Source organism: Primulina eburnea, chromosome 3 (genome assembly GCF_022965805.1).
Source record: "Primulina eburnea isolate SZY01 chromosome 3, ASM2296580v1, whole genome shotgun sequence".
Taxonomy (NCBI): domain Eukaryota; kingdom Viridiplantae; phylum Streptophyta; class Magnoliopsida; order Lamiales; family Gesneriaceae; genus Primulina; species Primulina eburnea.
In genome coordinates, this window is record NC_133103.1 from 18,153,150 (window position 1) to 18,297,328 (window position 144,179).

The window sequence follows — 144,179 nt, forward strand, 5'->3', positions numbered from 1 at the left end:
GTGAGACGAGTCAACCATATTTTATGTGAGACGGGTCAACCTTACTCATATTCACAAAAAAGTAGTACTCTTAGCTTAAAAAGTAATATTTTTTCATGGATGACCCAAATAGAGACCCGTCTCACAAAATACGACCCGTGAGACCGTCTCACACGAGTTTTTATCAAAAAAATTATTATATTGAGAGAGAGAAATATTTAAAATAAGTAAAAGTTTTTCATGTTTAGTTGTTAATTCAAATAAGTTTTAAAAAAATAATAATAATAAATTACAAAATCCATATGTTTCTATGAAAAAGTTTACAAATGTGGATAAAAGTCATGCAAAATAAATCTACAAGATACTATGAAAATCTTTAGAAATATGTGAGATTCTGCAATTTTTAGTGCAAATAAATTTTAAAAAACACAATAATAAATTACAAAATCTGTAGGTACAAAAAAGTTTACAAAAGTCAATAAAAGTCTCAAAATAAATTTACAAGATTACGTGAAAATCTATCAAAAAAAATTTCTTATTTAAAAAAAAAAAAAATCAACAAATATCTACAACAAATACGTCGTCTAAATCTTTATCTAGAAGAATTCAAACTGCAGGGAAACACATCTCCCCGTGGAGTCTTTGCCAATAAATATAGTATTCATTCAACAAAATCATGTATTAGAATTTTCTCATTATTTCGTGAGTTCATCGCCATTCCATTCACGAGTGAAGCCTCTTTGTGTTGTCGTTAATTAACTATCATGTCTACCCTCCAAGTGAAGTCTGTTTGTTCAAAAATTTCATCTTCAGCAATTGATACTGTGCAAAGGATGAGTGGGCTTACCATCACCGGAGGCCCTTTAGTTTCTTGTTATAATGATCGTATCCGCCCGCTTCTCGATGTTGTTGATAAGCTGCGCAACCTAAACATTATGCAAGAAGGCATTCAACTGCCTACTATCGTGGTGGTTGGGGACCAGTCTTCTGGAAAGTCCAGTGTTTTGGAATCCCTTGCCGGAATCAGCCTCCCGAGGGGGCAAGGAATTTGCACGAGGGTTCCGCTTATAATGAGGCTGGAAAATTATTCCCATCCTCGACCGGAGTTTTTCTTGGAGTTCGATGGAAAAGTCATTAACACTGATGAAGAACGCATATCCGACGATATAATTGCTGCCACGGATGAGATTGCTGGGAAAGGGAAGGGGGTTTCTAACACTCCCTTGACATTGATCGTCAAGAAGAATGGGGTCCCGGATCTGACGATGGTTGACTTGCCTGGGATAACTCGTGTGGCTGTTCACGGGCAGCCCGAAGACATCTACGAGCAGATTTCAAAGATGATCATGGAGTTCATTACACCGGAGGACTGTGTTATCTTGAACGTGTTGTCTGCGAGTGTGAATTTCACCACTTGTGAATCCATCCGGTTGTCTCAAAAAGTTGACAAGAATGGGAAGAGGACTCTCGCTGTTGTCACCAAAGCCGACAAAAACCCCGAAGGCCTGCTGGAGAAGGTCACTGCCAATGACGTGAACATAGGCCTTGGCTATGTCTGCGTGAGGAATCGTATCGGGGACGAGTCTTACGAGGAAGCGAGAGATGAAGAAGCCAGGCTTTTCAAGGATCATCACCTTCTCTCCGGTATAAGCAAGTCAATGGTCGGGATACCTGTTTTGGCGCAAAAGCTGGTTCAAATTCAGGCTTCAATCGTTGGTAAATGCTTGCCGGACATTTTTAGGAAGATCAATGATAAGCTATCCACAAACATAAATGAAATCAAACTGCTCGAGGAGTCAAAGGATGCAGTAGCGAATATTATGGACCGAATTGCTAGTACTTGAGAGAGTGAGTAGTTTGTGGAGAATGAAAGTGTTTTGTTGCTATACTGATCTTAAGTCTACAGTGGTTACTATGGTTTAGTTTTTGAAGTTTTGGTTTTCTTTGCTAGTAGTTAAGTACTATTTTTTAATTATATTTCTATTTAGTTATAAATTATATTCAAAATCTTCCTAATAAAGATTTAATATAATTAAATTCATCTTACTAGTATATTTCTGAAAATTTGAATTTGAATTTGAATATATCGATTTTAAAATCGGAGTATATATCCAAGATTATGTTCTAGTATGATAATGAAGACTTAATGTGCATGATAATCGATATGTTATACATATAATAACATAATAATGTGTGATTTATCTTTTTTTTTTATGAAAAAAATTGGACCTCATTAGTATTTTATATCGTACTATATTAAAATTCAACACTTTTTATTTCTTTAACAGTTGATTCTTGATTAATTTTGTGAAACTTTAGAGAAATTTACGATTTTATCTTAATTTAATTTTGATCATAACAAAAAATGTTAGACAAATTGGTAATTTCAAACAATCATTTTTTTTATTTATTTAATTACGAAAATGTCAAAACTCCTTCTTTTTGTTTGTCATTTGATGACTGTTTAGTTAAGAAAATGCCACATTTTCTTCTTCTTGTTTTTTTTTTCTTTTTTTGCCTTTTGGTGGTTTATTTAATTTCTTATTTTTTTATTTTATCATTTATTTTTCCAACTAGTTGTACAAACAAACAACATGTGCATCTCAATTACATAAGTTTCTTTTCTTTTGTCGACTATCTCATATATATATATTTCAGTTTATACCATTGGTATCATTTTTCTTGTTTCTCTATAATATACTCTCATTAACCAAATATTGCAAAATTTAAAACCATTTCTAAAAATAACTAAATAAAGACAAAATATGAATTTTGTTTGGAATTCTTTTCATCATCTATGATATCGTTGCATTCGAGATCGTTTCATTAATAATAATAATTGATATTCGTTAAAAAATAATAATAATAATTGATATTCGTTAAAATAATAATAATAATAATAATAATAATAATAATAATAATAATTTGCTAGAATTAGGCTAGTTGCAGCCTGTGCTTGCTCAAGTGGTCTAATATACCAATCGATTTATCTATTTTTTTTTTTTTTGAACGGACAATCGATTTATCTATTATTAATGTATGTACACACATTACATTACCATAATTTTGTATACAATATAACTATGTTGGAATATCCGTTTTATAAAATATAACTACGTTGGAATTTTTATTTTATTTTATTTTATTGTATTTTTATTAAAATAAAGATATTATGCATGATATATATTTTAGAGAACAAAAATAGATGTGTTTATGTATATTATTTTATTAAATAAATATATTATGCATGATATATATTTTTGAAAAAAAGTGATACATTTTAGAGAACAAAATATATGTGTTTATATATATATATATATATATATATATATATATATATATATATATATATATATATATATATATATATACACGCGCGCGCGCACATTGATGTAGCCAAAAAATTTAACGTTCGTACTACTCTACATGCTTGTAAAAGGATCTAAGTAGTTATAGAATGATATTTTGGTTGGCTCTTAAACAGGTGCAAATATACGTAGATCGGTACTCCATCTGGCTTGTAAAAGGGGCCAAGTGGCTGTTTGAAATTTTTTTTGTGGTTATCATTTGTGTCACGAACAAATTTTAGAGTCGTCGTAGATTTCTCGATGTAGACACTCCAATACTCAAGTCAGAAAATAATTTTAAAGATATTATTTGAAATCTAGAGATAATTAAATTAAATATCAGCTTGAAAAGAAAAATGAAAGTACATTAAATAATAATAGTCTTCTTCTATTTATATATTTTAAAAATATCTAATGCAAGTACTGAATAATTAAATTGAACTTATAACCCATCGTATATCAATTGAATTTAGTCATTAACCATCATATATATATATATATATATATATATATATGAATCAAAATAATACGTGTAAATTAATTCCATAACAATTAGATTTTTTAGACTAAAATCTTAATTTTACTAAGTTCCATATTTCTATTTTCTATTTGGACTACCCGAATTAAATACAAAAATTTAACTTTCCATTCTTTTGTTTTTATTTTGCTCAAACTAAATATAAATTTGTACAAAAAATCTCAATTAAAAAAATAAAAGTAAAAAAGCCCGCTTGGCTACAACTCATCGCCGATCTGAATCATTACAATATGATTCAAATAATGGACGTAAAAAGTTATTTGTCAAGTAGAATTAGTCCTTCCATTCTTTTATTGGTATTGAATTATTTTTTAAGTAAGCCAACTGAAATTAATTACGTGAAAAACAATTCAAGATTTTAATAAAGTCTTTGATGTTTGTAATTTAAAGATTAAAATCATTAGGTCCATAAAAGGTTAGAATTTGGTGTGTTTGAAAATGTTTGATGGCATGGAAAATTGTTTATGTATTTGACATCAGCTTAATTAACATTCCGACGTAATAAAATTAAAAACCAAAGAAAAATAATGTCACGGTCGTAAAATCCTACTTGAAAATTTAGAGGATGAAAATATAAAATAAAAAACTTAGAAGACTAATTAATTGTCATTTTTCACATGAAAATGTGATCTAAAACTTTGTTTTGATATCACGAGTCGATCAGCTTGCAACATCATGAACACTAAGTTTTTTAGGTAGAGCTCGAGCTGGCTCGCGGACAGGCTCATGAACTCGGCTCGACCCACCTTACATTTTCATTAGCATACATAATTTTTATATGGTTTTTTATTTACGAATTTTTTGTGTAAAGAGATCATTTTTTCCGAGTTTAGTTTAGAAAAACATAATTAATTTTAATTTAGTCTTGTGGATCCAACTACATTAACTTAACAATTAATTTTTTTAATTAAGTCTAATAATTATGTATGCCAATTTCGGTCAGAACCAAGTTCTTCACCAAATTCATAAGGATTTGAATGGCCATTAAGTGTAGATGAATGTTTACATTAATTTTTTGTAATATTTATTTGCATTCATGATATTTCAAAATTAAATTACAGTTTTATCTCATTTTGTTTCTCGCTCTTAATTAATTGATTACCCAATTTTTAGACTACGAAAAATTAATTTCGTTGTTGAACTGATTGACTAATTGTGACTCTGTCAAATATGGCCTTACAATATATAGTTTTTGTTTTAGGAGGTTAATTGATATGATGAATATACATGTATATGTAATTCCTAAAATTCAAATTCTTAATTATCAATTTTATGATTTGTCCACCCTTATCCAAAGTTAAAGAAAAAATTCAGTTTTTCGGTTTGGGCGTTCCAAAAACAGAATAAAGAATTTTCTAAAAGGATCTATGAGGATTGAAGGATGGTGGAAAAATTTGGCATTAAATCTTGATCTAGATAGAATCTTGGCATTCAAAAAATCATCTATTAGAATTTTCTCATTATTATCTCCATCCCATTTAACGAGTGTTTCGGTTTTCTCCAAGTGAAGCCTCTTTATTTGATCGCATTTGGGTTGAGGACTGAACCCAAATTTCTCGAATAAATAATTGCCACAGGATTGGTGGATGTGAAGTAACATTAAATTCGGAATTAGTTTTAGACGTCAGGAATCCGCAGAGCAGAGACAGAGAAATTTTGTACGTCACAACCACTTTGATTTGGTACAATGAGCACCAGCGGCGACACAGAAAAGCCGCAGATTCTTTCAGATCTTTGCTGGAGCCGCTACGTACCCGGCCCCACCCTTCAACTTTTTAATTTAACTTTTTTTATTAAATGCTTACACAAATTTGTTTCCCACATTCGTCCTTACCAGCAATATTAATTGGGTAAATTTGCTTTAAAATACCACTGAACAAAATTTTAATTTGAAATATATATAAGTATTTGAGAAATTTTTTAATGTATGATATGTTGTTGCGTTTTTACAAAATATAAGATATGTAATTAATGTCCTTATGTATATACACATTATAGTTATTAATTTGATATTTAGATGTGATAAAAACATTTATTATGTTCAGGTGTGATATATATAGTAGTTTGAAAAATACACATCATATATCAAGAAATTCTCTCATTATATAGTGAGTTTGGGTTTTCTCCAAGTGAAGCTTCTCTCTTTAATCGCATTCTTCTCATCTAGTTGTCGTTAACAATCATGTCTACTCTCCAAGTGAAGTCTGTTTGTTCAAAGGTTTCCTCTTCTGTTTGTTCAAAGATTTCATCTTCTGCAAATGATACTGTGCAAAGGATGAGTGGGCTTACCATCACCGGAGGTCCTTTAGTTTCTTGTTATAATGTTCGTATCCGCCCGCTTCTCGATGTCGTTGATAAGCTGCGCAACCTAAACATTATGCAAGAAGGCATTCAACTGCCTACTATCGTGGTGGTTGGGGACCAGTCTTCTGGCAAGTCCAGTGTTTTGGAGTCCCTTGCCGGAATCAGCCTCCCGAGGGGGCAAGGAATTTGCACGAGGGTTCCGCTTATAATGAGGCTGGAAAATTATTCCCATCATCGACCGGAGTTTTGCTTGGAGTTCGATGGAAAAGTCATCAAAACTGATGAAGAACGCATATCCGACGATATAACTGCTGCCACTGATGAGATTGCTGGGAAAGGGAAGGGGGTTTCTAAAACTCCCTTGACATTGATCGTCAAGAAGAATGGGGTCCCGGATCTGACGATGGTCGACTTGCCTGGGATAACTCGTGTGGCTGTTTACGGGCAGCCCGAAGACATCTCCGAGCAGATTTCAAAAATGATCATGGACTTCATTACACCGGAGGAGAGTGTTATCTTGAACGTGTTGTCTGCGAGTGTGGATTTCGCCACTTGTGAATCCATCCATTTGTCTCAAAAAGTTGACAAGAACGGGGAGAGGACTCTCGCTGTTGTCACCAAAGCCGACAAAAAACCCCGAAGGCCTGCTGGAGAAGGTCACTGCCAATGACGTGAACATAGGCCTTGGCTATGTCTGCGTGAGGAATCGTATAGGGGACGAGTCTTACGAGCAAGCGAGATATGAAGAAGCCAGGCTTTTCAAGGATCATCCCCTTCTTTCCGGTATAAGCAAGTCAATGGTCGGGATACCTGTTTTGGCGCAAAAGCTGGTTCAAATTCAGGCTTCAATCGTTGATAAATGCTTGCCGGACATTTTTAGGAAGATCAATGAAAAGCTATCTACAAACATAAATGAAATGAATAAGTTGCCGAAAAGTTTGAGCTCTGTTGCTGAAGCTACGACAGTCTTCATGCACGTGCTTGGCTGTGTGAGAGAATCACTACGAAAGATTCTGCTAAGAGGGGAGTTCGAGGAGTATCCTGACGAGATGGAGATGCATTGTACCTCGAGAATTGCTGAAATGCTGAACCAGTACTCAGCAGAACTGCAGACTAAAGGTCCTGAAACGGATCCTAAAGGGAGGTTTTTGCTCGATGAGATAAAGGTTTTGGAGGAAACAAAAGGAATTTCGCTGCCAAATTTCCTCCCGAGAGCTGCGTTCCAAGCACTGCTCCAAAGAAAGATAAAAGGAATTTATTCAACGCCCTTTGAATTTGTCGATAAGGTATGGAACTATATAGAAAGTGTAGTTGTCAAAGTCTTAACTCATCAATGTGATAAGTACCCACAAATTTTAGCCTTCCACAAGAAGAGCAGCTCAAACTCTCGTTGCAAAGAAGAAGCAACAATCCATCGACTGGGTAACGGATATTGTCGAGATGGAGAAACTGACTGACTATACTTGTAATCCTGAATACATCACTACATGGAATCAACTAATGTCTTACCGAGGGACGCTAATGGAAGCAGTCAAAGGTCGTTTGCATATGTCAAAGGTGAATATTGTTGGTTTTGGGGAGGTAGATTTTGCTCATCTGCAAAGCAAAGTGGGCGTCGTTGAAGAAGCCTTTGACTTGAAAATGAGGATGACTGCATACTGGAGGATTGTCCTTGGGAGACTGGTGGATTGTATGGCCCTACATATATTGTTTGGCATACAAAATTTTCTGAACAAAGATATGGAAAGAGAGATTATTCACGGGTTGATGGGACCTGAAGGAAATGGATTGGAGCGGATGTTGGACGAGTCACCATCTGTGGCAAAAACACGTATGAGGCTGAAGAATAGCATCAAACTGCTCGAGGAGTCAAAGGATGCAGTAGCGAATATTATGGACCGAATTGCTAGTACTTGAGAGTGAGTAGTTTGTGGAAAATGAAAGTGTTTTGTTGCTATACTGATCTTAAGACAGCTTATATGTCTACAGTGGTTACTATGGTTTGGTTTTTAGAGTTTTGGTTTTCTTTGCTAGTAGTAATATCAGCCGAAAGGAATTGGTTAGCTTTGACTCTTTAAACTGTCTTACAGACGATAAGTTGAACTTTTCTGTCCGTTCTTGTCTTTGATAATTGAATCTTTCATAGTTGTTTACAGTAATATCGATAAATACCCACGAAACACGCCTAGACGGCCAAAGGGCAAGATTCAAGATGCAATGATGCTCTCGGACGTCTCACCTAGGTGCAAACCAAGGCTCAGTCTTTTTAGTCAAGTGCGCACCTTGGCAGTAAACAGCCTCTTTCCTACTTTGTCTTCATTTTTTACATTTTGATTTACATTACTTGGCTTGATTCCATTCAAGAGCAATCTGATCTAAGTGAATGGTATCATCTATTTTTTATGATTTAAATGAACATGTTGATTGGATTTGCAAGATACACTAGTTTGGACGATGAAACAAACATAGGTCGAGTTTGGGTTAGACGCGTGTGGATTCGAGTAATGATTTCGGAGGAATGAACTCCAGATTACTCCATTAATCAAGGATTTGAAATTCCTTGCTCTGGTAAAAAGTAAGCTAAAATATAGTTGAGGGATTTCAAGTCCATTATTTTGAAAGCCAAACGAGTATAGTGATTTTGATCGGTAGTAACCAAACTAACGATACTAAGTGGTGGGGCAAAGTAGCTAGCAGCAAGAGGCAAAAGAAAGCAACAGATAAGGACAGAATGAGCTTGAATAATCTGTGGTGTGGAGGCAGCCTATTGGAATTTTAAAGGAACTTTACCAAATTAAAACAATGTATATATTTATACATACTAGAAAAATGCACGTGCGTTGCACGTAAAAACCTAAACTGCTGAAAATATATGTACGAAATTTGATAATATTTAAATGAATTAAAACATGGTTAATAACATTTATCAAATGAAACAAACTAAGCCATAAAAAATAAAAAATCATGACCATAGACGGTACATGAATTAGAGATATTATCTTATCCACTTGACACACTTTCCAATATGCTTCTTGGTTGATTTTGATAACTCAACAACTCTTTGTCGTAGTTTGTTATAATAAGTATATAACTATTTTGGTATGCTCAGCAAGTATCTGATCGTCTATAACTATAAGGTTAATAAATTTTTAACAACTATTTCTCAATCACTGTGAGAAAAATTAGTTGAAATCTATTCAAATGACTATATCTTAAAATTGTGTCCTCATTTAATTTGACACAATTCAAGAAAGTCATCTTTGATCGTCATTTTTTGGAAGCTTTGAAATAATGATTGTGTGCATCATATCATGAGGATGATATAGTTTCAATCTCATTTGTTGCGTTTAGAACATAATATTATATTATTCATTGAAATAAAACAAATTTTCTTCTAGCGAGTTTATATTTTGTTTTATAATATTTTATATCTTGTGGAACGACATACAAAATTATTTATTATATTTTAAAAATCTTGAGAATAGATACGAATAATGTAATTAAGATATGCATATGAGATATCATTCAAATATATGTCAAAGTATTTGTTTTATTCAATATCTCATCTAATAATATAACCATTTAGATTTCATGAACATTTTACAATAGTCAAAATTAATTTGATGAAATATTGTAGAATTTTATTTGAATTTCAAAATTTGGCTAAGTGAATTTATTTGACGAGGAGTTTTCTATGCTACATCATATATGTTATGAATTAGCTGGTTAGATACTTTGACTAAAAAAAGAGACAAACAATCTCGTATCACCTATAAATATATCGAGATAATATTGGAGGAAATAAAGTGAAACTGGCTCGATGTCTCAATAAAATGCACAGAATTCATCTATTATATTGTGTCAACAGACAACAAAGCTTTAAAATTGTTCTCATTCCATTATAAATAGAATGAGAATTATGTACAATTTGTTTTCATGTATTTCTTTTTCTGAATGAAGAATTTTTTCTTTATGGAAAACTATTTTATTGAGAAATATTGACATTTTATATGACATTCATATTTCACACAACCATGAAGTAGCAATATAATCATTATATAACACTTAACGTACACATACAATTCTTCAATTTCTTCTTCATTGTGCTTCGTTGAAATTTAAATCTGAATCATTCTTGATCTTAAAATTTTGCTTTAAATATGATTTAATATATATGTATATGTTTCATGTTACTTAGTTGGGCCTAATTTCAAATATCTATAAAAAAAATGTGCTTGAATTATATCATGCAGAAATTAGGACATAGTATGTAGGATCGAGCACTTGCCGTTTTACCAAAAGCTATAGCTAGTAGTAATGGTGCAACTCAAATCGTTTAAACAGCGCAACAGCTCAAACACCACGGTTCGGCCGCTAAACCAAGCTGGGACAATTATTGCACCCAACAATCTTCCTCCTATAATTACACTTCTTGCAATCAATGAGAATCGAACCCGTGACCTTGGCTCTGATACCAATTGTAAGAATGAGCGCTTGTCGCTTTACCAAAAACTATAGCTAGTAGTAATTGTGCAACTCAAATCTTTTAAACTGCACAGTAGCTCAAGCATTACGGTTCGACCGCTCTACCAAGCACGGACAATTATCGCACCCAACATAGTATTTTAACATGTCTTTTTTTTTCATCCACTATGTTTGTCGAAACTTTTTGTGCAAAATTTGACGCATTTCGTTGAATATATATATGAAAAACCAAGAAATTATATAATTCACAGAAAACCATTTATTATTATCTTCATAGAATAGAAGAACCAAAATACGTGGTTTGATTGGTGCTCTCATACTTATTTTTATATAAACAACAAGACACATCATATAATATCAGAAAAATCAATTACCGCCAACAATACTAACCAAAACGAATAAAAAAATCATAACACAAACAACCTCGATAAGAAAAAAAAAAGATAACTCAAAGTTTAAAAATAATTTATTTAGTACAATAACAAAGAAATTGAAGTATATACGAGCAATAAAAAGCATAAATCACTCTCAAATTAAATATTAACCCATATTATTCACAATTTGTATACATTTTCCAATATTTTTTTAAAATAAAGAGAAGACGCCTTGTTAATGTCATCGTTTTATAGATATTCATTCCACTTCTTTAAAAAACACAAATGAAAAATGGTGCCTTGAAATCATAATAAAATCATTTAGAAAAACAACCGTAAAAATATAATACAAAGTAACACAGTTTTTTTTAACCCATAGAAAAATATTAGACTATTGACAAAATATATGTAGCAACAACAAAACATGTTTTAACTTGTAATATAATTAAAATTTAGAATCATGCATAATCATTGAATTAGAATAAAATCGCATGCCAAAAATCTACTGGATATTATATATTTTAATAATTTATCCATATTTCTCGTTTACCAGAGGACTCTTAGACCTACCAAATTTTGTAGTTCACCTATTATTTTCATAATAAATAACATTACAAAAATAATATAAACAAGAAAATAAAAACTCAAATTAAAATGTCTTCTATCAATCTAAGTAAAAAAAATTGATTAGAGAATATAATAATGTCGTAAAAAATTTAAATATTGATTTATTGACAGAAGTTTGGAAATAAATTTGTCTCAATAAATAAAAAATATTATCTCTTGCTATTCTGAGACATAAGGTAAAAACGAAGAAATATTTCAATCTTTTTAATATTTCTAAGTCACTTCAAACTAAGTAATCTAAGCAAACAGAAAAATGCATTATGTGTTTAAAAATTAACAAAATATCTTAATAATAAAAAATTGAAAAATAAACATTTTTGTTGGATATTTGATTTTGTTTTCTCTTTTCTTTGTGCAACAAACAAATCACAAAAACAATCCAAACACAATTACATAATCAATACAAATGACATATAACAATCAAACATGTTAACGCTAGGGTAAAAAAAACTTCTCTCATTGCAAGAACAGAATATGATCAAATAGAGAATATTATTTAGTAATATTTATTTAGCAGCATTTATAAAAAAAATTGACTAAATAACTTAAAAACATTGTTTGAAATCTATTACAGAAATACATTTCTTTCAATCACATATTTCTATTGACATATGAGGAGTCTGAAAATATTTTTATTCTAAATGGGAGAAAGAAATTTTGTATGACATTAATATTTATTAATAATTTATTTTTATTCAATCCGACTCATCTCTTTTATCTGCCTATTATTATTTGACGGCAATGTATAAAGTTAAGTAATTAAAATTAAATTTAAAGTAAATTAAAATAATAGTTAGTTTGATTGAGTTAAATACACTATTAATGATCTTATTAAACTAAGATAAAAAATGACTTAAATAACATCATTAACATGACAAATTGTAATACAAAAAAATAAAGTGATTTTCTGTGAATTTGAAAAAAAAAAGTGATTTTGTGTGAATTTGATATCGATGTAATCACAATTCACATTCATATATAGATATTAGTATAGATTAGTATAGATAGATAGATTAATTTAATTTTAATTAATTAATTTTAATTTTATGAAATAAAAAATGAAAAAGAAAACATGTATTAATAATTATTATTAAATGAAGGTAAGGATATTTATGTAAATTCACAATTCAATTCATATATTTATATTAGTATAGATTAGTATAGATAGATATCACTTACTCCTCTTTCAAGCAACTGTACGAGTGAAATACTTCAAATCTTTAAATTTGCTCGTGCATGGTTGCAATCACCTTAATCAAGCTCTTCAATACATTCTCATCTCCATACAATATCCTTTTTCATTTAACTAAAATAAGGTATTAAATTATTTTTTACATCTAAACGAAGACATTAAAGATACAAAAGACGTTAAACGTTATACAGATTGTGAAATTGCTACTTGCTATCTACAATCGAGAGTGTAATAGGGGTTTTAATTAGACAAGAGATAAGTTCTAAGTTGAAATGAGTTTGTACAATATATTGTATAAATCAAAGTCTTCTGATAGATCATTTCCAAGAGAAAGAAAGGATGACGTAAGAGTTACGTTGTTAATATTCGAACATTTATAAAAAAATTCGTGTCTATTTATTTATTGCATTTACTTATCATTTCTATTGTTTTAAAGCTGCATTGTTGAAGCATTTCTTGTGTTCTTCAAATATCAAAATATTGATTACTAGTGTTTGATAAAATGCTTCAACCAAAATATTTTACTCATTCAACTAGCATATCTTTTAAATATTTTACAAGATGTTTAATAGGTTTCTACGAAAGATTATTTTGATTGTCTTCCTCTTGGTTTTAAAACCAAATTCGATTTAATTCATCGGTGTTCAATATTTCAAGAACCGAGTTATTGTAGTTCAATGATTATCCTCTAAATCTATAAGTTTCCCCACAAAATAAATGGTAATTTGTTGTTCTTAACCCAAAATAATACATAACATTGAATGTAAAAAAAATAAGTCATCACAAATAAAATAAGAAAGATAACAAAAATAATGTTTACTTAAGTTTTTTTCATAAAAAATCAATAACTTTTGTAGTACATCCACCTAATCTCTCTACTGAGTACGTCTTTCATAATACGGTCGTACGGATCTTTATTCGTAAAACGGATCAATCATATCCATATTTACAATAAAAATTAATATATTTGACATAAAATGTAATATTTTTTCGTGGATGACCCATGTAGAATATCTGTTTCACAAAATTGACATGTGAGACCGTCTCATATGAGTTTTTGTGCTCTCTATTTTGAGGCGAATCTCTTAATACCATTTTGCCAATGACATCTAGAAAAAAAACATATAAATGACAGGAAACGTGTTAGATCTATAAAACATTAACAAAAAAATTAACTTAATAAAAAACCATAAGTAAACCAAAAATTGATATAAACTATGATATATCCATCAAACACGAACAAAAAAACTAACATACCAAAAATTTTAGTTTCATGAATTTTTTATTCTTCAAATATCTAAAGTTCTTGAATTCAACCATCTTTGACGGAAAAGTATCATCGAAAATATGGCATACCTTTGTTTTATTTATAAAATTGATTATGTATTTGTTAATTATTTTATATTTCTGCCTATTTTCTACAAAAATTATTTCAAAGAGCCGATCTCCATCAGCACACCAGATGGTGACAATTCTTCTAGATCGGCTGAATGATGTCACCCTGCAACATCATTAATTAATCAGTACCATTAATTATTTGACTGATGATATTATTTGATGTAATTTAAAATTCCAACATATTAATAATTATCATCATAAATATATTTATATTAAAATATCAAAGTATTTTTTGTGCTTTTCCAACGGTTTTAAAATTGCAAAAATCGAACAGGTCAAAAAAATTGCAAAATCGAAGCAATACGTTGTTTGAATATTACCTTATGTTACCATCTATATATGGAATAATTTTTTAAATTCACTTATTTATCATTATATTTGATATATTGTTGAAGTAGAAATGTTACTACAATAATAAAATTATTTTAAAAAATCATATAATATTTTATCTATCAAAATTTTAAACAATTGTTATTTTTTCTCAAAAATTCAAAATTCTTATTATGAATAAATTTTGATTAAAATTTGTAATTATTTTTTTGAAACATGTTATAAAAATTATATTAAAATTTTATTGAAATACATAACAATAATAACAATTTACAGACAATCAATATACAAAATATTAATGATGAAAGTTTCCCTCAAAAAGTTGGAATACATAATATTATCAAAAAATTATATTTAAGTTAATATTTTAAAGAGCTGGATGTACAAAAGTAACACGAAACTCAAAACTATAATTAGAATTAAAGAAATGATATAATAATAAATATATTTAAATGTAGTTCAAATTTTCAAAATGCATCATATTCAAATTTTTAAAAAGAAAATCAAAGAGACTTCATATTTAATAATTTATTTACTAAATGTCAAGATTCATGGTGTAGGTGGAAATGTTGAATACTAATTCTGAAATAATTTCTTTTTAAAATATTATAATTTTTTACGAAAAATTACTATTTTGACAAAAAAAACTTTGTTTTCATATAAATTAGCATTTCACCCGTGCGATGCACGTTCTGTTATTTTCAGGGCCGTGCCTATGTAGAGGCATGAGAGTCCATTGACTCAAGTCCATTTATTTTATGGAGTCTATAATTTTTTGAAAATTTTATTATATATTAGCATATGTTTTTCCAACATAAATATATTATTTTAAGTTTTTTCATAACAAAGTCATTGTCTTCCTCAGACTTTATTCCACACATTCCAATATTCAATATTTCTTATAATTATATTATTAAAAATATGAATATTATAATAACTACTTTTGGTAGGTTGGTATCTCCATATTTTTATTACAAAAATAACAATCATTCTTTTTGTTAACCCGCATAAAAGAAAAAAATTGCTCTGCCTACTCAATGTTTAATTAGTGGACAAAATATTTGACTCTATTTTTTAACTCACGCAATCCTCGTGTCCAAACACTACTAGTTCGTATGAAATATTTGACTACAGAGAACCTATTGAAAAAAACGTTCGCTCCTGCTTCTTGTCGCCAGCAAGCGGCACAGCCGCGCCTATAATTGAGATTCATTTGGTATTATTCGATTAATAATGAATTCCCTAGAAAATCTAAACCATGTTCTAGACAATCACGAATCTTCCGCTATATTCTTTACCATATCTGACTATATATTTTTGGAGGTTGGTTTTCTTTTTTTATTTTCTCGTACAAGATTATTTTGCTTCATCGAGCACTAAAATTTTGTATTATAGCACTAGACCAGTAGTATTGCTATAGTATCTTACAAATCCATCTGTCTACAATCTGTTCGGCGAAATGTATAAATCTGCTCTCTAAGGTGATTTTTTTAGTTATCATTTTGGACGTGTTTGCTCTTTTTATTCGTTTATTTTTTATATTAATTTTAATATATTGATTTAATTCGAAAAGTTGTTATGGAACTAAAAATATGAACACAAGGTGAGAGAATTTTTCAAAAAAATGAGAATCGGGCACAAAAATTGCTAGGATCGGCCTTGGTTATTTTACATAATTAACGATAAAAATTAGTAAGTATGAACATTTGAACAAATAATTAAAATACAAATTACATAAATGGATTATAGAACATTTGAAGAAGCTACAAGCGCTCTTCACCGATCGTAGCCAAATATGTGATAATGTCATCAACAAAGTTTCTCCATAAACGACATGGTAATTTGTTGTTCTTAACAAAAAATGAATATAGAACATTGATTGTAAATAATAATAATAATAATAATAATAATAATAATAATAATAATAATAATAATAATAATAATAATAATAATAATAATAATAATAATAATAATAATAATAATAAGTCACCACAAATAAAATAAGGAATGTAAGAAAAGTATTGTTGATTTACTTTAGTTTTTTTATAACAAAATCAATATGTTTCGTGATACGTCCATCGAATTTCTCTATTTTGAGGCAAATCTCTTGATATCATTTTGCCAATAACATCTAGAAAAAAAATTATAAATTATAGGATATATCATGTTAGAATAGTGTACAACTCATTCACTGTGTTTCCAAAGAGAACGCACTCTCTCTTAATACAGGAGAACAAACACATCATCACAAATATTATAGAACTAAGCGCTCAAATTCTATAAGATAATAAAAAAAAACTCGAAGAAGAGATGATATGAAATGAGGGGAGGGAGCGACACGTATAAAACACGTCTTCCGTCTTCTATCAAACTTCCGCTAAATTTGACAAATAACTCATTTAATACATTTCAAAGAAAACACGTTTCTTTGCCACATTAAATGTACGTACATCTGCCGACAGCATGGAGTATTATTATGCAAGCAATACCATCTTTCTCATGTCTCGGTGTATTCAGATTCGTTGGGAGGATTCCAAGCAGGGAATTCGGCAACGGAATTTTTCGTTCCGGAAGGTGTTTTAATTAATCAAATCGAAGACTTGATGCATGACAATATGTTTGATGGTTTTCATCACTTGAGTCGCAAGACGAATTTGGTAGCTCATAATTTGGTCGATCAAGTTTCACTTGAGTCCGCATGTGTTTTGCAATGATAGTTCAACTTTTCCTTCTTGGTTATCTAGTACTCTAATGGATGATATTATGATGTAATGTTTATTTTTCATTTTGAAAACAATTACTATGTATGAGTTGGGACTCTTGGACGTGTTAAATTAAAAGTCCTACTATTTCACCAATAATAATATAAATTGTAATACAATAATGTGTTATTTTTGAATATTGGTAACAAGTCAAATTTTGAATCGAAAATTGGTAAATTATCGTATATGTCATTTATGGAAATTTTCACATATTTATGGACATAAATAATTAACAAAAAATTAAAAAGTAGTGATAACATCCTATTAAATTTCAAATTTTGAACCGAAAAATGGTAAATGATCATACATTTCATTTATGGATATTTTAACTTATATAATACTCAAAAATTAACCAAAACAAAAATGTATTGATAACATCATAGTATTTATGTAATTGTATTATAAATATCCAAGAGTCCATGAGTCCCAACTCACACATAGTAATTGTTTTTAAAATGAAAAATAAATGTTATAATTTCAAAGTTGTTGTTTGAGTTCATATTTTTTATCTGTTCATGCGCCGATAGTGTTTGCACGATTTATTTATTTTTACCTAATTTTATATATTATATAATATGATTATTGAACCCTTGATTTTGTGAGTCAAGTCAAATATCAATTTTTAAGGTTAATCGAGTGATACTAATAATTTTATTGAGATTTATAAAAATTATTTATATAATTATCTCGAATTCATTTATATAATTATCATATTATATAATATATAAAAATAAATAAAAGTATTTATTTGATTTTAATTTCTACCTACTAGCATAGATTTATAAAAATCATTTATAAATTGAGGATAATTAAGTTATTTGTAGTGTATTTTATCATTAGATTACAATTATTACACCTAATAGAAGTGATATTTTATCCTTCTTAAAAATTATTTATCAAGGGCACATGATATTATCATGTGCTTTTTAAAAAAATACCAAACATGGTTATAAGGAGGATTATTTATCAATCAATCCCTTATCCCATTTACCAAACTATGCATAATTTATGTCAAAGTGATTTATGGCATTTTGGAATCAATTATTATAGAAATGTTGTCCAATGGAATTGACTCAGCTGATATAAGTATTTATATATTTTTTTTAAAAAAAAACTATTTTCTAATTTTATTTCTATTTAGTTATAAATTATAATCAGAAGCTTCCTAATAAAGATTTAATGTCATTAAATTCATCTTACTAGTATTTTTATGAAAAAATTGAATTTGAATATATCGATTTTAAAATCGGAGTATATATCAAAGATTATGTTCTAGTATGATAATGAAGACTTAATGTGCATGATAATCGATATTATATACATTTAATAACATAATAATGTGTGATTTATCTTTAAAAAAAAAAAAATAGGACCCCATTATCTTTAATATCTTATTATATTAAAAGTTCAACACTCACTACAAGAAATTCAATGTACAACAACACTCAAAAGACAACGGTTTTATCAGAAACCGTTGTCTTTTTTCCTTTGAACAACGGTTTTAACGAAAACCGTTGTCTTTGTGAATTTTTCCCTTGTCAAAGACAACAGTTGTCTTATATGGGTTACGACAACGGTTTTATAAACCGTTGTCTATTAGCGTGTTTTTTGGACATTCGACAACGATTTTAGAAAACCATTGTCGATTAACGTGTTTTTTGGACAAACAACAACGATTCATTTAAACCGTTGCTTAATTTTGTGAAACTTTAGAGAAATTTACGATTTTATCTTAATTTATTTTTTATCATAACAAAAAATGTTAGACAAATTGGTAATTTCAAACAATCAATTTTATTTTTTTTGGTATTTGATGACTATTTAATTACGAAAATGTCAAAAGTCCTTGTTTTTGTTTGTCATTTGATGACTGTTTAGTTACGAAAATGCCACATTTTTTTACACAAAAACTCATGTGAGACGGTCTCATGGATCAATTTTGTGAAACAGATATTATATATGAGTCATATATGAAAAAGTATTACTTTTTATGTCAAATATATTAATTTTTATTGTAAATATGGACATGATTGATCTGTTTCACGAATAAAGATCCGTGAGACCGTCTTATGACAGATCTACTCTTTTTCTTTTTTTTTTGCCTTTTGCTGGTTTATTTCATTTCGGATTTTTTATTTTATCACTTATTTTTCCAACCAGTTGTACAAACAAACAACGTGTGCATCTCAATTACATAAGTTTCTTTTCTGTTGTCGGCTATCTCATTTATCTAGTTTAATTTATACCCTTGGGCACCGTTTGGTTAATTGGATGGTATAATTAAACAAACTTAATAAGGATGATAAACAAAGTTGACCTTGTGGACAATTATTGTATGATGGATAATATATATTATGTTTGGTTTTCTTGTGAGGTTTGTAATGGAATGGTACATAAAATGGGTAATACCCAAAAAGCCCCTTGTCTTTTTTAAATTTATTATATTTTATGCTTTTGCTTACCTTCTGAGGACGTTTCTTTCTCTCCACACCTGTACCGTCCAAACTTCTGTAACCTGTTTCTCTCCACAACTTCTGAAATCCTATTTCTCTCCCAAAAACCCAACGCTTTTCTCTACGAAGACAAGAAGTTGGTCGGCTAAAAAGGTTGTTGAATACTTTCTACTTAACAGTCGGTTTTATTATTCAGTTTCGTTGAAATAAAACCCAAATGCAGGTTTACATTGACTGCCCTTCTGTTTCCCATCTTAGTATGATTTTATGTTATTGTTGTAGTGTTGCTTAATTTCAGTACGCTCTGATGTAGCGCCGGTAAACGATTACTCATATTTGTAATCTCTTACCGTATGTAGCCTTCGTATTGTTTTTAGATGAAAACCTAATTGCTGTGCTTCTAAAAAGGTACATTTCAGTAGCTGAGTACATATTCCCTGATTATAAGAAAATATCTTTAATTAAGTACATGTTTTTATTCTGTATTGTGAGTTAATATGTTCAATGCTTAGTTGTTATGGAGACAAAGCCTACACCTGAATGCCAGTGTGGCAATGGGTTCATGTCTTACGTAAGGCTGGTGATAGATCCACTCGTCCAGGAGATTTTTACTACATATGCCCTGCATCGCTTAACCATCGGAAAAAATTTATCTGGTATGACCAGTATCAAGGAAATGATGTCACAAACAAAAATAGCATGTCAATGGAATATACTAGTGGATCTAGCAGTGGTACGAAGCAAACATGTATCAATCACAAAGGTCCCTGAACGCAGGAACACGCATTTACTCAAGATTGTTACCCAAGAAAGAAAGAATCAATCGCCCCCACAAAAGAATTTGTTGCACAGGCATGTGACGTAAAAGAAGAAATCGGAGACAGTGAGAAAATGGTCCCGAGGCCCATGCCTATTTCATCAGAGGAAATTTGTTGCTGTTTCGGGTGCACTTGTTGTTTCGTAAGTGTGTTCCTCCTATTTTTACTAATGTGTGTTATTTTGTCAAAGTAATGTAATTGTAAATATGTGTATGATCTCTTAAAAATGTACATGTATGTTGTATCATTCATTTTCCTGTAGAATGATGCAGTGTTAGGTATGAGTCTTAGTTTCGGGTTTTGACATTTTCTATTGAAGGATAATGCAATCGAATCAGTGTCCCTTATTTTGTATTTTGTATCAATAGGGCTTCTTCTGATTTCGTGAATCAATTTGAACTCAAATTTAATGCTTCTCCATTTCATGGTGCAACGTATTAAATATTTATCTCTTCTCCAGTGGATATGGGACATTACAATAAATTGTAGTTGTCAAACCCTGCTACTGGGAAGAGATCAGATGGACATCTCAATATTGGTAATAGGTGTGGCATCATAAATACATGTATTACTTGTATTTAACTCCTTGTTTATTTGTTACTCGGACATGTTAGCTTTTTTAAACACCAGAAATTAAGTTAGAGGAAAAATGCCTAGAGATTTGGATGTATCATCTGAGGAGTCTGTGAATAGCACTTACAAAGCTTTAGTACCAGTTGTTATTGAGCTTATATCAAGTGACGCGAAGCTGAAATCGACATCATAAAAATTTCATCGGATGCTGACAATGAGCTGAAAACCGATGGAGCTGTCTTATTGGCTTCCCCAACCCCTATGCCTCCATCAACAACCAAAGTGGATGTAAATGTTCCACCTACAGCTGGGAATGGTTTACTCTCTGCCAACAGGAAGGAAGATTCCTCATCACTAAAACACAAGGGTAAGAAGCCTAAGATTGTGACTGATCTTCAAGGGGTCGACGTGATGAATGATGCAGATGACGATGGTACAAATGAGGACGTTCATGCTGCAGTGGTTAAGACAGAATCGGTACAAATGAAATGCCATGAAGAATCTAAATGTGATCTGAGCTGCAGTGGCTAAATCTTTCATCCGTGGTAAGATAATTAGTTTTGGAACCTTTTTTGTTGTTGGTTAATCACCAACTTGTCTTGGGTGCAATCGTCCATTATGCTTTTGTGTGTATAGGCATCAATGATTTTGTTTTTGTTCCAACAATTGTACATACTCACTCAAGTTAATGTTACTGGTTCCAAGACTTTACATTTGAATTGCAAAGACAAACAAATACTAAAACCAGATAGAACATGGTTAACATGAAATTCCGAAAGGTTTCTGAAACAGAGTACGAAAGCAATATAAATGCCGAGATTGAAAACAAGGAAAATTTAATTGACGAACTTGGCGAAACTTAACAGAAAATGCGGAAAGGTTTCGAAAAAACCTTCAATTGTCCAGTCAAAGATATACAAACTCAATTTCTTCAGCAGCTAATAATAATGCCGAAAGTGACAACAATGAAAATTTATTGAAAACAAAGAAAAACAAAGGCCCTCTACGAAGACACCGTGAGAGCAACACCAATAGAATGGTGACAGGAGAAACGAGGAGAACCTCGTAAACCAATTATTGCTTTGGGACAGAATTAATTTATTCAATGTGTACAACAGAAAAATAAATTTAAGTAATCGTGCAGTTTCATCAGTTTTCGACAAGAAAAAATATATGCAAACTCATACAATTCCACAAACGTTTCATGTACACAAAAATCCAACGGTTTCTAAAACAGAGTACCACAGCAACTACGTAGACCATTCAACAAACCAAAAAGATAATGGCAGGTAGATGAACAAAATACAAAACAATTCATTCCCATTTCAGAACCTGCGTGGAGTTGAATGTATGAAATGTGCTTCTAAATACGTTCTTCTAAGTTCAGTCTTCCTTAAGTAGCCTCCGAACCAACTTTAGCCTTGCATGTTGAGGAGCTTTAAACAAAAGATTCTGTTGCTTTGGATTTTCTGCTAGCAATGCAGCAGCAACATAAATATCATCTTCACTAAGTCCGGGGATTGATTCTAGCACATCAAACACATCTTTAGTTGCGTTAACTGTATCATACTCGACGCCAATTCGCTTCACAAATTCGTTCATTGTAGATCTTGACATCTCAGTGAAATTGTTAAGGGCATCAATGAATAGCTGCTCACCGTCTGAATGCTTCTTCCGTTTCCTGGTGTTCTTTGATTTACTACCAACTTTGTTCACGGAAGGAGCATTTGACACCGACATGGATTCACCTGCTTCGTCAGTGTCCTGGATGAGAGTATTCGGTCCAGTTTTGTCTTCGGGCAAAATATCAATCTCATCAGTCATGTTCAAAACTCCTTGAAGGGCCTCTGCAAAGCTCTCAGCATGTTGTCCCTGAAAGGGGATCGGTCACGGTGGCCGGAAGCGCAACGGAAGTTTAAAATTTTAATTTTCTTGAAGAAAATTTCGGCCACCTTGATAATATTGTGTAGCAAATACAAAAACACAAAAATGACATTCATAGCGTGTTTAAGAAATGTACCTATCAATCACAAGGATTGATGTATGGCTCCAACTAAAGTGTAAACACTTTAGCTCTTGAATGGATGAGTTGATCTACAAGCTTCCTCCTTTCCTTCAAAATCAAGCCCACCACTAACTAGCTAGAACCCTTCTTATTTTGCACTAGAAAAATAAGAAGATTTTTCAAAGAGAAGTGATTTTCTTTCCTCAACACTTGAAGAGAAAAATTGAGAGAAAACTTGGTGGAATTCTCCTCAAAGTTTCGGCCATAGTGGTATACAATGGGGGGAAGGGAGACTTGTCTTGGTCCTTGAAAAAGTTGATGTGAATTCCAATGCCAAGCCTAGATATTTGAAAAAGTTGTCTCCCAACCTTTCATCTTCCCATGCATGCAAGACTTATTTGATTTTTAACAATTAAAAATCCATGGACTTAATTTAATTATCTCAAACACATTTGAGACTAATTAAACATTACTTGAATTTACTCAAGTCCACTAGTTTAAATAATTTATTTAAATTGAGCTCTACAAGACTCAATGTGATTTAATTAATTCAACACTTGAATTAATTTAATTATTTGGACTCTACTAGGTCCACTAGTGTTTAATTAATTCAACACTTGAATTAATTTAATTTAGTCCATAATAATGTTTATGAAAATCACAATTTTCAAATACATTATTCACTTGGCCAACTTTTAATTTAGGAACACTTCCATAAATTAAAATTTACATTTCTCTCATAGAAGTCATACTTCTAATTTTCCTTACGCTTATAAACTCCTTTATAAGCCGTTCAACACATTGAACTATTTTACTTCTCAACGGGATCTAGAAAGCTAGCACTTGTGTGGCCCTCAATGGTTCATTGATACAACTAGCCGTGGGTTCACATCTCCATGTGATTCGGACTAAACATGTCCTTATATGAGTATACCCCAATTGCTCTATTCTTACTTATCAACTCCTTGATAACAAGAACGTCAGAACTCAAGTCTGATAGTACCCAACCAATCATGTTAAACGCCTAGCAGCATCGCTTACATGATTCCTAGGTATCAAATGATAGTGCCTGCAAGAACCATTCAATTATGGTTAGCGTACAGTACGGTCCCTTCAACTCATATATCCCGACCGATTCGACAACCATTGGTTTATCGAGAGTTGTCAATGAATCGATACTATGTGTCATGTCGTAGTTGCATCAATGGTGTAATCTATGAAACCCCTTTCACAATTACCACCATACTCTAGCCAGAGATTTCAACCTACATACACATGATAACACATAGGATATCCATACCCGAAGGTAAGCGGTGAATCCCCGACTACAATGCATCGACTCCTATATGTTTCGACAGGATCACCCAACCTTGCCACCTGATGACCCCATAAGAGTCGGTAAACAAGTCAAAGTGAAACGCTAGCACATAGAGTCTCAATGTTGTCCCGGGTCATAAGGACTAATGGTGTACAACCATAAACCAGGACTTTTCCACTCGATAAGTGAGAACCACTTGGAAAGTCCTTTTATGGAGGGTTGTTCAGTGCACTCTACCAGGAGCACCTATCTGCATGCTCGGACATCACAATGTCCCCTACCAATGAAACATGGTACTCACATCGCAGATACTAGTCTCTAACTCGAGCGGCCTATATCCTTCTTAGTGGCGGCTGAATCGACTAGGAACCGTTTAGAATATACAGTATTACAAATATGAGTTTCATGATACTCATCATATGAGCATCTCATATTCTTTCTACTATTTGTATATTCAAGGGCTTTATCTATGCAACTAGCATGGGTATACAGATAAAGATGTGCCAAAATAAAATTTCAAATATTATTAAAATAAAGACTGCTTATACATAGAGTTTCATTGTGAACACTCGGCCAACAATTGGCTCGACGGGCACCTACTCTAACAGTCCCGTTGCACGGTCATTTCCAAATATTTCGCACCAATCGGGAAAATAAGGCCATGTTTTGTAACGCCACGTATGAACACTGCTATCAGCCTGTTTGTATATTACAGATTAAATAGTGCACGACAATTACATTTACGATTGACAAAAAAAGTGGAGATGCACACTGCACGTATTTATTTAGTAAATAAACAATGCAACCCAAAATTATGTACAACAAAGGATTACCTTCACAAATGAATCCCATGTTTCGTCTGTGGCTTCAATCCTCTTCTCTGTTTCATTCCAACCAATACCACTCCTGCTAAGCATTGTCAACAAAGAACCATGAGTCCTTTTCCACACATGTATCTTTGAGTTAATATGTGGGTTTTTGGAAAAGCCTGGGCAATAGATTTCTCTAACACAGTCAAGTATCCGCAGCGAAACCCATTTTCACTCTTCCATCCAGCGTTGACTAGTTCTTTTAGTGCCTGAATGAGGAATTCATCCTCCTTCTGTGTCCACACTCGCCGAATTCTCTCAGATTTCTTGGCGGTGCTATTTGCAGTGCCAATAGGTGAGCTAATATCCATGATGACTAGAACAATATATAATAACCCCTGTACAATGCAGAATTATTTATGTAGACTATTTTATTCGAAAATTGGAACCTCCATACATAGAATTTTTTAAAATACACAAACAACATCGAGTTTTACATATCACAAAAATAAGGGCATAAAAAGTCAAGCACAACAGAAAACATAAATCATCAACCTTGGACATATTGTCTAAAATAGCAGTAATACAAAAAAAAATACATGGACAACATATTTTATCAGTTACTGTGGTACATAGACAGCGCTAAGTTTTCCCTCCATGTGTCCCATGCAGGAGAAGATTCAACATTGCCAATGAAGTCCAAATCGCCGGTTTCTGTAAGTTCAACAGATGAGTCATCAAACACATCTACAGGGTCATCTACCATTTCGGATCGAATGAAATTATGTAGCAGAATGCAAGCCATTACTATACGATTATGAACTTTCAAGGGGTAAAACGATGGGCTGCGAAGAATAGCCCATCGTCTTTTCAATAACCCAAATGCTCTTTCAATAACATTACGAGCATGGCAATGTTTAGAGTTGAAAAACTCTTTGTAATTCTGGGGTGCAAAAGAACCGCCCACCCACTGATTCATATGGTATCGAGTTCTCCTATACGGCGTCAAGAATCCTTCAACGTTTGGATAGCCATTGTCGCACAAGTAATAACAACCTGTCATTTCACAAAAGTATTAAGAGTTAGAGAGAACAAATTACAAATTCGAAAAGTGTTTTACACTCCTTAAGAGCACTTACGACGGTTAAGTACAAACCTCTTGGAATCTTTAGCCCATCTTGGCGATTAACTGCATCACGTAGAACACGAGCGTCTGCCGCTGATCCTTCCCATCCGGTTAGTGCGTAAATAAACTGCATGTCACGATTGCATATCCCCAAAACATTTATTGATGTTGTTCCTTTTCTATTCCTGTATTTCGCTTTGTCTACATTTGATACTTGGACACTTATATACGTTCCATCCAATGCACCCAAACAACCCTATTGTGTATGTCGTTCGTACACTTCAAATTAGTCGCAAAAACATTTGTGGTTGCTATGCTTCAGATGTTGAATTTAAATGCATGACGTCTATATAATGAATAAATACACTTACCTTGAACCATTTCCACGTATTGTTGGAGCAATTCTCATCCACTGGAACTGGTTTGACAAGTAGTATGGGGTGTAGTTTGAGAATCGCACGTAGTACTTCGTGGAAATGACAGCTCACTGTTTGACCACTTCGTACATAATCATGACCAATTACTCTAACTTTCTTGTGATGTGCTAAAATAGATAAAAACATGTCCACCTTCTCCTCAATACGAACATATCTAGAATCCACTACGCCACTCACATTTTTTACCAAATAACAAAGACGTGCAAATGCATTACGATCCATTCTCAAATTCGAAACACACTGCACATCTCCTAATTCAATAATCCTATGTAGATGGTTTATCTGACCAGGTATTCTTCCTGTAATATTGTAAGAAGGGTCTCTTCTACGGTATCTACGAGGCGAACGTGATACGAACTTCGTAAAAAAACGTGTTAACAGCAATAAGAAGATGAAGGACCTGCTCAAATGTTGGTGTACCGCTAGAAATGTTGCGATGTCTCGGTTTACTTCAGCCATGACAGATAGATTTATGCCACAAGTTCTAACCATTTAACGTGCTCTACTAAAAAAACAGAACAACAAATAACAAGGTATATCACAACAAGTATTGAAGATGTAAAACAAGAAAAATAGTAAGAAAAAAGGAACTAAGTACTACGAAAATGTACCGAAACCAACAAACAAACAGAGAAGTGAAAAAGGTAGGTTCTTTCTCCTTCGTCTCGGAGAAAACGCAAACAAATTAACCAGATCTTATGTGAAATTGATGGATACGAAAATATCTAACCCTTTGTAAGAAGGTAGTAGATGAATTCCAATTTTTTTCTTCACAGGAATTTCATGGATGCAGCGCTCCCATTGACGGCTTCGGGAAGAAGAAAAATGAGATTGGTTGGTCAATGTTATAATAAATGGTAGGGCTTCGAGGCTATTTTGGTAAAATGTGTTGGTGTAGTACATGGAACTGTACAGATGGCATAACATGTCTTGGCCTGCAGATGGTATTAGTAATAGCTGTCGTACAGTACTTTGTAACGGGCCCATACACAAGCATAAAGACCGTGTACTCGAACCAATCATGGTACTAAATCCGAATTCAACACAAATCAACCACTTATACATGTTACCAAACGGTGCCTTGGTATCATTCATTTTTCTTGTTTCTCGATAATATACCCTCATTAACCAAATATTGGAAAATTTAAAACCATTTCTAAAAATAATTAAATAAAGACAAAATAGGAATTTTGTTTGGAATTTTTTCCATCATCTATGAGATCGTTGCATTTGAGATCGTTTATTATATGTGATATCGTATTATCGTTGTATTTGAGACCTACTATTGTTATAATGTAAATCTGTATTTTTTTTTTTTTGTAATGAGAAAACCCGCAAAACTTACAACCATTTCTAAAAATAATTAAATAAAGACAAAATAAGAATTTTGTTTGGAATTTTTTTCATCATCTATGAGATCGTTGCATTTGAGATCGTTTCATTATATATGATATCGTTGTATTTGAGATCTACTATTGTTATAGTGTAAATCTGTATTTTATTTATTTATTTTTTGTAATGAGAAAACCCGCAATTGTTATCTGTATATTTTGACTTAATAAACCATCGGACGGAAATCTGATTATTTTTAAATCTTCTCAATAAAATGATAAAACTTAGCATCAACAACAGAATACAACCATCATCATTCATCAAGATAAATTGTCGTCAATTTGATCAACTAATTTTTAATAAAAACTTGTATGTTTGAGGATGTGTTGTGCATTTCTATAATTTTTTAAATCGATTTTGGTAAGCAATCAAAATTTTATAAAATAAATATTTTATTAAACTATTTTCTAAAAGTAGAGTTTTTTCTTCGCATATTCATATGTTAGTAAATAAACAATGCTCTTGTAAAATCTTGAGATTGATGAAAACTTTGTACAAAAAATATTTATGATTTTAAATTTTGAACATAGTCAATCAAAATTACCCGCTCTTCTGGCCTGGTAGGTTTTCTTTTGTTTTTCTATAAGTCATTGTGCTACATTGGGAGTTTCAAGCAGAGAAAAAAAAATGCCAAGTGAAGTTTGTAGGACCGATCGCTTGCCGCTTTGCCAAAAGCTATAGCTAGTGGTAATGATGCAACTCAAATCTTTTAAACCGCACAACAACTCAAGCACCACAGTTTGATCGCTCTACTAAGCAAAGACAATTATTGCACCAAACAAAATTTAAGATGAATTATCTATACTAATATTTGAGGGATTTAGACTCTATTTAGACAATTACTTATAAAATATTTTTAGAAAATATTTAAAAAAAACTTATAAAATATTTTAAGAGTTGTTTTAAGTAAAAATATGTATTTGAACAACTATTCTATTAAAAAACCTTTTTAAGTTGAAAGATATTATGTTTTGATTTTATAATTACCTTTCAATTATAAAAACATAAAAAACACCTCCTAATTGTTATTTAAAAACCATACTTGGAGAACCAATTAGTTTTGCAGCATCAGACGAAGATTTTGTCCGTGGAGCTCATGAGTGAGATATGATTTCTCGGTTGTCAGAGTTGAAGTTTCTCAGTTAGTTTATATATATTATTTCGAGTCATTGTCAGCTTTATGTCGTATTTTATTTACCGGAGAGTTGCCTCGTGTATTTGTTTGGTTATTTGAAATTGTTATGATGAGTTTGTATTTAGTTTTATTATTGCGAGCCTTGCTGGCTGTATTTTGAAATGCTGCTTGTGAATTGTTAACTTGTGATTGGCCGACATTTGTGTGTGATTGCTTTTGAATACGCAACGTCGTTTTTGATTCATTTTTCTTTTGTATGTATTTTAAATTTTTGGTATGTCATATTTACGGGAAGATCATGTCGAAATTTTTCCAAACTCTGAGATCTATTTTAACTTTTAAGTATTTTAAACTATTTTTCCACTGTTCATTTAAATTTAATCTATACGAATAAGTGGACCTCACATGGACTTGGAAAGGACAATAATGCACATTTAATCATTCTAGTTCGGAGGTTATATATCAAGGACAAAAAAGTTGAAGGAATGATTTAACATCTTAAATATTGTGTTTATAACCTAACATTAGCCCTATACAATACCTTTGGAACGATTCACAACACTTCTTGTTAAAAAATAATAAGATTTGAAATGTCAATTTTAGTATCGTATATATAAGTGAATGATATTTTTAATCTCATGGAATCGAGTTGAAGTCATCCTACAACTATGTTATGACCATCTTTATATGTAATTAAACAACAATCGTTAACTTTTTAAAATTTTGTCAACTTTTTATACATACATATGCAATACATTTGCAACTTTGCTTGCCCTGGACTCTTTGCCATATTGGTTATTTACAATATATTCATTTGTTCTATCATAATGATGAAAGTGGCATGAAAGTAAAGAAAATAACAATTATTCCAACTCATTTGAAATTTTTAATTCCAACTCATTACACATTTTTTATTCCAACTCAATACTCATACTCTTTAAGTAATATTGAGAAGAGACAAATATAGATTTTAGGAAAATTTATTCGTATGTGTTTCAAGTTTTCGATCATTTAATTATTTATTTGTTGGTTTTTTCGGAGATGGCTCTCTACAAGTATATTCTCAAAAAGCTAGTCAAAAAATAAATGAGAAAAATAAAAATTTCCTTGATTTTACTGTAACGATTCATAGTTATTATTCAGGTTGTGAAAAAGAAAAGGGCAAAAAGTAAATATTTACTGTAGTATAGTACACGGGTGGGTGAACCGATGAGAATCCGATTCCCTGCAATAAAGTAAATAAAAGAATCCGATTCCCTGCAATAATGCTTTTGGGAATGGTTCTTTTCTCAGTCTGCATCAAATTGGAAATGATAAATAATGCAGTGATTATTTAAACATTGAGTAAAATATAAGATAGTATTTAATAATTCACAAAAATTCCTGTGAGACGGTCTTACGGCTCAATTTTGTGAAACAAATATTCTATATGGGTCATCCAACGAAAAAATATTACTTTTATGTCAATATATTAATTTTAATTTATTATAAATATAACAGAATTGATCTGTCTCACGAATAAAGATACGTAAGACCGTCTTTTGAAAGGCCAACTCTTAGGGGGGTGTTTTGTGGACACGCTAATCATTTCTTAACTTTTGGGGTTTAATTACAGTAAGATACCAGGTCTAAAATTTTTTTTTCTTTAAAAGTATGGATCAATAATATACATATCTGTAAAAAGTCAAATAACACAGTCTTTCAATTAACTATTCACTACTAATTCTTCTACATCCAAGTCCGGAATCACCACTCTAATCTTGATCTCTCATCTTCTTCTGGACCCCGATCTTTGCCCCACCTGTTGTCATGCACACATACAAAACAAGACAACAGCCGGATAACTCCGGTGAGATATAAATATCCCAGTATAAACAATGTATACATGCAGTAATATAAAACATATATAAAAGCATAAACAAACATCAAAACATGTATCTAGTCTGACTACATGAATCGATGACTCGTGATCTAATCTTATCTTATCTCAAATCTAGGGATCCCAATCTAATTTAGACTTTGGTATGCTGTATCGAATATGTCTGAGATAGACGTCGATCTACATCTGAAGCTCTTCGATACACCGTAAGTCTAGAGTCTTATCGGTTCTGAGAAAGACTCGGCGGTTCTGCCCTAGCTAGGCTGTCTGCCCTAGACTCAGAACTCTGACTCTGTTCTAAGTCAATACATTAACATATCAATCTGATAATCTGCAAATATCAATGCAATAAAATAAAGTATGTGATTTAGGGAAACTCAAGTCAAACCTAACTCGAGTTGTGCAATCCCGAATCAACATTTATTTATACCTTTATCTTCCCGCTCTGACGAAGACGAAGTCTTGTATTCTGATCTGTCCATACCCAGTCTGGTAATGACAATCACATAAATACGATATCAGTATATATCTTAATTCAAAACCTGTTCTGATCAATACTCAACTCAGTATATAATCTGATCCATATCTGAACAAGGTACAATCTAATTCATATCAACGATGTCACGTTACAATCGAAATCATTACTGAATCTGATCAATCTAATCAACTGATGTTTTAACGGCATAACAATACACTCTTGATACCCCGTCAATCTCAACATCACAGATATACTACCAGAATTCATAATCAATATCAGTACACTCAAAATCAATATCAACACCATTCTGATATCAAATCTCCATCAATTTCACTCTGAAATTCATAACAATTGCATAATCCGTCTATTCTTAAATCTGACTTCAATTATACAATGTCTATTGTAGCAGAAACACCATATCTGGTTTCTATTCAATTCTGACAATATCATAAATTCAAATCACGTCTAAACGTAATAAAACTTACGTCCAGATGAAGCCTGCGTTGCTAGGAACACAGTGCTGAAGTCGGATTCAAAATCAGACGGACGAATTTCTCACAAAAGACGTAAGGATTTTCTATACTCTTCCTCAGCCCTTTTCTCGATTTATGCTCGTTTCTTTTGAAGATTAGTATGTATATATATATATATACAAACGTTGCATGCATTTGAGACGTGTCTCATTTTCTTGCATCTTGGTCGGCGCTCGAGCGGTAATAAATTACCGCTCGGGCGCGACCCTTTCTGCCCAAGCCTATCGAAATGTACCCTTGGCGCTCGGGCGGTCAAAAACTACCGCCCGGGCGCCAACTCTTCTGCCCGCAACGATTACTCGATAAACACCGGCGCTCGGGCGGTGTTTTTCTACCGCCCGGGCGCCACATATTCTGCCAAAAATCTTGGCTCACAATGCGACGACGCCTGGCTTCTTCATTTGAGTTCTTATAACCTCAATCATGTCAATAATCAACGTCTGATTATAAAGATTAAATTTCGGGCATTACAGTATTCAACGTGGGAAATTTATTGACTTTTAATGACTTTTGTAGATTTTAAAAATCTAGAGGTATTCAATCAAGACTTTTGCATACTCTATAGAAGTCTTGTGGTATTCAAAATAGACTTTCATGTAGTTTTAAAAAGTCAAGTGGTATTCAACATTGAGTTTTATAAACTCTATAAAAGTCTACAGGTATTCAAATTTTCCATGGACTTTTAATAACTCCATAGAATTCATTGATATACAAACATTAAAGCTTAAGGTACAACTACAAATTGTAAAAAATTGTATTTGGTTCACCCCAAAGATTTGAATGGATTTTTAAAACTTCTAACTCTCCCTCTGTCACTTCACATCACATATCTTCATATCTTCTCCCCTCTCATCTATTTCTATTACTCTCTCAAATTTTCGAAGTGTATCTCTATATATATTTTCATCTTTCTTTTTCAAATTTTTCATTTTTTGGCTGATTGTTCATTTAATAATTTTTTATTTTAATAGCACGGGGAAATTTTGAATTATACAATTGATTTTGTGATTTTTAATTTATGACTTATACCAATTAATGTAATATTCAATAATAATAAAAGATGATCAAAAAAATGTTGTTTAATTCTTAATAATTGAATAGTTTCGTAACAACAATGATTTTTTTAATTCATTTTCGTATTTTTAATTAATATGTAAGCTATGATATTTTTATACAAAATTATATTCACACAATAATAAATAATATTATTTTTACATTTATATTATCAATTTAAAAATAAGATTACATGTTAATCAATTGATGTATTTTAAAAAATTTACAAACATGCATATAAACCCACATATATATATATATATACATGTAAGGATTAAACGATTTAACTTTTAAATAAGTAAATTTATTTATTAATATAAATATTAAAAATAATTTCAAATTGAATATGTTATTTATGTCAATTAATTATTGGTTCAAATAAATTAATAAAAAATCACATGTTATAGTTAATTACAAAATTTATAAAATTTTATAAAAAAAAAATCTACAAAAGTTTATTAAAATATTGCAAAAAAAGTCTACATAAATCCACGTAAATCTGTTTATAAATCTGTGGGATTCCATAAAAGTCAATAAAAATTTATCAAATCCATAAAAGTCTATCATTTAAAAAAATCATTAAAAATCATCAAAACTCTGAATTGAATACACCCCACTTAGTAATTAACTAATGTTTTTTGATTAAAAAAATATGTATATTAAATTTTTTTTAGTGTTTGTTGATTTTAGCATAAAATATATATATATTTTAGATATGATTTACTGAGATAGTTTGAACATGTAGATAAAATAGATATAAATTAGAGAAAAAATCGAAAAATGATTGAGATATTCACAAGAATTACTAATAAACTAACACCAGCAAACTAAACATAAAATGTCCACAAAATATAAGGGAAAAAGACAACCACTCGTGATAATACTTGAAATTAATACTTTTTTATTTTGTAATTTGTAATAAATGTTATTATTTTAATCATGGTGGGGCCCCACCAATTTTTTGAGGTATTTCACTATTTCTTGTCTTTTTGCATGCAATATCATATTCATTCTCTTTTTTCTTTTATTATTTTTAACAGCTGTCTTTCCCATTATTTCTAGTTCTTGTTTTTTTTGTCCTCTAATCATTTTTATTACTTAAAATAACTTATTTTATGCATGATAATTAAATTGTTTTTACTGATTTATTTTATGATTTAAATTTCTAGTTAAGGAATTTAATGTTATTTTCGACAGAGTTTTAATGATTTTTAGAGATGATTTCGAGGCGATTTTCGGAGAAGGATATATGAGCACGATAAAAGTTAAATTATGATTTTTATGAGGTAATTTTTTTAGAGATGACAGACCATTTTTTATTTTGAGAATAATACATATTTTATCAATGATTATAGGTGAGCTAAAATTTTCTACTATATTTTTTATTTTTAAGCTCTCCTTTAAATAATATTTTGCCATTTTAATATTTTAGCACTTTTAATTATTGAAATAGAAACTTTTCAAGTCTATAAAAATAAAAGGAGGGAAACCTTTCTCCAAAACCCACTTCACGTGAGAATCATTAGAGAGAAAAATAAAGGGTTTTCAGAGGAAGATCGATAAGTGCAGTTTTTTTTTCCGACTTTGATCGCGTTCGGGTGTCTTCCAACATTCGGGATCATCTCAAAACCATCTTCTCGTGAATCATGCCTGAAAAGTTATGCCATGTATCCACGTTTTGAATTAAAGATTCACGAGACTGCGCCTTTAAGTCATTTCCAGTAAGAATTGTTCGATTTTATTTATATAATTATATGTGTATATATATCTTCGTGTGTGTGTTTGTGTGCGTGTACGCGTGAATCTATGCAGAGGGCAGCTCATGCGTGGGCTGGTGTGGAAATTTCAAAAGTAAACACAGAGGTTGAAGATTAAGGATGGACCCAACGTAAATGTTTTAGATAAATTTTCTTGCTTGAATTTTTTCAAAAAGTGGCTTACAGTGGGTGTACGTAAGTTTCTTTTTTTTAAAAAAAAAAAATTGCATACTTTGGCACTTTGTGTTTCCGCCATCAATTTTTTTTTTTTTAAAAAAAATTGTTTCATTGATTTCTAATAAAATTACAGACATTATATCTCTGATTGCGTGTGCGATGTTTATTTAAGAGGAATATGATTCCTCAATACACTCTACCAAGAAAGCATAAAAATTGTTTGGAGGATATTGCATTCTCCTTGCTCTTGAATTTATTTATTCTAAAATAATTAAGAATTTTGATCAAATTTTCTAGGCATACAAAACTATCAGTGAAGCAATTAGTAGTGGAACAAGTGGTAGTAAGATGCATCGAAACATCTTGCCAATGGCAGGGATCATGGAGAGAGATGCCAAGATCTCCGTGTGGATAGATCTTGAAAACTGTCGTATCCCTTGACGCTCTAAGAGAATTGTGATACTGCAGCAATGATATGTCCATCACTGCATATGCGGAAATCAAGTTATCCCCGAGAGACAGAGAATATGGCTACAACAAAGCAGAATCACACTAGTACAAGTTGAAGACATAGGTATTCATATTCATTTTTATTTCATTGATTTTAATTTGGTGGCTTTCATTTTTTTGATATAGGGCAAGATGCAACAACACACAAAATGTTGGATTTCTGACCACATAAACTAGCCTCCAGTTAATTTTCTGATCATATCAAGCACACTGATTTTTGGCCCAAAATGAATACTTTGAATATGAATGATTATGATATTATGATGACATGTCATCTTTTCAAGTACAACGACCTTCCTCCAGCAAATACTGTCATGTGCTGAAACCAGTTATTAATAAGAAATTTGTCCTCTGCCCAAATAAAATTACGCCATTAAATTTGTTGTAATAGTAACATGGTCTTCTTGAAATTATCGGTTAAATTTCGTTGTCATGGACTCAATATAATTTTTTCGTTCAATGCTTGTGAATTGAAATGATGATTCCGAATAGAAACATGACAAATTACAACTAAAATATTTAATGGTCATTCGTAGAGGTGGTCGGTACGGTATATCATACCGAAATTTCGGATACCGTATACCGTATCGAAAATACTGGTATAAGAAAAATGATATTGTTACCTTACTAACTTTTTGGTATACCGAAAAGTCGGTACGATATCGGTAAAATACCGTCATACCGAAAATATATATATAAAAATTCATTCTCTTGTAATTTCAAGGCCAATGATTACCAATACTTAACAAATCTCTCAAAACAATCAAAGAGACCAGGAAAGATATATACAAAACAAATCCATAAAGACAATAAATACCAACCGCAACATGTGTCTGGAGATCCAAGACATCAATAAACACTAATAAACTTCAATCGCAACATGTGCGATTTCTTCATCTCTTATCTTTGCAACAATGTCTGAGGTCCTGTGATTTCTAAAACCTATCAGCTTTTCGACAAGTCGAGGCTCAGTATCCAGTCCTCTAGCTAGCTATAAGGTTAGGATATAGAGATAATACTTCTCAAAAGTTTAAATTCTCAACTATGAATAGAGTTGCTTCACTAAACTTTGATTTGGACTATTCCAACATGATGAGTCCAAAAAAAAATTAAATTCTTTATTTTGATACGGTGTCGATACATATCGTTTTATACAAAAAAATATTTTTTAATATATATATATATATATATATATATATATATATATATATATATATATATATATTATTTCGGTATATACCGAAAATTTCAAATTCCATACCGTTACTATACCGAAAATTTCGGTATCGATGCAATACTGTACCGAAAATTTCGGTATACTAAAAATTTCGATAAATTCGGTATTTTTCGGTACGGTAACCTCGGTATACCGAAAATTGGGTATTTTTTCCACCCCTAGTCATTCCAAAACTCTTATAAAAATTTAGCGTCAACTTTTATTATGATTCAATAACAGTTATAATATGATTGATGGAGGACGATTATAACTATTTTTATTTTCTAAATATTTTGAAAACATGTTAGAGTGAATGAATGCCATATTAATTGAAGTTTTGAAATTAATGGTATTAAAAAATTTTCCGTCTAAAGCATCCAAATTCATATTGATATCAGTATTATTTTTTTCGTAATAAAATTATACGGATTAACATAAAATCATAATCTAATACTTTACAAAGAATATAATGCGACATTTTTAGTATCATATTATCGATTTTTTTAGGTATATGCAGCGTTGTGTGTGTATTCATTTCCAATTGTCTAAAGAAATAGGCTTATATTACTTAATGTTATCCTCAAAATTGAAAATAAATAGACAATGATCACCAAAAGACTAAGCTCTTCGTCACTTATGATGTACAAATTGAATTGGTTTATTCAGTTCCATTTTGGGTATTTTTGTAAAAGATCAGTTAAACTTATAACATTAAGTAATATAAGCCTATTTTTTTAGACAATTGGAAATGAATACACATGTAACGCATATATCTAAATCAATAATATGATACTAAAAATTTCGCATTATATTCTGTGTTAAGTATTAGATCATGATTTTATCTATGTTAATTCGTATAATTTTATTACGAAAAAAATACTGATATCAATATGAATTTGGATGCTTTAGGTGGAAAATTTTTAATACCATTAATTTCAAATCTTCTCATTCACTCAAACATGTTTTCAAAATATTTAGCAATAAAAATAGTTATAATCGTCCTCCATCAATCATATTATAATTGTTTTTGAATAATAATAAATGTTCACGCTAAATTTTTATAAGATTTTTGGAATGACCATTAAATATTTTAGTTGTAATTAGTCATGTTTTTATTCGGAATCATCATTTCAATTCACAAGCATTGAACGGAAAAATTCATATTAAAGTCCATGACAACGAAATTTAACGGAGATCAATTTCAAAAAGACCATGTTACTATTACAACAAATTTAATGGCGTAATTTTATTTGGGCAGGGGACAAATTTCTTATTAATAACTGGTTTCAGCACATGACAGTATTTGCCGGAGGAAGGTCGTTGTACTTGAAAAGATGACATGTCATCATAATATCATAATCATTCATATTCAAAGTATTCATTTTGGGCCAAAAATCAGTGTGCTTGATATGATCAGAAAATTATCTGGAGGCCAGTTTATGTGGTCAGAAATCTAACATTTTGTGGGTTGCTGCATCTTGCCCTGTATCGAAAAATATGAAAGACACCAAATTAAAATCAATGAAAAAATGAATATGAATACTTTTGTGTTCAACTTGTACCAATGTGATTCTGCTTTGTTGTAGCCATATTCTCTGTCTCTCGGGGATAACTTGATTTCCGCATATGCAATGATGGATATATCATTACTGTAGTGCCCCAATTCTCTTAGGAGTAGGTTTTTCATAAGACGGTCTCACATATCTTTATTCATGAGACGGATCAATGATATTCATATTTACAATAAAAAGTAATAATTTGACATGAAAAGTAATACTTTTTCGTGGATACCCATATAGAATATTTGTTTCACAAAATTGACTCGTGAGACCGTCTCTCACAGGAGTTTTGTGTTCTCTTAGAGCGTCAAGTATGTGACAACTCAGTTTTAATAAACATTTGGTGAAGGGATATGTCAGTTTTCAAAATCGATCAACACGGAAATCTTGGTATATCTCTCCATGATCCCTGCCATTGGAAAGCCGCTTCGATGCATCCTACTACCACTTGTTCCACTACTAATTTCTCCACTCATAGTTCTGTATGCTTAGAAAATTTGATCAAATCTTAATTATCTTAGAATAAATAAATTGAAGAGTAAGAAGAATGCAATATCCTCCAAACAACTTTTATGTTTTCTTGGTAGAGTGTATTGAGGATTCACATTCCTCTTAAATAAACATCGCACATGCAATCTGAGATATAATGTCCATAATTTTCTTAGAAATCAATGAAAGAATTTTTTTTAAAAAAAAAATTTATGGCCGAAACACAAAGGGCCAAAGAATTTGATACAACATTCTTATTTATGAACAAAATTCATAATATTTTAAGTAAAATCTTCCAACTCCATTTTAAAATGAAAGTAAAAAGACGAACTGCTAAACTTTTTGTCTGACTAACCAATCTCTACAACAAACCAATACTTCAACAGTATCAGGTTTCATTACCCCTTAAATAAAAACGTATGAAATGTTGGCGTTATGAAAAAAGATATAATTGATTTGGGTGAGTTCGGATTCATCGGTTACCTTATTCTTAATTCAGATAAACCCAAACACAACATCACCCAACCTAATTTTTTGGGGTTAGCTTTCATATCCAATCTAATCTGACCCCAATCCGGACTCGATATTTTTCGTGTTGATTCGTGTCTAAGTTCATTTTTGACACCCCTAAGAATAATATTGTTATTTTGATTCAATGTTTCAGTTGAATTAGATAGTCAATCATATCAAGCCAATTAAACGCAACCTAAATCAATAATAAGTTATCTCATATGATGCGTATTGTATTCTGAAGGATTATACATCATAGTTGAAAATTTACAAAGTGTGATCTCGAATAATTTCAATTTCACACCTAATTAATATTTAATTATTGAGGTTAGGACGTTGCATTCCATGGTTTTAATTTCATTTTCATAATTCAGTGAGAACGTGGATGATTGATTAATGTGATTGTTATTCAGTATTATATAAAATAATTGAATTAATATATCAAGGTATAGTTTGGTACACTGGATAAAAAGGGATATATAAATAATCCTCATTATCTCACGTTTGGTACCTTTTAGAAAGCCCATGATAATATCATGGACCTGTGATAAATAATTTTATACAAGAATAAAATATATCTTTTATGAGATGTGATAATTTTAATTTAATATTAAAAAACACAACAAATGACTTAATTGCCCTCAATATATAAAAATCATAAACATTATCATTATCTCATTTCACGCCCCATCAAATAAATATTTTTATTTATTATATAATATGATAAATATATAAATGAACTCGAGATAATTATATAAATGTTTTTTATAAATCTCAAGAAAATTATTATTATCACTCGATTAACTTTAAAAATTGATATTTGACTTCCCTCACGAAATCAAGGGTTCAATTATCATATTATATAATAAATAAAATTAGGTAAAAATAAATAAATTATGCAAGCACTGTCGACGCGTTAACAGATAAGAAACATGAACTCAAACAATAACTTTGAAATTATAAAATTTATTATGATAAGGTTAATTTTGTCATTACAATCTAATATATAAATTTAATCAATCTTATTAAAATCATATCAAACATTAATATCATACATCTTATTTATCTTTAACTTATCTTTATATTATATATCATATGTTTATCCTATCATTAGTATCAAATTATGATTTAAATTTAAATATGCAAATCCATGAAATATAATTAATTTTGTTATTATGTATTTAAGGTGGATGCAAAAAAAAGTAAATAAATCCAAGTAACAAGGCATAACGGTAACTTAAAGAACAAGAGTCTCCCAGTCTGTTCTTGTCACCGAACTTTGTTGGATTCAACCTTAAGAAACATCATCCCCACCCCATTTTCTGTCGGCAAATCCCACCGACGTGTTTCTGATCCCAGATTCCTCTTCTCCCCACATCGAATACACGCGGACTCTGTGTTGGAACAACCAGACTCTAGTCAGATGTTGTACTGAATCCATCTCCACAGTACAAAATTCGGCCATCACTGTTACTGTCATTGGCAGTGGGTTTCTGTCACTGGATCCGAAACTGAGCCCAGATGTTGGTCCAAGATCGCGATGCCCCGAAGCCCCTCAATCACCGATCAAGGAACAAATTCCGTTTATTCCCGCCCAAGAATCTTGATTTCTCCACATGGGTTTCGGAGAACATCTTCAAGCTCGTCACGATTCTCTTTGTCATCACCACCGTTTCCGCTGTGTTCTACCTCCGAAACTACTACACTGCTGGGGGAGACGCGGCGGCGTTGCTCTGCCTTCAATCAACTCAGTCTCGTTCAATCCGCCCCAAGTTTCCTCAAATCAATTGGAATTCTATTCCCCGAATTGTTGATAATGTCACCCCGTTCTCGGCCTTTCGGTCTGAGAAATGGATCGTTGTTTCGGTGTCGGGTTATCCCTCCGAGTCATTGAAGAAAATGGCTAAGATTAAAGGGTGGCAGGTTCTTGCGATAGGGAATTCCAAGACCCCGGAGGATTGGAAATTGAAAGGTACTCTTTGTGCTAATTGCTCATCTTCAGTTACTAGCTGAATGTTGATTATTTCTGCACACTAGTGAGTTGCTAATTTACCATAAATTCAGCTTGTATGAATGAAATTAAGTTTATCAGTTTATTAATGTATTCACGATTCTTTTGTTACGAAAACGGAGAATCATTTTGTATGATTGTTTATTTTAACAGGTGTTATTTATTTGTCATTGGAAATGCAAGCTCAACTGGGATTTAGAGTGGTCGATTACTTGCCCTTTGATTCTTATGTCCGTAAAACTGTTGGGTATTTATTTGCCATACAGCATGGTGCACAAAAGATTTTTGACGTTGATGATCGAGGTGATGTGATCGATAATGATATAGGAAAACATTTTGACGTTGAGTTGGTCGGGGAGGGTTCGAGACAGGAGATTATTTTGCAATATAGCCACCATAATCCTAATAGGACTGTTGTGAACCCTTATATACATTTTGGGCAGCGGTCCGTTTGGCCAAGGGGGTTGCCCTTGGAAAATGTCGGTGAGATTGAACATGAGACATTTTATACCGAGGTTTTTGGTGGGAAACAGTTTATTCAACAGGGAATTTCGAATGGATTACCTGATGTGGACTCGGTTTTTTACTTTACTAGGAAATCGGCGTTGGAAGGGTTTGACATTAGATTCGATGAGCATGCCTCTAAAGTGGCGTTACCTCAAGGTACTATGGTTCCGGTAAATTCTTTCAACACTATTTTTCATTCTTCTGCATTTTGGGGGTTGATGCTTCCGGTCTCGGTGAGTACAATGGCTTCGGATGTACTGAGGGGATATTGGGCCCAAAGGCTTTTGTGGGAAGTTGGTGGGTATGTCGTGGTATATCCTCCCACCGTTCACCGGTATGATAAAATTGAAGCATACCCTTTTTCTGAAGAGAAAGATCTTCACGTTAATGTCGGTCGCTTGATTAAGTTCTTGGTGGCATGGAGATCCAGTACTCATAGGTTGTTTGAGAAAATTTTGGAGCTAAGTTACGTTATGGCCGAGGAAGGATTTTGGACGGAGAAGGACTTAAAATTCACCGCTGCATGGTTGCAAGACTTGCTTTCTGTTGGTTACCAGCAGCCTCGATTGATGTCCCTTGAACTCGACAGGCCTCGAGCAAATATTGGTGATGGCGATCGAAAGGAATTTGTACCACAGAAGTTACCGTCTGTGCATCTTGGGGTTGAAGAAACGGGAGTGGTGAATTACGAAATTGGGAACTTGATAACATGGAGGAAGAGTTTTGGCAATGTTGTGCTCATAATGTTCTGCTATGGACCCGTGGAACGTACAGCATTAGAGTGGAGATTGCTATATGGAAGGATATTTAAGACGGTTATAATTTTGTCAGTGGAGAAAAATGTGGATCTTGCTGTGGAGCAAGGGGATGCCGACCATGTTTACAAGTAAATTCTCCTTCTCATTTCTAATTTCAATTTATTTTTCTTAGTTCATATTGATAATCATCCTCCTTTTCCTGTTGTTTACTGTAATTTTTTATATGCGTACTTATTGATTAAAATGTTATTCCACACATTGGTTTCTTTAGGTAAGTATATTTAATAGTTTTGCAACCATTTTGAATTTAGCAAAATCAGAGAGAGAATTTTTCAAAATGCTCTCTTCCCTCCCATTTTCCTATTCCCAGATCTTCCTCTATGTTCAGTAATGCTTTCCGACATCTGAATCCTCCGTTCGCGTCGGGCATCCGGGTCCGGTGCCGGTCTCCGGTCGCCGATCTATACGGTCTCACGCCTTGGGGTTTTCCGTTTTCTCGCGATTTATCGTTCGTTCAAGTCATTTCGAGCAGCGTTTTCTTCGTTCCGTAACTATGTCATCGGGCAGAGAGCAAGAGATAAAGATTGAGTACAAGTTGTTCTTACTCAAGCTGGTTAATGGGGGAACTTCGCTGAGGTGGACTGAAAGAACTAGGAATGCTAGCTATGTGTTGGATTTGGAACGAGAAGAGGCACGCTGGTTAAGCTCAGTTATCAAAAATGTTATTATTAATCCTCAGTCTAGATGGGATTTTAACCGACTTCGGGGCACAAATGCAACAATTGTCGCCCAAAGGATTGCCAATAGAAGAGGCCGATTCTTAGAAATTTCAAGATTTAGTAACATGGGGAAAAAAAAGAGTATTATAGTGCCAAGCGGGTATAACTCTCAAGGATGGATAAGGATTTCTGATATCCTCATTAATCTATTGACTAGGCAACCTCAGAGGAGAGATTTTCCGACCATCCAACAGCCACTCAAGATAATTGATCGGCCTTACTGTCAACATTCGAGCAATGTTAGGGATGCATATATCAGAAGGATACCGGAGAGAAATTGGAATGAAGCTCTTATTGTCTCTAAGGAAAAAGTAAACACCTCGTGGGAGCAAGTGGAAATGCTACTAGGACAAGATGTTAAGAGGAAGGTCCATTTACAGATTTTTCAAGCTAATAAAGCGGTATGGTGGCCTGCTTCTCCGAAGGAGTTGACGTTCTTTCGAGATTTGAAAAGAGGATTCTTCAATGGCGGAGTGGTATTAAACTTCGAGGAGTGGAGCCCAAACATCAATTCAGTGGATTCGGTACTCAGGTGTTACAAGAGCTGGATAAAGATTTACGGGTTACCTTGGAATCTATGGACGGAAGAAAGTTTCAAAGCAATAGGGGATCAGTGTGGGGGGCTAATGGAAATCAGTGAAGATACAAGGTGTTTCACTGAATTGAGTGCTGCTAAGATAAGGGTAATTGGTAAGAATGATGGCTTTATTAATAACAGATTGACGATTTTACTGAACAACGACAAACTGGAACTCGGAATTAGCGTCGACACATTTGATTTTAAGGCTTACGAGACAACTCAGAAACAGACCTATGCCCAAGTTTTGGTCAAAGGTATGAGGACAGTAGCAGGCAGGGGGAAGTTTAAATTAAATGGGATCAATGAGGAATTACGGGCGCCTTCCAAAAGTCTAAAGGTTATGAATGAAGATTTGTCGGAATGCAGCCACTCGACCAGTAAAGATTATGATTTGCCTGCAGATCAATCGAAGGCTAGGAAGGTGGCAAAAATACTGCAACGTATCTCCCCTAAACCAATTGAGGAATTCAAAATCTCTCCAGTTCAGTCACTATCGGAAAGAGGAATTCAGGTGTGCAGCAATTCAGATGACAAAGATACTGAGGAGGTTCTGGAATCCATATATATTGGCGATTCGAAGAACACAGAAGTGCTGGACAGTGAACAACCGATTAACTCAGGGGAGTTTCATCAGAATGATGTTGATGATTTTCCACTAGAGGACTCAGATGAAGATTTTCTGGATGATGGCTTTGATTCAACGGATGCAGACAGCCACATATCTTCGCATACGGAAACTTTGCTCAATAACGAAGCAATCGAAGTGGATCTACAGGCTTTGTTCAAAGAAAACGAGGTAATCGTGACTCCAAAAAAAAGCTACTATCCTCGAAAATACTAATCCTTTAGTGGATAAGGTACTTTCCTGTTTTCAATCTTCAACTCTTAATCATTCCTTCGCGTTAAATTATCTTTTCCCTTGTTCTTTCAATGCCTTGGGGTTGTCTAGTGGGTTCTTAGGAGGGGGGCAATCTTCAGTCATTGACAAGTCTGGGATCGAGGGATATGCTCTCTTAGGGAATGAAAGGAAGAATGACAACATTGATAGTGAGAATTTACAGGAGGGTGGCCAAGTCGAGAAAGGAGACATTGAGCTGAGTAAGTCCTCGGGCAAATTAATCAGAGAGCTTGGCAGATTGAAGTGCAGTATAAACTATGAGAAAGGTTCGACCTTGAAGGGATCAAAACGTTGTTTATGAAGATAGTTTCCTGGAATATCAGGGGAGGAGGTTCATCGAGGAAGAGGGAATTAGTACGTTCAATCATTCGCAAGGAGAACCCGGATATTGCAGTGGTGTTAGAAACAAAGAGAATTTCAGTTGATCGTCGTTTTGTAGCCAGTTTATGGAAATCAAGATTCGTGGATTGGGTTTCTTTGCCAGCGGAAGGTAGATCAGGAGGTATTTTGGTGATGTGGGATCCTAGAGTGGTCCGAGTTTGTGACAATTTAGTTGGGAACTTTTCTGTCTCGATACAAATTCATTGGAAAGACGAGTTGGTTTGGTGGTTTACTGCTATGTACGGTCCATGTAAATCAAGGACTAGGGATTTGCTATGGGATGAACTAGCTGGTTTGTATTCGATCTGTGGTGACAGATGGTGTGTTGGTGGAGATTTCAACTTTGTCAGGAATCTGAGTGAAAAGTTAAACAGCAACTCATACACCACCAGTATGCAATGCTTTGATAATCTGATACAGGAGCTGGGCCTTCAAGATCCACCTCTTTTAAATGCTAGGTACACTTGGTCAAATTTCAGGGATAATCCGATTTGTTGTAGACTTGACAGGTACCTATTCTCCGAGGGGTGGAAGGAATTATACCCCACTTTCCGACAGACGGTTCTCCCAAGACTTACATCGGATCATTACCCGATTTTATTGGACACAACAAAGTCAAAATGGGGTCCAACTCCATTTAGATTTGAGAACGTTTGGTTGACGCATAGGAACTTTAAAGAATCTCTACCTACGTGGTGGCATAGTGAAACGATTCATGGCTGGGAAGGGTACAAATTCATGCTAAGGCTTAAAAACATTAAGAAGAAAGTTACAGCATGGAATCGGGACGTCTTTGGGGACGTACATGTTAAAATTTCAGAGCTGCGTAATAAATTGAAACATCTAGATGCACAAGAAACGGAAGGTAACTGGACAATTTACCTAAATCAGCAGCGACGGGAAGCTCGTTGTGAGTTGGAAACATTGATCATTCGAAAGCAACAAATGGAAAGTCAGAAAGCCAAAGTGAAATGGATGCAAGATGGGGACCAAAATTCTAAGTTTTTTCATTCGTTATTACAAAACAGAAAGAACAAAGCAGTGATAGATAAGGTTGAATTGGAAGATGGGACTCTCCTTTCTGATGAAGCTCAAATTCAAAATGCAATAATTAGTTTTTTCACAAATCTGTACAAATCATCGACAGGGGATGGTTCGGGACTTGATGGGGTGGATTGGGCGCCAACAACTACTGCTGATGCTGACCAATTGGAGCTGCCATTCACGGAGGAGGAGATTAAAGGTGCGGTGATGGATTGTGATGGCTCCAAAGCGCCGGGGCCTGACGGTTTCACTTTAGCATTCTATCAATCCAATTGGGACACAATAAAAGATGACCTTTCAAAAGTGTTCGCTGATTTCTTCTCAGATGGCATCGTTAATGGTTTGACGAACGAAACGTACATTTGTCTCATCCCTAAGAGACAAGAAGCAACGAAGCTAAAAGATTTTCGACCAATTAGCCTAATTACTAGCTTGTACAAAATACTGGCTAAGGTATTGACGAGAAGATTGACAAAAATTTTATCCAAAACAGTCTCAGAAAATCAATGTGCATTCATTCGAGGTAGACAGATAATTGACTGTTGTCTTATTGCTAATGAGGTGGTGGAAGAGTATAGAAGAAAAAAGAAAAATGGGTGGGTTTTGAAGATCGATTTGGAAAAGGCTTATGACAATGTGGATTGGAGGTTTTTAGACTTCGTACTCGAGAAGAAGGGCTTCGGGGATAAGTGGAGGAAGTGGATGAAGGGTTGTGTCAGTAACGTTTCTTACTCGGTTTTCATTAATGGCAGACCAAGGGGTAGGTTCAAGGGACAAAGGGGTCTTAGACAAGGCGATCCACTATCACCTTTTCTGTTCAATTTAGTGATAGATGGGCTGGGGAGATTGATGGATAAGGCAAGGACGGGAAATGATGTTAGAGGGCTCGTGGTGGGGAGAGACAAAAAGGAAGTTTCGCACATTCAATTTGCAGATGACACACTCTTCTTAGTTCAAACTGACAGACACATGCTTGCGGTTGTCGATCTTATCAAACTATTTTGCTCTAAATCCGGACTTAAAATCAACTTAGAAAAGAGTTTTCTGCTTGGAATCAATCGTTTGGACGAAGAGATTGACAGTTTAGCATCAGCCATTGGTTGCAAGAAAGAAAATTGGCCAATAAAATACCTTGGCTTACCGTTGGGTGGGAATCCAACGAAGCTGGAGTTTTGGGCTCCGGTGATTTCCAAGATGTCAACCAAACTAGCAAGTTGGAAAAAAGCCTATTTATCAAGAGGAGGCCGACTGACTTTGATCAAAGCAGTCCTTAGTTCACTGCCTACTTACTTCATGTCAATTTTCAAGGTCCCAAACAAAGTGGCAAAACAATTGGAAGCATTGATGAGGAATTTCCTATGGGATGGAGCCGATGGAGAATCGCAGTACCATGTTGTCAATTGGAATCAGGTGTGTAAACCGTTAGACAAGGGGGGATTAGGATTGGGCAGTATTCGACTGAGGAACATAGCACTGTTAGGGAAATGGTGGTGGAGAGGCGCTGTGGAAGATAACTCTCTTTGGAAAACAGTAGTCGGTAGCACTTACGGATTTCACAGTAATGGCTGGGACTTAAGGGTCGCAAGGAACACGACCTTTAAAAGCCCTTGGAAGTTTATCTCTCGGTCCTACTCGACTTGTCAAACACTGATTAGTACGGTGCTCAAGGGGGGGAATCTCATTAGGTTCTGGGAGGATAGGTGGGTGGGTTTATTGTCCTTCAAAGTTGTTTATCCTCACATTTATTCATTATCTACTGTCAGAGACAAACCTATCTCTCAGTTCTTCACGGTGTCCAGTACTCTAGGTAATTCGGTCATATCATGGGATATTAGGTTCAGGAGAGGGTTGAATGATGTCGAGTTGGGTGAGTTCACTGATCTTTTAGGGGTTTTAGAGTCAGTATCTTTGAGTGTGGGTTCGGGGGATGTCAGGGTTTGGTTAGGAGATTCATCTGGTGTTTTCTCTGTCAGTTCTTTATACTCATCATTTTTTCAGAGTACTACACACCCATTCTTTCCCTACTATTACAACATATGGAAAGTTCCTATCCCACAAAAAGTTAAGGTATTCTCCTGGATAGTAGCTTTGGGAAAACTGCAAACTTGTGACAGCATTCAGAGGAGACGGCCGGATCATGTTTTGAACCCACATTGGTGCTACTTATGCAAGAAACACGAGGAAGATCAGGATCATATTTTGCTTCACTGTTCATTCACGACGAGTGTCTGGAACAAGGTAATGCAACATTTGGGTTTCGAGTGGACATTTCCAAAATCGTCAAGAGATATGTTCATTTTGGATAATGAATTTCTCACAGGAAAGGGATTCAAAGACTTCTGGTACATAATCGTTCACTGTGTTTTTTGGTCGATTTGGTTGGAGCGCAACAACAGATTATTCAGTGACAAAGAAGAATCAAGAGATGACGTTTGGGAGAAGATAAGATTCAGGGTGGCGACGTGGACGGTTTGCGTACCAAAGTTTCGGACATACCTATTATCCGATTTGATTAGGGATTGGTGTTATATTTTTTGTTGAACAAGTTACATTTATGGGTTGTTTTCGAATTCGTGGATGGCTCATCCACTCGTATTGTAATCTTTTAACATTATTAATCTAATATATATTAGTTTCTGATAAAAAAAAAAAAAAATAGTTTTGCAACCTAAACATTTGCTTATTGCCTATCCCTAAATCCTAAGCTTTTAGGCCATCTCCAATCATGGCACCACAATGGTGTGGCACCATTGTGGTGCCATGAAATTTCACTCCAATCCAGCACCAAATTTGGCGCTGGATTGGAGCAACGCCAAAACCTGCGCCACATTTTTTTGAGTTTTTTTTTTTATTTTTTTTTGTTTTTAATTTGATTAATTTTATATTAGTGTTTAATATTTAATTAATTAATATTTTTTTGAAATTATAAATTTTTTGTAATTTTAATTATAAAATTGTTAATATTTTGATTAGAAATTAATTAAGTGTAAAAATAAAAAATAAAAAAACACAGATTAAATTAATAATGCGTTAAAATGGTACAAATTACGAAAAAAACAACAATAATTCGAATATTTAATATTGTATTTTTGTTGTATTTTTAATTTAATATCAAATAAACGTGTTTTTTTCAATGATATTTTGATTTTATTAACATATAGTTTGTATTAAATAATTGTACGTAAATCAAATAATTATTTCGTTAATATGAAATAATTAATTCACATTTTAATATATAAATTAAAATATTTAAATATATAAATTTTAATATATAAATTATAATATTTAATTATCATTACATTATCAAGTTACAAATAATTAACATAAAACAGAAAGATTAATATTGAAAAAAAAAGAATATTCTTGGAATATTCTATTGTAGTGTAAAATGTAGTGCAATGTGGTTGGAGATGATTTTAGTGTAACACCAATGTAGTGCAGAATGTAGTGCAGTGGATTGGAGATGGCCTTATACCCGTAAAAAGCTTCTTCCCTATCGTCAACAGAAAAGTTAAATATTAGGAATCTTTCCATTGAAACCTATGGTTGTATTTGGATTTGGGGAAGTATTTAGGAATGACTCCATGTTGGAATGAATTTGAAATCAACCACAGTCACTCCAATAATAACTATTTGAGATTTGAACTTCATTGCCAAGTGTATTTATCCAAACAATCCAATGAATTTGTTATTATGGATTTGAATTCATAGCTTCAAGTCCATCAATCCAAATCCAAACTATATTACTTCACCGATTGGTTCATCTTTTGTTTTTATAGCTTTTCTTCTGAATGTTGTTGGTGGTCATGTTTCTTGGTCAAGATGTCTAGTCTACGTGCCGTAAGAATATACTGGAATCAGGTTTTGGAATGTGCACTTCATGGTTGTGAGTTGTAACGAACCTAGATTAGAAACTTGCAACCGACCATATTTCTCAAGAGTTATTTAACTTTTTTGTTTGTTGAGCCAATGTTGGCGTTCTTTTTGGTGTCTTTGTTTGAACAAACTATTGGGGGCAAAAGTTTTTTGCTTTTCTTTACTGCAGTTTATGGTATGCTGATAGTTGACATTGAAACTCGTCCTGATACTTTTTAATCTTTTTTGTATCATCTAATTATTTCCAAAGCATTTCGAGATATATAATAATGTGATATCATCTTTTTTTTTCCAGGATTTTGCCAAAATTATTTGATAGATACACCAGTGCGGATGGCTTTTTATTTTTGCAAGACGATACTATTCTTAATTACTGGAACTTGCTCCAAGCCGACAAGACTAAGCTCTGGATCACAAACAAGGTAAATAAATTTCTGTCAATGCTAGTGGTGCAAAAGTACACATGGAACTGAAAATTACTCAACTTTCGTATTCGAGCTCAGTTCACACTCAAAACACAAATTATATTAGCTGATTTGAACCGAGTTCAAGTTCGGCACAATTTAATGGTAGGATTCAAGATTGATCCGCTTGGTTTGACCTAATTTTTTTAGTTTTATTAAGCAAAGACTTGAAATATGATGAAATTTTGAGCTCGTTTATTTATGATTGTAGTGTATTAAATATTGATAAATATATTAAAACTCACTAGGTATCAAATAAAGTAATTTAGGCTTGAATATGACGGATTTGATTTGAGTTGGATGTTTTAAATGATAATCAAATAATATTATGGACACTTTGATTTGTTTTAGAGAGAAAAATGTAGATTTTTGTTTACAAATTTCTAAAAACTACTTCCTCTAGGTGTTCAAGTCTTGGACTAGTGTCTCAATTGCTGGCAACTCGGATTGGTTCGCAAAGCAAGCCGATCTGGTAAAAAAAGTGGTTGTCACGATGCCAGCCCATTTACAAGTCAATCACAAAGAAACGGTAAAAGATCACCAAAGCCTTGTAATCTGCAATTCCGAGGTATTCTATGTTCCCCGACGTTTTGTATCAGACTTTATTGACCTTGTTAGTCTAGTGGGCGATCTAGATATCCACCACAAGGTTGCTGTACCAATGTTCTTTCTAGCAATGGACATGCCCCATAATTACGACTCGGTGTTTGATTTTATGATATATAAGCAAAAGCCACAGAGTAACTCCACATTCTACTCCGCCGAAGTACCTGCAATTCACCCTTGGAATGTGTCAAGTGAGCAGGACTTTATTAAGCTTATAAAAATCATGGCAGCTGGTGATCCCTTGTTAATGGAATTATTTTGATGTCAAATTTGAATACTGGGAAATTTGAAGGTCTCGAAGAGGGGAGAATTGAAAAATGCATACCCTTTGGTCGAGATATGTATGCTGCGCCATCTGTTGTACTATTCTTTCAATAGGGAGCATTTCTTGTAGATTTGTTTTTGTATTAATTTTTGCTGAATGTAAAGCTATCTTCACTTAAAGAATTTGGAGAACCACAGTTTTTGTTTATGTTTTGATCTTTGTTACTGGTAATTTGATGAGGAATTTACATTCATCATGTATTCATACCAGCAACAGATGAGCTTTTCTTCTCAGAAAGCATTCATTGAGTTCATCATCATTGTTGGATATCTTCATACCTGAGGCATTAGACAGGTGAAATAAATTACTAGTGCTCGAGAGATATTATATACATTATTTTGTACTCAAAGATGTTTGATGCGAAAAATAAGAAATTAGATGATTATACATATTTGTTTATTCATTGTTTGACTCAAGTTTTACAAAAAAATTAGAGTAATAAATCATTAGATTATTCATATATATTGATATATAATACATATTTAATTATCCTATGAGTTAAATAGTGTATTGGTGACAAATAGTGTTTTAGAGTTGTGTAATTAATCGTGTGGTTTAACAATTTTTTTCCCCAAAATTGATGGATTTTTGTGTCAATATTATGTAAAACGATAAAAACTGAAGCTTGAGTTTGTTGATGCGCTGATGCTCGCAAAAATAAGCTAGTTTAGCTCAAATAGAAATATTCTTAATGTACTCGACACAAATTCATGGTGCTTCTTTTTCTTTCAAGTTGAGCTCAAGTGGGGTGCTGCTACTCAAGCTTGACATGACCTGAATTCACCTACTCGAGATGTATTATGTAACGCCCCGAAAATTTAAAAGTACATACGAACCACATGCACGCAAGTTATTAAATTCTCTTGTATTTTAATTTATTTTTTTAATTGCATAAATTAATTATGTGGTGCATATTGACATTTTTAAAATATATTTTTTACGTGGTTGCATTAAAATGTATTTTTAAAAGTTATTCAAGTTACGATCGAGGAACGGAGACCGATAGCTGAATAAGAGAAATTTTTATTGAATAATTGGTTTTTTAACAAAAATACGAACGTTTTGGCAATCTAATGTCTTACAGGTTACATACAAAACAATGAAAGCAATCCACCCTGGAAAAATGAACACAACGAGCAATTTCGAGGGAAAAAAATCAGGCTCTAAGTTTTGAATCAAGAATTTAACGATGGATCCCTTCGATCTTATCCCCAACTTCTAAGTACAATTGCTTCAAAAACGTCTGAACCAACTTCCTAAAAGAATTTGGGTTCGTGCTCATGAGTCTGTTCGACATTTGCTCGTCCTGAATAAAAGTTGTGTTCGCCTCTTCGCACACCTAATTGTCGACTTGTTCAGAAGTTGCACTCCATCCAACAGTGTTTGTCAGGCATTTTTCAATCTCACGGACCCCCTCACCATCATGCCTTCATACCATTTTGGATTCAACAACTTAGTACGCAAAACCATGAATTATTTATTTCTTGATGGCAAGTCATGGAATTTACCTATGCATTAGCTGTAGTTGTATCAGCAATGTATGTACTAGGCTTCTTTCCATATTTCCTGAGGTTCTGCACCAGATTTTTGGGGTCCGAACCAAAGTATTACTGACATCAGAGAAAGATATAATGATGAATCAAGATTTTGGAATGTAACATCAGTCGTGCTGAGAGCCATCTCAAAAATCTTCCTTTTCTTAGTCATGCCTGCACCGGGAGCATCGCTGTCGAATGCGAACGCGTTTTGACTCAAGTACATGTCCTCAATTATCTGTCGAAGTAATTCCACATCCTCTAAAATGCCCTTGTCAATCCCTCTATAAACATCCTCAATTGCTCGGCTCATAGTCTCAGCCAATATTGCCGAAAGACAAGAAATCCCATCTTCAGAACGATCTAATGCAGAGATATTGACCAGAGTAGCCACTGCCTCCATAGCCGATGGAGGCTCGCCAATGAAATGAAGTCCACGTGGAAGTAACCATGATTCAATATCCATAATATTGGAATAAACTTTACCAACCACAAGGTCTCGCTCCTTGGCCGAAATCTCAGCCCCTTCTTTAGGAGGTTTTACGTCTTTGTCAAGATTGCACTGCCGAACCGTGCTGATGGAGCTCACGATCTATCTGAAATCCATGTCCCGTGTCTTTAAGTGAATGGTAGGAAGAAATAAGCTCACTTAGCTGCTTCAATCCCTTGTAAGGCCCTGCATTTTCTGCTGGAGGAGTCAAATAACTTATTGTGTTTGCATAACTCCTACTCTTAGCAATGGTGTCCTCGGATGGATTATTGGCAGCAAGTAAAACACGTTCGGGATGTTCCCTATAAGACTATCAGGGTAACAAACATCACTCATTCCAACTTGTTTCTCAGGCATGAATTCAAGAGAACCATTGGTCCCAAAGTGAAGAACAACATCAGCTTTAAATATTTTCTCAACAAACGAATGGTAAGAGGAATACGAAGTTAGCCTTTGGTATTCCCTCACACCCATTTTGTACGCTATGTTAAGATTTGGGCTGTTGAACTGAGCTTCTTTATCGTGAATTACGTCTTCTATTAAGGCTTCAGCCTTTTCTGGAAGATTCTTGAACGAGCACTTCCAACTACTAGATCTGGAAATGCTTCCACGTATGTTTTCGATCAACGGCCACTATAGCCATCGTTTTTTAGGTCTTCGGGGACAGAGTAAATAAAAGAAAAAACATTCAGGTAAGTAGCAGTTCCAACATTGCCTTTGTCTGGGGAAACTGAATACGGTAGTTGATGTGATCGCGCTGAAATGGGTGAGCCGGGTCCAACGGATCAAATCAACAATTTGTAGTGTTTGGGAATTTTGAGTGAAGATAATGGCTTGGATTGACACCTGCAAACATGAAAGTAACTCGTGAATGGGCGTCGTAGGGGTGTCCGACTTCGCCACTCCGATGTTAAAGTCAGCAGGTTGAGGATGAACACAAGCAATATTCGAGAGAAAATATGTATATGCTTGAGAGTTCAAAAATCCAGAATCATTAATTGACATTAATACCTGCTATTTATAGTAGAAAATGGGGTAGGTACTTCGATTCTAGTACCATCTACTAAGTATGGCAAGTCGGTTGCCCATACTCTAGCTTCTGATGACTTCTAGGACACTCCAAGTCCAAGTAGTTCTGACAGATTAGACGGCCTGTATCAATCATACTCGAGTGTGGTGCAATTCTCGAGGTGGCCCGGGTAGTCGGTTACCCGGGTACTTGTATGAGAGCCCGAGCTATTATGACTGCCCGAGAAGAGGAGAAGTTCCCGGGTGGTTGAGTGAGAGACCGAGCTGCTTGGTGAATACTCGGGAAAAGACATGGTACTCGGGTTCTTGATGGTACCTGGGTCATTAATGACCCGGATCCTTATGGGGGTATCAGTAATCGCTAGCCGCTTCTCTGTCTGTATATGATAAATTAGGCAGGTAAGTTTTGTTGTAAATGGTGAACACTGTAAGAAAAATGCACTCTGAATGAAACGTTATAGCATCGACAGAGCTTGAATGTTCATTTGAGTAAAGCAGATATAACAAGATGATTATGATTACAGGCGGGTAGTAATCAAATTTGAAACTTAGACAAATCACGGTTATCATGAAAGAATCGGTCGGGTTATCTACTTCAAGATTATAATCAATCACAATTTTCTTGGAATCCATTTATCAACCCTTCAGCTACATTTCTTATAACTAATGCGATGAATCCATATTCATATGTGAATCTATATTCTATATAACCAAAAATTAAATTATTAGTAAAAATGATTTTTACTCTTTGCATCACATGATCCAATCTATCAAACAATATTTTGTTCAGAAAAAAGATGGATCCAAACAGATGATAAGAATTAGAAATAATGATTTATCAAATTATATATTAAATCGAACTAACAAAACAATATAAATACAATGATATAAATGAATTTTAATTGATTAAACGATATAAGAGTGTGGATAGAATTATATGAATGTATTTTAATTAAAGAAGCAATATAAAAGTGTAAGAAAACATTTTGTTATATGATGTTGATATTTTCTACCTATTACATCAATTAATTGATACATAAGCTCCTCAAATTAAAAAAAAATTACCCCTCGAAGATCTAAAATATTACTTAATTATAATTATTGGAATAACCAAAGACATGTAACAATAATTGTTCATGATATATTATATTCTAAACTATAATCACGTGAATATTGTAAATTCGAAATCTTTAAAAATCTTTGTTAAGAAATTATTATTCCCAAGAATTTTGATGTATGACAGAAACAAGACAACACGAAAACAGCTGCAGTTTATATATGTGACATGTATAAGTTCAACGGCCCAGCTCAACATATGGAATATCTTTCTAACCAGCTAAAGCTCAAAGAAGTCTCAACCGCTTATTTCAGACCGCTGACAAATTCTATTTTCTGAATAAAGAGAAGCTTGGACTTAAATGATCCTCCTCAGAACCGGATCATTAAAAAGAACCATTTATTGCTCAAAGACATTCTCTGACCGGCTTAATACATTCAAAGTATTACACCGCCTTGAAGTCAAATTATATGTACATCATTTCCAAGAATGATTTGCATTTTTGTCTCTATCCCAGGAAAAAAAGACCAAGTATAGACTTCAATATCTGATGCTAAAAACAGTTACCATAAAAGGAACTCCTCAAGTAAAGCGCTTCAGAACTATGCTGAGCAAAAGGAACATTAAATGCATTTATTGAAGAACAATTAATGCTCATAAAGACGACAGCAACACATCTGTTCAGAGGATCAGGTTAACGTTGATGTGTTCTTCCCGACCGTTAAGAAGATCGTGTATATTAACGAAGGAGTATGCTAGCTAAACCCACATCTCGATTTACAGCTGAAAAATCTCGTTGCTAGCTTATACAAAGATCTCATAGCGCTATCAAAAGTCTACACACTTCATCGCTCTTTCAGCACACTTTGAACAGAATTACATTCAATCATCTATGGATCAATTTCGTGCTACTCAAACCAAACTGCTTGTTCACATCAGTAACCTTTTGGTTATTTGATTTAGTCTTGGTGTCTGGTAAACTAAGTGTTCTTAAATATCCAGTAGTGTAAAGTGATCACTAAGAGTTCCAAAACAGGTAGTGTGATAAGTCCTGATTGGAGTGGGCTGTTGCAAAAAGTTTGTAAAGCCAAAGTTTTTTAGTGGAAACCTTCTTAAGAAAGAAGAAGGGGTGGCGTAGGAGTATTCATTCTCCGAACATTCATAAAAACCTTGTGTCACTTTACTTCTCGCAAGCACTGCTTTTCCAGTCTCTAATTGTTGATTTAACATGTTAACGTGTTTAAGTTTCTATTGGAGATTGTGAACAGTTTTCCGCACTTAATAGTGGTTCACATTTCCAACTGTTTGAGAAGAATTTTCAACCGCCTAAAACGGTTGAAATAAACATTTAAAGAAGAAAATTTGAAAGAGTTCATTCACCTCCCCTCTAAACTCTTTCCCGATCCCAATAATCTTCATTTTGTTAGTCAATGAGTTATATAAAAATAATAATAAAATATTATATTAGCTAAAAAAATCCTGTGAATATAAATTGTTTTTTGAAGGAAAAAACACATAAGAATTGAAAATAAACTAAAAAAATACTTCATTCACATCCAACATATATTTGATTAAAGCGGTGAACTAAGAAATTTTCGTTTCCTACAATTTTACTAAACTGAGATTCATTTCGTAAATTAATAGTTGAAATCAACCAATTATTTTATTCAAGTTAATTGAGTTGAATGATAAATAAACATTATAAATTTTAAATTTTAGTTGACTTGAATGATGCACGTGTTATAAATACCTAACTTTTCCTAACAATGATATCTATTTATCTTACTTTTACATAGTGATGTTTATTTAAATATCATTAATTTATCTCAAACAACTCTAAGCTAAGTTTTTATTTTTGATTCAAGAGATATTTCTATTATTTTAATTTTATCACTGTGAGATTTTTTGCGCTTTAATTTAATATTCTTGTTTTTTTAAGTATTTGTTGGTTTATGATTTATTTTTATGAAAATTTTATATCGATTATTCTGAAAATTTAATTTGATATATAATTTTTTTTACAGCTCTCCATGAATTCAATGATCCGTAATTATGATAAATGATGGGTACATGAGTACCAATAGATTAGGTGTGTTGTGTCATAATTGCATATTTAATCTAAATAAATCAATGAAACTGGATCTATCAATTGAAGCTAATTGACTGTTAGATTTTAGGATTAACTGTTTTCACAAACGAAAAATGCTATCTTTAATTAATATGGAACAATGTCGAACCCAATTACCTACAAGTTTTGACTGGATGCTGGGTTTGGTTAATTAAATTTGGAGAACAAAAGAATTTTAGCGGATATCACTCTAATTTTAAGGTTAATTACTTGGGTTTTCACTAACAAATTTTAGCAGATATCACTCTAATTTTAAGGTTAATTACTTGGAACTGAACGGACGTATAATTTGTTAGTGAAAACCCCCTTTGAATAAGAACTCGGCAAGACCGAATTTTTACTTTCGTTAATTATTCATCGCTGCTATTTATTTCTCGTTTAAATTTTTTGATTTTCCTTGGTTGCTAAGTTAGTTTTAAGATTTTATTTAGTTCTTATTCAACATATCCCCTATTTTTAATTGTTTTTCCTCGAAAGAAATAAATATCACGTTCTCTGTGAATTCGACCATACTCATCATTATATTTATTTTATTTAGAGAGTCTGAATTTAAGTTTGATATTTCAACAACACATTATAATTCGAGAATAACTTGATTATATTTCTTTTTCTTCTCTATGTCTTGACTGTTAAAAATACCCCCCTCCCCCTTAAATGTGCTTTAAATAGGGTAATTATTTTCCCAGTTTTCTCACTAAGAGATTTTTCAACAAGGACCGATTCTTTGCTTTCCACCGAAGTCATGTCCCAACCGATTTTAAATAATATCATCATTCTCAGTTCTAAAAGTTTAATGAATCTTTCTTTGTAGAGATAAAGCGTAAATACTGCGATTTTCATAGTTGAGATCCAGTCATCTATGAGATCTTCTCAATTTTATAAAACCAATACATCAATGTTAAGCATAACCACATAAGGACGTAATGTTTTCAAACAGATTTATCATATGGTATTTGGTACAAGAGAATTTGATTTCTCCTTGACCTTGTTCTCGCTGGGTATGCTTCTTCACCTATTTGGAAATCTGTTTGGGATTATCTCATTTTTTTTATCAGATTTCATACTTTCCCTTGGTGGTTCAGGTAAAGATGACCAAATTATTCAGGGAGGTTCACATCTTATTGTATTCATCTTCAGATCTATGACCCTGATATTCACAAAAGATCAGGCGAGGTATTGAAAATTTTCTAGATCAATCATTTCTATAGTTTTCATCAGATGAATTTCTTTTTTAAGACAATTTTAATTAAACTGATAATTTTTTCTTCATCAGCTAAATGTTTTGACATTACTTTGACATTTCTCATTTTGGTGTAATAAGGGTTCGATATCAAAAGATCGTGTTAACCTTCCTTCCGAGATCCTTTTACTAGAATTTGGTTGTTGTTCTAGAGTTTGGATTATTGTTCGAATTTCCTTTAGTATTTTAAGAATTTCTTCTTGTTTCAAGGATTTCTCAATTTTATGTTGTACATAGTATAGCTAGTTGTCATAGTTTTATACAGTATTTTGGATTTCTCTAATATCTCCGGAGAGTTTAGAGCAATCTGATACTATTTGTAGGAACCTATTATTTTGAATCATAAATTTACAATACTCCTCCTCAAACATTTAATTACATAGTAATAATGATATTGTATGTTTCAAATATTTTTACCTCGACTCTGATATAGTTTCTGGATTAGTAAAATAAATAAGGATATTTTTGACATGGTTAGTGAGTTTAAAATTTTTTTTAGAAACAATAGTTTAAAATAATAATAAGATACTAATAAAGAGAGAAAGTAGTTTTGGTCTTGAAAATGTATAGATATAATCTAAATTAAGAGGCATGATAAAGTATGATGCCCGCATGGGCTTAGCTCAGTTGGTCAGCAGCAGTAAATCTTGGAGCAATGACCAGGGATCGAGTCTCGCAAGCGGCAGTGTGGGAGTTAAATTCCCTCCAATGAGGGGGAGCTCCTTGTGCGCGGCGTAGCATAAGGTCTAGCTGTTGCTGGTTGGCTGAGTCACCATGATTTACCTCCTCTCATATTCCTGTCGGGCCGGGGGGTGAGGGGCGCCTAAGGTGAGCGATTTCACCTTTTGGAGCAATGATAAAGTATGATAATTATATTTATGCCAACGAGTTATTAATAAAGAGAGGCTAAATAATTTAATACGAAATAAAATAATTATAGTATGAATTAATATGAAATGATCATATTAAAATGTATAATGAGCTATATATAAATTGTAAAAAATATCACTAAAAGATGCACATAATTTGTGCATTTCAAAAAGTATCAACGACTTCAATTTTTTTTTATCCATATTACAGACTTACGATCTTAAAATAGACATGTTCAAAATAATAAACGAATAAAAAACGAGACATATTGAACACGCGATTCTTTCCAATATCATAAAACACGATCCAAACGAGTTAGGTTCTGATGACGTGGCAGCCTCGTACTCGTAACCATTGTGATCCCTATGATCAATCTTTTTCTCATTCGGATTAGAGTCCATGTCCTGATATCCGTGTGGGACTCTAGGAAGAGCCCTTCTGTCCATCGTATCCCAATAGCATATTCGGAGAGACTGGCCAAATCCTACCAGCCTAGCATCAAATAATTGAAAAAGAATATAATAAATCGAACTACCATTTTATACCAACCGACCACCATGCTCGGAAGTGGGGTATCTTTAATAAAATCAAAAATTCCAAATTGATGATATTTTTGTGTGTAAATGACAGATATTCTTACGCCGCCCGAGTCGAGAGAAGGGCCCATTGGGAATGATATTTTGTTTGAGACATATTATATGTATACTCGAATAACTACTAGTGTACGCAATCGTATTTCTCAATTTGACCTTTTCTCATAACCGATAAATGTTTTTTTTTATAACAGAGAGCCGATAAATGTTAGTTATTGATTTTAACTAATGTCACGTTATATTCAAACTTATTCTTGAAATATTTATTTATAATATTAATTTGTTGACAAAACTGTCTCACATGTCGTATTTTGTGAGACAGATCTCTTATTTGGATCATCCATGAAAAAATATTATTGTTTATGCTAAGAATATTACTTTTTATTGTGAATATCGGTAGGATTGACCCGTCTCTCAGATAAAGATTCGTGAGATCATCTCACAAGAGACCTACTCTAATTTGTTTCAGAAAGAAATATTAAAATCCATGTAAATTATATATATTTTATGCAATTTTTTTTCATAACATTGTATAACAAGTGAATCTTGTGACACAAATATTAATTAACACAAAAATTTTTGTGAGACGGTCTCACAGATCAATTTCATGACTCGGATATCTTATTTGAGTCATTTATGAAAAAATATTACTTTTTATGCTAAGAATATTATTTTTTATTGTGAATATCGATAGAATTGATCCGTTTTACAGATAAAAATTCATGAGAAAATGCTCATTGATTAAATATATAATTTGAACCAATTTATTTAACACCGTCTTGACGTTGCTTCATAAATGAAAAGTGAGTCGCTTTTCATTAGTTTTCGACAAACGTCCTACACGGCACGTCTTCCCCACACTCGCGACGGCCAAAAGAAGCAATCTTCTAATTCACTTCTTTGTTTCGACCTTTTCTGTCTTGAGAAATACATAGGCAGGCACACGCCCAGTTAATAATCTTATGTATTTCTTTGTGTGGGTTTCTCTTTAATACTTTTTCCTCCGTTTTCCACGCGTTGCTCGGGTTTCCAGTGTGTTTGAGGGACGATTTGCGTTTCTTGAATCATGTTCTTTGTGTAGTGTTTTCTTGGGTGGTTTTCCAGTCGCTCTCTTTTATGTAGTTTTTTTTTTTAAATTTCTTGTACGATTTATTCTTTTTTCTAGGTTTCTCGTATTCGCAGGGTGTGTCTGCTTGACGGTTTAGTTTTTTTTTTTTTTTTTTTTTTTTTTTTTTTTTTTGGTGTCGAATCAAACTCCTATATGTCGTGTTCTGATTTGATGGTTGATGGTTTTCTCTGATATTTCTTGGGTTTCCTGTGTGTGAGCTGTACGGTTTGAATAGAGTGGAGAAGTCTTTCTTCCATGGAGAAGAACGGAGAGAAAATGAAGACGGGGTCTTCAAGAAGACAATTGAAAGCCATGCTCCGAAAGAATTGGCTTCTCAAGATACGCCACCCATTCATCACCTGTGCAGAGGTCTTAACCTTTCTATCCAGAGCGGCCGCACACACACACACTCTCCTAGATTTCTACGTGATTACAAATTTGCATGCCTATATGTGTTAAATAAGCATCATTTTGTTATCACATGGTTTGTGGAATTTGAAATCTCTCAAAACCTTGGAGTTTAGTGTGTGATAAATTGGATTTTCTTTTTCTCTCTTGTCTGGTTTGTGTTTGCGTTTCAGAACTTCTTTATTTTTGGGGTGAGGGAATATTTGCAACATGCTTATGCCACATATAATCCTTTGCTGTCTCACGATTGTGGGAGTTGTAGTTTTTAAGAATCATGAAATCCAGGTTTTACAATCGTGATGGGATATTTTCTCTCTTGTTCAGTTGTTGTACTCTCTATTGTTTCTTTTATCTTTTTTCTTAATGCCTATGAGATGTTTTCATCACATTGATTATGATCCTAGTTGAATGTTTTTGTGGGTATACTATAAAATATTGTTTATTAGTTTATTTTCATTTCAATGGGTAGATATTACTTCCTACTGTTGTTATGTTCCTCCTCATGGCCGTGAGGATGAGAGTTGACACAAAGCTACATCCACCACAACCGTACGTTTCTTATTCTGACTCTGACCGATACATTAGATATAAATTATTACTGTTAGTTCATATGCTTGCTTTTTATTTTGAATTTGAATTTAAGTCCAACACAGATATATTCGGAAGGACATGCTAGTTGAAGTCGGAAAAGATGGCAAGTCTGTGCCTTTCAATCAAATTTTAGAATTGTTGTATAAAAATGATGAATATTTGGCATTTGCACCCGACACAAGTGAGACCAGGATGATGATTAATATATTGTCCATCAAGTTTCCTCTGCTCAAGGTATAGTTTAACGCTTTATGATTATATTTGTATTCATACTTTTCCATGTCCTCTCTACTTTTCTTGTCTGCAATCTAAATTTGTTTCATATATTCTAGTGCCTATTGCCCAATATTTTATGAGTTTTGAATCTTTGATCTTATCATTTATTTGGTGATGTTTTGGTTGGACTGCTATAAAATGTGGTTTTCATTGTTGTTTCAGTTTTCCTTCATTATTTTATAAAATCATAATTTTCTAATATCTGCATCTTCTTAAATGTCTTTCATACTCCACATATTATAATTTTGGTGTTTTGTTGAAGTATCATCATCTAATGCTTTCCGCAACATTTGTTTTTGCTTTTGAGCATGATTTCTAGGTTTTATTTTAACTAACTTATTACTTATAGCTTCTTATTTTGTACAAAATCTTTGAGATTAAATTTCCATTTAATATCCTTATGTTTTAGTCAGCGTTGGATCGTAACTGAGGGGCAACTCTGAACTCAGAAGATTGTTAAGGTCAAGAAGAATAGAAATAACACACTTCTTTTTAGCTGTAGTTATATGATGACGTCATTACAACTTCCACCATTGCCTGTACTCCCATACCTTTTAATTGGGAACAGCCTTTTTCTGTGAACAATTCCTGCAAGAATCCCTATCGACCTGTGAGTATTACAAGTAGACCTAGACTCCTTCAAAGCTATTTCCTTTCACTATGATTAAGCCTTTGCTTTTAAAGAAACTTATTCCTCTAGTTGTTACAAAGAGTATTTCCACTACTTGGTTTTATTAGGGAAGATGATAAATTATGCGGGTGGTTGCAAAGGTTTCTGATTTTCATGGAGCAAAAGATAAGTAGGGGAGTGATGAGGCAAATTGGTGGGCGGTTGTATTAGAGTAGAAGATTGTGAGTTCTAACTCTGGCAAATATAGTCTCCAATATATTTCACTAAGTTGGTCTCTCTTATGTCTGATCATTCGATATCCATTATTTATCCAACACTTGTAGGAATTGAATATTTAATTAAATCTTCGAGTCGATGTTCCTTGTCTTGGGTCTATAAATGAGGGCAACTGTTTTCATGCGAAACTTTTGTTGACCCACTTTTCATTATCTTATGGTTTTGAAAGTAGTGATTCAAGTATTTCGTTGATCAATAATACAACATAATACCAACTTCCATTTATTTATCTAGATAAAACAATTGGTTTAAAAAATTCCAGGACTTATTACACCTTGAAATTTTTATCAATCAGAAAGAAGAAAATAACTTGTTGCTTTAGGGTTAGTAGATCAAACTGAAAATTTGCTCAGCTTGTGATCATCGACTTAGTACGCAAGTGTTGTCTTAACCTCTTTATTCTTTTCAAGTTTTAAGCAAGCAGATACCATTTTTAATGCATACTGCTGTTGGTCGATTTTGGTGTTTGTTGTAATTATAGCGCGATCATGATTATGTCTATGATATGAAACTTTTGGTTTGTCTTGTATGGCCAAGCACGTTATGGAATTAGGTTATTGGATTGCTTTCAGGGTAGATATATTTTTAAAGGTTTAAAAAGGTTCTGGTTTCAAATTTTATAATATGGCCAGTTTTACTTTATTCACTCAACTAGGATAATATTTAATATATGATGATGATGATAATAATTCATCTGTAATCCAGTTGACATCAAGAATTTACAAAGACGAGGAAGAGCTTGAGACATACATACGCTCAGACCTGTATGGTGCCGATGATCAAGTGAAGTAAGTTTTGGTTTCTTTATTGTTTGCACAAGTGCATAGGCAGCCGGGGGGGGGGGGGGTTAATCACAATTCATCCCTGGAAGTGTCTATAGCCAATGAAGGGATTTTTGCTGGTGCTCTTGAATCACATTGTTTATTTCTTCCCCCCCCTCTTAAATTTAACTGCCCTGGTTTTTCTTTTCCTGAAGTTATCTGTCCATATTTTAATAATTTCGGCTTGTAGATAACTATCGAGAAACCAGACCTGTTCCTCCATTTGAAAAATAGGGAAACATCTTGGCTATCATTCAACCATTTTTATATTTGGTCAATTTTATGAGTTAAAGTTCCATTTTGGCTTTTTTCCTTAATTTTTTTTTTTGCAATTCTGTCGTGCTCTAATGGAACTTCGAAGAAGAAATTAGACTTATTTTCATTGTTTGTAGGAACACCACGAACCCGAAAATTAAAGGAGCTATTGTGTTTCATGATCAAGGGCCTAACGTGTTTGATTATAGCATACGCTTGAACCATACATGGGCTTTTTCTGGATTTCCCGATGTTAAATCCATCATGGATGTCAATGGTCCATATGTCAATGACTTGGAATTAGGGGTGAACACAATACCAATTCTGCAGTACAGCTTCAGTGGATTCTTAACTGTATGTTCTCATTTGCCCTGCTTTGTTTTAATAGGAACTAATTTACTGTTGACGTTTCATTATCTGAATGTTGAGACGGCTGACTTTTTTTCGTCAGTACATGGTTGTGGACGTGATGCAAATTTAAAAGTCATGTTAAAGCTAGCAATAGCTTGACTTACTTCATTGACATCCTTGCAATATTTTTTCGAATTTTCTTGAAAATTTTCATTGGGCATCACATGTGTAAACAATGTCTTGGATTAGGTCTACATAGCAGATGAAATTATTAGCGGTCAGCATGGAAGAGTGAGATAAAAAGTTGGCCTCTTCCGAGAACTAAACTAGCTCATGTGGTCTTTTGTTGTAGAAAAACCGACATCCACTGCAGTCAATCAATAAATTTTGGCTAACACGACATTGTACTTTTGAAGGATATCATTTCATCTCTCTGATTTTTCTTGCTGACCAGCAATACTTGATTGATGACTGCCTTGGGATGCTTAAGCCTTAAGTTCATAATTTTGGCTTCGTTTTTACTTTGTGCTGCTGGTATCTCTAGTTCTCTTTAAGAGTTACCATTTTGTGGATCTCTAGTTCTCTTTAAGAATTATATCTCGTGGATCTACACAAATTACATTTGTGTCGAACCAGATTTCTATGCAAAAATTATATTCCTGGAAAGTGGAGGTGTTAGAAACATACTGTCTGATGCTTTTGGACTGATGTGTCTTGGCTAGGTGATATGCTGGCTGCATAGTAAGTCTGTTTAGGTGTGGTTAAACTTGGTTGGAATAGCTTTAGAAATTGGTGTGCATTATTAATTAGTAATTTACTGATTTATTCAAGGATGTGTACTCAGAGAAGCTCTTTTATATGGACTGGATGGTTAATCATTATTAGGGAAATCAAAGACAAACTCTTCTCTGGAACATATTGCGACAGATTTCATGGTTTTACTTTCTCTTAATATCGTTAATAATTAATAACAATCATTATGGGCAATCATGTATTCAAAATTTTGACTTCAAGTTGGTAAGCCCATGGATAAGTTCTAATTGGTTTCCTTTCATGGACAGCGAACTTGTGTTATTTCTTAAGCTATTGTTCTTTTTTTGTGTAATCTTGTTTACAGCTTCAACAAGTCCTGGACTCCTTCATAATCTACGTCGAACAACAACGATTGGCAAACATAGACACCAACAATTTAGTATTACCTTCGGAGTCACCTTTGTCACACATGCTACTCATACCCTGGACGCAGTTTAGCCCTTCAAATATAAGACTCGTCCCTTTTCCAACTCGTGCATACACTGATGACGAGTTCCAGTCGATCGTCAAGAAAGTCATGGGAGTTCTGTATGTACATGTTTAATGTTTTTGGACCGTTCTCTTGATTTATGATGTTCAACATTTTATTCTTCTTGTATGATATTTGATTAGCATTTTTATACTATTGACTTTAACTTCTATACATTCTTCAACAGGTACTTGCTGGGATTTCTGTATCCAATTTCTCAACTGATTAGTTATTCCGTTTTTGAAAAGGTTTTGTTCTCCTTTCTAGGGAGATCATTCTTTTATTCTTGATCACCTTTTGTTCTTTGCGTTTATTTTACTGTACCAGGGTAGTAAACATGTTTCTCAAAACTTTTTCTGCTTACATTTTTAATGACTGATACACCAGGAGCAGAAGATCAAGGAAGGACTCTACATGATGGGTTTAAAAGATGAGATGTTTCATCTCTCATGGTTTCTAACTTACGCACTGCAGGTCTGAGTAATAGTTCTGTTGTCACATAGATTTGTTTTTCTCCTACTTGTAATATATCATCTTGAAGGGAAAAAGTTGTAAATCTCCAAGTCAGCAGTAGGGATATACGATTATTTACTTTGCATATTGTGTTTCACTAGAAGATGTTGACTAACAGCTTAACTTTTACTAAATTGATTATAATCCTGGAAGAATATGCTACGAGGACATTCGTCATTTCTGAACATAATGAACGATTGAATTTTTCAGATTGGAATTTCTGACATGCTTTCAGTTTCTCAACTAAAAATGAATGTTAAATCTGTGGTGTATTATCGAGTCTGTCTTACTGCTGGATGAGTCTTGGTACACTCAAAGGAGTGATTTGACTTTTAAAAAGTTATGAATGTCAATATGCTTTCTATCTCACGTCATAAGTTATTTGTTCTAGTTCGTTTTTAATGTCAGTTGTGACATTGGTGTGCTTTAAGTCTCGTCATAAGTTATTTGTTCTGGTTTGTTTTTAATGTCAATATTGATGATTACATTAAATATATTGAAATGCTAATCGAACTCAATAAGTGTTCATTCAAACTCGGTGAAAAAATCGCCGCTTAAAATGATAAAATGACCGGTTTTCGTAATTCAAGTATAAGATCTAATTTTTTTGGTGCAAGTTGTTGCAACTGTTTTCAGCGCAAAAATTCTTAATTGAATAGTGTTGTGGAACTTCCAGGTTATAATTTTTTTACGTTTATCAATTTTAAAAAACTGCTCAAATCATCATGTTTACCACTAAATGTTTTTTCATTTTTTGCAAGCATGTTTTTCCAATATTTTCTGTCAGTATGTACTGTCATGAAAGAGGATCGTAGAAGTGCTTCTGAATGTTCTCCCCCCCTACCCCTCCCTCCCCTTTGGCAGTTTGGAGTCTCTTCTGGTGTCATCACTCTTTGCACAATGGGAACCCTTTTCAAGTACAGCGACAAGACACTGGTGTTTGCTTACTTCTTCTCTTTTGGATTGAGCTCAATAACACTATCGTTTCTGATCTCCACCTTCTTCACACGGGCAAAAACCGCAATAGCAGTTGGGACACTTTCTTTTCTTGGAGCTTTCTTCCCTTATTATACTGTTAACGATGAGGCTGTTTCTATGTGAGTATTCTATGACTTTTAATTATAATTCATTTGGATTGTTAATAAGACGTCCAATTTCTGTATGCCTGTAGGATATTAAAGGTTATGGCATCTTTCCTTTCACCCACCGCTTTTGCTTTAGGGTCAATCAACTTTGCGGATTATGAACGTGCTCAGGTTGGCCTACGGTGGAGCAACATCTGGCGGGTATCCTCGTTACTATTTTTTCCTCTTATAGTCTTTTTCTATCATTAGTTGCTAGAAAATTGATGTTCTGTTTTACAACAGGATTCTTCAGGGGTTTGCTTCCTGGTCTGCCTTGTGATGATGTTGGTTGACACTTTCTTATATGGCGCAGTTGGTCTGTGTTTAGATAAGGTAAAATCTAAATGCTTATATTCTTCAGTTCTTGTACAAGAAATCCACGCAATCCTGCAATCATTAGACAGCTTTTTTAAGTTTCATCGTTTTAAAAGATAAGACATTTTAGGTTAGTTAAGAGACTGGATATTGAATTTGTATCCATTTATTATGAAACCAGGTCCTTCATAGGGAAAATAAGTTACTCTATCGATGGCGTTCTGTGTTACGTAAGCAATTTTGGAGGAAGAAAAATGATAGCAAGCAATTTTCTTCCGGTTCTCTGATCAAACTGGTTGGCAGTGACTCCGAGATTAACGATCGTCAATTTCAAAGAGATGGATATGAAACAGCTGTAGAAGAAATAAGTTTAGAATTAAAGCAACAAGAGTCTGATGGCAGGTAAATCTGCTGCAATTTTGCACAATGGACAGGAAGATATATTTTTTATGCTCATTTACTCTGTTATTGTGTTTTCCAGATGTATTCATATTAGAGGTCTGCACAAGGTGTATGATACTAAGAAGTCAAGTTGCTGTGCTGTCAATTCTTTACAATTGGTGCTGTATGAAAATCAAATTCTCGCCCTTTTAGGTACTTCTTTTATTAGTTTCAATTGTTAGGTATTGCATTTTCATTACATGTTAAGCAATTAAATTTGGTGGAATTTGTAGATGATGGTCATAGGCTTGGACAAAGTGGATATTTTTTTTGCAAGTTTTCTACTTAAGAGTTTATCAGCAGAAATTTATTGGCAATCAAAATACTTTTAGTTCTGTGATCTGGAGATATTTGTTGATTCATTAATGCGTGTAATGGTAATATGCGTAGCTGGCATTGGACTGGAATTTTTTAAAGCTCCTTCAAAGTATTTCATATTTGAGGAATATTGCTTGCTCATCTGCGTGGAAAAATTGATTGATGCAAGGGTGCCTTCAATTCTTGTAGTTGATCTCAATTTTATATTATCCAGGACATAATGGAGCTGGTAAAAGCACAACAATGTCCATGCTTGTTGGTCTTGTTCATCCTACATCTGGAGATGCATTAGTTTTTGGAAGGAACATCTTGACAGACATGGTATTCATTATGAGGATGCTCTGATGTGCCTTATATGATAGTGATAATGCTAAAAATCTCCTGACAGTCGGCTTAAAAGTTCTATATGGTGATATTCAATAATTCTTCAGTGGTACTAATGTACCTAAAAGTTCCACCAATTCTACCATTTTTTCTCATTCCTGAAATTAAGTCCACCACACTTCGAATCATTTTCATCCCTCTAATTTTTGTAAGGTCATTGAAAAAATCATTCACCAAACTCATTGATCGAAGAAGGCTGCCTAGACTTTTGCCGTACTTGATTGTTTGACTACCGTAGTTGTTTAACATTGATTTTTTAGTCATTAAGTGGTATCTAGAGTTTTTGGAAATGTGTTTCACTGTACCTGCTTAACAATACATATTATTTTATATTTTTGATTGCTTTGTTTTGCAGGATGAAATACGCAAAAGTTTGGGTGTTTGCCCACAATATGACATTCTTTTTCCAGAGTTGACGGTGAGAAAATTTGCTTTCCAAACTTGATCAAGGTTTGGTTTATTTTTCTAGATACGTTTTTTTGATTGAAGTGGAAATATTTATGAAATTGGATATATTTGTGCATGTTTTTATGTGTGTGTATAATCTGCGTGATATCGTTGTGGACATGATTTATTTATTTTCTATGATTTCTTTTATCATTAAACTTGTGTGGCATGTTAGATGTGGATATACATAATATAAGACCCTAATACCTATACAAATCTGAGACCAAGAACGACATAAAGTCTATATTCTCGGAACTCCACCATGAAACCTTGAACTTAATCTTGTCCCAACACTCAATCGAGTATTGTTGGTAATCCTCCCGTTCCTCTCCATCCACACGGACCAACTCAGACAAAGAAGTACCACAACTCAAAAAATTCTACCTCTCATCTCCAGATCGCGACCGAGATCTGTTGTGAATAAATCTCAAGTTGATCTCGGAGATAGTCCAATCAACCCTAACTGTGCCCATGCATTGAACCAAATAGAGCGTGAAAAAGAGAATGAATGAGCTAATGGTCCCAAATCTCCATCTCTTGCTGACATAACACACACAAACTTGGAGAGAGAGAACACATGGGAATTTTTTTTTTGCAACATCTCAGATGTACGCAGTCCACGAGAATACTGGCACCTTCCAAATGGTTCGATAAAGAGGAAAACATGGATGACTCAAAGGAGGATTTAACTGAAAATGCTTGAAGAATCCCAAACTCCATTCCTTCGGTCAACCTGACCCTGTCTAAGGATACTAACGATAAACTTAACTCAATCACCTCCTCATCCTTGGATCTTGTCGAAAATGAATATTCCAAGAAAAATATGAATTGAATTTTGCATAGTAAGAGATGGGCTGATTATGAACCGTTGAGATCTGGAATAAAGAGGGAAAAAATCCTCTTATCTCTCCCCTTGACCACAATCCTCACTGACCGAAGAAAAGCCGGAACGATTTTGGAAATTAATATCCATGGACTCCTGAAAGTAACACTCCTTGCAATATCTGTGTCCGGTATTTGCTTACATCAATTTCTTTTCTGTATAATTCTTTTTCAAAAGAGAAAATCAAATGCTGCTCTTGGGTTTTTACTATATGATTTTTTATTTGAATTATTTATATTCCCCTTTTATTTTATATTTTTGATTATTCATCAAAGTCTTGTCATTTTTATTTGTAGTAGTAGTACATTTTCTAACAGAATCGTCATTTGTAAATACTTTTGTTCCATTGACCTTTATAGCTTACGTTCTCTCAATTGTTTGGTGATTGAAGCACACAAACTGCGACAAACTTGAATTTTATTGGCACTTGCTTCATTTATATCTGCTTTAATCAGGTGAAGGAGCACTTAGAAATATTTTCTCATCTAAAAGGTGTGAATGAAGATTGCTTGGAAAATGTTGTGATTGAAATGGCTGAAGAAGTAAGTTTCTTTCTGGTAGTTTGAAATTCAGATTATTTATGGTAATATCTTTCATTTTTTGGTTAATAGGTATATTTCTCATGAAAAAATAATGGCTTCAACGTGGAAAAAGTAGTCACTCCTTTGTCTCTGCCTTCATAATTCATTTAAATTATCGCAAAACAAAGCTCTTGAATCCTTGGTGTAAAAAGAAAAAAATCTTTTTTGCCTTGGCCAAATGTGCTTACTCCAATTTAATTGATTCTTATTCTCTTCCCTCCAAATTACTCGACCTCATTGGATATGCTTCTCTTTATGTGTTTAAAAAAATAAGATTATACATCAGGATGATCATCTGTCTCATTATTTAGAGACGCTGTGTGTGATTTGTTTTAGGATATCCGTAAGTCTCCAACCATGGCCGATAATGCCAAGCTTCTTGAAGTTCTCAAAAATTTGGGAGAATTTATCTTCAGTTTGAAATTTGACCTAAAAAAAATCTGATAGGTAGATGAATAAACTCCCTGATTCGACATTCTAATCTTTGGCTCTTGCTGCCAACTCTGATACGAAAACCCAGCAGTCTCTCTGTTACATGTCAATACAACTGCAGAATCTTTGCTTCTATTCACTTCATTTATCCGTTGCTGCATTGGAGTTTGATGTGCTAATAATTCTTTACAGGGAAGATACACTTAATATGCTTTGTGTTGACTATTATGACATATTATTTCTATGAATTTTCTTTCATTAGGTAGGTTTGGCAGACAAATTCAATACGGTTGTGGGGGCTCTTTCTGGAGGTATGAGGAGGAAATTATCTCTCGGAATTGCACTAATAGGAGATAGCAAGGTTTGCTTAAGTTTCTAAATAATAACTGCTAACTTTGTGTATGTAATCTTTCCGAATCAGTTTCTTATATAATGCAGGTTGTTATTCTTGATGAACCCACAAGTGGAATGGATCCTTACTCAATGCGGTTGACATGGCAGTTAATTAAAAGAATTAAAAAGGGTAGGATAATATTACTAACTACTCACTCCATGGATGAAGCTGATGTGTTAGGAGATCGAATTGCTATCATGGCTAATGGTTCTTTGAAATGCTGCGGAAGGTACTTACCAGCACTTACTGATATGGTTTTTGAGACCCTTCCATTCCCGAGCAAAAATTATGGAATAAATGAGGCAAGATGGGGGGAAATCTGTGTTCCGTTTTGTTGACGGTGACAAAAAGCCCTCAATGACCTTTTATTGGGTGCTCTAAAACTAGCCAAAGAAGACATTAAAAAATCTTTCAAAAAAGAGGAAAATGTCATCACTATTTTGAAGATTATTGATTGAAGCTTAAGGGTAGACTCGACTCGACAGTCCTTTGCATTATGCCGCTTACTTGATAGTCCTTTGCATGATTATACATGATTATCTATAAAAAATTACTTAAAAAAATTTAGCCACCTCCAGCCATTTACAACATTGGGGGAAATGGAAGAAGGGTGATAGTGATCTTGTTTTTAGAATCAAGAAAAACCCGAGCCACAAAAACTTGTTGATCATGTTCTGAAAGCGAAAGGAATTTTTCTGACTCTAGAATGCTTCCGTTCACTTAAATTTAATAGACATTAAGGTTTTATTCCTCAAATAGCATCTAATCAGATATATTTTCATCTGTTACAGTTCCTTTTTCTTAAAGCAGAAGTATGGTGTTGGTTATACGCTTACTCTGGTCAAGGTTGTTTAAATCTTAGTCCATACATGTCGTAGTTCTTTATCCGCCTTCTTTTGTTCGCATCTAAGTTACTTAACATTATTGACTTCAGACTACACCTACTACCTCTGCAGCAGCTGATATAGTTTACCGTCACATCCCGTCGGCAATATGCGTGAGCGAAGTATTCCTCTGAATTTATATCCTTAGATACTTGTTCATTTTGTGGATATTTCCTCATTTATAAGTGGATTTGTAGCAGTTTTCCTACTTGATATATAAGAACATCACATAGGCGAAATTGGAATTTTAGTAAAGTTTAATGCTCATATTATCACTTTTATGCATTGACAGGTTGGTAATGAACTTACATTCAAGCTTCCTCTCGCTTCCTCATCATCATTTGAAAGCATGTTTCGAGAAATAGAGTGTTACGTGCAAAGATCAAATCCTACTGTTGGAACTGTAGGTTACGGAGACAGTAATTCTCTTGGCATCGAAAGTTATGGCATCTCTGTCACAACTTTAGAAGAAGTGTTCTTGAGAGTTGCTGGTGGTGATTTTGATATCACTGAGTGCCATGATAATAAGAATTATATAACTCCCGATTCTGATGTTCAGCAACATGGCGAAAATCACACTTCAAATCGAATCATTCATTCAAAAGTTTGCAAAAGTTGTATTGAGGTTATTGGCTACATGATGGCCACAATGGGGAAAGCTAGTTGTTTATTTTGGGCAACTACTCTACATATCTTAAAATTCATTAGTATGCAGTGTTGTTGCTTTTGCACATTGTCAAGGTCAACATTCTGGAAACACTCAAAAGCATTAATTATAAAGAGAGCAATGTCAGCTCGCCGCGATCAAAAAACAATTGTTTTTCAGCTGTTAATACCGGCCATCTTTTTGCTTTTCGGTCTTCTTTTAGTCAAGCTTAAGCCGCATCCCGACCAACAATCAATAACCTTCACAACCTCACACTTCAATCCACTATTAACTGGTGGAGGTGGAGGTGGGCCTATTCCTTTCAATTTATCGTTGCTAACTGCAAAAGAGGTTTCCAAACTTTTTTATTTCCCTTAATATTTTTCTCCTATTTTGGCTTAAATATTTCTCCTGTATCAAATGATCTTCACGTTGCAGGTGTCAGAGCATGTGCATGGAGGATGGATTCAAAAATTTCAACCGACTACATATAGATTTCCTGATTCACAGCAGGCATTTAAAGATGCTGTTGAAGCTGCAGGGCAAACCTTGGGGCCAGTTTTACTTTCAATGAGTGAATATCTAATGTCTAGCTTTAATGAATCCTATCAGTCAAGGTAAACTCTATTGATCCATTGTATTCTACGTTTGAAGTTTGACATTCGACATTTTATCTTTCTTTTGGAATAATCTGAAGAACCTATAATCTGAGCAACATGAATCCAAACATGGGTTACCGACTGAAGACGATCTTGTTTTGGATCAATTTTCAATTAAATATTAGAGTTCATTTATACCTTATGTGGACCTCATCTGTATTCCTATGACGTGAACTTGCGTATGGACCAAGCACTCTATGTGAGGAGAATAGATGCATATGGCTTCCCAAAGATCTAATACCAACTAGCTTTAATGTTTTTAGGGGTATGTGTACTAATTTGAAATAAGAAGTGTTATTTAATTGCGATGTTGGCATCTCATTTTCATTTTTAATTGAATGACGCTATTTCATATTATTGCTCTTAGTATCCAACATCAACATGTTACATTTTCTCTTAAAACCCTTCAATGTTTGAGTGGTTGTGTTTTTCTACTGTTCCCATACCGTTTTTCCGCAGGAGTATAGGATAGCATGGAGAAGCCTGAAAATGGCTTCACTTGAATATTACAGTTGTCACAAAATGAATAAGCTTTTTCTAATAATTGCCACACCATTTTTTATCGTTCTACCTGTAATATAGTGTGTTTGAGCACCATTGGACATCATGATTGACCAATTTAAAGTGTGGTCAAATTTTATTTTGCTAAACACCATTTTTTGGGCCGGCAGAATTCAACATATTCACGCAATTGTCTATTTCGTTCCTTAAATAACTGCATAAAGTCAGAGTATGGTAAGAAATATTGTTTTATACAGTTGGGCTCACAGTGGCTGGGTTGAGGTCGGAAGTAGTGAGCTTAAGGGATTGTTTCCGGGGATTCAAATCTTTTTCTAGCTATCTTTTCCTTTTTATCAACTTAATTAACACTTGATGATAAAAAAGCTGATTAGTATGTTGTAGAGCTTTGTTATCATGCATGATCCTTACGTGGGATCTGAAGGTCACAGGTAGCTTGTCTTGACTGTGAAGTAAGAATTGATTGCATTTTGTCTTCCAATTTTCTAAATTTGATGAGTCGGTAACTTTCCTGAGTCATCCTTAGCTTTGTCCTGTTTAGAGAAACCTTGGATATCAAACAAGGAGATGTGTTGAACTGACAAGTTTGGTGTGGTGTAATTACTGGATGTTCCAAATTTTCTTACTTGTAGCCTTGGAAGTTTTTTAACTTAATTTGAAGCTGTTCTTATGTTATTTTATTTTTACTTCAAGCTGTTATTTGTCACTTTTATTTTTAGCTATATATATAAAGGTACCTCTTAAAATATGAAATTTATTGCAAAATCAAATATTTATTTGTTCTGTTTGTTTTATTAACTCATGTAATTGTTTATATTCAGGTATGGAGCAGTAGTTGTTGATAAACAGAGTGAGAATGGAAGTCTAGGCTACACCATCCTTCACAATAGTTCCTGCCAGCATGCTGCTCCAACCTTTATTAATTTGATAAATTCAGCAATACTCAGGCTTGCCACTCTTGACGAGAATATGACTATTCAAACTCGTAATCACCCTTTGCCACTGACACAGAGTCAGCATCTGCAACGTCATGTATGTTTAGAATCACTCTTAAGTACCAAATCACTTTCTGGTAGTTTGAAACATGAGTTACTCCTGAATGGAAGTCTGTATATTGGCGTAACTTCTGCATAATTTGCTTCCTCATGCAGGGTACAGGATACTCCTGAATGCTATAAATTTTATTTCCTCATGGTTTAATCGTTTATTTATTTTTTATTATTGTGCGTTTTCTGCATCTTTAGGTGTGATAGCTAATACACCAGTCTTTGTATGTGCTAAGCTTCCTTTATAGAAAAGTTGGTTCTGATGTCTTGTGCTGTGGAATTGTGCCCTCTGACCTTATTATTATTGCTGCTGTGAAATGTTTTGCCTATGCTGCTACTGCCTTGTGAACTTTTTTGTGAAGCTGCACGTTTGATTTTTCCATTTTGTTGCTGAATGTGATTTGTAGGATCTGGATGCCTTTACTGTGGCCGTCATTGTTAATATTGCCTTCTCCTTCATCCCCGCTTCATTTGCGGTGGCCGTTGTGAAGGTAAATTTTGTACTTTCTAGGTAAATAGCGACGGTTGTGAAGCTAAAACTTTTTGTTTCAGGTTACAGGAAATAGCACTTCTTTTTATTCTTCTAGTTTGTTTCCGTTGTTAAGACACAGAACATTTTAGTAAATATAAAGAGTGACTCAGATTCTTTCTACCTGGTTGGTTGGCACGGTGATGATTTATATTTCCAAGTCTATCATTCCATTTCTAGGGAAAATAATGTTTATCTAACACGTGAAGTCTGAATTTACCCGGGAACCTCAATTCACTTATTTATTTAGCTCAAATATATTTTTCTTCAGCTTGATTTTGTTAAAATTTCTCACTATTGACTCAGCTTAAAAAACTTCTCATTAAACTATTTATACATACTTATTAGTTCAGCCAGCTCTCATTTTGGTAAGATTTCCTCGAGTCTTCAGCATTTAGGATAGTTGAAGGTAGGTCTCTTTTTTATATGCTTGACAATGTGAATCTGAAGAGTAATAGGAAATGCAGGTTTTTGCACTAACTTTCTAAATGTATACGGATGGAAAGATCATATAATTGTTAGGGTTGAAGTCTCTTGAATTGAAGGCCTGGACAAGTGCATATGTGTATCATGAGAACTAGGGGTTTGGATTTTCAAAACCCCAAATATTTGAGAACAAGTTTATATGATATAAAAAGTTCTGAGAGATGTACTCCATATAAAAAATAGATTCTATTTAATGAAAATAAGGCTCATAAATGGGGCTGTGGAAAGTTTATTCTTATTAGAACTTATTATATGATGTATCGTGGAGATCATTAACTTGTCATAATGAAATTCTGGTATTAAATCGGTTCCAACTTATTTTCTCCATTTTTCCTTCCGCATTTGAAGCTAAGACAGTTAATGCACACCTAGGCTATGGCTTAAACTTATATCTACGGTGATTACTGTATCATGGGATATTCATATAGTAATGTTAGGAGGGTTTGTACCAAAATTGTCATTCAGGACTGTGATGTCGAAGCTATGGAGATGGGGCATCTAAACTTGGGACAATATGATTTTACTCTTCTATTTTTTTTCACTTTTAATTATATATACCATATAATGCCAATCTGTACGTACATTCTTTCTGAGCAGGAACGTGAAGTGAAAGCGAAGCACCAACAACTTATTAGTGGGGTACGATTATTTTCTCTCAATGTTTGAGCTTCGTCTACTTTTTCAGGTTTTTCTCCAGTTGACTGTCTTTCTTATGATTAATGTTTTTATCCTTGTTCAGGTGTCTGTACTTTCATATTGGGCTTCAACTTATATATGGGATTTCATCAGCTTCTTAGTTCCGTCCACTTTTGCAATTCTTCTTTTTGTCATGTTTGGTAATTTCTTGGCCTTTGTTCTGGCACTTATCGAGTTATGTTCTGGCGAAAAATCTGACATTTCATGATATTGTGTACGGCCTTTTGCTTTCTTCTATTGAATGTTAATAATTTACTGGGAAACCAACTGATAAAATGATCAAAATTTTAAGGAAACGATAGAAGTCCTGTGTTATCTTCTGTGATAGAATCCGTATTGCTGTACTTTCATCTTTTACTTTTTCGTTATCTCAGCGCATAAGTTTTTAATCAGGACTCCTATTAAGATCCAATGCTTTCTTGAAATTCATTGGTTCTGCAGGTCTAGATCAATTCATTGCGAGGGCCTCTTTCTTCTCAACTGTCCTCATGTTTCTAGGATATGGATTGGCAATTGCATCATCTACGTATTGCCTTACTTTTTTCTTTTCTGAACATAGCATGGCACAGGTATCGTTTGCAAATTGCTTTTGTGATGATCAATCATTTTGTTTAAGCAAAAATGCTGAATTTTTTACGTATGTTTGCAGAATGTTGTCCTCTTGGTGCATTTTTTCACTGGGCTCATTCTTATGGTTATATCATTCATAATGGGGCTCATAGAATCAACAGCATATGTGAATACTCTTCTCAAGGTTGTAATATTTTTCTTGTAAATTACATAGTTCATCCTTGGTATTGTTTGATAGTGTAAATTGATTATGCAAAGAGGTGCTCGGGAGGGATATAATTTTGAGTTGGCTTTTGGTTAATGGGTAAATTCATTTACTATGTGCCTTTTTAATGCAGTGTTTCTTTATAGAATATCTTGACATCTTCCCTACTAGATATATCTTTCTTCATGACCTTCAAATTAGATCTTACCACATTTTTGCAATTTATAGAACATAGCCTAAGCACTGTTGGTTAATGCTTAAGAGGCTAGCAGGAAGGTGCAAAAGTGGTCAGCATCCATTGTTAGCCAAAGCGTTGAGAAGAAGAATGCTCATGAGATAGCACTGAAAGGGAGAATAGTGAAAATTAAAATCGTGACATGGTGAGTGTGTGGAATGCCATGACGGGGAGTCGGCAATTGTTGGTTTTCATGAGCTTTAGTTGTGGAGTTAAATTACCCTTGGTCGGTACTAGATTATGTGAATTATATTGGAATTGCATGGCTATGAGTACTGATTTTTGCCATTTTCTTGTTGAGGACTTGTTTTAGAGACTGTTATGGACCAACGACCATGTAGGTCACCTTAATTTGGCACGTTCAAGCTGGGTAATGGCATCATAGCAATGGCAACAACGGTCAATCTGATGATTACATTATGAAGCCTTGTGTTTTATCATTTTGAGACACATATTTGGCCTATCCTCTTTTGATGTGCATACAGGGATAATTATTCGATATTTAATAGTTGAAATGACTACCTTTTGTGTGTGGTCATGTCTGGGGCGCATAAGGGCGCACATGATTAAATCTAACATACCTCATTGTTTGTTTATTTCCAAGTGTTGAGCGGAAATTGAAGCGTTAGACATTAATATATGTAGCAAAAATGAAAAACGCGGTCGCTACTACAATTATTAATTATTAATTTCAGAGGGGAAAAACAAAAAGCAAAGGTTGATAACTGTTATCTTACTCATTGAACTTAGTTTCGTGTTTAAATTATCCCATTATCATCTGTTGGATTGGGTGTGAAAATTGTTGTCCATGTTGAGTATTTATAACTCCCTGTGAAAATGTTGCTGCTCTGAGCCATTTGGCATGGGTGGGGCGTGACAATTGCTCTCAGTATTAAGTATTAATAACTGCTCTGAGAAGGTTGCTGCGCTGACCTGTGTTTTGATCGTCTTTATGGCTGTCTTGAATACGGAAGACTCGTTATCTCATGTTTCTGGTGCTTCATTAACCACTAGTCTTTCTTTGGACTTAGGTGCGGCTGTAATAGTTTTAAGATGTCTTGTTTTGCTTTTGACTGTTTCATGGATTGGCTTTTGATTGGTGAATTGGTGATAGTGGGAAAACTAGATGACTTAATGAGACGTGTCATGTTAATTTTGCATAAACAATAAGTAGATTTTGCTGTTTATGTTGTGTGAGCTTCATGTGAAACATGTTTGTATGATAAGTGGGAATTCCATATTTATCTAACACACATAATCTTGTCAGAATTTCTTCAGATTGTCGCCTGGATTTTGCTTTGCTGATGGATTAGCTTCATTAGCTCTTTTGCGCCAGGGGGTGAAAAAAGGATCAGGTGATAACGTCTTTGACTGGAATGTAACTGGTGCCTCCATTTGTTATTTGGCTGCTGAGGTACTTCTCTAAATTTTAATTTAATCACATAAGAAACATCATATTATAATTTTGCTCTGTTATTAGGACTTAAGTGGTGTTGGTTTTAGGAACTACTGGAAATGAAGCAATGCAACTCTTGATACAGAGGCCCTGTATTCTTTATGCCCATGCAATAGTTATTCATACATGCAGAACTAGCTTAGTTTCATGTAGAGCTGAAAGGAGAAAACCCATTAGACATAACCTGTTCTTTGTGGCTTTAGGTTGTTCACATAGCCAATGTTCCTAAAATAGAAGTGATGACTCCAGTTCGATTTGAGGAAGTAGAATGACAAGCACAACTGATAACCAGTGGAAAAGGCACCTCAAATTTTTTGAAAATGTATTCATGCTCTTAGAGTTCTCTCACTTTTAGTGGATACATCTAATGCACAATTATTCTATCAAGACTTCCTTTTTGATGTGTTTTGCTTTGGTTGCACGCCATTCAAAGTTTCCTGCAAGACCAAGTGTATCTCTTCATTAAATGTTTGCCTTTTGCATTGCAGGGCGTCATTTACTTTATGTTGACACTTGGTCTTGAACTTTTTCTTCCTCTCAAAATAAATTTTGCAACTGCATCTGACTTGTGTACGAGCATAAAAAATTTTTTGGGGACAACTTCCAGTAGCTCTTTACAACCGCTTCTCAAATCAAGCCCCGAAGATGCTAATGATTTTGAGGAGGATATAGATGTACAAACAGAAAGAAACAAGGTGTTGTCAGGTTCAGCGGGCAGGGCTATTATCTATCTACGTAATCTTCGGAAGGTACTCAAAACATTACGGCATGAATTGTTATGGTTTCTCCAATTGACTTGAATTATAGCTGTGTCTATTGGTTTCAGGTTTATCCAGGAGGGAAGCAACAGGGTTCAAAAATTGCTGTTCATTCATTGACGTTTTCTGTACAAGAAGGAGAATGTTTTGGTTTTCTAGGAACTAATGGAGCCGGGAAAACGACTACTCTGTCAATGCTCTCTGGTAAAAATGCGTGTACTCTTTTTATATCTCAAGCCAAATAAAAGTAGACGTCCAAAAACTGTAATTGATCATGCCACTAGATATCCATTTTCAATTTGAAAAAAAAAAATTGCCAAGGAAAAGGCATTAAATTATTTATCTGAACTTTATTTATGCAATGGCATCTATGCTTATGTAAGTACAAACAAGGATGAGAATTGAGATATCCCTTTCTCTCATTTATAGAATGGGATAGACCAAATATTTGATACCTACCCTTCTCATCTAATTATTGAATGCAGGAGAAGAAAGTCCCAGCGCTGGAACTGCCTTTATTTTTGGTAAAGATATCCGATCCAGCCCGAAGGCTGCTCGTCAACATGTATGCCCTGATGTTTCTCGATCATTTCTGTTCTTATCTGAGAGGGTTAATCAGGTTCTCCGTTGGAAATTTTATGAATGATATCAGACTGATTCATTTTATTACATTAATTATATGGTAGATTGGTTACTGTCCGCAATTTGATGCTCTGCTTGAGTTTGTCACCGTCAGGGAACACCTTTATCTCTATGCAAGAATAAAAGGAGTTCAAGAGTATGAACTTGAACGTGTAAGCTGCCCATGACAATTTGTTTCCTTCAGTTTGCCATTAACACTCACGCTTTATGAGCATTGAGGCAAGTATTTATCTTACAGGTAGTGAGTGAAAAGTTGGTGGAATTTGACTTGTTGAAGCATGCCGATAAACCATCATATGCATTAAGTGGTGGAAACAAACGGAAATTATCTGTTGCAATTGCAATGATCGGAGATCCTCCTATTGTCATTCTCGACGAGCCATCTACTGGTATTTACTTCCGTAAAACTCCTTTCCTCTCCGCATCAACTTGACATCTTTCTGTAGGAATGATAGATCTGTTACCAAAAAAAAAAAACTCAATGATTCACAAAACATCACGTAGTCTTATGGATTCAAAAGCTTGTTTTTATTCTATGATTTGGAGCCTCAGCATCCAGTAAATAGAAAATATGAAATTAGAAGAGATTCCTCTTACAGAATATACAAGTATACACCTACATTACAAAAAGAATACACTACATTGAGAAAAAAGTGAAAACCTTATTGGACGCCAATGATTGCCCCGACTAGGAGAGCGATGAAGACGTGATGTTTTGGTACGATATGCGCTCAATTCTACAATTAATATAAGAATTAAGGTCATGTTTTTAAATCCCATGGATTGCAAGAAGTGTAAATATTGTGTGAGAGATTGTTGGGGTTAATCATTTTTCCAACTGAGAGAACAATCAAAGCATTTAAATTTTTGAGTTGTTATCGTCATTAGCTATAAATTTGGATACAACAGTAATTGCTCAATCCTACGACCAAGGAAAGCTGAGTAGAATGGGAGAAAGAGGTAAGATTTACTTGAAAGTAAGTATGAGAGAATGTGAGAAAAAAAAACAAGACCTCCGAGTTATTGAAGTATGGGGACTATATTTGGGATATAATGAAATTCATGGGAATAGTTTGATCTTTTAAAACATCAAAATAAAATCTTAAAAAATAAATTAAGATGGGCTAATTTCTAACACATTAATGCCCCAAGGAATCATTATATCAAGGAAATATGAACTTATGGTGATGAGATGCAGTGTGTGCGAGGGATAAGTATTTGAGAAATTTTGACTTTCGGTGTAAAGAGAATAACTTTTAATTATTTATCTGCTGGAATCTTCATAGAGAACAAGAGAAGTACAAAAGTTTTTAAGGGGTGATGTATAATGTCCGTGCACTTAAGCGCTACATACCAAATGCTGCAGTCTGGAACTTCGGTTGATCCTTTTTAAAATTTTATGGATCTCATTAGGACATTGAGACACCCCTCCATTTCTGATAGAGAAGTACGAGCAAGAAGCATGGTCATAAATGATTTTATTTCTTGTATTGTCATCCTGTTTCAAATGTCTTGCGATTTTTTTCTGTTGCATATGCATTTTTTTTTTTTGCGAATTTAATTGAAGATGCTTCATTGTGTTGTTTCATGATGCCATAGGAATGGATCCTATTGCCAAAAGATTCATGTGGGAAGTTATATCACGGCTATCAACCAGACGAGGAAAGACAGCTGTCATCCTAACTACCCACAGCATGAATGAAGCTCAAGCTCTCTGTACTAGGATCGGGATAATGGTATTTTTATTTGCTTTTCTGGCAATTTTATTTTTTCCCCAAATATATTAGAATGATGTTTCTTATTCTTTAAGTTTATTGTGTACATAGGTTGGAGGTAAGCTTAGATGCATTGGGAGTCCTCAACATTTGAAAAATAGATTTGGAAATCATCTTGAACTAGAGGTAATTTTTCTACTTTTATTCTTATCATGTGTTGTGATGTGTTTTAATGTTCGATTTTATTTTCTTGTCCTCAGGTTAAACCGACTGAAGTAAGCTCCTTGGACTTAGTTACTTTGTGCCAAACCATTCAGGAGAAGTTCTTTGACTTTCCGGCTCATCCACGAAATTTACTTACTGACCTTGAAGTTTGCATTGGGGGTACCGAGTCTACCGACTTAACAGCAGCAGCTACAGCAGCCGAGATCAGCTTATCGGATGAAATGATTGTGACAATCGGAAGATGGCTTGGCAATGAAGAAAGAGTGGAGACTCTTGTATCTGGAGATTGTGGTTCTCATGGAGTTTTTCGTGAACAGTTGTCTGACCAATTGCTTCGTGATGGTAAGTTAATCCCTTGTATCCTACAGCTTGTTTTCATTCAGGTTTTTAAACAAAAATTACAGATTAATATTTATCCTCGAATGAAGAATTATACCCCTTAAATGTTCATGTCCTCTTTGAAGTGCCTTTTGGTGGATAAGCAATTTCTAGTTATTATCCCACTGATGTTATCATCAAATGAAGAATAATTCCCCTTTAAAAGCGCATTGCTTTGTGCCCCATGAATTCAGGAAAGAGTGGGTGGGACAGTTGAGCATGGGTGCTTTAACGTTATAGTTGGGTAAACCAAGTAGGAGAAGAGGTTTCAGAAAAAGGATTCTTGCATCTGGTGGAAATCTTTTAGTCTTTATGTTGACAAGGTGACTGACTAGAAGCATTAGTGGGGAAAATAATAATTTCTCTTATTTTTGAATTATTGAACTTTGTACAAGATGTATATATTTATATAAGAGAAGGCTAATCCAATAAGGTAAGTCCATAATTCACTATCCTTGATTAAGGAATAAAATATGCTTATTTCTATAATGCAATGTATTCCTATTTTTCACCTCCAACATGTTCAACTTGACAATAAAATCTTCAAACTTCCATCGAAAGTTCCCCTTTGTGAAGACGTCAGCAATCTGTTACTCAGATTTGATGAATGACATTCAGATGATTCCACTCTCCAGTTTTTCTTTGATAAATTGCCTGTCAACTTCAATACCCTTGTTGCGATCATGTTTAATGGGTTATTTATAATACCGATTGCAGATTTGTTATCACAAAATAATTTCATCGGACTGTCCAAGTCTATTTTCAATTCTTCCAAGCACCAATTTTGGCCATACAATCTCACAAACTCCATTGGCTACTGCTCTAAGTTCAGACTCAACACTACTTCGAGCCACCAAGTTCTACTTTGCCCTTCTCCAAGTGACTAGATTTCCCCAGAGGAATGTGCAATATCTTGTTTTGGAGTTTCTAGTGTTATTGACCCCTGTCGAGTCTGCATCTTCTGTAGATATTGACCCTGCCCAATTTGCGTATATAAATACTTCATGTTTATCTGGTTGCACTTTTTGAACAATAAACCATTTCCAGGTGTATTCTTGAGATATCTCAAGATCTTATAAACTGCTTCCAGGTGTTCTTCATACAATGAGTGCATAAACCGACTTACCAGACTCATCGCGAAGGCAATACAGCTGCACTTTTTGAACAATAAACCTTTTCCCGGTGTATTCTTCAGATATCTCAAGATCTTATAAATTTCTTCCAGGTGTTCTGCGGTGGTTACCTTAGTTTCGCGGGAACCATAAAGGACTAATCTACTCGACTCAGAGGAATTGGAATTTCAACTATTATTATTATACGATTTCTAACAAAACTCAATAGATTCGCTTCATTTTCAACTCTCTTATATATAAAGAGATGATGGTGAATGTTTAACTCCCAGTCGATCACTAAATAATGAAATATGTCGAGTCTGGATGATTTTCCACCAACGTCCGGAAAGCTCGTATCGGGAAACACTCGAAATGCATGCCATCATCAAGCTACGAGCACGTTTCAGGACCCTTATGGTAGATTATCCTTGAGGGGTTGGGAGTATTTCAACTATGAATAAGAACCCGAAATTTTTCATATTGTGAGTGCATAAACTGACTTACCACACTCATCGTGAAAGCAATATCGGGGCGCGTATGCGAGAGATAAATAAGTTTCCTTGCCAATTGGTGGTATCTTCCTTCATCAACTGGAATATGTGACGTTAATACCCTTGTCCCACATCTTAAAAATTAAAGATTTAAAATTAGTTTATAATGGGGTACAATGGAATTCTAAGCAATTTGGGTTAATCATTTTCGTAAAACAAGGACGAGTACGAAGTAGTTGCTAGGGGCCCATTGTGGAGTCACGCAGGTGCGGGCCCGGGTTCGGGGCGTGACAGAATGGTATCAGAGTCGGTCACAGGTATGGAACACTGAGAAATAAGTGCTATGCAGTGCAAAGTGCTACGTGCATGGGAGCCACCTCTTGAACCTGCGGTGCAAAGTGCTACATGACGGGAGCCACCTCTTGAACCTGTAGGAGCCACCTCTAAATTCTCGGCGCTGGTGGATCGAGTGGTCAGGTCGCGACGAGGACGTATCGTTCTGAAGGAGGGTGATTGTGATACCTTTGTCCCACATCTTAAAAATTAAAGATTTAAAATGAGTTTATAATGGGATACAATGGACTTCTATAGCAACTTGGGTTAATCATTTTCTTAAAGCGACGACGAATACGAAATAGTTGCTGTAGGGGCCTATTATGTAGGTGGGCTCGGGGCGTGACAGAATATCTCCATAGGAGTGTCACTCGGCCGACCACTCATCCCTGTTTTTTGGAGAAGATCTAGTACATACTTTCTGAGACCGGTATTCCTTTCCTCGACCTAGCAACTTCCATTCCTAGGAAACAATGTAGATGACCCAGATCTTTTACCTCAAACTTTGATGTGAGACACCTTTTGAATCTTGCCAACTTAATATCATCAGTCACTGTAGGAATAATATCATCTACATACACGGAAAACAGCATCCTTCTTGTGTTTAGCTTTGCTACTGGAGCAAAGATCTCCTGATAATCAATACCATATGTTTGTGTGAACCCTTTTGCCACAAGCTTTGGTTTGTAGCGTTCTATTGTTCCATCTGAATTAAACTTCGTAGTGAATACACATTTGCAAACCATTGTCTGTTTGCCTTCAGGTAGGTATACGATCTCCCAAATATGATTTTTTTCCAATGCGTTCATCTCCTCAAGAACAGCCTTCATCCATTCTGGAACCTTTAGAGCTTCCTGTATATAGTCTTCGGATTGTCCACACTATGCAATTTTGAGAAAAAGCTAGAGCAAGAGTTGGACAGATTCTTATATGATGAATGGTTTGAGAAAGGGTGTTAGTTACACAATCTAACACCATTTTTTTTAAGGGCAATTGGTATGTCCAAGGATTCTGCAGAAGAAGATTCATTTGGAGGGTCAAACTTGTTATCTGGATTTGACACATTTGGGGATAATATGTGAGAAAGAATGTAACATCCATTGACACAAAAAAAACCGTTTCGCCGTGGGACCAAAAGATTCATACCCTTTTTGTGTAGGTGAATATCCAAGAAAAACACACTTGGTTTATCACGATGATTATGATGCCATGAACATAGACCGCACATCCAAATATTTTAGGCGAAAAATCACAAGATGGGAATTTTTTTCTCAAAAACTATCAAGGGTACTTCCAAATTTAAAACTCGTGATGGCATCCTAGTAATTAGATGCAGTGAGAATGGCATCCTCATAAATATTTGGGCACATTGGCTGTGAACATTAAGCATCTAGAATCTTCGAGGAGTTGTCTATTCTTCCTCTCTGCCACCTATTTTGTTGAGTATCAATGCAAGAACTTTGATGAATTATATCTTTTTGTTGAAAAAATGATCCCAAAATCTTGTTGAGTATTCTTTCCCATTGTCACTTCAAAATATGGAATTTTTCTTGAAATTCTGTTTCATCAAATCATAGAAGTTTTTGAAAATACATGCAGCCTCTGACTTTTCTCCTCAATGAATGTGAAACCATTTTCCCAGTGATTTTTGTTGTTTTTAAAGGACCTCAAATATTTTTTTTTTAAAGGAAACAATATTTTATTATTTAAGTAATAATAAAGGTTACATCAGTGGACTAGAAGTTCACTGTCAGTTCACTGTCCTAAAACAACATATTAAAGCGTGAATATTTCAAAGATACACATAATCCCATTGTCTTATCAAATCAAAAACTGAAACATTATCGAATGCTTTGTGGTTTCCAATCCACAAGGCCACATTAATCTTTATCTTCTCCCAGCACTTGTCGATATGTGTCTCTTTTCCTTCGAAGATTCTCTGGTTTCTTTCCAACCATATCGTCCAGCACAGGCAGTGAACCACAACTTTCCAAAATAATCTTCCTCTTGTTCCGGTTGGCTGTCCCAAATCCATGCCGAATAAAGCTTGAGTTGATCCAGGTGGCACCCAAACCAAACTCATCTCTTGCAGCGCTCTAATCCATAATGAATACGAGAATGAACAGTGAATGAGCATATGGTCTTGAGTCTCTAAGGCGTTTCTGCATAGGACACACCAATTTGGGCACAAAGCAATCCCGGGGCACCTTTTTTGAACTATCTCCGAGCTTGGCAGTTTACCCATTGTTGCTGACCAAGAGAAGAACTGAATCTTGGTAGGAACAGGTGTTTTCCAAATAGTGTCGAAAAGTTGGAATTTTGGATTAAGGTTAGGTGAGAAGAATGACTCATAGAAGGAACTGACAGAGAAAATACCCGAAGAATCCCCACTCCACTGTATAACATCTTCCACCCCCCGAACCAATCTAACCGGTTCTAAGACTTCTAATAGACCCGTCAACTCATCAATCTCTCCGTCTCTTACCCCCTGTCGGAAGTGAAAATCCCAAGAATGATTGAAGTCAGTGTTATCAAAAGTTGCAAAATATGAAATGGGCAAATTGCGAAAAGACGACAAATGAAATAAAATAGGGAAACAATCTTTGAGGGACCCTTCACCCACCCAGTAATCTTCCCAGAATCTCACTTTATTCCCTCCTCTTACCTTAATTGAAGTATGAATTTTAAAAGATGGATGTATCCGGGAAATAAACTTCCAAGGGCATCTAAATGTTACATTTCTCGCCAAACCCGCATCCCACCCATTTTCTTGCAATCCATATTTGCTAACAATGATTTTTTTCCATAAAGTCCCCTCTTCTTTGAAAAAACGCCACCACCACTTCCCAAGCAAGGCTGAATTTTTGAATCTGATATTCGCAATGCCCAGTCCACCTCTTTCCTTTGGTTTGCAAACTTGATCCCATGAGGCCAAATGTAAGTGAGTGTCTCCATCCGCTCCATCCCATAGAAAATCCCTTGATATCTTATCCATCGCTGCCTCAACACTTTTGGGAACCCTGAATAATGACATGTAATATATGGGGATGGAATTTAAAACCGAAAGTATCAACGTTAATCTTCCACCTTTGGACAGAAATCCTTTCTTCCATGCAGCCAATTTCCTGGACAGTTTATTAACCACCGGCTGCCAAAATGATGCTTTCAATGCGTTGCCTCCCAAAGGTACACCCAGATATGTGATAGGCCATGATTCTTTGCCACATCCCAACTGTGTTGCCAACCTTTCAACTTCATCATTTTCACGATTAATTCCCAACAACGCACTTTTTTCCCAATTTATTTTCAAACCCGACATGTGACAGAAGGAGCTCACCACTTTGACCATAAATCTTATATGTTCCTCATTTAGGGCGAAAAAAAAGCGTATCATCTGCAAACTGGATATGAGATATCTCAATCTTATCTCTGCCGACCTCTATACCTTTCAGTAGATTCATTTCTTTGGCTTTGTCTATTAGTCTACCCAACACATCTACAACCAAATTGAAAAGAAAAGGAGATAATGGGTCTCCTTGACGTAGTCCTTTAAAAGCCTTAAATTTTCCTCTTGGCCTCCCATTGATCATGACTGAAAAAGAAACGTTCGATACACAACCCCTCATCCACGATCTCCATTTAATCCCAAATCCCTTCTTCGATAAGACGAAGTCCAGAAACTCCCAATCAACGTTATCATAGGCTTTTTCAAGATCCACTTTCAGCACCCATCCCTTTTTTTCTTCACCCTGGCTTCTTCGAGCAACTCGTTTGCTATTAGACCACAATCTAGAATTTGTCTCCCCTCGACGAATGCATTCTGTGCTGCTGATATTGTCGACTCCATCACACATTTCAATCTCTCTGTTAAGACTTTCGAAATTATCTTGTATAGGCTTGTTATTAAACTGATGGGTCGGAAGTCCTTAACTTTGTAAGAGTCAACTTTCTTTCTAATCAAGCAAATATAAGTCTCGTTGGTGATGCCATTAATGATGCCACTGTTAAAGAATTCTTGAAAAACCAGCATTAGATCTTTTTTGACTATCTCCCAGCATTCTTGGAAGAAGCTCAAAGTAAAACCATCAGGTCCCGGGCTCTTGCCCCCGTCACATTTAAAGACTGCTGCCTTAACTTCGTCTTCTGTAAATTCTTTTTCTAAAAGTCGGCTCATCTCCGTATCAATCGGACACCAATCGACGCCTTCTATACCCCAACATCTTGCCTCATGGTTACTGTACAGACCCTTGAAGAATTCAGAAATAATTGAAACAATCTCGTCCTCGCTTGTTGTAATTGTGCCATCATTTCTTTCGAGTCTATCGATGGTTGCCTTACTTTTGCGTTGGTTAAGGATGGAGTGAAAGAATTTTGAGTTTTGATCCCCTTCTTTGATCCATTTTACCTTGCATTTTTGATTATTTCTTTGGTTCTTCCGTCTTGTCATTTCCTCAAACAACAATTTCGCTTCTTTTCTCTCGGTCACTAAGCCTTCCATACTCCATAGCCTTCCCCTCACCCTCCAGCTTATCAATTCTGCTAATCTTGCTTGATAATTCTGCTAACTGCATTTCCAGCGATCCATAAACTTCTGTATTCCATTTTTTGATGTCGCCCTTAATTGACTTTAGTTTCATCATCAGTCTATATCCCGCCCATCCTGTTGAATTCGAGTTGTTCCACCACTGCTGTGTTAAGTTTTTGAAGCTCTTGTCCTTTAGCCAAATGTTTTCGAATCTGAATGGTGTTGGGCCCCATTTGTTTTGAGTCAAATCGAGAACCAGAGGGAAATGATCCGACGTGATTCTCGGTAAAATGGATTGTCTATAAAATGGGAAAATTTCAGACCATCCCACCGTGAACAAGAATCTATCTAGACGGCAACAAATTGGTGAAGCCCTCAGATTCGACCAAGTGAATTGTCCATTCAATAAGGGTGGATCACATAGCTGTAGTTCTTGAATGAGACTATCAAAACAGTGCATACTCGATGTCATAGAGGGGCTGTTTATTTTTTCGCGGATGGATCTTACGACGTTGAAATCACCCCCCAAGCACCATCGATCTCCGCATAAGACCCTTAATCCAGCAAGCTCATCCCAAAAATTATTTCTTAAACTCGGGTGACATGGCCCATAAACAGCTGAAAACCACCAATCAGTTTGAGCGGTTTTTTGTATTTGAATTGAAACAGAGAATTCCCCAATCAGGTTGTCCTTGACCATTGTAACTCTTGGATCCCACATGACGATAATCCCCCCCGATCTACCCACCGAAGGTAAAGTTACCCATTCCACAAATCTTGACTTCCACAAACTTGATACTAGTTTCCTGTCCACCACATCTTTTTTTGTCTCCTGCAAAACAACTAAATCTGGTTTTTCTTTGGCTATTATTGTTCGTATCATTCCCCATTCGAGTGGCTGATTCACTCCCCCTGATATTCCAAGAGAAGACTTTCATTGTTCCACTTCCACGACCCTCTTGTTCTTACTACTACTGTCTCCTTCATTCACCATCATCTTTCCACACACATCTAGATCGTGAAATTCCACTCTCTCTATACCCATCAATCTTAAACACTCGATCGAATCTGCATCGGTGGATTCAAGATTCTCCCTTTTAGCAATAATCACACCTTCTACCACACCCTCAAGATGCCCTTTGAAATTATTTCCGGATAATCCCACCTTTCTACCCACTGAATTATTACCCCCGCCCACCCGAAACCTCTACCCTATCCCCCAACCCGAGAAAGGACTCTGGAACAGGAAGTGAATGGGAAAGAGAATGATGTGAAGTAGAGGTGATGGGTGAAGTGCATACCTTGCTCGGAGAGTCTTCCAAAAATTCGCCCAAATCATCAAATTCCATAGATTTCCTTGTTGATTTATCCGACTGATCAGAAATATGACTGTCGGCATCGCTAAAAGCTCGTCCATCATCTGAAAAATCATCCGTCACTGCATGATTTGTTGCGTCTTCCCAAATTCCATCTTCCCCTTGACTAATATCGTTGTCGATATCAGTGATTGATCTAAATGGAGTATCTTTGTTTGACAGTGGATATTTTTGTTGAGTTGGCTGCAATTTTTTCCTGCGATATACATGCTCAAACTTTCTTAAATCGGGGTAGATTTCCCCCTCAAATTGTTGATTTACATTCTGTTGTGAATGAGGAAAGTTTGTAGTATCAATCTTCCCCTTCTGAAAATCCTTCTCATCCTTCGGATTTAATTTTTTGAGAAACTTGATGTGATTCCCACGGTTCCATGGTTCTGATGCACACTTCCTCTCTCCTGAATTCTCACCTTTCTCAATTATCTTCAGCTCAATTTTTTCTTTGCATTTGTTCATGATCGGCATCTCACAAGTGTGACTAAACTTGACCGGTCCATCTTGGTTTGCATTTGGATGGATTGTGATGTTGTTCTCCTGCCCTCTTTGGATAACATCCAAATTTTCTGCACTTGGGAATTTTTCTTTGACTCCTTTCTTGATACCCCAGCCTGTGACAGTCTTAGCTCCATTGATCACCACCTGTGCGTAGGATCTTTTCTCGTACTTATCGTACTCTGATATTTGGACTGAATCCACGATGATGCGTGTGGTCAGGAGTCCTCTTTCAGTTATGATCTGGAGGTTTCTATTGATGAACCCTCCTTCGAGACCCACTACTTTAATTTTTGCTGCTGATAGGTCTCTTAATAGGATCGTGTCTTGGCTAATGCATAGTAATCCTCCACATTGATCACCAATACGCTTAAAAAGATCTTTGGACCATAAATCCCAAGGTATCCCAAGTAAACGAATCCAGCTGTTGCAGCACTCGAAAACCTCCTCTGCACTATTGATATTTTCACTCCAATTCTGAAAAGTTAAAGTGACTTTGTTTTCCAGAAAACATTTCTTCAGTCTCAAGTAGAACAATGCATCCTCTTCGTTATGTGGCCACCAAACTGCTTTGTTGGCCTGGAAAGGAAACACTTCAATCTTTCGCTGGACCGCCTTACCCAGTGTTTTGATCACCAGCTCCCATGATATGTTGACACAGTCCCTAGTAATGATAATAGCCTTACTCCAGTCCTTAGATATCATATCTTGAAGTTGATCTGATTCTTCCGCTGCCGAGTATCTCTTATCCCTAACATTCTGCCAAACATTTTGCTTCTTTTGTGGTTGTTCCATTTGCTTAATTGAATCTCTGGACATCATTACGTTGTCCTTTCTATTCATCCTAAATCTGGTCAGATTGTTAGCCATCCATTTCCATCCCCCGTTGAATCGTCCACTAGGTATAATGATACGTTGTGTCATGCCCCTCCAAACTAGCTTAGATATTTCTAAATAACTCCCTCGACCGTTAACAATTTTCTGCAAAGATACCACTGCTTCTCTTCCTCTGAATCTGTTGAAACTAGGGCATGATTGTGGTTTAGTGATGTAATCCCACAGTTTTGATATGATCCAATCTAAACTTTCCATGTTGATTTCCAGAATATAACTTGCGTTTCTGGTCCTTTCGTTCACCGTGATTGTGCTAACCCTCCTTCCCCTGCTGATTAAGAACAGCTTTTGTTCGATTTTGATTTCGCAACTTGGGTTGAAATCGTTCCGGAGATTCCAATGATACATGTTGACTGTTGATGAAGAGATGATGGGAAGCAAGGTGATGGGTAAACGCTCGGAGTAAAAGTGTATGGGAAAAGATGAATGGGTCGAAGAAAAACGAGGAAGATCGGAGATAAAGAAACCGGGATGAAGGACGAAATACGAAGAGGGAAATGTAATGGGTTTTGATTTTTTTTTTTTTTTTGATTTTTGATTTTTGACGCTGCCGGTCGCGGAACGACGCCGGAGACGGAGGTTAAAAAAAACGGAAGAGGCAACTCAGAGATAATGGAGGTTAGAGAAGGAACGGTGAAGGAGTCCAGTTGAGCGGAGGTTTGAAGGGGGAGAGAGCATTTTCAAAAAATTCTCTCTCTAACTACTCTCTATCAGCCCCAAAACAGATATATGGACCTCAAATATCACTATGAATGAGAACGAAAAGTTTTGATGCTTTGTATGGTTGGACTGGAAAAGTATTGCGGTGATATTTCGCAAGCTGACAGACGTCACATTCAAAATTTGAGCTTTTATTCATGAATAATTTTGGTAGCAAATGTTTCATGTACTGAAAACTAGGATGTCCTAACCTACGATGCCATAACGTAATTTCATTATTACTAGAACTAAGGTGAAACGATACTGGATTTTTGGGCTGGTTCTTGCAAGTCCTTTCATCTTCAAAGTAATAGAGATCACCATCTTCGCTAGCACCGCTAATGTTCCTTTCCCATTCTAGATCCTGAAATTCACACTAGTTTAAAGAGAATTTAACACATGTTAAATCTCGAGTCAATTTGCTGACAGAACAAATTACGCAAAAGATTAGGAACATGGAAAATGCTGCGAAGGACCATTTTTTTAGAAATTACAATTGACCCTTTGCCAGTTATTGCTGAGAGAGATCTGTCAGCTATTTTGATTTTTTGGTTTCCTGCACATGGAATATAAGAACAAACAATCTAGAATAGCCTGTCAAACGATCAGTTGTACCGGAGTCGATTCTCCGAGGGGCAAGGACATTCAGGAATAGCTGATACACTAATGGCCGAGGATTGTAAATTATTACCTTTTTGTGCAAGGAAACAAGAAGCATATATGGGCTGAGGGAATTGTGTGATTGGACTAATTTATACGGTTGCTCTAACTGATCCTTGCTGAATGAAGGTGTCCCTGAGATGGATTCAACATTCTCACGCCCATCGTTTCCTCCTGCAGACAGCGTACTGTCAGTGCTTAATGTTCCAGCCATGTAGCTATTTGATGTAGCAACAGAACCCAAAGAAAAATAAAGCAATCGGCAACCCAACCCAAGATAGTAGACCCCAAAAAAACGCGACACTGCAGCCCAAAACCGGCAAAAATCAGGTGTCGCAATCTGGAAATTCTGGAAGAAGGAACAACCACAAAGATGAGGATTTAGTAGCAGAAATCACGTCTCTATAGAAGAAATAAGAGCCCGAATCTTTGTTAACAGATAATGGGCTTGTAAAAGATTGTGCTGTTGGGCGTAATGGGCTTCTGGGCTTTGAAACAAAACTTATTATGTTGTCGTAGAACAATATGACAAACACGTTCACTGCTGCGTCTTAAACCGAGCGTCGCTGCCAAAGATCCTTGCTGCTGAAGGAGTGTAACATGGACGCTGCAACAAGATGACTGACTATACCACCTCAAGAAAAAATATCCTTCAACGCTGCCATTGCAAACCCTAGTGTTTAACGGAAAGGGATCGAACCGTGGCTCTCCGATACCATGTTGACATGGTGACTTGAAGCATTAATGAGGAAAATAATAATTTCTATATTTTGAATTAATGAACTTTGTACAAGATTATATATTATTGCAAAAGAAAGCTAATCTAATAAGGTCTTTGATTGAAGGAGCAAAATACGCATATTTCTATAATGCAGTGTATTCCTATTTTCCACACTTTCCAACAGTCAAGGTGTCAAAGCTTAGTGAGGTTCCTAGCTTCTATCATGGCACAGCCTCAATTCACATTGATTCTAATTTCTAGATTATTAAAGATATTATGTTATTAATAGTGTGCATATAGTTAACATGATTGTTTCAGCTTTTAAAAATGTTGAAAAAGTTATAGTGTGCATATAGTTAACATGATTGTTTCAGCTTTTGCTTCTGGTGCCTTTTTTCTCTTAATTTGCTCCTAAAAAACGAGCTTAGATTTGTGAATGAAATCAAGAAGCAAGAATTTTCATGAGTCTAGCTGTGTTGATGTTATTTGGCACAAAAATATGAGATTTTTTTATTACATGTTGAGATAAAATTGATAAATACCAGTTTATACCTCAAATTTTTTCCTCTTGTTGAAGTAGGCATATAACTCAAGTATTTCAGTTGTACCATCTTAATTTTCAAGATTGATAAGTTTGAACGATATAAGGTTTGACTGGATAGTACTTAAATTTTTAGTATCCTATTATTGCCTATTGCTAGTTTCAGATTGAAAGCTTTAAATGCCAAATACAACGATTTGACTTATTTCTTACCAACTTCTTTCTGTGTTTTCGTTTTCTCACTTGTAACAATTTTTTTTTTAAAATTTTATGGCTCTGTTTAGGTGGTATTCCACTGCCTGTGTTTTCAGAGTGGTGGTTAACGAAAGAAAAATTTTCAGCCATTGATTCATTTATTCAGACTTCCTTTCCTGGTGCAACGTACCAAGGTAGTAATGGATTGAACGCTAAATATCAGGTAATTGTCACAAATATATGCAACTTTCAGCTACTTTCGAATATAATTTCATCCTCCTTTTTGCAAGATATTGACGAGACGACTGCCTTTGTCGGACTTCTTGAGTTGTGTCTTTTTCTTGATTTTTACTTTTTCGAGTTTTCTTTTCCAGCTGCCGTTCGAGGAAGACCTCTCGCTTGCTGATGTTTTCGGGCACGTGGAAAGTAACAGGTTGATTTTTACTGCAATATATTGCATCTTTTGGTTTTTTTTTTTTAAAATTATCTTGAGTTGTACGTTTTCGGACACACCTGCAGAAATAAACTGGGTATATCTGAGTACAGCATCAGCCAGTCTACACTCGAGACAATATTCAACCATTTTGCTTCGAATTCTTGAGATAAACCAGCAGCAACATTGTGCTTCTAGAGACGCCGGTTCTTTCCCATCTCCGAAATCTTGGCAAACCTTGCGTGTGTAAATCTTTCAATGTATCTAATCTAATACATGTAAATACACGTATATTGCTTGTACAATTCGTGAAATTTGAACTTCGGCTCTGTCAAAGTGGGAAGGTCACAAGGGTACACATCGTACAAAGAAAGGGAAGATAAAGCAAGTGGACGACTTCAATTTCTATTCAGTAGTTTTTTGGACATTATGTTTCTCATTTTTTTTAAAAAAATTCAGTTCAATTAAAGGAATTATATGTAGAGTGTCTGTACTAGGCAAATTTTGTGCATTTTTTAAAAAAATTACATTTTAACATTTTTCGTGGCCGGTGACACGTGCTTGTGTGTGTGAGCATTCGGGGAGCGGATTTAACCCGGTAGAGGCAGGGAGGTGCTTTTGTATATTATTATTTATGAAGTCGAAATTGCATCTCTTCTCTAAAAAGAAAGAAGAAAGTGCGTCTGAACATGCCGTGTTCTTGAGATAAATTTTAAACTTTTGTGCTACTAATCTTTAATTGACACCAATTTTAGAGCAGATGATTTGAATATATCTTTATTTATATGAATTTCATGTATTTCAAATCGATTAGTCATTCATATATTTTAAGTTTTTAAAACAACTCACCTGACTTTAAGCCTTTTCTTGGAAAGTAAACTTTGTATGTTGGAACATAAAGTTTTGGTGAGTAAACAAGATGGTTGATTCAACGGATAATTATAAAACTTAACCGAACTGAATTCAAAGAGGAACTTAATTTTCATAAGAAGAAGTTCTATTATAAGTCTAACTAATTACAAAGCCAGACTGATAAAACATAAGAAAAATATTTATAGCTAAACTGATTTAAGGTTGATTGATGAAGCCCAACTCACAGTCTATATAATTGATCAATTAGTTCGGATCTATACATTCTGTGAGAAATTAGAATAACAGTGATTAAATATCAGAGCCCAACTAAAATGTGGATAAAGCTTTTCGTACTAGCAGTCATTGAATCTTAACAGAATGTCAGGTTTCGACGCACTACTAGAACATGTCAGAAAGAACGATGATATGACAACAACGATATTTGTATTTGGAAAAAGTTATATCATTTTGAAAAGATTACCGTTTCAAAATAAGCTATGTATATCTCCGAATTATGAAAACCAACCGATCTTCTCTGAAGAAGCCTTAAAGCTTTCAATTTATAATTGGCGAATTCGTAGATCATTTCCTACTAGATGCATGCTAATGGGATTATCTGATCATTTTGAAGATCAAATTTGTGCTTCAAATTTCTTTGTGAAATATGTGTAATTGTGAGTAACAAGTCTTAATGCTCAAAGTGTTTAGATGGAAATTTACTAAAAGTTTCAGTTATGCATGGTTGTCCTACTGAAGTGAGTAATTTCAAATTGCTTGTAATTGTCAAAGTCTTTTTGTGCAAACCTTCCGTGAGGAAGAAAGGGTAACGTAGGAGTATTGAAATCTCCGAACATCCAGAAACAACTTAATGCTTATTTACTTTTCAGCCCACATACCTTACTACTATTTAGCAAACCCTAATTGGATTTCTTGATAAGTCATTTGTTCACCAGTTTCAGTAAGCTTCCTTCCGCACAGTTCACACTGATTGACTTACTGAGAATCCAATTGAAAAGAACAAAATTTCAGTGTTGTTAACGCAACGAAATATTTCTTGTGATAAATTTATTTACCCCATCTAAATTTATTTTCAATCCTAACAAATAGTATCAGAGCGGTTTATTCTTGTCTCTGAACAAAATATTCTAAATGACATCATTCAGCAAGATGCCAATATTATCTAGAGAAGATGTTGATGAATGTAAGATCAAGATGTAAGATCATCTAGCTGATCAAGACAGTGATATGTGATGCGTCATCACAGACGGACCAATTAAAATCATGAAACAAAACAATGTCTTTGCCATTTCTGATGGTGCTCCTCATATGATTGAAAAACCGAGGATGGAATGAACTAGTGAGCACAAGACTGATGATATCCAAGCTGAAAATAGTCAACCAATTATATTGAGAACCTAGCTGAAGGGAACCAGACTGAAGATAATCTAACTGATCATACTCCATTCAATTATGACAATAATCAATCGGACCAAGTTACAAATGGAGTAAGACTCATCCACCTTCACTTGTAATTGGTAATCCTTCTACACCTAATAGGATCGGTTAAGATAGTTGGAGTGTTTAGAAGAGGAGTTGAATAAATATTCTAGTTTTTTATTCCCTTTTAAAATATGAATCAGTTCTTTGAGGAACCGATCTTAAAATCTTGTTTGTCGATATAAATCAGTCAACTGATAATAGTGCAGAAATAGACAGAAATATAGATTGAATACTCATGAATGATATAATGTAAAACTGACAACATAACTGAAATGAACACACAAATTTTTGTGGAAGTTCAGAGATTTCAAATTCTCCTACGTCACCACCTCTTCTATCACAAAAATAGGTTTTTTACTAAAAGAATTTGATATATTATAACAGATTGTAATAATCCACTTCAATTGGTCTTACACACTGACAAACTGAAACTCTTAGTCTATCAACACTTTTACAGTAATAAACTGAATCACTCTAATTGATAGCCTGAATGCTACAAATAAATACAATGAATTTAGATCTAAGTGAGCAATCTGTAAATTGAGAAAATACTGGTGAAATGTATCACAAGTGATTAAAGATTGTGGTTTGATTGTTTTGTGTGTTTTACCAACCTTCTTCAACTGTTTCAATAAGCTATATATAGTCTTCGATCCAAACAGTAGTATTGAATGCATTTAATGACAAATATCCGTTGAATCTTCGTCTAGTTACTTTATCTAACAGTAATAAGAGGTATTCAGACTGTTCTGTTCTGATTCACCAGTTCTACTTTGATACGATCTGTAATTCTGTCAGTTGATACTTCAACTGATGACATGACCAACTGATTAGAAGTCAACTGATTATCCGATCGGTTCAGCTGGACATTACCAATTCTAACTAATGTCCTATCAGTTATGAATACTGCAGTTGATAAGGTTTTACCAGTTTAGTTCAAACGAAGTCTTCAGTTATGATAACTCGAGTTTTCCAATCAATTTGGTTCTTCAGTATCTTATGGATTAACTTGTCAAACTTGAAAACTTAAAATATTCCAACAATTTCTCCTTTTTTGGCGTTTGAAAAAACTTAGATTTCTTGAACTGATGATAGAGAACAAAACTGATTGTAGATAAAATAATGTACAGATTCATACATAATCAAGAATAATAATTTTACTGATTTTGAAAGAGGTAAGTAAAAATTCACACAAACATTTCAAATAAAGCATAAACAATCTTCAGACTAACAACTGACTCAAGACACTAGATTATTTCTTGAACTTTTTCTCAGTTGGTCCGTTATCAGTTGGTTTGTTTGGTTAACTTCTTTTCTTGCTGCTTGTCTATGATATTATTAGATAGACTTGTATGAACAAAATCAAATCCGGTTGCTGAGTAGTTCTTGGGAGGAGAGCAGTGTAGGAATTGTAACTGATTCTCTTTTAATATTTTCGACTGTGTCAAAAAGGGCAACTCCATCCTTTGTCAACTTTTTCAAGTTTTCATTGTGTGATCTTTTAATGTGTCAAGACTTAAAGAGTGCAACAACTGAGTAAATTTGATATGAGGAATATTGGAACCAAGATTGTTCAGTTATGATAGAATGGTGTCCAGCATAACATCAGCTGCTAGTGGAAATTCAGGAGAGAATACTTCAGCAGGAGCTTTTTCTTTCCTCTTTCCCTTCTGAGAGAATTCCACTACATCAAGCTGATCTGGGGCAACATCTTGGTCTATATCTGCTGCAAGTTCCTCTAATGTTGCTTTTTGAACTGACTGAATGACTGATTGAGAGGCTGATCCTGTTGATCAGTTGTAGAGCTAGATGCCTTAGCAGTCTTTTGATAATTGAACAACTAAAGAGTGGCTTCAGACATAAACAAAGTCTTAGGAAGCATCGGATTTGTTGATGGCAATTCTGGTGCGGCTGATGTTACCTGAACTGAAGGAGTAATAATTTGTTCAGTTGATAATTGAACTACTTCAGCTTGAACTTCCGCTTCTGTTGTTGATATCATTTCTTGATCTTCAGTAGTTTCAACAACGTCGTCACCAGCTGAATCATCTTTATATTCCATTTGAATATCCTCAGCGACTGATTGCAGCAGGTCATCTACATTTTCCAATGTCAAATCTTCTTCAGTGTACGTAGAAAACTGTGCTGTTGGTGCAGAAACTGGTAGGATAATAAAGGTTTCGGATGAGGAGAGTTGATCATTGGTGGAGAGTGGAGGAGGGACCTCTGAAACCAATTCAACTGGTTGGACCGCAACTTACTCGGATTTAGCTGGAGCTATCAACTGCTCTTCTGTTGTTTCAGTTGGAATGTCCTCCTCAGCTGATTCAGTTGGACTTTCTTCTCAGTTGATCTAAAACCATTGGCATGTACTGGAACATGTAGTTGTTGTCCCATCTCTCAATTTTTAACTTTCATCTGGAGGGAGATGAGATCAGAGTCCAGTTGTTGAAAAACTGCTCTATCTTCATATACAGTAGGGCCAGCTGGATCATAGTTCGAATTCAGTTCAGCTGTCACCTCAGCCAGCCTCTTGATTCTCATAAGATTAAAGAAGTATGACATTCTCTCTATGGCTTGGGCGTTTGTGATGGTTTTGATAGCTTTTATGACAGCTGATTCCAAAGAGATGAATTGCTTCAGAACTTTCTTATTTTTCAATTCCCAGTGTAACTGTTCTGAGGTTCACCCATTCATCATAATGTTCTATCTTCAGCTCCACATGCTCATTAATAGATTCCATAATGAGGCTAATTTGATTTTGAATGGCATTGCAGGGTCGCGATTCTTCAATCAGCTTTGCCTTGTCCTTCAGATAAGTTAGGAAATGAAGGTCCAGAAATGAACCAGTTGTGGCCAGCATCTCTATGATGATTACACCTTTTGTGCGTGCTGGAGGTATGACTGTGGGGCGGAAAACTATTGTAAGAGGAGCTGTAATCGCTGTCAGTTTCAGCTTCTCTCCAAATTCAGTTATGATTGCTGAGTGGTAGTCAGCTGCAGTCTTTTGCTTTGTTGTGGCAGCTAGCTGAACCGACTGGATTGGTAAGGCTGGAAGAGGTTTCTTAGATCTTGATGGAAAAAATCCGAGCTTAGGAAGAGCTCCTGGTGTGGCGGCTGGCTTGGTCTTCTGAGACCTTGGCTTCTTCAGCAGTACAGGAGAATGGGTCTTCTCCGAATAACTGATAGACAAGACCAGTTTCTTTTTGGACTTGGAAGCAGCTACCAGTTTTACCTTTTTCAATTTTCTTGGCCTTAGCAGGTTGATTGTAAACACCTGACTTCTTCGGCTGAACTTTGGCGGCTGTGAAGATTTTGAACTTAATAACTGAAGTGGAAGATACTGGAAGTATCCCTGAGTCCTAACTATCCTGCTCAACTGAAGTGCGAAGCCTTTTGACTGCTTCAAATTCTGAACCGTATTATTCAAGATTGAGAAAAGGACAGATGACTAGTTCATTTTTATCCCATGACAATTGCAGTCATCGCCTGGAACTTTTCAAGTGGGAGGGCAGCAAAAGAACCTGCTTTTGCTAGAAGGTCCTTCGCATAGTATCAGCCAGTTGCTGGTACTCTGGCTTCACTTCTTTTTGGATCAAACACTTTGATCTTTTGCCCCGTTGCTGATAAAGTGGTCTGCATCTCTCCAATATCAGCGGAAGAAACCTCTGAAAAACTCGAGAGGCCTTCAGTTGAGAGTTGAAACAGGCTTATGAAAACTCTTCATGCACAATCATAACGTGGTCGTTTATCTTCATATGAATATTCCCGTCATCAGTGACTGATATGGACTCATAGATTGACAGAATCTACGTAGTATAGATTCTCGAGTCGCCAAACCTAGGAAGGTACAAAGCCCAGATGCTTCAATATTTTCAAATAGGCTGTGAACTGATTTTTCAGAGTTCGCAAAAATCGATTGCAACAACATTTGAGATTTAAGCAGGTGTCTGAGATGCCATTTTATTGCATTTTAGTTGTAAGGAAAGAAGAATGAGAGTGAATTGCTATGAAAATACGAGATTTAGAAACTTTGGAAATGATGAGAACACTTCTGAAAAGGAGGTTTCTATTTATATCTCGTGATCGTTCAAATTTTGTACACGTGGTAGTCCATGAAAATTTTGACAAAATAAATAAGATATTAAATCGTCGGTCATTTAAATTTAGAAACTGAAGCTTGACAGTTATACAAAAACGGAAATTAAAAGTTTGAAAGTTTTAAATTCGAATAAGCAATTTAGACTTGGTCTTGATTTCAATTAAAGAACTTAAACGAATTAAAGTTAATCAACTTTTGGGATAAAATCAGTTTGTTCAGATACTATCTGATCAGTTCAAAACTGCTTCAGTCATATTTGTGAACAGCCGACTCTAAATTACGTATTTAAGATAAATCAATAAGCCGTAAGATATTTCTAAAGTAAGAAAAATTGGTCTCAGGTAATGGCTTGGTGAAGATATCAACTGCTTATTGTTCAGTTGGAATATACTCCAGTCTGATGTCCTTCTTGAGAGCATGATCTCTGATGAAATGTTATCGGACATCAATGCGCTTGGTTCTAGAGTGAAGAACTGGATTATACATAATCGCAATGGAACTGATGTTGTCACGAAAGATTGGTGACTCTTTAGCTACTACTCCATAATCTTTCAGTTGTTGCTAAATCTAGAGCAGTTGAGCACAGAAACTTCCAGCAGCTAAATACTCAGCTTCAGTTGTGGAAGTGGCGATCGATGTTTGTTTTTTACTTAACCATGAGATCAGTTTATCTCCTAGAAACTTGTATGATCCAATTGTAATTTTGCGATCAAGCTTACATCCCACATAGTCTGCATCTGAATAATCAACTAAATTGAAAGATGAATCTTTAGCATACCATAAGCCCACATTGTGTGTACCTTTCAAATATTTCAATATACGTTTAGCAGCTAGAAAATGCGATTGTTTATGATTAGCTTGAAATATGACACATAAGCATATTGGAAACATAATATCATGACGACTATCAATTAGGTATAATAAAGAACCCATTAAACCTCTGTTGAGTGCCATCTCAACTGATATTCCCCCTTCATTTTTTTCTAGTTTAACTGATCAGCTCATGGGAGTGGATGCAGTTGAACATGTTTCCATGCCAAATTTCTCCAGCAATTCCTTAGTGTATTTGGTCTAACTAATATAAATAAATTTCCAGTTACTTCAATTGCAAGCCTAAGAAAAATATCAGTCACTCATCATACTCATATCGAATTTATCCTGCAGCATCAGCTTAGCAAACTTATCACATAATTTGGGGTTAGTTGACCCAAATATGGTATCATCAACATAAATTTGGATAATTAATGAATGATCTTTCTTTGTAAATCTGAACATAGTTTTTTCAACTGTTCCCACTGTAAAATTATCATCAATCAAGAATTTTGATAAGGTCTCGTACCAAGCTCGAGGTGTTTGTTTCAGACCATATAAATCTTTATCAAGATGATAAACAGGATCAGGGAGTCAGTGATTTACAAAACCTAGAGCTTGTTCTACATACACTTCTTCTTGTAACTGACCGTTCAGAAATGCCTTTTTCACATTCATCTGATATACTTTGGAATTTTTGGAAGGATGCACATGATAGGAATATCCTGATTGCTTTCAGTCGAGCAATTGGAGCGTAAGTCTCGTCATAATCTATTCCTTCTACCTATCTGTAGACTTGTGTGACCAGTTTCGCTTTATTGCGCACAACTGAACCATCTTCATTTAGTTGTTCATGTATACTCATTTGGTACCTATGATGGATTTTGAAGAGGGTCTTGGAACTAAGGTCCATACATTTTTATGTGTATTAAGCCCTTCTTGGATAGCATTGATCCAACTAGGATCGGCTAGAGCTTCTTCAGTTTTCTTTGGTTCAAGTTGCGAGACAAAAGCAGAATGTATAAATAAATTCAACATCTGATTTCTGGCGAGGAATACCCATGTAGTAACCCGATTCCTAATTTGAGTTAATTATCGGATTAATTATATTTTCGGTGGGATCGGAAGGACCGAACAAGTTCGGATCGTCCGATGAGTTCGGATCGTCCGATGAGTTCGGATCGTCCGAGCCAGTGTCGGACCGTCCGAGACAGGTGGCTGGACACGTGGAAGGGTTCTGGACACGTGGTAAGGTTCGGATCATCCGATTGGGGTTCGGATCGTCCGAGACAGGTGGCTGTACTCGTGGAAGTCATGCAAGGATCGGATCGTCCGATCAGAGTTCGGACCGTCCGAAGTGTGCCGGATCGGAGCTTCCGAAATGGTTCGGATCGTCCGAACATTGGCTATAAATAGAGGCGCGAGGCTTCATTTGTGACTCGCCAATTCAGAGAGTTCCATAGCATTTCAGTCGTTTCTGTGAGATTCTAGTCTTTTTCCGAGGTTCGGGCACTAGCGGGGAGCTGCTGGTCTTGTAGCGGAGCTGTGCTCTAGTTGGGAGCTAGCGGCATCAGTGGGCTAGCGACGGACGAAGGTTTGGAATTGTATCAGTATTATCTCAGGATTATCTAGTTAAGTCTGGTAGATAAGTTTTAGTGATGGTTTTCACTTGATGAATAGGCTTGGACTAGACCTGTTGTCTGGTTATTCCAGTGGATTAGGATTGCTGTGATAGAGGTACGAAAGTACTATCCGAGATATCCTGGTCGAGTATACATTCTTATATGTGTTGCATGATTATGTGGTGCATTGATATATGTCATATGATGCATGCTATTATGTCACGTTTATTACTGCATGTTGCATTTCATGTTGAGCCGTATCTCCTTCGAGATAGCCTTTACTGTTGAGCTGTATCTCTTTCGAGATAAGCTATATATCTTGTGGGGCCGCTCAGCCCTGTCTTGTCTTGTGGACGCATGGACACCGAGAGTACACAGTGGCCGACGGGTCGGGAGGGCTTCGGTGATCCGGGACATTTTAGGTCCACGTCTGTTCTTGCAGTGGATGCAGTGACCCAGAGGTAGTACCGCGCGGCACTATCCACTTGGCGCCTCTAGACTGAGCATTTTGAGATCTTTTGTGACTCCTGTTTCTTGACTACCCTGGTATCATATCATAGCATGTGCATTTCATATAGGTTTGTATACTCATGCTTTTGTACTGGGCGTTCTTATCGCTCACGTCCTCGGTTTTGTTTATCTTGGACACCCCATTTCCACGGGGCAGGCCTCAGGTTGGATGGCTCAGGAGGAGCAGGAGGAGGACATTGAGTAGCTGGTTGGTTTAGTTTTCAGTGTTTTCCATTTGATTTGATATGATTGTAGCAGATACTTTCAGTTAGTTGAGTATTTTGGATTTCGATTGGGTTGTATAAACTATTGTTGTTAACCATATTTCCGCTGTTATCTCTGATTTTTATTAATTAAGTTAATTGCATGCTTAGTTCTCAACTAGTAGGTGATTCTGGAACGGGTCACTACATTTATGGTATCAGAGCATGCTTACGATTTTGGGATATAGATTTCTGTTTTGGGATTTTCGTTGACCATTTTACCCCATTCTATCTTGTAGCGATGGCTGACCACTTTGATGACGAGAGTAGTCAGGGGAGTGTAGGTCGTTGGGGCGACCAGGATGATCATAGGCGTCATCGTGAGCATCGTCATCGTCGGGATGGTCCTAGGCGTTTTGAGTTGCATCGTTTTATTCAGATGGGGCCTAAGCCTCTAGTCGGTGGAGAGACTCCCGATGATGCTGAGGACTGGTTAGAGCGCATGGAGAGTTGTTTCCGTGCATTTCAGTGCACCGAGGAGCAGAAGATAGAGACCCTTAGCTTTCTTCTCGAGGGCCGTGCGCGCAAGTGGTGGCGATCGACTTCTGCGCCGATACTCCAGTCCCAGGGTAGGGTGACTTGGGCCGATTTCCGTGCAGCTTTCATGCAGCTGTATTTTCCTCCAGCCCTTCGCCAGGCGAAGACGATTGAGCTCCTGAACCTTAAGCAGGGGAGTATGTCTGTTGATGAGTATCAGCAGAAATTCTTCGAGTTGTTACCCTTCGCTCCTCATATCAGTGGCAGTTCTGAGGCCAAGTATGACCATTTCCTCCAGGGTCTTAACCAGGAGATCTTTGACCGAGTCACTGTCTGTGATAATCCTACTTCTTATGATGGGTTAGTGAACCGGTGTCGCCAGGCAGAGATCAGTCTCCAGCGTGGTAGGGCTATTCTTTCTTCTAGACCTCCGAGTACTTTGAGGCCTCGATCTCAGTCGTTCAAGAAATCTGGTTCGTCTTCTTCTGGATCTGGATCTCGATCTAGCGGTGTTTTCCGTTTTGGTAAGAAGAAGGAATCTTGTGCGCATTGTGGGAAGAACCATCCATCGGAGCAATGCCGAGCAGCCGCAGGAGCTTGTTATCAGTGCGGAGAGATGGGGCATATTAAGAAGAATTGTCCTCAGTTGCGAGGTGGAGCAGGATCCAGTTCTGGATCTCAGACGACTGTTCAGCAGAGGAGGCAGGGTCAGGCAGTGGGTAGTTCGAATCTTCGACCTCGTGCCCAAGGTCAGGTGTTTGCGCTGAACCAGGATCAGGCTGCAGATGAGACCGGGAGAGTCATAGCAGGTACTTTTTGTTTATGCGGTATTCCTGCTTTTGTTCTTATAGATACCGGAGCATCTCATTCATTCATTTCTGCACGATTTGTTAAGCGTCATAAGTTACCGTATGTTTCTCTAGACGTTATTCTTTCTGTTTCTACCCCGATGGGTCATTCGGTTTTAGCCAAGCGTCTAGTGATGGGTTGTCCTTTAGATTTTGAGGGTAACGAGTTGACTGCGAATCTTATGATTCTGGAGATGGAAGACTTTGATTGTATTTTGGGTATAGACATTTTGACTACCTACCGAGCTACTGTGGATTGTTACCAGAAGCTTGTTCAGTTCCGTACGACTGAGAGCTCTAGTTGGTTTTTCTATGGTGAGGGAGCGCGACCTCCGATGCCAGTGGTATCTGCTCTGAAAGCCTGTCGTGCTTTAGAGGCGGGCGGGGAAGGCTACCTCATCTATGCGATTGATACGTCCACAGGTAGTGTTGGTATAGAGGATATTCCAGTGGTTTGTGAATTTCCTGATGTTTTTCCAGATGAGATTCCTGGTTTTCCTCCGGTTAGAGAGGTGGAGTTTGGCATTGAGTTAATGCCAGGGACTGCACCGATTTCTCGTGCCCCTTATCGTCTTGCGCCGTCAGAGATGAGGGAACTGAAGCAGCAATTGCAGGATCTTCTTGATAAAGGTTATATTCGCCCGAGTGTTTCACCTTGGGGAGCTCCAGTTTTGTTTGTCAAGAAGAAGGATGGATCGATGCGATTGTGTATTGATTATCGCCAGCTGAATCGTGTGACGATCAAAAACAAGTATCCATTACCTCGTATCGATGACTTGTTCGATCAGCTTCAGGGTACCTCTGTTTACTCCAAGATTGACTTGCGATCGGGTTATCATCAGATGAGAGTCAGAGATGATGATATTTCCAAGACTGCATTTCGTACTCGTTACGGGCATTACGAGTTTCTAGTTATGCCATTCGGATTGACGAATGCGCCAGCGGTGTTCATGGATCTGATGAACCGAGTCTTTCGTGATTTTCTAGATCAGTTCGTTGTGGTTTTCATCGACGATATCTTGATTTATTCTCACAGTGTGGAGGAGCATGTCCAGCACTTGAGGATTGTGTTGCAGATTCTTCGCGAGAAGCAATTGTATGCTAAGCTGAGTAAGTGCGAGTTCTGGATTGATCGTGTAGTATTCCTTGGTCATGTGATTTCCAAGGAAGGAATTTCTGTGGATCCCAGCAAGATTGAAGCAGTGCTGAATTGGTCACGTCCTACGACGGTGGCCGAGATCCGTAGTTTTCTAGGTCTGGCAGGGTATTATCGTCGCTTCATCGTGAATTTCTCCCAGGTAGCTAGACCTTTGACGCAACTTACTCGGAAGGATGTTCCATTTGAGTGGTCATCTGAGTGCGAAGATAGTTTCAGAGAGCTTCGTCGACTTCTGACTTCTGCACCTGTTTTGGCGTTACCGTCAGGATCTGATGGTTTCAGTGTTTACACCGATGCCTCTTTTCAAGGCTTAGGGTGTGTGTTGACACAGAATGGTCATGTGATCGCTTACGCTTCCAGGCAGCTGAAATCTCACGAGGAGAAGTACCCTATTCATGATCTAGAGTTGGCAGCTATAGTGTTCGCACTGAAGATCTGGCGTCATTACTTGTACGGGGTTAAGTTTGAAATCTTTACTGATCACAAGAGTCTGAAGTATCTGTTCACTCAGGCTGAGTTGAACATGAGACAACGTCGTTGGATGGATCTACTGAAAGATTATGACTGCGAGATCAAGTACCATCCAGGCTCTGCGAATCTCACAGCCGATGCTCTTAGTCGTAAGGTGAGAGCCTCTGCACTTCAGACCAGTGCTATGATTAGTACTATTCAGGATTGTTGTTCGTTGGGATTTAACTTCAAACATCGGAAAGGTATGGAGAGCATTCGTGTTGCTACCATTTTATCTGAGCCAGCTTTGTTCGCTCGGATTCGAGATGCTCAGATGTCTGATCTGAAGACTCAGAGATTAGCTCGGTTAGCGGGTGGAGATAGCGGTTTCCATTATCAGTCTAATGGTCTTCTATGTTTGTCTAATCGGGTTGTAGTACCAGAGGATGATAATTTGAGGGAAGAGATCTTGTCTCAGGCTCATCGAAGCAAGTTGAGTGTCCATCCAGGAAGCAATAAGATGTATAAAGACTTGAGGACACGATTTTGGTGGAAAGGGATGAAGCGCAGTGTTTATCAGTTTGTTTCCAAGTGTCTTGTTTGTCAGCAGGTTAAGGCAGAGCACCGTCGACCTGGAGGATTATTGTTGAATCTACCTATTCCTGAATGGAAGTGGGAGCATATCACGATGGATTTCATTACTCACTTGCCATTGTCTTCGAGGAATAGTGATGCTATTTGGGTAGTGGTGGATCGACTCACCAAGTCTGCTCATTTTCTGCCTTATAACCGTGACTTCACTTTCGATCGGATGGCTCGCTTGTACATTCAAGAGATTGTACGTTTGCATGGAGTGCCAGTCAGTATTGTTAGTGACAGGGATCCTCGTTTTACCTCACGATTTTGGGGTAGTTTCCAGTCAGCATTGGGCACTTCACTGAGTCTGAGTACTGCTTATCATCCGGAGACTGACGGTCAGTCAGAGAGGACTATCCGTACGCTTGAGGATATGTTGCGAGCCTGTGTTATGGATTTCGGACCCGCTTGGCAGGATCATTTGCCTTTGATTGAGTTCGCGTACAACAACAGCTACCATCGTAGTATTGGTATGGCACCATTTGAGGCGTTGTATGGGCGACGTTGTCGTACTCCATTATTCTGGGATGAAGTTGGGGAACGACATGTTGAGGGACCGGAGTTAGTCCAGCAGGCTATGGATAAAGTTGCAGTAATCAAGAAGCGGATTAAGATTGCCCAGGATCGACAGGCTAGTTATGCGAACACCAAGCGGCGACCTCTTTATTTTCAGCCAGGTGAGAAAGTGTTTCTCCGAGTTTCGCCTTTTCGCAGGATTTTGAGATTTGGTCTCAAGGGTAAGCTATCTCCGAGATTTATTGGTCCTTTTGAGATTCTGGAATGTGTGGGAGATTTGGCTTACAGGTTAGCATTACCTCCGTATCTGTCTGGGATTCATGACGTGTTTCACGTATCCCTTTTGCGACGATATGTGGCAGATGAATCACACATTTTACATCCATCTGAAGTTCAACTTGAATCGGATTTGTCTTACGTGGAGCGACCAGTTCAGATTCTCGATCGCAAAGATAAGGTGTTGCGGAATAAGATCATTCCTCTTGTCTTAGTTCAGTGGCAGCGTAGAGGCACTGAAGAAGCCACTTGGGAGCTAGAGAGTCGTATGCATTCGGAGCATCCAGAGCTCTTTTGAGTTGTACTGTAGTTGTACTATGGATGTATATATGTTTTCCGTTGTAATCCAATTATCAGTTGTGTTTGGCAACAATTGAGATGTAATAACAATGTTGTTATTTCAGTTTTGTTCATCCTATAAACTTGATTTCGAGGACGAAATCTTTTAAAGGGGGGAGAATGTAGTAACCCGATTCCTAATTTGAGTTAATTATCGGATTAATTATATTTTCGGTGGGATCGGAAGGACCGAACAAGTTCGGATCGTCCGATGAGTTCGGATCGTCCGATGAGTTCGGATCGTCCGAGCCAGTGTCGGACCGTCCGAGACAGGTGGCTGGACACGTGGAAGGGTTCTGGACACGTGGTAAGGTTCGGATCATCCGATTGGGGTTCGGATCGTCCGAGACAGGTGGCTGTACTCGTGGAAGTCATGCAAGGATCGGATCGTCCGATCAGAGTTCGGACCGTCCGAAGTGTGCCGGATCGGAGCTTCCGAAATGGTTCGGATCGTCCGAACATTGGCTATAAATAGAGGCGCGAGGCTTCATTTGTGACTCGCCAATTCAGAGAGTTCCATAGCATTTCAGTCGTTTCTGTGAGATTCTAGTCTTTTTCCGAGGTTCGGGCACTAGCGGGGAGCTGCTGGTCTTGTAGCGGAGCTGTGCTCTAGTTGGGAGCTAGCGGCATCAGTGGGCTAGCGACGGACGAAGGTTTGGAATTGTATCAGTATTATCTCAGGATTATCTAGTTAAGTCTGGTAGATAAGTTTTAGTGATGGTTTTCACTTGATGAATAGGCTTGGACTAGACCTGTTGTCTGGTTATTCCAGTGGATTAGGATTGCTGTGATAGAGGTACGAAAGTACTATCCGAGATATCCTGGTCGAGTATACATTCTTATATGTGTTGCATGATTATGTGGTGCATTGATATATGTCATATGATGCATGCTATTATGTCACGTTTATTACTGCATGTTGCATTTCATGTTGAGCCGTATCTCCTTCGAGATAGCCTTTACTGTTGAGCTGTATCTCTTTCGAGATAAGCTATATATCTTGTGGGGCCGCTCAGCCCTGTCTTGTCTTGTGGACGCATGGACACCGAGAGTACACAGTGGCCGACGGGTCGGGAGGGCTTCGGTGATCCGGGACATTTTAGGTCCACGTCTGTTCTTGCAGTGGATGCAGTGACCCAGAGGTAGTACCGCGCGGCACTATCCACTTGGCGCCTCTAGACTGAGCATTTTGAGATCTTTTGTGACTCCTGTTTCTTGACTACCCTGGTATCATATCATAGCATGTGCATTTCATATAGGTTTGTATACTCATGCTTTTGTACTGGGCGTTCTTATCGCTCACGTCCTCGGTTTTGTTTATCTTGGACACCCCATTTCCACGGGGCAGGCCTCAGGTTGGATGGCTCAGAAGGAGCAGGAGGAGGACATTGAGTAGCTGGTTGGTTTAGTTTTCAGTGTTTTCCATTTGATTTGATATGATTGTAGCAGATACTTTCAGTTAGTTGAGTATTTTGGATTTCGATTGGGTTGTATAAACTATTGTTGTTAACCATATTTCCGCTGTTATCTCTGATTTTTATTAATTAAGTTAATTGCATGCTTAGTTCTCAACTAGTAGGTGATTCTGGAACGGGTCACTACAACCCAAGTGGAGAGCCTTCGGCTAATAGTGGCAGCTTCTCCTGTGAGGTGGCTGTGAGGAGCTCATTAAGAGAAACAAGTCCTCGGAGACGGGAAGATATCAGTCTGAAGGGAGGGGCCCTACCAAGTTTACTCCTGACATATCTCACTCTACTAGGGAGGGCTTGTGCCCACCTTGTCCATTATAGCCGCTGAGGAACCGAAGGAGAAACATTTCATTAGGCCGCTTGATTGGGAGGTCCAGCCACATCACGATTTGTGCGTGGTGGAGCAACCCAATTTTCTTGATACAAAAATCCTAACGGAAGATAGCAACCTAATGCGTTGGAAATTTCGCGCCCGGGCCCATGGTACACATCTTAGAAATCAAGGAAATGGAGCATTGGAGATAAGGGTGTCAAAATGCGACACGACCCGTCAACCCGACACGACCCAACACGAAAAAAATCAGGTTCGGGTTGGGTGGATTCGGGTTAGTACCATGTTAGGCGGGTTTAGAGTTGAGTCGGGTTGGGTCGCTGGTTGACCCGCGAAATTATTTTTTTTGAAAATATTACCTATATTTTTATATATTGTATGTTTGAACAAAATTTATTGTATATTTATATGATAAATTTTATTCATTTAATAATTATTTTGCATATTTTTATTTTTTAAACAATTTTTTTATTTGATTTAGTAAATATACTTTTAATTTTTTCAAATTTAAATAGAAAATTTTGTTATTATGTGTTTAAATTAAAATATTATTATTATTTTTAATTGTTTTGAATTTTTTTTAAAAAAATTTTAAAAAATTAATAAAATTCGGGTTAGACGGGTTGAGTCGGGTTATACGGGTTCGTGTTCGGGTTGGGGGTTTTCGGGTTGCTTTGGGTTCGGGTTGAAAAAAAAATAAAAAAATTTCGCGGGTTGACCTGAAACCCGACCCAACCCACCCGATTGACACCCCTAATTGGAGAAAGGCAAGGAGAAAGTTAATGACGGAAGCTCTCCTAGAAAGAAACGCACTATTGAGGAGTCGGTCTTTCCCTCGGCATGCTTTATAACGGCGGCGGTTGCTAACCAACCCCGCCGATCCCAATGAGTTGCATTACTCGGAATGCTCGGGGGCTTGGGAACCAACGAGCATTTCATGAATTGAAGCGACTTGTCGCGGAAAAGAGACCCTCCCTCCTCTTCATATGTGAAACTAAGATGAGGGACTTTCAGTGTGGTTGGTGGAAGCATGTTCTGGGTTTTTCAGGGATGTTTGTGGTTAACTGTGAGGGCAGAAGAGGTGGGCTGATGCTTCTTTGGAAAGAACTGCTGTGCGTCACTATTCACTCATATACATCGGGACATATTGAAAGTATAATCATCATGGGAATAAGAATTGGAGATTCATTGGTTTCTATGGAAACCCGGAGACACAGAATAGGCACATTTCTTGGGCTCTTCTCCGCCGCTTGAGTTGTATGACAGAATTTAAAGAGTATCTGTGGCTTGTAGGTGGCGATTTCAATGAAATTTGTTTTGACAGGGAAAAGCTCGGAGGAAACCCTCGACCTCTCTCCCACACTTGAGCGTTTCGAGAAGTTCTCAATGCTTGCTCGCTCCAGGACCTTCACGGCACTGGTGAGTTTTTCACTGGGTTAACCGTCGTTCTTCTGATGATATCATTTTTGAGAGACTTGACCGTCTAGTGGCTACACTTGAGTGGCGGTTGCTATACCCAGCATTCGGGTTTGCTCCCTTGAGTTTTACTAGTCGGACCATAGGCTCCTACTTCTCGACCTTAGAGGTCAGCTACGGTCCCCTCCTCGACCAAAGCATTTGGTTCGGTTCGAAAAACATTGGATTACGGAGACGGACTTCAAAGATGTGGTCCGTATGGGGTGGAATAAAAGTGACCAAGCCGTTACACTCCCTGACCGAATCAAAGGTTGCAAGGAGACTTTGAGAAAGTGGGCTGGAAACAGGTTCGGTAAACTTTCCAAACAAATTCAAGAGAAGAATAAAATCTGAATTACTAGAGAACCCATGATCGGTGGCACACCTCAGTCGATCGTATGTCCGAGCTTGAGCGAGAGGTGGAGATGTTGGCGACGAAAGACGAGATATATTGGAAGCAAAGAATTAGGGTTAACTAGCTTAAGCATGGCAATAGAAATTCTAAATATTTTCATGCTTCTGCGGCGGCAAGGAGATCTAGAAATCATATTACTGGTCTTGTCTCGGCCCATGGGGACTGGTGCACAGAGATGAGGAGCATGGCTGAGATTGTGGAGGACTACTTTGGTCACCTGTTCCTATCTGATAATCCTACAGAAAATGATAGAAACTAGATCCTGGACTGTGTGAAGGAGACAATTGATGATCACACAAATTCAATCCTAAGTAATCCATTCACAGTGGCTGAAGTGAAGAAGGCGATGTTTGACTTGCATCCAGACAAAGCCCCAGGACCAGATGGCATGCCTGCTTTCTTCTTTCAAAATTTTGGGATGTGATAGGCAAAGATGTCTCGGAAGCCATTTTAAAAATACTCAATGAGGGTGAGGCTCTTGAGGACTGGAATGACGCAATAATTACTCTTATACCGAAGATTCCGAGTCCAATGACTATGAAAGACTTCCGGCCTATTAGTCTTTGCAATGTCTGCTATAAAGTAGTTGCTTGGTGTTTGACAAATAGGTTCAGACCTATTCTTAATAATACAGTGAATGAATTCCAGAGAGCATTCAATCTGTCAAATAATCCCTTTATTATCGGGCCACAAGTCGGGAATAGCGTTTTAAAACTTCAATGGCATGCCCTCACATTTCCGGAATAGCTTCGCTTCTAATTGCAGCGCACCACGAGTGGAGCCCTGCTGCAGTTCAATCCTCCATGATAACTACTGCAATCCGTTAGATAATACTGGAGAACCAATTAAGGACATGTTCTACGATTATCGAGTCGCAACGCCTCTAGGCATAGGAGCAGCCAGCAGGGCAAGTTGATCAAAACCGCGCACTTGATCCAGGTCTTGTTTACTATGCCACCCCACAAGACTATGTCAATCTTGTCTGCTCTATGAATTTCATTCCAGAACAAAATAAAACCATCATAAATCAATATACAACTGTGACACATGTCGGGACAGCTGCAGCCACATATAGTCAATTTTGAAAGAACTTATTGTCAATCTTTTTCAGATATTCAGGTATGAATCTATCTAATTCAGAAAGGAAGAAATTCCATCGATCTCAATTCAAACATGTCTTTGACTCATACTCAATGTTCTGAGAAATATTTATCATCCGAAAAGAGGAAAAAACCATGAATGTTGAACCTAGCAGTGTTAAGTCGATAACATCATTATCAGTTTTGAAACATTATACTGGATCAGAAGCAGAAAACATGGCCAGAAAGGTTATGGTGCACTAAAGCTTGACATGAGTAAGGCCTACGATAGAGTGGAATTGGGTTTTCTTGAAGGAATGATGCTCCGATTGGGATTTTCACGTATTTGGGTGGAGAAAATTATGCGGTGTGTGCGCACTGTCCGATACTCCTTCTCCTTAAATGGTGAAATAATTGGAAATGTCAGACCAGACCGAGGTTTAAGACAGGGAGACCCCCTGTCCCCATATTTATTTGTCTTGTGTGCTCATGGCTTATCTTCTACTCTCATATCTCTTGAGTAACGCAGGCTATTAACAAGAGTTCGTATTGCCTCATCTTGCCCAGCCATTACTCACCCGTTCTTTGCAGATGATAGCCTTATCTTTTTTAGAGCGACAATGGCAGACTGTGAGGCTATTCGGAACTACTTATCTTCTTATGAGAAGGCCTCGGGACAGCTGATTAACTTTGAGAAATCCTCGCTCTCTTTTAGCCCGAATACTGATGCGCAACTGGCAGAAAATATAAAGTCAAAGACTGGCCATTTCGTTAGTGCATGGGCATGAGGTCTATCTTGGACTCCAGTGTTCTCTACTAGAAGCAAGAGACTACAGTTCAGATATCTTGTGGAGAGAGTTGTGAAACGAATACAAGGTTGGGGCAACAAAAATTTTTCGGTGGGGGTAAGGAGATTTTGATAAAATCAGTACTGCAGGCAATACCCACCTATGCTATGTCCTGTTTTCGAATCACGAAATTGGTTTGTGAAGAGATAGAGCGTGAATGCTCAAATTTCTGGTGGGGTGTTGGGGAGGGAAAGAGACGAATGCATTGGAAATTTTGGAAAGAACTATGCCAGCCAAAGTGTATGGGTGGGTTGGGTTTTCGACACCTTGAAACGTTTAATAAGGCACTGTTGGCAAAGCAGATATGGCGTATATTAGTAGACCCGGGATCATTAGTTGGCCATGTGCTTAAAACTAGATATTTCAGGCGCCAAGATATTATGGAGGCCGGCCTTGGCAGCAACCCATCGTACCTCTGGAGGTCGTTGTTATGGAGTCGCTCTTTACTGGATATCGGGTTGTGTTGGCATGTGGGCAACGGGGCAAAGATAAACCTGGTTGGGGATAGATGGATTCCGAGATCAAAAATCAGAATTTCTCAGTCTCCGAATCTAGACAACAGAAAGGTTCGGGACCTTATTGATAATGGGAGTTGGAAGGTATCTGTCGTACAACAGCTTTTTTCCCCTCATCTGGTGCATGATATATTGGCTATTCCTCTACCAGCGACGCCACATGAGGATTTCCGATTCTGGTTATTTGATGCTAAAGGCAAATATACAGTCCGAGAAGGGTATAAGGCAGCTTCAGGATTCTATGTTTCACCATTGTCTAGTTCGAGCATTACAATAAAAAGCTGGTAGAAATTCCTATGGGCTCTTTCGCTTCCGCCGAAAGTCAAGATATTCTGCTGGAGAGTGATACATAATATAATTCCTCCGGAAAGAAACTTGCAGACTCATCATGTTCCAGTAGCAGACATGTGTCCGCTGTGTCAGGTGAGTTGGGATTCTACGGGCCATGCTTTATTCCTATGTGCAGCCATAAAGTCTTGTTGGAAAGAAACTTGTTTCCGGCCGTTCTTGAAATAGGTCTACCACCTGGAAGTGTTCGATATCTTCTTGTGGTGAAGGATAAGCTTAGCAAGAAAGATTTGAAGTGTTTGCTATGCGTACTTGGGCGACGTGGAGTGAAAGATTGCGGTTGATTCACAAGAGTCAGGGGAGATTGGAAATTACTAATACAGACTGGAGTGAAACCATGATGCATGATTTCCAACTGGCTCAAGTAGCTCTATCGACATTGCATGTTGATGTACAATGTTCGCCCCCTGCCGTGTGGGTGCCGCCACCAGAATATAAGCTTCGATTGGATGTTGACGCAGCCTATAATGAGGAATCTAACAGCTGTGCTATTGGAGAAGTGGTGGGGAATCACGAGGGACAACCAGTAGTAGTTTTTGGACGGAAGATTGACATGCCCCAGTCGGTTTTATGCGCCGAGCTTATTGCTATTCACGAGGGTTTAAAATTGGCTCAACTGCATAACTTACAGATTCATCAAGTTGCCTCAGATTCTCTTCTTGCCGTGCAAGCAGTCACAAGGTCGGAAAAGAACCTTAGCTATTCAGGCTCCATTGCTTCAGATATCAAATCTCTATTGAATTCTCGAAATAGCATTTCACTTTTTCATGTTCGTCGATCGACAAATGTGGTAGTCCATTCGATAGCTGCTTTTGTTATTTCCTCCAAGTCTCAATTTGCAAGGGAGATTGGAGCTTTTCCCTTATGGTTGATTCATCTTGTAACTAAGGACATCTTGGCTATGAAATAATTACAAGTGTTAACCGTAAAAAAAAATGATTTAATTTTACATGTATGTTTTTATCATTTTAGAAATTTTACAATTATATGTTAACTTTTTTAGTATTTTCCAAGTGTGAATGAAAGGTCATGTGGTCTTTTCACAATAAATTTTTTAACCTTTCATCTGTACTTTTATATGTATAAATAAATAAATTATATATATCTAACATACATATAAATATAGGAGTTCTAATTGTGAATTTTCTAATATACCCTTATTCATTTAAGTTAGCAAATTAAATCAATGGTTTTTTTATGGGTTCTTTTAGTACTTCTTGTACATCTTAAATGACTTTGGACATTAATGTATATTGAATTCATTAATTTACAAATGGTTTTTTTTTTGTTGCTACTGAAATTGGTTGCTAAAATGAGTTGATTTTTTCATGGTTGCTAATGAATATTTAACGTTTTTATCTTATCTTTTATTTTACATATACATACATCACTTTTACAACAAGTTGATTTTTAAATATGAACTAAGAAGCGTCAATTTTTTATTTAAATTTAAATATGTCATTTTATTTTTGTGACATTATTTTTTCCTTATATATTTTTTTTAATGTTTGCAGTTGTTTTTATGCTTATTATTTTTATTTAACATTATTGAAATATTATATGCATAGAAAATTTAAATCATAATGTGTCTATACGTGCTTGCAAATTTAGAATTAATGTTCATAGTGTGTTTTCTGTGAAATGGGTCAACTCTACCCGCATTTATAATAATAATCATAAAAATAATGCTTTTTTCATTAGTGAATCAAATAGGAGATTCGTCTTACAAAATGACTCGCGAGGCTCTCTCACAAAATTTTGTATGTTATCTTCTTTATATATCTATTTTATTTAGCAAAATCACAATTGATATTTAATTTAATAAATATTTAGTAGTAGTTTTATTTTAACATTATTATGATAATTTAGTTAATTAAGATAATTTAATTTGCCAATATTTTGTCTATGTTTACTTCCTTTAAGTAAATCGTGATTTTGATTTTGATAAACTTTATTATTATGTTATTTTTATTATTTTCTCATTGTAAATTATATTTGGATGAAAATTTATATTTTCTAATTTGAGAGAGCTGTCATTATATTATAATCACACGGATTGAAAGTGTCATATGAATAAGTAAATATATATGATTTATTGTCATAATATATTTTCATTTTTTGTGTTTTATATATATTTAGATTTATAAATACTCGTAAAAAATATGTTATTCGATTTTAAACATTATCTAAATCTCATTATTATATATTTCATTATTATTTATCTATGTGCATGGCACGTATACATTCCTAGTTTCAACAGAAATATTTTACATGCATAAGAACATGAAATTTGAAATTGAATATACCGAAAATAAATTTTTGATTGCACTCAGCTATCGAAATGATCGTTAGCCAAGAAAAACCATAATCTTTTCATGATTCTTCAATGGTACCATGAAAAATAATTTAGCGTATGGGCTCGTTAGGTTCTGGAACATCGTCAAGAATGAATGTACCAAGCTTCCCTGCCCGAAATAGTGTGAGGAATTTCTTCGATACAATTGTTCGTGCCTCCGAAGTTTTATGGGGTACCTTTAAAGCCTTCTTCAATGCCTCAAACTGTAGTTCAATAAGGTTTCCCAAGTCATTTTCATCCTCCAAGTCACCACTGAATTCCATGAGTGTTACACACAGGGCGCGTTGAACTTCAACGACTATATCCTGCACAAAAGTGGATTAACGTTGGCTCAGACACAGTTTGGTTGCAACCTGAGTAGTAACCACCATCAGTATAGTCAATATAAGCTGTCAACCAACAAAAAAGGTGACCTCAATGTAATGGACATCAGATTTGCTGGGAGGTTTTCTCCTCCTCGTTGGCACGAGATTTTTAAGATCATAATCAGGCTTATCATCAGAATCGGGATTCAAGCCTCCGGTTTCTCTTTCGGTCAAGTTCTTCCAGTGTAGAGGAGTGCCTCGTATGATTATAAGGGCTAATAAATACTGAACGATCCTCTCTTCGCCAACTATGGAATCTTTCACAGAACCTGCATGAACTGGAGTTCAGCAACGATATGCATTCAAAATAGAAAAATTTGGTTTCTTTTTATTCAATGAAGAATGTTTTGAACCTGCTACAGCTAGCTTTAATCCAGTTTCTATGTCTGGAATACTTGGAACCAACACCCCTGGTGTGTCCAAGACGTATATGCTAGGTCGATGTGCAATCTGTATGGAGTGATACATAAGGTACGGAAACTAACACAGGATGCATGCATCATAAACAGCCAAAAGTAGTTTTTATCAGAAAATCGAGACAAAAGAAGATGCGCTTTTCAAGAATGGTAACTATCATGCCCCAGAGCAGCAAGATTGTTTGCAGAAATCAATCAAAACTGTTCTGTTCTGTCTACATATAAAATATCTTCATTTCAGACAAAAAAGAAACATGAGTCGATCACTGAACCAAAATCCTAGAAAGCTAACTACTCTAGCACTAGCTAATTGTTTAGCCATCGGTTGCATGCGTTCTTCGAATAGCAACCAACCATTTAAAAGGGAAGTATGATACCGAATAATCAAACAAATTATAATGAAGCATCTTGCATAGCAATAAACAGAATGTATGTACATTCCACAAAATTTCTATGGACAACTGTGTGCACGATTCAAAACAAGGACTATCATGGTTATCTGTCACGACCGTCACAACACAGTAGTATCCAGAAACGAGCCCAAACCCACAGGAAGCAACAAGCACCGAGCCCAGCCCACCAGCGTCAAAGGACATCGTTTATCGAAGGCATACACATGGGAAGTTCAAAGTTGCAGATTAGATCATGATTGGAAGAGACAGGATTTCCAGATTTTCCCTCGTTTGTTTTCTTTAAAATATGAGTTTATCTCAATTGTTTGGGAGTTTATCTTCTAATTTAGATAGGGATTTTTATCTCAGTTTTCTTGATTGCCAAAACGATTGTTTATTTATTGGAAATTAAATGGGACATCTGAATTTTGGCAGTCTATCAAAGACTTTGGATATCGTGAGAGAACTTCAACGAGCCTCAACCAACATTTATAAAATTAGCGAGGCATGGGCGAAAATCAAATCACTGCGAGCATTTCTTTGAACATGCACAACGACGCAGAAAAAAGTGGGGTTGGCATCCTTCCACCTTGACGGCAAGGAACAATTGTGGTTTCGCAAATTAAAACGGGATCAGCCAGGAATTTAGTGTGATGACTTTGCAGAAAATGCGATCTTAGGTTTGGGCCAACCATTCGATGTGATACCTTTGGCGATCCGGCCAAACTATGCCAAATCGGTTCTGTGGATGTTTATCAAGAACGTTTCGAGGAGTTGCCTATTCTTTTTCCTTAACATCAAAGCAGAAGTCCAATTGCTCATTATTGGATTGCGTAGGAGAATTGCTATAGAAGATAAAGTCCACCGCCCGACCACTCTCACTACTCCTATGAATCTGGCAAGATTATATGAGCCACACACGACAACCCGAGGGAGGAAACGCATGTACCCTTGCGCAATGGCTTCCAGCAGCAGCAGCATACACCAATTATCAAATGATTGAGTAGAACAAAGTTGGGAAAACGGTGATCCAAGGGGCTCTGCTTCAACTGTGATGAGAAATACGCACTGGGACATCGATGCAAACACTTGTTTCTATTGGAAGGAATAGAAGACACATCTTACGATGATGAACACGCCGACAAACAATATTCAGATGAATTTGGGGCCTCTATTCACACAATTTCCGGCTCCTGTGGCGCAAAAAAAACAATGCAGATTTGGGGAGAGATTCTTGGCTGCCACTTGAGGGGGTACTCATTAATTCAGGGAGCACTAATTTGTTTCGTCCTCGCAGCAAGCAAGCAAGCTGCAGTTATCAGTGAAAAACAGACCCACTTTAAGGGTGCCCGTGGTCCACTTAGGCCAATGGCAGACAACTTCAGTGTTTAGGAGTGTGCCGAGATGTACAGACTGTTCTGGGGATAGCCCAATTCTCCGTGGATCTCTTCTTGATACCATGGGCGAATTTGGAGTGGTCTTGGGTGTGAATTGGTTGTGCACACTTGGAGCCATTAACTGGGACTGCACTAATATGGCCGTGAATTTAAGTGAAATTCTATCAGTCTCCAGGGAGAAGATCTTAGTTCGGATTCTGGCCCATTAGCCTTTACAATAACAGAATCCATCGGAAGGGAGCAACCGAGCCTTCAAGAGTTGACGGGTTGTTGGAGGAGCTTAGTGGGGCCCAGTACTTTACCAAGCTCGATCTCTGAGCAGGTTACCCTAAGTTTTGATGGACCCAGCATGCATCCCCATGACGGCATTCAGGACTCACCATGGTGACTTCGAATTTTTAGTCATGCCCTTCGGGCTAACCAGTGCACCATCTATCTTCCATGCCATTATGAACTCTATCTTTGGGGATTACTTACGCTGTTTGTTCTCGTCTTCTTCGACGACATTCTGGTTTACAACAAATCTTGGGAAGATCACGTGTAACACTTATGCGCTCTGGCTCAAACCGAAGTGGCATACCTCGGCCATCGAGTTACTCAATCGGGGGTCAAAGTAGATGACGCAAAAATTGCAGCCATTGATTATCGACCGACACCCTCCTCTGTTCGCGCCTTTCGCAGGTTTCTTGGCGTTGCGGGTTATTACCGCAAGTTTGTGAAGAATTATGGAATTATTTACGCACCCCTAACTAGCCTCCTTCGCAAGAACTCATTTATATGGTCGCAAGATGCTACACGCACTTTCGAAGAATTAAAAAAGCAATGACATCCACACCGTGTTGGCCTTGCCTAATTTTTCGGAACCATTTGTGGTGGAATGCAATGCTTCAGAGATCGGATTAAGAGCTGTCCTTCAGAACGGGTGACCCATTACCTTCTATAACCATACTTTGGTGCTGCAACACCGTAAATTACCACCATACGAGCTTCAAATTTCCGTCAGAACAACGTATCACGACTTCCCCTCAACAACGATGGATCAGTAAGTTGTTGGGGTTTGATTCCAGGTGGAATATAAGTCGGAAAAATCTAATATGGTCGTCGACGGACTCTCTAGACAAGATGAACCCGAAAGTGGCTCTATTTGCGCCTTGTCAATCCCACGTCTGGAATAGCTAACTGAAATTAGGTCTGAAACCCTCTCTAGGCCAAATTTGCAGTCCTTGATCGAGAAGGTGCAAGCGGGTGAAGCTTTTGGCGCCTGGGATTTTTCGGATGACCTCATTTGGTATAACCAGAAGGTTTGTTTGCCTTCAAATTCTGCATTAGCAGGCACTATCATTTCTTTTGTTCATAATTCTTGCCATGAGGGCTATCTAAAGACTACGCATCGGATCACGTGGGATTTCTACTGGCCACGCATGCGCGCCCAAAATAAAGGGTTTGTTGCGGAGTGTGCAAACAGGTTTATTACAGCCTCTTCCAGTTCATAACCACGCGTGGACGGACATTTCTATGGATTTTATCGAAGGGCTACAGTTGGAACATTTAATATTCGCAGTCTTGATTTTGATGTTAACAAAACTTGTTATTTTATTTCTAAAAAGTTTACTTAAGTGCGCAAAAAGCTGAAACTGATCAGTTTTCGAACTGATCAGTTACCGAATCCGAACTGATCAGTTATCGAACCAAAACTGAAGTTATCGAAACGCAAACTGAAAGTGCCAATTGATTGCTCAAATTGAACCAGTTCAATTGACTGTCCAGCTGATAGGTGATTCAGCAGAAGACCTTCGAAAGCCTGGCCAACTGATGAAGAGCCCATCTGATCAGTTTAGTTGAATCGGTGAAGTCAGTCCAGCTGACGAGCCAACTGATTTCACCATACCAGTTGCTGACCAGTTTGGAGAACCAGTCAAAGACCAGTTCAGGGCAGACCAGTTTGCAGATCGCCTAGCTTTACAAGTAGAATCCAGCTTTGCACAAATGTTCAAACAATTGTACGATCAAAGCATAATAATTAACGTTGCAGCAGAGCTAAAGTGAAAGTTTCTAGAATCACTGTCAGAAAGTGAAGACACCTTTTCGGGAAACAGATTCAAATTGCGACGGACATAATTGATGAGTCTTGATGTACGATCACCTTCGCATTTATAAATCCAAGATGAAGACCATCAAGAATACAAGTGTGTGCAAAAAGAAGAAGACATGGCACGCAGTAACTCACATCAGCTTACAAGAAGCAGCTAGCCCAGATTTGAGGGAACACTTCCACATGCTATAAGCTTAGATTAGAAGCACAAATCTCTTAGTGTGTCAACTTCGTATTGTATTCATAGATCATTTATCACACACACACACAATCACTCACATATACCAAAGAGTTGATCCTTAAAGTTCAGTTGAGTGAGTCTTAACACAAAGACGATAAACAATGTGTTTGTAGTCTTCGCACAAAGACGTTAACTGGTGCGGGCTGAGCGATGCTGCCTTCAGTCTAGTTGAGTGTTAGGAGTTCAGTTAGGCAGTAGGGTAAGTCTTAAGCTGAGTGGATTTATACAAAAAGTTAGATAAATCAAAGTCTTCTAGTGTATCCTATCTGTAACGTAGAATAAGTAACGTAAGAGATTCAACTCCGAACATCCGTAAACAAATTCTGTCTTTCACTTGTTTTGCATTGTATCTGTTTTAAAACTGATTTGACCAGTTCAACTGATATCAGTTCTGTTTTCACTACAACTGAACTGATACGAGCTCAAACTGATTCTTGCATTATTTCAGTTTTCTTCACGAAGGATTATTTCGAGTATTTTCTTCTTGGTGTAAAAACCAAATTCAATTTAATTCATCGGTGTTAACATTCTTTGAACACGATCTATCGTATCTCATTGAGAATATTGTGTTCGAAACACACCAATATGGTATCAGAGCAGACTGTTCTAAGAAGAACCTTTGAAAACTGATTTTTTAAAATGTGTTTCAAAAGCAATTTAAAATAGCATTCAAAATAGTTTTAAAAATTTTATATGTTTTTGCCGAGGGAAGAGAGAAGATTTTTTGTAACTGCAACCAATATTGTAGCCACTTCTCTCGACTCCGTATATTAGTTGTTTTAGCAGCTTGCAGAGCTTTGAGCCAAACTGACAACAGGATAGCCATACTGATCAGTGGATCAGATTTCAGTTGTCAGCCTACCAGTTCAACTGATCATACAGACGAAACCCAACTACCAGCTGAAACGTTAGATGATTAAAGAGCTTAATCATCAGCGGCACACGCCGCTTCCTTGCCATATCAGATCAGTTTAAATGATCAATGCGGTTCAGCGTCAGTTGTGTCCAGTTTGCATCAGCTAGACTAGTTAGCCAGCACAGAGATCAAGTCCAAGACAGTTAGTTAGTTGTTCTTCTGACAAAGAACTCAAGATCGATGCAAGGCAACCAGTTGTTGATATATCCAGTTATATTATGTATAAAACTGACTAATATTTGATGTTATTTAAAATTAGTTATGTAGTCGTAATTTCCCTTATACATGATGGTGTGTTTAAATGTATGATACAAGAGGCCGTGTTTGATTAAATAAACATCATGTTTATCCAGTTGGTTTCTATGTAATTGAACAACTATTTCCAGATCTGTTGCCTCAAACTGCTTGAATGTCAAAGGCTGCTAAATTTTTTTATCGCATAATCGATTATATTTTTAAGGGGGAGTTTTTAATTCAGTTTTTGAGGGGGAGTTTTTAATTGTTCAAATGTTTTAACCTTGAACTGATTTTTTTTTTCCGTTTTTAAGGAGTTTTTTATTCGTTTTTTGAGAGGGAGTTTTTAAATTGTTTAAATGTTTTATCCCTCGAACTTAATAATTTTTTAAAAAACTGACTCGCTAAAATGTTTTAAATTGTTTTTAATTCTCACAAAGGGGAGACTTGTTGTGATCATCAAAAAATGGGAGCTTGTTAGAACATTTCATGTTCGCAATCTTGATTTTTATGTTAAAAAAAACTTGTTATTTTGTTTCTAACAGTTTACTTAAGTGCACAGAAAGCTGAAACTGATAAGGTTTCGAACTGATCAGTTACCAAGCCAAAACTGAAGCTATCGAGTCGCAAACTGAAAGTGTCAACTGATTGCCCAAATTAAACCAGTCTCACAGATATATTAAAGACCATTTCAACTGATTGTCCAGCTGATAAGTGATTCATCAGAAGACCTTCAGAAGCCCGACCAGCTGATGAAGAGCCCAACTGAACAGTTCAACTGAATCACTGAAATAAGTCCAGCTAACGAGCCAACTGATTTCACCAAACCAGTTCGAAGACTAGTTGCTGACCAATTCGGAGAACCAGTTCAAGACTAGTCGAAGACCAGTTTAGCTGAGCAGTTCAGAGCATCCGTTTGGAGCAGACTGCACAAAGGTTCAAACAATTGTACGATCGAAGTACAATAATGAACGTTGTAGCAGAGCTTAAAGTAGGAAAGTTTTCCGAATGACTATCAGAAAATGAAGACATCTTTTCGGGAAACAGATTCAAATTGCAATGGAAATAATTGATGAGTCTTGATGTACGATCACCTTCACATCTATAAAATACAAGATGAAGACTATCAAGAACACAAGTGTGAAAAAAGAAGAAGACAAGAATTAGAGGCACAAATCCCTCAGTGTGTGAGAACACTTTTCGTGTTGTACAAATCAAAGTCTTCTAGTGTATCCTATCTACGAGGTAAAAGAGGTGACGTAGGAGATTTAGCTCCAAACATCCATAAACAAATTCTCTCTTTTTTACTTGTTTTGCATTGTATCTGTTTTAAAACTGATTTGATCTATTCAGTTCTCACTATAACTGAACTGATACAAGCTCAAATTGATCCTTGCATTATTTCAATTTTCTTCACGAAAGATTATTTCTAGTATTTTCCGCTTGCTGTAAAACCAAACTCGATTTAATATATCGGTGTTGATATATTCTTAAAACACGAGCTATTACAGCTCATTGAGAATATTGTATTTGAAACACCCTTGTTCGTGTTAAAACCGATCCTATCAGCTACTCGAGTCAGAGGGCAAAAATGTTCTCTTGGTCGTGGTTGACAAATTTTCAAAATATGCGCATTTTTTTGCTCGCTCAGACCCTTACACGGTAGCACTTGTTGCTCGGATTTTCTTCGAGAATATTTCAATCTTCACGGGCTGCCGGAGTCCATCGTATGTAACAGACACAACATTCACTAGCCGATTTTGGAAGAAACTATTACGCCTCAGTAGAACTCAACTTTGTTTTACTTCGGCTAGCCATCCTCAGTCAGATGGCCAAACAGAGGTGATTAACCGTATTGTGGCAATGTATCTTCGTTGCTTCTTAGATGACTTTCCTACGAAATGAACCTCGTGGTTTGATTGGGGCAGAACTCTGCTATAACACCAACTTCCATTATTCCTTGCGTTCATCCCCATTTGAAGTATTTTACAGATGCCCACCGCCACGTCTTTTATAGTTTTGTCCAGGGGTGGCAAAATTAGAGGTTGTCAACAGAGTTACAAACGCCAGACGAGCTCCCGAAACACCTCCTGCAACGCCTATTGCATACTCAGAATCTCATAAAGAGGCGTTGTGATTCCTCAAACAGGGATGTCTATTTTTCAATGGGCGTGCAACCATACCGCAATTCTAGTGTGGCTGCCCGTGTAAATAAGAAGCACTCTCCACGCTATGATGGCCTCTTGGAAGTTATTGCATGCATTGTCCAGGTTGCATACAAGCTCAACCTCCCTAACTCCTCATCGATCCACCCAGTGTTCCATGCCTCCTCTCTGAAGCCATTTAAGGGTACTATTCCCCATAGTTCGGACCTGCACATGCTCAACCCAGAAGACCTGTCACCCCAGCCATTGACCAGTCTAGATTTCCGAGTTCAGCAGGGACGTCGGAGCTGTTGATCCATTGGGCCGGCCTCTCGCCCACCGAGGCTTCTTGGTATGATGCTTCCACCTTGTCGTTGAGTTTCCTTCATTTGTGATCGGGGACGCTGACATGTCTCCAGAGGGGTGTAGTCACGACTGTCACAACCCAAAAGTAACCAGAAACGAGCCCAAACCCACATTAAGCAACAAGTGCCAAGCCCAGCCCACCAGCGTCAAAAGATATCGTTTAGCAAAGGCATATATACATGGGAAGTTCAAAGTTGCAGTAGATAGTGATTGGAAGTGATGGGATTTCCAGATTTTCCTCTCGTTTGTTTTCTTTAAAATAAGAGTTTATCTCAATTGTCCGGGAGTTTATCTTTTGGTTCTTTTTAGTTTTCTTGATTGCCAAGATGCTTGTTTATTTATTGGATGTTTTGGAGATAAAAAAGGACCTCTAATTTTTTTTCTTCTATCTAAGAGTTTGGAGATTGTGAGGTTCTCTCTTCAACGAGTCTCAACCAACATTTATCAAAATAGCGAGACGTAGGCGAAAATCCCATAAACACGCTCACACCATTGAGAGTGGACAATTCTCCGTGAATCGCCCCATGACTAGATCCCTTGCTCGTGAACATAAAATTATCAATACCAATAATGAGTACTCATTTATGGCGTGCTATTAACTCAGCTCATTCAAAAGAAAGAATCAGTACTTCAACCCCAAATTTTTTTAAAAAGAGGTGTTTTTCCCTTTTAGCTTTTGATGAAAATGTTTACCTTAAATCCAGCAATATCTTGAGTAACTCCAGGTAAAGGTCCCACTGTGGCTCGCTTCCTCTTCTCCTGCACTAGTATGCAACTAAGAACATTAATGAGTGCATATAGACTGGTTATAGAGACACCCATGACAAAATAATGAAACAAATATCTCACCTGGAAACCGGATTGATGCTATTTGGTGGATAGAATTGATTAGGGCCGATTTCCCAACATTGGGAACACCAACCACCATGACAAGGAGAGTTGGCTCTCTCGAGATTACCTCTTTCAGTTTGAACTCCACAAGATCAAGAAGCTTTACATGAGCAAGTGTGATGCAAGACAAAACAATCTTGGTATCATGTAAAAGAAACACTATGGGGAGTGTTGACCAGAGTTTATGTGCAAAAATAGATGAATATCACACAGGTTATTTAGGCATCAAAAAGTTCTATAAAGATCATATCAATATTTATGACTATCTGTTGTCAGGGAAACAAAATCTTTAGTCATGTACACAGCAAACAGGATAGACTTCAGCTTTAACCAATTAATAAAAAGATGCTTATGCATGTTTCTAGTTCGGAAGGGTAAGATATGGACAGACCTTTTTAACAGAACTCTTGCTATGCGCATTTATTGAAAGGCAATCTTGTTCGCATGAGTCAAAATAGTGAATCCATTTCTGTAAGATATAAAACAAGCAAAGAGCGCATCAACAAAGTCACATTTATAAGAAAATGAATTTGACTCACTAAATGCTAAATTTTTTTATCAATCAACAAGTAGCTTTGCAGGAAAAGTAGCATGTTAAAGAACATCCTGATGAGCATAATAAAGCATCATCGCCATTGTGACTTCCATCAACAGTATCTCAACTCACAACTCCCTAGCAGTTGCAATCAAAACTTTAATAAAAATAAGAATTAGCATTGTGATTAGATAAATACGTAAAATCTTGATGAAAACTATTTCTAAACAATAGACTAGAAAAAAAAAACTTAACTTGGAGCAATGTACATATTCTTCCACCCCCACCCTCTCTAAACAATCACCTACAAGGTCATCTAATCCCATGTCTTTATACTTGAAAATTGAAATGCAACCATGAAAAGAAGAAAAACTAAGTACATGCATAATATTGGGGTTCGCCAAGTCTTTCTTGTTGAGAGCAATGACACGCCTTTTCCCCACCAGCATTGGTTGCAGCTCGTTATTTGCAGATGACAATGGAATCTACACAAAACACCCAATCCTTCAAGAAACTTCAGAAAAAATAACAACAATCATCATGAATTTAACAATTTGATAGAAACTCCACAAACAAAAGCATCGATAATAAATGATATGGTATTTATCTCTTAGCTAATTAATCTTCATTCAAACGAAGGAAAACTGATTTTTAAATTAAAATGAACATGTGCCAACGATTACATACTTCGTGTTAGCGCAGTTTACGTGATTCGTGCAATTATGAACTACAATCCAGCTCAGCTCCACGAAAAATCGACCATTTTCCGAAGAAAAAGCAATAATTGTCCTTACCCGGGCGTCTCGCACTTCAATGACGAAATCTGACAACTTGAGACGATCCCGGATGGCCCGAGTGGCGGCCGCCATGTGCCCCGGAAACCAGTTTATATTTCCGCCTCCTTTAATGAAACCCATTTCACCAAGTAACGATCCTTTCCTCACTATCCTTTTCACTGTCCCCATTGCTGCAGTTATCCAATTCAACTTCCTTTGAGGAGAAACAATTGATTGAATCGTTAATTGTTCTAAACAAAAGAATTGAATTCTTGAATGCAGTGAAATCTTCTCCTTAAACCCCCTTCTATTATGTTAATTTGCTTTGAATTGATTATTGCCTTGATTTTGTAGTCCTTAAAGACCCAGTCTAGCCCATCTCCTAAGGCCCGAAAGATCCAACTCGAGCCCATTACGTTATGATCCAAAACCATTTATCTAGATTATAAGTGGAGATGACAATGGGTCCGAGTAGAACGGGTACCCGACACAAATCTGACCCAAACCTTTTAGTTCGGGTTGGATAATGTTAATTGGGTATGGATCAGATAGTGCGTATTCTAAACATTCCACTCCCTACTTTCTTGAAATTTTCTTTTATATGGGAATTATATGGTTTATATGTATTTTAATATTCAATTTATATTTTATGAGATTTATATGAATTATTGGATTACACAGAGTCTAATCGAATTTTTTCTGGCTTTTTTTTTTTTAAAAAAATTACGTTACAAACGTACGATTTCAAAATTAAAAATATTACGAATGTAATTGTCTCACTTCTTGGACAAGTTTAAGGGGTAGAACTCGTTAACTTTCAGGTATGTGTCAAGATAGATATTAATTTAAGTTTAGGTTGGAAGGAACTTGGATCCTTTCAAATTGTAAAGTGTTGGATATTATGTCCTACTAAAGGTAAAAACTTGTGTGAGACGGTCTCACAAGTCGTATTTTGTAAGAGAAATATCTTATTTGAGTAATATATGAAAAATTATTACTTTTTATAATAAGAGTATTACTTTATATCATGAATATCGGTAAGGTAAACATGTCTCACAGATAAAGATTTGTAAGACCGTCTCACAAGAGACCTACTCCCTATTAATTCCTTTATTATCTTACTAAAGTATAGTCGATAACTAATTTTGCTTTCATGCTATACTTTTAATTTAATAACAATATTTATTTTATATTATTTAATATTAAACACTGTAAATTCGTTAACACACACATGCTATCATCTCCAAATTTCAGTCATCTATCAGTCCTTATAAGTTATACAACAATTATTATAGAACACAATAAATTTTTATATAAAAAAAACATCTATATTGTATTTAATTTTAATATATTTTCTAATTTTTGAAAATAAAAATTATTTAACACGCAATTTTTTTAATTTATATATATATATATATATATATATATATATATATATATATATATATATATATATATATATATATATATATATATATTATAATAGCTGAGAGGGTTAGAAAAACTGTTTGAGGACACCAAATTTTCTTTCCTCTTTACCCTCCTCTTCAGCACCAAAAAAAACCTTTCTTTTTTTTTTCTACCATGATATTATTACATTTTTATTGAAAATTAAGTTTAATAGAAAAATAGCTTTTTTGTTATACACAATAATATGTTCGAACACACTAATTATAATATTCATATCAAATTATAAATGTCTAATATTCATTCTATAAATTTATTAAAGAATATTTCAAATATCTAATATTATGTTACACGAAACGTGTGTACTTTCGGTCGCTAGTATATTAGAATTCATCATGGTTGAAATGATTTATTTATCAAACAAATATTTATCCACATGAAATTTTCCGAATCACGCACGTCTAACGATATAACATATTGATCAATATTCATGTTGCATATGTTTATATATATTTAACCAACAGTAAAGTCATAAGGGCAACTCCAATCCCTACACCAAAATGGTGTGAAAAGCACAAAAATGACGTGAAGTTCTTCTCCAACATAGCTGCGCTGTTTTGCGAAATAGCACAGCTCCATTTCCCTCTGCGCCAAACGCCAATTTGGCGAAAAAAAGGAGTTTTATTATATTTTTTTACTTTTTTTAATTAAATACAAAATTAATAAAAGATAAACAAACTAAATCATTAATAATTTGAAAAATCGGATCCGGATCCAGATCCTTCAAAATCACCAAAATATTTTCCAAATGCGTTGCCATCATGTTGACGACGTTCAACATCTTTTTTTTGCATAATTCTTGCTCGTTCATTTTGAACAATTTGACGCATTTCTGGATCGCCAATTGTGCTTAGATCCATATACAAAACTTTATTCTCCTTCTGAATTTTAGTCAATTCTATTTGTTGTCGACGAATTTCTATTTTTTTTTTGCTCATTTTGCAATGCTAACAACTTAATAACATAATTTTGTTGTGTATCGGTAGATCCCTTTTGCAATACTTTGATAAGCTCGCGATGTCCTTCCTTCATCGTAGAAATTAAATCCAAAACATTTCTTCTCTTTTGTCTTTAATTTGGATTTTTTCATTCCAAGAGGTCATTGAGATGGAGTTTCACCTGCATTTTCATCACTGCTTAAATTAATTGAAAAAGAATTTACTGCAGGGGAACCTGATATTGGAGATTCTGGTTTTTGAGTATCCGACTGTTATGAGTCCAAATTTGTGATATGTTGTTTGGATACTGGCAGCGATGCATTGTCATTGGCCGAAAATTTCTCCATATCTTTCATTATAGGCCAAACATGATCAAACTTGAATCCTTTAATGAAATTTTATCTTGCATCATTAAATCCTTTGCCATGTTCAACGTCACAGAAATATGTTACTCGTATAAAAAATAAACTTAGAGTATTCATGTAAATATAATAATAAATACTTACAATATCGTCTTCAGATGCGCCACTCGGCTTCAGCTTTTCTATTATACTAACACATCCACATAATTTTCTAACAGTGCAGAGGATAACTTGCATGCGACATTGCAATGATCTGATATTGCGTATACTTGCATGTTATTCAATTTGCTGGCACTGAAAGCTTCTTCAATCCGACTCCAAAATTGTTATTTGGATTGGTTTATACCTATGATAAGAATTTGTGAAACGTCAAGATAAACGTATCTACTAGTAATCGGTATCTACCAGGTCAAACGTATCTACAAGTCATCGATATCTATCAGGTCAAACTCATCTACCAGTCCAAACTCATCTATTAGTCCAAAATGCATCTACAAGACATCTATATAATGTAACTACATTATCATATTTTCATACAGATTTTACCTTCTTTCTAAATTAAAAATGAAACTGTATTATCTAGTTAATGCAAACTCATCTAGCTCATCTTCATTATCAGATAATGAAGACGATATTCAATTTGTTGAAAACTTTGAAAATAGAAGAAGAACAATACTGTCAACTATAGCTCTAGAACAAGATTTAAATGTTGCCTACATCATCCAACAAGAACAAGAAGTCACACTCGGAAGGTCAATTCCAGGTCACATAGTCATCCACGCAAACGTAAAATTGCTGATCATAAGTTGTTTAACGACTATTTTGTTGATAATTTAGTCTATAATGAAGCAATGGTCTGACGATGATTTCGAATGCCTCAAAATATTTTACTTCGTATAATAGACGTCGTAAAGAATCACGATATTTATTTCATACAAAGAAGTGATAGTTTGGGACGGCTCGGGCTATCGACTAATAAAAAATAAACTGTTTCATTGAGAATGCTAGCATATGGCTTACCTGTGGATGCTACTGATGAATACATCCAAATAGGAGAATCTATTGCAATTTAGTGTATGCAACTCTTTTGTCGAGCTACAGTGGAAGTTCTTGCGGATCAGTACTTGATATCACCTACATCCGATGATGTTGCTAGACTTCTCTATATTGGCAAACAACACTATGTGAAAAATGACATTTTACTTCGCTAGGCGTTACTTCGGCAAAAATAAATTACGAAGTAATATATTACCAATAACTTCATTAATAACACAAGCGAAGTAAAATAATATATTTTACTTCGGATGTTTAAAAACACGGGCTTCACTGTATTTTTTTAATATATTTTACTTCGGCATATCAATTTTGATGAAGTAAAAAATAATGAAAATACCGCTTAATGAAGTAAAAAGATTAAAACATGCGACGGGTTTTTTTAAACTGTCGCCAAATTTTAAATCGGCGACGGTTTAATTTAACCCGTCGCTAATTTTAGCGACGGTCAAATAAAAACCGTCGCATATTTAAAACTAGCGACTGTTTTTTAGAAACTGTCGCTATATTTAGCGACGGTTGTTATTTGACCGTCGCTAAAAGTAGCGACAGGTAAAAGTCAACCGTCGCCGATTTAAAATTTGGCGACGGTTAAAAGAACACCGTCGCCATTTTCAAAAAAATTCCACCCCGCATATATTTCCCTCCATTTTAACCGTCGCCGATTTAAAATGTTGCGACGGGTTTTACTAAAACCGTCGCTAGTTTCAAAAAAATTCAATCCCGCCAATTTTTCCCTCTATTTTCTTCCACCACTCTCTATAAATACATACAAATTCTCTCCAATTTCTTCCACTTCACTTCACAACAATTAAAATTTTTTCTCACTTACACAATTTTACAACTTCACAACACTTAAAATTTTTATCACTTACACGATTTTACAATTTCACAACACTTAAAATTTTATTTCTTACACGATTTTACCACTTTACAATACTTAAAATTTTTATCTCTTACACGATTGTACCAATTCATAACACAGATTTATTAAATTTTTTATATTTTACCGCACCAATTCATAACACAAATTTATTAAATTTTTTTTTATTTTACCTAACATATTAGCGACGGAACTCATTTGAGCCCCGTCGCTACTTTGCGACGGTTTTTGGTATAAATTCCGTCGCACACTAGCGACGGTCTTTAACATGACTTCCGTCGCAATATAGCGACGGTGTTTAACATGAATTCCGTCGCAGACTAGCGACGGTTTTTAACATGAATTCCGTCGCTAAATAATAATGAAGAGGAAGTTATATAATATACTACTTCATTATTCACTATAATCGATGAAGTAAAACACATTTATTACTTCGACACCGGTCCAATTCTGGACCGGTTTTCCTCCCAAAACCCGCCAAAAGACTTCGGTATTTTCAATACTACAACTTCGGGTATTATGTGAAGTAAAAGGTACATCTATTATTTCACGTCCATATACTTCGGCACTTAAGTACCCTATTACTTCAGATATTATCTGAAGTAAAAAGTGATTTTTGGCATAGTGCAACGAGGTTTTCTTGGAATGTTGGGAAGTCTCGACTATATGCATTGGAGGTGAAAAAATTGCCCCACGGCTTGAGCGAGACAATATACAGATCGTAGTAGTTCTCCAACAATCATTTTAGAAGCGGTAGCTGATTACGATCTTTGGATATGGCATGCATATTTTGGTATGCCTGGAACCAATAATGATATAAATGTTTTAGAGTCCTCCATTCTATTTTCTAATCTTGCACAAAGAATTGCTCCTCCAGCTAATTATACTATTGGAACAAAAGAATATGACACTGGATATTATTTAGCTGATAGTATTTATCTAAAATGGTCAGCTATTGTGCAAACAATCCATGATCCGCGTGGTCCAAAGAAGTAGTATTTTGCGATGAAACAAGAGTCATGTAGGAAAGATGTGGAGCGTGAATTTGGCATTCTTCAATCACAATTTACGATTGTGGCATCTCCAGGACGTCGTTGGAAGAAAAATCATTTGAATGAAATAATGAAAACATGTATTATAATTCACAATATGAAAATCGAAGATGAACGTGATCTTAGTGCACCAATTCAAGATGCTAGGGAAGCATCAACTCCAATCACTATAAGAAAATATGCATTCAACAACACTCAAAAGACAACGGTTTTATTGGAAAACAATTGTGTTTTTACTTTTAACAACGGTTTTAACAAAAAGTGTTGTGCATTAGCGTGTTTTTTGGGCAAACGACAACGGTTTTTGTTAAAAACGTTATGGATTAGCGTGTTTTTTGGACAAACGACAAAGATTTTAGAAAACCGTTGTGGACTAGCGTGATTTTTGGACAAACAACGGTTTTAGCTAAAAGTTGTTGATTAGCATGTTTTTTTGGAGAAACGACAACGGTTTTAGCGAATCTTTGTTAATTAGCGACAGTTTTAGAGAATGATTTTATTAAAACCGTCACAATTTTTAAAATAGCACAAAAATCGTCGCTAATAGCACTGTTCAAGCTATTTTTAAAATAGCGACGGTTTACCAAAAATCGTCATAAGTTGTCTATAAATATTCGTGTTTTCTGCCCAATTTCCTCCACACCGCTTCACATCTACAATAAATTTTTCTCTCTTAGACGATTTTAGTTTCGATTTAAGGTAAGTTCTTCGCTTCAATTCTTGGTAAATTTTTAAGTGTTAGTTAAGATCATGAATATTGTTAGCTTAGTTAGATTTTAAGTTTTTTTGATATATTTATTAAATTATAAAAGTAATTTTTTTCACTAAAAAATTTAGCGATGTATTATGTCTAAACCTTCGCTAATTAGCTACAGTGTTTCTCTAAACCGTCGCTAATTAACGATGGCTTAGTCAAAAACCGTCGCTAATTATCGTATTAGCGACGATATATCAAAAATCGTCGCTAATTGATTTTTGAAAAACCGTCGCAATATGATTGCCACGACAACGTTTTAAACTGTTGTCGTAGAACGCACTTTTAGCGTTTTTGTTATAGGGAATGGTAGAAATGACTGTCAATGAGCATATCAGATTTCGAGAATTTCTCGTTCGATATAAAAAAAAATAAAAGACGAAGAAGCTCAATATGCATTACAAAATGCTTTAATTGATAATTTATGGAATGAATATGATCGTTCAAATATTTATAGTTGTATTTGTAATATTTTATTTTATTTAATGTCAGATATTAATTTTATTTCACCAATTTTAATTATTTGTATTTAAATTCGTATAATATATATTTCAATAATATATTGAAAATAATTAAATTAATCATTTTAGTAATATTATCACAATTATTAATAATACAATATTAATTATATCAAATATAAAATGTAATTATAATTATATCACTAAATTTTAAAAATACACATTTAATTAATAATAAGAAAAAAAATATCTACACTGATCTAATTATAGCTCTTTTCTAGGTCTTCTCTTCCGTTACACCGAATCTCAACGATATCACTAGTGTTGGATTATAAACCCAAAAGGAGTACCTTCCCAAAAGTCTTGCTTATTGGGTGATGTAATCTATTTAATTTTCTAAGATACTCTTTATTAATTTAATATATCGACATATGACATTTGTAACACGAGTGTTGTCTTGTTAAAATCTTGACAGTAAAACCTAATGAGAAAAATCTAAGCGAAATAAAAATGTACAACAATAGATGTTCCCCTTGGATGTCATCCTCACGATGGATAGATGCGCCTCATTAACAACCTGGTTATGAAAAACCACATTTGGAAAAATCATAGACAATGAAAAATGAATAAAACTTCGACTACTCCCCATGTTTCGAACATCACTTGAAATCTTTAAGGTCCGATCTTGCATGCTACTATCATATGATATTCAAATATTGTTAATTCTTTTATGTAAATGTATAGCCTTAATAATACAATTTTTAAGATGTGTGTTGGAACATTTCGTGTTCGCGATCTTGATTTTGATGTTGATAAAACATGTTATTTTATTTTTAATGAATTTACCTAAGTGCGCAGAAAGCTACCGAGCCTAAACTGAAGCTATCGAGACGCAAACTAAAAGCGCCAACTGATTGCCCAAACTGAACCAGTTCAACTGATTCTCCAGCTGATAGGTAGTTCAGCAGAAGACTTTCAAAAGCCCGACCAGCTGATGAAGATCCAAGCTGACCAGTTCAATTAAAGTAGTGAAATCAGTTCAGCTGACGAGAGCCAACTAATTTCACCACACCAGTTCAATTGACCAGTTCAGGACATCAGTTAGGAAACGACCAATTTGCATAACATGACAAACTTATCTAAGTTGAATCTAGCTGTGCGCATTAAGAAAATCAATTGTTCAGTCAAAGGACAATAATGAAATTTGCATCAGAGCTTAAAATCAAGACGTTCCAGAATGACTATCAGAAAGGACAAAACACAAATATCGAGTAACAGAATCAAACTGCAACAGACATATTGATGAGTCTTGAAGAACGACCATGAAGCCTCTATAAATACAAGATCATGACCATCAATAAATAAGCGTGTGAAGAACAGAAAGTAGAGGAAGATAGGGCATGCATAATGCATATCTGCTTACAAGAAGCCACCAGTCCAGATTTGAGAGAACACTTCAATTTGTTATCAGCTTAGATTAGAAGCAAAATTCCCTAGTGTGTGAGAATACTTTATTGTTGTATTCATATATCAATTCTCTCTCTCTCTCACACACACACATCATCATCACTCACATATACACATAGAGTTAAGCTTATTGAATAGCTAAGTGAGTCTTGCACAAAGGCAATAAACTTGTGTATGAAGTTTTTGACACACAAACGTTAAACAAGTGTTGGCTGGAAAGTGCTACCTTCAGTCTAGGCTAGGAGTTCAGTTAGGCAGTAGTGTAAGTCCTAAACTGAGTGGGTTTGTACAAGGTGTTGTATAAATCAAAGTCTTCTAATGGATCCTACCCGATGTGGTAGAAAGAGTGATGTATGAGCAGTTGAAGTCTCCGAACATCCATAAACATATCTAGTATACTTAACTGTTGAACTATGGTTTTCAAATTGATTTGATCAGTTCGAGATGATATCAATTCAGTTCTCACCATAATTGAACTGATACAAGCAAGAACTGGTCCCTCTTGTATCATTTATCCAGTTCACAAAAAGAAAAATGTTTTCAAGTTAATCAGCTTTCTTAACGAAAGATTACTTCGAGTATTTTTCGCTTGGTTTAAAACCATACTCGATTTAATTTATCGGTGTTTACATTCTTATAATACGAGTATTGTAGCTTATTGAGAATATTGTGTTTGAAGCACCCTCACAGATGCCTAGAATCGATCTATCAATGTAATAATGCATCAATTTTTCCTAAATATGGTACTTTGGGACCAAAGATATTATTTCTTCATCTTTAAATTGGTGAAAAAGATATTTTTAGCGTTAAATGATATGGACACTCATCTATAAGACTAATATTTCAAGCTGTTAATTTGCCGGACTGTTTTTTCAGGAAATGTCGGTATTTTGAGCATCTCTCTCTCATATAAAATTAAAAATACGTGATTCTTAATTCTATGAAAAAAAATGGATACAACTTCAATATTTATCACTATCTAGAAATCAACTAATCAATAGTTATAATCAAAAGAAAAAAAAACAGCTCGACTTAGTGCAACTAGACTCAACTTCAGACCGCTCAAGTCCAGCTGCCAAAACTCGACTAGACCGCTTTTATAGTCTAGCCGTTAAAATCTGACAGGACCATTCCGAAATTCCAGCCGCCAAAACTGCTGGAAATCAAAACAGTCATATTCGTGTTTTAAACGTGTATACAATTCTCGAAATACATAAATACAATTAGTCTAAATAGATATATTAGCTTAGTGAGATCTTTTCCCCTTGTGTATGAGGATGCATTTGAGAATATACATTGTAATAGTGTAACGTCCAAAAAACCAACCTACGTAAACCACATACATGGAAAATTATTTTAATTACTTAATTGTTTTATATGATTAAATGTATGATTGCATGATTAAATGATAATATGACATGATTACATGAAATTGAGGATTTTACCCGAATATTCGATGATAGGTAGGGGAAAAGAGGCCGAGGACGACCAAGACAACAATATGTATTTTCATTAAATAATGTCAAGGCTTACTAATATGATTAAAAATGATTTAAGTTTTCTAAAAATATTGGAGTTCGAATTATATTACGAGTCGAGCTCAATTTTTCCCGAGAAGCCGGTTTTGAGCAAACAACGAGTTTTAAAAGATCAAAAATAGTATTTTTGGGAAACTAATTTTATAAACTTTTATTATTTAATTAAATAATTGTTATTAGACCCAATTTAATTAATTTAAGTAGGCCCAATTACCCTTAAGCATGCAAGCCCGAAACCAAAACCTGTTGCAAACAATTAAATCTTTAAATAACTAAACCTAGTGTTTATTCACCCCATAAAAACACCCAAACCAACCGAAACACCCTCACACACTCACAAGAATTTTCGAGATTTTGGGGAATGAAAAAGGCTTGTGTTCTTCGTCGTCCGGTCGTCCATTTTCGCACCCTCGCCAACGATCGAATAATCGAGCGTTATAAACGTAAATGAAGGTTTTCTAAACCTTATTAAACATCATACAAATCATAATATGTGTGTGTTAATTGATTATGCAGGAAAAAATATTTGAGTTCGATTATTTTACGGTAAGGTATGTATTTTTCAAAGTTTCAATGATTTTACGTTTGTTTTGAAAATGTTTTTGAATCCAACGGACACGCTGCCAATAAATGACAAAATATGATTGAATATGAACAAAACATGATAAATATTGAAGAGAAAACAAGCGGGAACAGTTGAGAGAAAAAAAGTAAAAAAAGCCGTGGGGGTATTTGAAGGTTTGTGTGCTTGTTGTGGTTCAAGGGACTCGGTTGCTTTGGACAGTAAAAATAGTAATATCTTCCGCTCGAGCGCCAGGTCTTCTGGCCTCAGATAGAAAGAGTAGCGTTCGAGTGGTAAGAAGTTACCGCTCGGGCTCCGAGTCTAGTGGACGTGAAGCTAGAACAGTGCGAGTGGCGCTCGAGCGGTAAGTTATTATCGCTCGGGAGGCAGGTACACTGGGCTCCGCGACTTGAAGCTTAATACTCCTAACTAAGTCATAAAAATCATGAACCAATCCATCGAGACTCATCCTAAGACGTTATGACACTGACTCGAATCCATAAAATTCTCCAAACGTCCCCAAAGGAACGACGCACCACATGCAGCGCAATAAAACCCATAAACTCAAATTTTGACACCAAAATGCTTCCTACGACTTCTAATGCAACCAAGGACTATCAACACGTATCCCAACATCATACTCACAATACTTAAATGCAGCAGCGATCACCCGTCGGTTCCCAACGAAGCTTGCAACAATAAAACTTCAAGAACACCTCAAGAACCCATTTTCATAAAATCACAGTTTGAGTAGTATCACGAAAACAATCACAACTCACTCGTTTCTTGTCCAAAAATTACAAATTTACTATCAAATCGAAGGTATAAAAAAGAAATATGTTTTATATATTGAAAGTTTTTCTAGAAAATCGACCGAATTTACACAGAATCGAAATGACAGCATACACGTTTATAGATCTAAAAATTTTGGTTCAAAAATCATTTAAAACGTTTGTGCTCAAACCTTTTCACAACATACATGGATTTTTATACATAATAAACATCACAACACATAATATACCGAGATCGATGCAGAAACAATAGATTGTACATGCCTTTGATCTTTAAAAATTCTGAAACGACAATACCGAAGTGGGGAAAGATGCGAGGGTTGATCCAGGACGAATGTGGCACCATTTTCTTGCTACAAAATGGACGAGAATTGCTGGAAAATTGGATAGGGAGGGGGCGGCTGTTCTGGCTGTTAGAACCCTAAGTTTTACTCTAAAAAAATGAAATGAAATGGGATGAAATGAAGTGTGTGTGTCATGTGTGGTGTGTAAAAGTGGGTGTGTGCGTGCGTGCGTGCGTATTGTGTGTTAACGTGTGTGTGATGAATTAATTGGGGTAATTAGGGGCTAATCATACTTAGGTAGATAATTAGTAATAAAAGAATAATACTAATCTAATTACTTACCCACATTAAAATATTTACATAACCTAATTTACAAGGTTTAAAAATTCCTACTACATTTATAAAATATCCTAATTACCAAAATAAATTCCACAATTGCTAAACTTTAAAAGTTAAAAATCATGAAATCATCTATCTAATAAATAAATTAGGGTTTAAAAATGCTAAAACATAATAAATCATTAAAAATGACATTTTCTTGACTTGAAATAAAATACCACATTTTAAAAATTGTCAAAATCGTCGCCGATCTCTTTTCCTCGATCCCGTATTGAATAATCGCCTGAAACATGAAACTCGATGAAACATTTTAACGTGGATCACATAAAAAAAATAATGCAAATAAATAAATCATGCATCGCTAAAAATCAATTTAAGTTTAAATAAATGCATGAGTTTTTACGTGTAATGTACTTGGGCTCTACAATAAGATTTAAGTTAGAGGGTAAGTTTGAGATGGATTAAGGAATCTAAACTTTGCCATCATCAAGACAAGAAAAATTTTGAGGACGAAATTCTATTTAAGGGGGGAGAATTGTAACGTCCGAAAAACCAACATACGTAAACCACGTACATGAGAAATTATTTTAATTACTTAATTGTTTTATTTAATTGCTTTTAAATGCTAGCATGATATTAATTATATGATTAAATGTATGATTGAATTATTAAATGATAATATGACAAGCTTACATGAAATTGAGGGTTTTACCCGAATATTCGATGATAGGTAGGGGAAATGAGACTGGGGACGACCAAGACAAGAATATGTATTTTCATTAAATAATGACAAGGCTTCATAATATGATTGAAAATGATTTAATTTTTCTAAAAATATTGGAGTTCGAATTATTTTACGAGTCGAGATCGATTTTTCCTGAGAAGCCGGTTTTGGGCAAACAAGGAGTTTTGAAAGATCAAAAATATTATTTCTGAGAAACTAATTTTATAAACTTTTATTATTTAATTAAATAAGTGATATTGGACTCAATTTAATTAATTTAAGTAGACCCAATTATCCTTAAGCATGCAAGCTCAAAACCAAAACCCATTGGCAAATTAAATTTTTAAATAACTAAACCTTATGTTTATTGACCCCATAAGCACTCCCAAACCAGCCAAAACACCCTCACACAATCACACACTCACACACTCACAAGAATTTTCAAGATTTTGGGGAAGGAAAAAGTCTTGTGTTCTTCGTCGTCTGGTTGTCCATCTTCGCACCATCGCCAACAATCGAATAATCGAGTGTTATAAATGCAAAGACACGTTTTCTAAACACTTTTAAACATCATGCAAATCATAATATGTGTGTGTTAAGTGATTATGCATGAAAAAAAATTGGGGTTCGATTATTTTACGGTAGGGTACGTATTTTTCAAAGTTTCGATGATTTGACGCTTGTTTTGAAAACATTTTTGAATCCAACGGACACGCTACCAATACATGATAAAATATGAACAAAACATGATAAATATTGAAGAGAAAACAAGCTGGAACATCCGAGAGAAAAACAGTAAAAAGGGCCATGGGGTATTTGAAGGTTTGTGTCGGTTGCTTTGAATGGGGCTTGGGGGCTCGGCCAGGGCTGGCTGGGGCTC

General features: G+C 35.5%; 5 protein-coding genes, 2 long non-coding RNA genes and 2 pseudogenes across 9 annotated transcripts; 5 read left to right on the forward strand and 4 right to left on the reverse strand.

Moving 5' to 3' along the window:
- Nucleotides 1-711: 711 nt before the first annotated feature.
- On the forward strand, nucleotides 712-8,245 carry LOC140827153 (dynamin-related protein 4C-like; annotated as a pseudogene).
- A 17,252-nt stretch (nucleotides 8,246-25,497) lies between these two features.
- LOC140828378 (uncharacterized) lies at nucleotides 25,498-27,611 on the reverse strand. The gene is made up of 3 exons (XM_073191361.1): nucleotides 26,810-27,611; nucleotides 26,469-26,694; nucleotides 25,498-26,368 (listed from the first exon to the last, which is right to left on the reverse strand). Exons 1-3 carry the CDS (start codon nucleotides 27,365-27,367, stop codon nucleotides 25,929-25,931), a joined length of 1,224 nt encoding a protein of 407 aa, XP_073047462.1. The 5' UTR covers nucleotides 27,368-27,611; the 3' UTR covers nucleotides 25,498-25,928.
- Nucleotides 27,612-34,855: 7,244 nt separating this feature from the next.
- On the forward strand, nucleotides 34,856-35,850 carry LOC140827156 (uncharacterized). Its single transcript, XR_012116919.1, has 2 exons — nucleotides 34,856-35,233; nucleotides 35,577-35,850. It is a non-coding gene; the product is annotated as an uncharacterized lncRNA (long non-coding RNA).
- A 1,152-nt stretch (nucleotides 35,851-37,002) lies between these two features.
- On the reverse strand, nucleotides 37,003-40,502 carry LOC140827157 (uncharacterized). Its single transcript, XR_012116920.1, has 2 exons — nucleotides 38,847-40,502; nucleotides 37,003-38,654 (listed from the first exon to the last, which is right to left on the reverse strand). It is a non-coding gene; the product is annotated as an uncharacterized lncRNA (long non-coding RNA).
- Nucleotides 40,503-40,797: 295 nt separating this feature from the next.
- Nucleotides 40,798-51,812, forward strand: LOC140827155 (probable glycosyltransferase STELLO2). The gene is made up of 4 exons (XM_073189767.1): nucleotides 40,798-41,535; nucleotides 41,728-42,967; nucleotides 50,693-50,819; nucleotides 51,265-51,812. The coding sequence occupies exons 1-4, from the start codon at nucleotides 41,085-41,087 to the stop codon at nucleotides 51,727-51,729; spliced, it is 2,283 nt and encodes a 760-aa protein (XP_073045868.1). The 5' UTR covers nucleotides 40,798-41,084; the 3' UTR covers nucleotides 51,730-51,812.
- A 1,143-nt stretch (nucleotides 51,813-52,955) lies between these two features.
- LOC140826973 (magnesium-chelatase subunit ChlH, chloroplastic-like) lies at nucleotides 52,956-55,479 on the reverse strand (annotated as a pseudogene).
- A 6,067-nt stretch (nucleotides 55,480-61,546) lies between these two features.
- Nucleotides 61,547-97,015, forward strand: LOC140827159 (ABC transporter A family member 1). Of its 2 annotated transcripts, XM_073189770.1 has the most exons (41): nucleotides 61,552-61,710; nucleotides 62,078-62,211; nucleotides 62,720-62,799; nucleotides 62,904-63,075; nucleotides 64,730-64,812; nucleotides 65,238-65,454; nucleotides 66,569-66,792; nucleotides 66,921-66,981; nucleotides 67,121-67,207; nucleotides 68,111-68,343; nucleotides 68,418-68,532; nucleotides 68,614-68,703; nucleotides 68,867-69,087; nucleotides 69,167-69,279; nucleotides 69,659-69,765; nucleotides 70,184-70,246; nucleotides 71,614-71,700; nucleotides 72,434-72,532; nucleotides 72,610-72,794; nucleotides 73,357-73,411; nucleotides 73,500-73,571; nucleotides 73,742-74,446; nucleotides 74,534-74,712; nucleotides 76,095-76,305; nucleotides 76,727-76,810; nucleotides 77,932-77,973; nucleotides 78,074-78,170; nucleotides 78,472-78,599; nucleotides 78,680-78,784; nucleotides 80,308-80,454; nucleotides 80,985-81,245; nucleotides 81,323-81,458; nucleotides 81,740-81,819; nucleotides 81,941-82,048; nucleotides 82,135-82,285; nucleotides 83,496-83,632; nucleotides 83,723-83,797; nucleotides 83,872-84,178; nucleotides 96,343-96,476; nucleotides 96,628-96,686; nucleotides 96,773-97,015. In XM_073189770.1, exons 2-41 carry the CDS (start codon nucleotides 62,098-62,100, stop codon nucleotides 96,852-96,854), a joined length of 5,706 nt encoding a protein of 1,901 aa, XP_073045871.1. In that variant the 5' UTR covers nucleotides 61,552-61,710; nucleotides 62,078-62,097; the 3' UTR covers nucleotides 96,855-97,015. The 2 variants fall into 2 exon arrangements, with proteins under 2 accessions (XP_073045872.1, XP_073045871.1); XM_073189771.1 differs by lacking the exons at nucleotides 83,496-83,632; nucleotides 83,723-83,797; nucleotides 83,872-84,178; ... (1 more) ...; nucleotides 96,628-96,686; nucleotides 96,773-97,015 and having other exon boundaries at nucleotides 61,547-62,211; nucleotides 82,139-82,285.
- A 19,735-nt stretch (nucleotides 97,016-116,750) lies between these two features.
- On the forward strand, nucleotides 116,751-117,446 carry LOC140826976 (uncharacterized mitochondrial protein AtMg00310-like). Its single transcript, XM_073189541.1, has one exon. It carries the CDS (start codon nucleotides 116,751-116,753, stop codon nucleotides 117,444-117,446), a length of 696 nt encoding a protein of 231 aa, XP_073045642.1.
- A 2,339-nt stretch (nucleotides 117,447-119,785) lies between these two features.
- On the reverse strand, nucleotides 119,786-130,943 carry LOC140827161 (short integuments 2, mitochondrial). 2 transcript variants are annotated; one of them, XM_073189774.1, is made up of 8 exons: nucleotides 130,646-130,943; nucleotides 130,232-130,336; nucleotides 129,708-129,785; nucleotides 129,275-129,416; nucleotides 129,119-129,189; nucleotides 120,581-120,677; nucleotides 120,276-120,496; nucleotides 119,786-120,167 (listed from the first exon to the last, which is right to left on the reverse strand). In XM_073189774.1, exons 1-8 carry the CDS (start codon nucleotides 130,814-130,816, stop codon nucleotides 119,913-119,915), a joined length of 1,140 nt encoding a protein of 379 aa, XP_073045875.1. In that variant the 5' UTR covers nucleotides 130,817-130,943; the 3' UTR covers nucleotides 119,786-119,912. The 2 variants fall into 2 exon arrangements, with proteins under 2 accessions (XP_073045875.1, XP_073045876.1); XM_073189775.1 differs by having other exon boundaries at nucleotides 130,539-130,930.
- Nucleotides 130,944-144,179: the final 13,236 nt, after the last annotated feature.

Coding starts and splice junctions, on each gene's coding strand:
- LOC140828378 (XM_073191361.1), bottom strand. CDS start 27,367: ATGGTTAGAACTTGTGGCATAAATCTATCTGTCATGGCTGAAGTAAAC. Junction 26,695..26,809: donor ATACGTGGAAATGGTTCAAG/GTAAGTGTATTT, acceptor CATACACAATAG/GGTTGTTTGGGTGCATTGGA. Junction 26,369..26,468: donor TGGGCTAAAGATTCCAAGAG/GTTTGTACTTAA, acceptor GTGAAATGACAG/GTTGTTATTACTTGTGCGAC.
- LOC140827155 (XM_073189767.1), top strand. CDS start 41,085: ATGTTGGTCCAAGATCGCGATGCCCCGAAGCCCCTCAATCACCGATCA. Junction 42,968..50,692: donor GATGCCGACCATGTTTACAA/GTAAATTCTCCT, acceptor TTTTTTTTCCAG/GATTTTGCCAAAATTATTTG. Junction 50,820..51,264: donor AGCTCTGGATCACAAACAAG/GTAAATAAATTT, acceptor TACTTCCTCTAG/GTGTTCAAGTCTTGGACTAG.
- LOC140827159 (XM_073189770.1), top strand. CDS start 62,098: ATGGAGAAGAACGGAGAGAAAATGAAGACGGGGTCTTCAAGAAGACAA. Junction 72,533..72,609: donor CACTAATAGGAGATAGCAAG/GTTTGCTTAAGT, acceptor TATATAATGCAG/GTTGTTATTCTTGATGAACC. Junction 72,795..73,356: donor TCTTTGAAATGCTGCGGAAG/GTACTTACCAGC, acceptor CATCTGTTACAG/TTCCTTTTTCTTAAAGCAGA.
- LOC140826976 (XM_073189541.1), top strand. CDS start 116,751: ATGTCCTGTTTTCGAATCACGAAATTGGTTTGTGAAGAGATAGAGCGT.
- LOC140827161 (XM_073189774.1), bottom strand. CDS start 130,816: ATGGGGACAGTGAAAAGGATAGTGAGGAAAGGATCGTTACTTGGTGAA. Junction 130,337..130,645: donor TTGAAGTGCGAGACGCCCGG/GTAAGGACAATT, acceptor TGTTTTGTGTAG/ATTCCATTGTCATCTGCAAA. Junction 120,678..129,118: donor AAGATATTGCTGGATTTAAG/GTAAACATTTTC, acceptor CACTCCATACAG/ATTGCACATCGACCTAGCAT.